Here is a 144,179-nt window from a genome sequence, read left to right on the forward strand (position 1 = left end):
CTAAAAAAAATGCAAGACTAGAGAGATGGCTCAGTGGTTAAAAGCACTTGCTGCTCTTTCAAAGGACCTGAGTTCAGTTCCCAGCACCCTTGTCAGGTAGCTCACAACCGAGTGTGACACAGGTGTTGAGTCTGAAACTCTAGCTCCAGAGTGTCTGACCTCTGGGCTCCTTGGGCACCTGCACTCATGTGCACATACCCACATACACACATAGGTGCACATAATTAAAAGTAATAAAAAAAATTTAAAAAGACTCCATAGGCTAGAAGAAACAGTTGAGATTAAAACTAAAGGCACAGAGAATATATTCAATGAAACCATAGCATAGTTTTTTTAATTTAGAGAAAGAAATGGACATCCAAAATTAAAAGACATTTAGAATCACAAATAGAGATGAGCAGAGCATAGCCTCTCTTTGGTATTATAGTAAAAAAAAAAATCTCAATTTTATAAATTAGAAAAAATACTAAAAGTTGTAAGGAAAAAACACTACCTCACTGCAAAAGGCAAACATATCAAAATAACATAAGATCTTTAATCAGAAGCCTTAAAGCTAGAAAAGCAAGGAATGATATATTTTGGTCCCTGAAATTATTACTACCAGCCAAGATTATTATAGTCATCATAGATATCTCCTAAATTTTATGGAGACATAGGAAGATTTCAAGGCAAGTATAAACTAAGGGTGTTCACAGACACCATTCCTGCATTGTGTCAGACACTTAAAGAACTACTACACAGAGGAGAAAGCACAACAGACTCCATCACAAGAACCGAGGAAAAGTACATTTCATGAGAGATGTGCACAGGGAGAAGAGGGAGGAGTGCATCATGTCCAGGACAGCAAACCAGAAAGCTCCTAATACTAATAGGGAGTGGAAGCCAAGTACCAACAATGCAACCAATAAGAACAACACCCAACGAAACCACAGGAAACAGCAAGCCTTTCTTGATAACAGCTTTAGGTGCAAATAGTCTCAACTCAGCAATCAAAAGGCACAGATTTACTGACTGGATTGAAAAAAAATTCAACTATTGTCTCCAAGAAACATACTTCACAGGTTAAAAAAAAATCATAAAATGAAAGTCAAAGGATGGAAGTCACACAACTAAGTAAATAAATAGATGCCCCAAACAACCTTAGATAGCTCTTTTCATATCTGATGGACTCCGGACGAAACCTTGTCAGAAGAGTTGAAGAAGACCACGACATATTAATAAGGAGGCAAATGAATCAGGAAGCAGTAACAATTGTAAATTCACACATACACATTCTGAATGTTGGGCTCCCAAATTCATAAAATAAACACTAATGAGCATAAAAGATCGCAAAGGTACTAATACAATAATTCAACAGGTGACTTATATCCCATTCTCATGTCTATATAGGTCATCCAAACTATCTTCAATAAAGAAACTTCAGAGTTAAACTATACTATAGAGCCAACATACTCAATAGCTGTCTAAAGAATATTCTACTCAACAAACACAAGATACAAATGCTTCTCAGAAGCTCATGGAACATTCTTTAAAATATATCACATTCAAGTCCATGAAGCAAGTCTTAACAAATACAAAAGAATAGAAATTTCTTAATGCCTTATTAGATCATATTAGAATAAAACTAGAAATCAGAAACAAGAGAAACTATACAAATGACACAAATGCTAAAGATGGAACAATGTATCACATTTTTTTTTCTTTTCTACTTCTTTACTTTTTATTTTTTAGGAAAGAGTTTTAGGTATCCAGGCTGGCCTCACACTTACTATGTAGCCCAAGATGGCCCTAAACTACCCATCCCCTGCTCCTAAGCACTGAGAATACAGATGTATGCTATCACACCCAACTTGAACAATACATTGTTGAATGACTAGTGGATAATTAGGAAATTGTGGGTGAAATTTTAAAATTCCTAGGGCCAAATGAAAATGAAAGTACAATTCACAAAACCCAATGGGGAATAACTATCATGGCTCTAAAGAACAAAGTTTATAGCTAAGTGCTTACACTGAAGACTCAAACTATCTCAAATAAATGACTTAATGATGTACCCAGAGGTCTTCAAAACCAAGAACAGGTATATAATTTTTAAAGAATGATAATGTCTATGAAGGAGGAATTTGTTTGTCTCACCAAAATTACAAAATGCTATATAATCCCGGGCACACTCCAGTCTCATTTTGGAAGCTGTTTATGAAGAAAAAAATGGAAAGCTCAAGACGAAAATGGAGTCTGAAAGAGCAAGAAGCTGGGTCCTGGTGTGCTACAGCACCCTACAGGAGATCAGGAGCAAGGCAGTAACTGAGCCTGCCACGGGGTTGAGAATATACCTCCAGGAACAAAACAGACTCCATTACTCTTCATCAATGCCTGCCTGCAAACCAAAGCAGCTATCCAGAACAGCACTCTTGATACGCTGAAGAAAGCAATAAAATATTAAAGGGCACCGAATGATTTGTAACCCACACTCAACTTTTATTTCTGTAGCCAAGGCTGTGGAAGTGAACCACCAAGTGAAGCGACCATTGAACACAATTACAAATTCTCCAACAGGACTTGCCTTTCTCCATCAAGCACTGTGGTTGCTTCTCACCAACCTTTGTGTAATGTGGATACACGGGTCGCCCGCACCCCCGACTCTTCAACCCTGCCATTAGATGGACGTGTAGCTAGGAAGGTTGTCTTCATCACTGGCATTCGGAAGACAAGTCATAAAGATTTGATTGCTGCTTGATGGGATGTGTGACTTACTCCCTGATGTCAGCATGGAAGCTGTTCATTTGTGGACCCAGACAGTTGTGTTCCTATTGAAGAACACTAATGAGAATATGAGAACCAAGAATGAATGGGAACATTGATGAAATAAAAAGAAAGAAAGAAAGAAAGAAAGAGAGAGAGAGAGAGAGAGAAAGAAAGAAAGAAAGAAAGAAAGAAAGAAAGAAAGAAAGAAAGAAAGAAAGAAAGAAAGAAAGAAAGAAAGAAAGAAAAAGAAAAAGAAGAAAAAAAACTAATTTTCAATGCTATTTAGCAATCTAAGTATATGTTTTCTCTGGGGTGTCTATGACTAACCAAGCCAGTGATGAGCAAGCAAGCATTGAAAAAAGTGTAAACACAAGACAATTTCAAATAAGTTACAATGTCGTGTTTACAATGTCAAATGAGTTACAATGTTTTGTTTCCAAATTCAACTTCCAATTAAACGCGGTAAAAGAAGCAGGGGTTTTGTTTTACTTACATTCCTCTCTCAAGACTCATGGAACAAGTGTCTCTCTTCAGTGAAACAAAGAAATAGCCACACACCCCAAGAAAGCTGAGTTTTTTTTTTTTTCATTTTTTTTATTATTATTATATTTGTGTTTTAATTTTACACATCAGCCATGGGTTCTCCTGTCCTCCCCCATCCTGTCCCACCTCCACTTTCCACCAGCCCCTCCCCTCCATTCCCATCTCCTCCAGGGCCAAGACTCCCCTGGGGATTCATTTAAACCTGGTGGATTCAGTACAGGCAGGTCCCGTCCCCTCCTTCCAGGCTGAGCAAAGTGTCCCTGTGTAAGCCCAAGGTTCCAAACAGCCAGCTCATGCACTAAGGACAGGTCCAGGTCCCACAGCCTGGGTGCCTCCCAAACAGTTCAAGCTATTCAATTGTCTCACTTATCCAGAGGGCCTGATCCAGCTGGGGGCTCCACAGCTTTTGGTTCATAATTCATGTGCTTTAATTCGTTTGGCTATTTGTCCCTGTGCTTTTTGCAATCTTGGTCTCAACAATTCATGCTCTTACAGTCCCTCCTCTTTCTCGACAATTGGATACCTGGAGCTCCATCTGGGGCCTGGCTGAGGATCTCTGCATCCACTTCCATCAGTTATTGGATGAGAGTTCCAGCACGACTGTTAGGGTGTTTGGCCATCTGATCACCAGACTAGGTCAGATCAGGCTTTCTCTCGACCACTGCCAGCAGTCTACAGAGGATGAATCATTGTGGATTTCTGGGGACCTCTCCAGCACTCTGCCTATTCCTGTTCTCATGTGGACTTCATTTATCATGGTCTGTTATTCCTTGTTCTCTCTTTCTGTTCTTGATCTAGCTGGGATCTCCTGCTCCCCTAAGCTTTCTTTCCCTCAAATCTTGCCCTTCATTACTCCCACTGTCATCCAGGTTGTTCATGTAGATCTCATCCATTTCTCTGTCATTGGGTGATCCCTGTGTGTTTCCTAGGGTCCCGTTTTCTAGGTAGTCTCCCTGGAGTTGTGTAGCAGTCTAGTTTTACATCTAGTCATCTTTGTTTTACATCTAGTATCCTCCTATGAGTGAGTACATACCATGTTTGTCTTTCTGAGTCTGGGTTACCTCACTCAGGATGATTTTTTCTAGATCCATCCATTTGCCTGCAAACCTCATGATGTCATTGTTTTTCTCTGCTGAGTAGTACTCCATTGTGTATATGTATCATATTTTCTTTATCCATTCTTCAGTTGAAGGGCATCTAGGTTGTTTCCAGGTTCTGGCTATTACAAACAATGCTGATATGAACATAGCTGAGCAAATGCCCTTGTAGTATGATTGAGCATTCCTTGGGTATATGCCCAAAAGTGCTACAGCTAGGTCTTGGATTCCCAATTTTCTAAGGAAGCACCCTATTGATTTCCAAAGTGGCTGTACAAGCTTGCATTCCCACCAGCAGTGGAGGAGAGTTCCCCTTGCTCCACATCCTCTCCAGCATAAGCTGTCTTCTGTGTTTTTGATCTTAGCCATTCTGACAGGTGTAAGGTGGTATCTCAGAGTCGTTTTGATTTGCATTTCATGGATAATTAGGGATGCTGAGCAATTCCTTAAATGTATTTCAGCCATTTGAACTTCCTCTGTGGAGAATTCTCTGTTTAGTTCTATAGCCCATTTCTTAATTGGACTGTTGGGCATGTTGATGTCTAATTTCTTGAGTTCTTTTTATATTCTGGATATCAGCCCTCTGTCAGATGTGGGGTTGGTGAAGATTTTTTTCCCATTCTCTAGGCTGTCGCTTTGTCTTGTTGACTGTGTCCTTTGCTCTACAAAAGCTTCTCAGTTTCAACAGGTCCCATTGATTGATTGTTTCTCTCAGTGTCTGTGCTACTGGTGTTATATTTAGAAAGTGATCTCCAGTGCCAATGCATTCAAGAATACTTCATTACTTTCTCTTCTATCAGGTTCAGAGTAACTGGATTTATGTTGAAGTCTTTGATCCACTTGGACTTAGGTTTTGTGCAAGGTGACAGATATGGATCTATTTGCAGCCTTCTACCCATTGACATCCAGTTATGCCAGCACCATTTGTTGAAGATACTTTCTTTTTTCCATTGTACATTTTTGGCTTCTTTGTCAAAAATTATATGTTCATAGGTGTGAGGGTTAATGTCAGGGTCTTCAATTTGATTCCATTGGTCCACATGTCAGTTTTTATGCCAGTACCAAGCTGTTTTTATTATGGTAGCTCTATAGTAGAGCTTGAGGTCAGAGATTGTGATGCCTCCAGAGGTTGTTTTATTGTACAGGGTTCTTTTGGCTATCCTGGGTTTTTTGTTTTTCCATATGAAGTTGAGTATTGTTCTTTCCAGATCTGTGAAGAATTGTGTTGGTAATTTGATGGGGATTGCATTGAATCTGTAGTTTGGAAAGCCGAATTTTCTAGAAGTTCTGAGGCCTTGGCAAAGTAAGTTGAGTAAGGAGGCTTGAGACCACATCATAGCTAGGTAAGGTGACATTGCTGGATCTTCAGTTCAAGTGAAGAGGTCCAGGTACCAGAGAGCAGGGGAATGAAGACCTGCCTCTCCAGAGGCCCAGCTCCACAACCCAAGAATGGCAGAGCCAGACTGCTTGAGGCTCTCTCATCAGTGCTGCTAATGCCGTTCCCTTCAAATATGTCTCGCCTTTATTTGGTGGTAAGAATACATGAACTTTCGGGAAGTTCCTTTAAGTTGAAAAGGACAGCTTGTTTATAGGTGCTTTCTGTTGCTGAGAAAGCAAGAACAGAAGAAACAGATGGCAGCGGGTAGAGGGCATTGTATTATCACAAGGCTCACCAAGAGAAGCAGGCTGCTGCTATGAAGACTTCTAAACAGTGACAACCAAGAAATGATAATGCTGAAGATGAAAAGAGGGAGTAGAAAAGAGGAAGAAGAGAAGGAAGGAAAAAGGGAGAAGGGAAGGAAGGGAGGAAGGGAGGAAGGGAGGAAGGAAGGAAGGAAGGAAGGAAGGAAGGAAAAGATTTAAATAGTATGCAAGAGAAAGCAAAGTACCAACTAGTAAATTAAACTAAAAAGTATTTGAAATATTGACAGGCTCTATTAGCTGAACATCTAACAGTGTTTATTATCATTCCAATGAAAGTATGGCTTTTCACACATCTGTGTTAACTTTAGATGACATTAATCTTTTATATGTGAGATATTCTGGCAATGTCTCACCTTAATTTCTATCAGCATGTCTCAATGGTTTTGTAGTATAAGTGTGAGTCACACATATGTGGCTCCATTGAGAAGTCTCCTCTTGAAGTTGGGGAAGGATCCTTAAAGGAAATGTGAGGGACATTTTCAGTTGACATCAGGCTTTGCTGGAATTTTTGATAGAGCATGCTTAGTCTTCAGGGACAGGGCGACTTTTGCAAAGATCTATTAGGACCAACTTATGCTATGAGGATTTCTAAACATGGGGTCAGCCAGAGACACAGACAAGAGAAGAAACACAATCTGAGAAATCACAAAAACACAACTCAGGGTCAGACATGGCATGCATGATGGGAATTGTTTTTTAAAGAAAACATCTTTGTTCTAAGAAACTTAGAAGATAATTATTTAGGGGTCAGACTTTGAGTCTTATATGGTTGAGCATCATATAAGCAAATGATTCTTGGGCATCTACTAGTGATTCACTGTTCAGGTTGCAGAGTAAATAAAACAAAGCACCTGAATTTATCATGAGCTTGGGGACAGACAGAAGTGAGAACCATCCTGAATCACTCATCACTCTGGAACTGTGTGCATGTTCAGTTCCTAAGTGCTAGATTCATTACCTGAAGCAAGGGCTAATCATGCCTGTCAGCTGAGAGCCCTTCCCTTTCGTTCCCCTTCTCTCTACAATGAATTGGCCAGTATCAATCCTTGTTAATCCAACCAAGCACATGACCCAGAATGCATCGCTTTTACAACCTAGCTGCTTTGGGCTCAGAGCATGACAGGATTCTGCCTAGGGTTTAGAAGCAATGGCTTTCCTTCACAGTAGACCTGTTTATGACCACATGCTATGCCGAATTCTGCACTAACTCAGCACATGGCATTCCTATGATTTTGTTATAGTAGGCTGGAGAGGAGCAGCTGAGTCTGCTTTTCTTGTGTGTGGGGAAGAGACGTGGACAAGTGTAATGAGTTTGAGTGAAGGGTGGGAACAATGGAGCCTCACCAGCCAGGAGTTGGGTGGGAGTGAGGCAGAAGCCACAGCTGATGCTAAATTACAAGTCCTCACTTTCCACTCAGGACTAGGATGTTTTCTTATTGTTAAAAAAAAAAGTCAAAGCTGAAACTGTCTCCCCAATTTTTTAAGTCAGGATTGTAATTCCTCCTATATCTTCATTTAACAGCTGAGGAGCTTTAGGGAGATCTCTGGCAGGGACATCATGCTGAAGGGTATTTGAGGAAAGGAACCCTGCATCATCTCCCCAAGGGCTGAAATGACCAGAGAATGTGAGGGTTTGCATCACTCTAGCTGCTATGCAAATCAGAGAGGAGCCTGCTGGGTACCCTTGTTTATTTTGGTAAGTGTGTGGGCAGTGATGGGAAAGGGGCTGTTTAAAATGTATGTGAAACTCTCAGTTTCAAGTTGTTAAACTCTCCAAGAAGGAACTTAGATTCCCCAGGAATAAAATCAAACCTTACTTAAGAAATACGTAAGGCATGAACATATTTAGACTCTTTCTTGAAAGTTTTGTTTTATGGATATAGGGTGTTTTGCCAGCACATGTGTGCCACATATATGCCTGGTGCCCAGAGAAGCGAGGAGAAGAGTGTATCTAATCCCCTGGAACCAGAGTTACAGACAGTTGTGAGCCACCCTTTGTGTGCTGGGAATCGAGCCTAGATTCTCTGGGAAAGCAGTCAGTTCTCTTCACTGCTGAACCATCTCTCTGGCCCCATATTTAAATTCTTTAAGGTCAGGTTGCTGGCAGTTTGAAGGATTGGGAACTTCTTCTCCAAATGGATAACATAATGTATCTCACCAGAAGGGAAAATATGTGTGTTCCTACATAAAGCATGCTTGTGCTCGAGTATCATAAGTCTTGTCCTTCTAGGTCTGGCTCTGGCTTTTGTTAATCTAATCTTGATGCTCCAGCCAAACAGGACTTCAGGATATCGAACTTATCTGGGGTTTGCCTCCTGTCTCTGAGATTGTCCTCATTGTATCTGGGCTACTCATGTTTGGTCCTCAACTTTTCCCTTGAACTCCCATTGGTTGAACTACTCAGGATTAATACAAATGTGCTTTTGAGTCCCAACAGCTGTTTCCCTTAAATTTAGCATTACATAATTGAATTATATGAACCTTTAATATCAAGTTCTTATTAACATTAGTGGGTTACTTTTCTGTGCTGTGATAAAACATTATAACATGCCAGGCAGTGGTAGTGCATGAGCCTTTAATCTCAGCACTTAGGAGGCAGATCTCTGTGAGTTTGAGGCAAGCCTGGTCTACAGAGTGAGTTCCAGGACAGCCAGGGCTACAAAGAGAAACCCAAAATAAAACAAAAAAAGAAAGAAAAATTAAAAAAAACAAAAAACAAAAACCAAAAACAAAAAACTACTGCCGCCATGAGAAGCAAGATGTAAAGATACTGGTAAGCCATGAGCCATGTGGCAAGGTATAGATTTATAGAAATGGGTTTATTTAAGATGTAAGATCGAGCTAGCAAGAAGCCTGAGCCATTAAGACATATAGTTTTAATTAATATAAGCCTATGTGTGTTTATTTGGGTCTGAGCAGTGGGGCCCGGGCGGGACTGGAGAAAACTCCAGCTACAAACTACCATAAACAGAAGGAAATTTATAGAAGGAAGAATCTATTTGGGCTTACAGTTCCAGAGGGTAAGTGCCCACCATGGCTGAGGCATGGTGGCTAGAGCAGAAGGCTTACATCTTCAGGTGAGAGAGAGCAATCAGTAATGATGGGAGTCTTTACACTCTCAAAGCATGCCTCAATTCAGACATCCTCCAACAACAAAGCCACACCTCCTAAATCACCCCAAACAGCGTCACCAGCTGAGGACTAAGTGTTCAAAGACATGAGATGATGGGGCACATGCTCATCCACAGCACCACAGTAGGGGTAAACAAGCAGAACAGAACAGATAATAAGCCTATTTAAAGAAATAAATGGTTTGGGAGAGATGGCTCAGCAGTTGAGAGCACTAGCGTCTCTTCTAGAGAACTCACACTGGATTCCTGACAGCCACATGGTGGCTCAAGCTGTCTGTAACTCCAGTTCTACAGCACTGGATGCAGTCTTTGGTCCTCCACAGATACCAAGCATACATGTGGTGCATAGACATACATAGCTATGAGACTAACCACTCATATACATGAACTGCAATAACATATATTTTAATTAAAAAAACACATATGAAAAGAGATTGATTCAATCAGACCTACAGCTGTTGTCAGGCTTCTGCACTTAAAACATCTGGCATTGACCATATGATGACATGAACAGAGCTATGGGATAAAGTAAAAATTCCCCAAGGAAATCCAAGTGCATGTGGATATTTAGTGTGTGTGCAAAAAAAAAAAAAAAAAAAAAAAAAAGAGTCATATTAAATTGCCAAGACTAAATGAGAGAGACTGTGTAGCCGCTGAGAAAAAGATAAAATATGCATCTCACACCACATACAAGAATCAACTCAGAGCAGATAAAAATCTGTACATAACCATTTAGTGTATATAACAACCAGAAGAAAATAAGGGTGAATCCTTCTTTAACCTTCATATGGAAAGCCAGAAAAAAAAAAAGAAAGAAAAAGAAAATCAAATAAATAAATGTAGGAAAAATTTAAAGACTGAAAACTAGGCTTCCATAAAACCAAAAAGACCATGTACAAAAATGAAAAGATAATTGACACATAAGAAAAAATACTGTGACACATACCACAGGCAAAGGACTATAAGCTTTAATACTCAAAGAATTCATGAACTACTAGGGACCAAAGCAGCAAGCACAGGGCCCACCCAGGCCTGCACCAGGTCCTCTGTGTATATAGTGGAGTCTTTAGCTTGGTATTTTCAATGGACTCCATAGTGTGAGGACAAGTAGATCTCTGCCTCTTGTGCCTGCTCTTGGGACTCTTTTCCTTATGTTGTGTTGCCCTGTCCAACTTCAATGATGATGGTTTTTGCTCTACCTTACTAGATTTTATTGCTTGTTATCTCTTAGAAAGTCAGCTCTTTTCTAATGAGAGATGAAAGGGAGTACATCTGGAGGGGTGGGGTGCGGAGGAACTCGGGGGGAGTAGAGGGAGGGGAAACGATAATCAGGATATATTGTATGAGAAAAGAATCTATTTTCAATAAAAGGAGAAATAAAAAAATATCTAAAAAAGAATTCATAAACTATCAAAGTGGGAAAAATAGGAAAACATTGTGCAAAGACAAATTCAATATATGTTAAAGTTTGCATGACATTTAGTGCAATAAATACAAGCTCAAACTGCAGCTTTTCTCACCTCTTTGAAGTATGAGAACTACTGGCAAGGCTAGAGAGAAGCAGGTGTGCTCACGCATGGCCAGTAGAGAGACATATGCAGGCTGGCATAGCCCTTTCTGAGGGGAATTTGGTAGTGACTAACAAAACGATTCACATACTCATCTTTAAAATGAGCAATCCCACCTCTAGGAATCTCCTTTGAAGACACATTTCCAAAAATATATACTCAATCTATGCTTTGCAGTATTGGTTGGAAACAGCTCAGATATTCTTGAGAGTAGGTGAATAAACTCTACCTCATATAGACATACAGTCAACAAAGCGCTATGCAGCTGTGAAAAAAAAACAGTAAGTATTTGGTGACATATGCTGTGCTTAGTAGGATATAATGCTTGTGGAAAAGGGTAAAAGGCTGAAGAAATTAACAAAATGTACATAATTTCTTTGCAACAGATGGAGACCACTACAGAAAACCACAACCAATCAAAACGCAGAGTTGTGAGGCCTATTCCTAATGGATAGATCTTCAAAACACTCATGCTTCCCAAGGCGCAGGCAACGCTGCAGAAGAGGGAGTAGTGGAAAAATTGTAAGACCCAGAGGATCAAGGAGTTTTTGTTTGTTTGTTTGTTTTGAATTGTATTGTTTTGTTTTTTGAGACAGGGTTTCTCTGTATAGTTTTGGTGCCTGTCCTGGCTCTCGCTCTGTAGACCAGGCTGTCCTGGAACTCACAGAGAACCGCCTGGCTCTGTCTCCTGAGTGCTGGGATTAAAGGCATGTGCCACCACTGCCTGGCCTCAAGGAGTTTTCTGTGAGACTTTGTCTCCTAGTAATGTCAGAAGCTACACACCATTGAAGTATCAAGTGTTTAAATATGAACTGAACAAGGATGACACCAATGAACATACCAAACTGGACAGAGAAAAGCCCACGAAGCTTCAACCCTACATAAATAACTATAGGCAACTGAGGAAAGCAACCCCCTGAAAGAAGTGGTCTTCCCCAGTGGCAAAGAGTCATCCCTGAAAACATACACACAAGTAACATTATGTGGACTCAACAGATTATATTTAGGAATATTTATATATATACATATACATATATTCATGCAATAATAATTAGTGAAAAAAAGAGGCCATAAATTTGAAAGAGAGTAGGGAGGGCGTGTAGGAGGGTTTAGAGGGAAGAAAGGGAAAAATGTTTTAATTAGATTATAATCTCAAAAACTACTTAAGCAATGGAGGAATTATCAAAAATATATAGGAATCACTTGAAGGAGTTATTTTATCCTGAATATAAGGGAGTTTAAATAAAATAATGTCAGAAAGAGGCTGTTACAGAATAAAAATATCCATGATTTTTGCCAGGCATGACAGGTAGTACATGCCTTAAGCCCAGCACTCTAGAGCCAGAGGCAAGCAGATCGCTGTGAGCTGGAGGCCAGTCTGTTTTACATAAAAGTTCCAGGTCAACCAGGAGTACCATAGTGAGACCCTGTCTCAAATATATAAATCTAGATTTTTTTCTGCTATAAATAACTACAAAAGGCAATAAGTAAGAAGAGAAAGCGTTCTGTCACAATAGAGTTCCAATAAGTGATAATGAGGGTGAAAGCCAGTATCTTCAAATACTCTACAGCAATCATGACATCAGGAAAGTATCATTGGTGGGAGATAAAATTAGAAGGGAGGAGAGTCACACGGTCTCAAAAGGTATTCCCAACAAAAACTAGCCAGTTACAGGGGAAATGCTTTACAGTCGAGAAATCCGGCTGACGTCACTTTAACCAAATGATCCAAGTCAATGTCAGTAGAGGCTGGACAAGTTAACACTGGGCACGGGTGTCTTGCTATGAAATGGTAAGAAACTCACAACGTAACTTTGAGGGGAGTTTACAAAGGCATGACACAAATTTATTCACAAAGGAACCTGAGAGAAACCCAGTTTTCTTTCTTTCTTTCTTTCTTTTTTTTTTTTTTTTTTTTTTTTTCAAGACAGGGTTTCTCTGTGTAGCTTTGCGCCTTTCCTGGATCTCGCTCTGTAGCCCAGGCTGGCCTTGAACTCACAGAGATCCACCTGCCTCTGCCTCCCGAGTGCTAGGATTAAAGGTGTGAGCTATCATTGCCTGGCCAGATTTTTTCTTTTTTAAACAGAGTCTTTAAAATTTGGGTTTCTCGCCGGGCTGGTGGTGACACATGCCTTTAATCCCAGCACTTGGGAGGCAGAGGCAAACAGATCTCTGTGAGTTCGAGGCCAGCCTGGTCTACAAAGAGAGTTCCAGGAAAGGCGCAAAGCTACACAGAGAAACCCTGTCTCAAAAACCCAAAACCAACCAACCAAACAAACAAAAACCGGCCAGTATTTTTTTAAAGAGTCATGGATGACAGGAAGCATTCTGGACTTCAACGACAGACACCGAGCAAGCGAAGCAGCCAGGATGAAGACGGAAGGAGGCATTCATGCTCCAGGTCATGCACTACAGGATTGGTCTTGGAAGCGACATGACAAGAGTGTGTCACCCTGATTGAGACCCAGGAATTCAGCAGGGAAAGTGGTAAAATTTGCATCAAGCTTGTTGGCTGTGAATAGAATTGTGCCAATATTAATTTCCTGGTTTTGATCATGGAAGTTATGTAAGATGTTAACGTTTGAGAATCTGTTGCACTGTTTGGATGACTTCTTTATATGGGTAAAACTCATTTAAAAATGAAAGTTTACATTTCTATTTTAAAAGTCTTAAGACAGCAGCAAGGAAAAATGAATTATTGTTGAAAATCTAGCACAATGTATGGGGCTGTTTAGTAAGCAAGAGAGTAATAGTGCATGGATGGGCTTTGAAACCATACAGATGTGGGTTTAACTCTGGCCTTGGGTAGTGCAGACTAGTTAATCTCTATAAACCTCAGTTTCCTTGCCTGTGAAATGGGTGGTCATAATAATACCTAGTTTATATGATTTATTATTACTGCCAATATTTATATCTATATGATGACTACTTCTAATATTCGTAAGGAACTTATAAGCTCCGCCAACAGAATTTTTAGCAGTTGTTATTGTTTTTGTGATGATTGGCCACATCAATGACTAGCTGACTCCTTGTAAACAAACTACCTACTGTGCACTGGCAGGTCTCTTAAAGGCCAGAGAGATACCCCATAAATTATGCTTCTAATATTTTGAGGTACCTCACTGTAACTAAATGCCACACATGGACATTTGAACTTACAAAATTCACAAACATTGATTATATTTTTTAAAACCTGCTTTATCGGTCTCTCTTGAGGTTTGCTTTCAATTTTTGGAGTGCTAGGTCTATGCCACAGGACAACGGTTCATGTATTGACTTACACAGACTTAGAAAGGTCTACCACTGGGCGACTTAAGTCTGTGGAGACGCTGGCTTAATACTAAGTCTTAACAACGTCGACTCTTCCAAAGGGGCAGAGAGAAGCCAAACTCCCTGGCTTGTCTTTTTAAAGCACATTCTGAACTACTCAGATGTGATGACATAGACCAAATATTTGAGGTTAAGGATCGCTTGTAGGTTCATGCCTTCTCCTTTAATCCATTTCTTGAGATAAATCCAGGATAAATAATGAGCAAGCACAGAAGGGTGAGTGTGGCTAAACATGATCCTGTTCCAGTGCTAAGTCAAACACTGAGATGTCTGGTGTTTCTAGCAGTGCATGCCTTTTCAGAGAAGGATGTAAGATCAAGGGTCTTCTATGGCAAATATTACATTTATAAATAAGGAGTACAAACCATTGCAAACAAAACATGCCACTCTGCTGTCTTATATATATTTCCAATAACAATTTAAGGCTAAGAACAAAGACTCAATTCCTGAATAAATCCTCTTATCTTCCAAATCTGGTGTCAGGTTTTAGAAACCCTCACTTCTGGATATTAACCAAAGAGAGTTTCCATCTAGCCACTGAGGAGGGCAGGTCAAATTCATGCTAATTTTAACCTAATCAGAGACATTTTCTAATCCCTCTCCAAGTCCTTGTTGATCCCTGTGCACTCTGAGGGTGGATTCCAAAGCACCTTCATGTTCTTGGAATGGACTTCTAACTGTAGCTAAGATCCAGAGTATCAAGCCAGTGTTATCTAAGCCCTTGTCCCCATCCCCATGGTCATCCAGCCTCCCAATTCTACACTCCAGCCTCCGAAGCAGCAGACTCTAGTCTTTAAGACTCCACCTTGGCTTTTAAATTTCATGACTAGAAGCTTCTTCCAATAGGTCCTTTGTTTTTCTGATTATCCTTTTGCTTCGTTTCATTCCATTTTATTCTACTTATTGCTTTGTTTGCTTGTTTCAGAGAGGGTCTTGTTATGTATTCCAGGTAGGCAAGGAACTCATTTTCCAGCCTCAGTTAGGCTCCCGTTTGTGGCAATCTCCTGCTTCAGACCCCCAATAGGGCTCTCTTAGTGTCTGTTAGTACTCTGTTTGCTCCTTGCTCAGTTTCATTTGAGGGAGAAAAGGTTGATTGTGCCTTGTGAACCACTAAGGTAAGTTTCATAAGTAGAAGAACTCTGCCTCATGTAGATTATATGTGCCATAATTAGGGAATAAATTTTTACTGAATCAGCAAATAGTACTATATTCATGATTACTTCAGTGAAAGTACATCTTGAGCAACTCAACGCTTGATGTAGTTCCTATAAATTGCATAATAAATGTAAAAAATCTTCATTTATAAAACAAGAGGACTAATTACTTCAGATTGTTTTCATAATTGTCTTGCTGTTGAGGATCACTCATTAATTTCATCAAAGTATTAGCCACGCCTTTGGATGGGCTAGAGTTGTTTGTATACATGATGGAAAAATCCACCCTACTTTCTGCAGTTGGTTTCTTACATAATCATAACACATGGACTTAATTTGGAACTTTTATTTCTGAGGCGTTTTCAGATATATCATATCATTTGTTATAATGATTAAACATGCGGAGAAACTACTGGTGAGTCACGTGACCAAGATCAAAACCAGAACTACAATAAGAAAAGTCCTTGGATTGAATAGCCAAGTTCTTTCTTCATTGCCATAATTAGTAAGCTTTCCTTTGGGATGTAATTAACTGTTGGAATTGTATTTCACTTACTTCCCACACTGTTCAACTTGGGGGCACTCCTGTTGCATAAGGTAAAGGGTGTCTCTGAGTTTCCATGAGGGGAAAACAGCAGAAGCTGTAGTTGGTTACTGTATGTTTGGCTAACTGTCATTCAGTGAGTGCCAAGTACAACACACTGAGCCACCTTCAGACAGTCAGGGCAGTCAAGCTTACACAGCTCATGCCCTCATTGTGTAGAGAGTCCTGTGCAAGTGCAGGCCAGTGTTACACAATCTAGGAAGCTCAGATGAGCAGGCGCAGCAACATGCTTGGGTTCCCCTGAATGATTATGTCCATCAGAACACAGGACTGAATTTCTCAGATTGCCTCAATCGTTGTACGCTGGCTGAAATTTATCAGTCTTGTTTTTCCTCCTCATTCCACAGGCAACATCTCTTCATTTTAAGTTATCACTTCCAAATAACTCTGCATTTCAGAGGAGACCCCAACACTGCCTTAGGCACAGACCACTCAAAGATCTGATGGATCCTCATGGGTCCACTAAGCTCGATAAATCTGTCCTATTATATTGTCAATGGTGCAGAACAGGACCAGACAAACAAGTGCCACATGGTGGATTTCTTCTTTAGAAACACATGCCTTTAATCCCAGCACTGGGAGGCAGAGGCAGGCGGATCTCTGTGAGTTTGAGGCCAGCCTGGTCTACAGAGTGAGATCCAGGACAGGCACAAAAACTACACTGAGAAACTCTGTCTCAAAACAAACAAACAAACAAAACAAAAAACAAAACAAAAAAACAAAAAAAAGAGGAAGAAAGAAAGAAAGAAAAAAAAAGAAAGAAAGAAAGAAAGAAAGAAAGAAAGAAAGAAAGAAAGAAAGAAAGAAAGAAAGAAATACACTGTGGGCAAGCGGTATATCTTAATATGCCCAAGCTTACACTATTTTGCATCTAGGGTCAAAAGAAGTATACAAAGATTTCCAACGTTCTTCAGAATATGTACCAGGACACTGGCTTATTAAAAAGAATAACAATGTAGCAAGCAAATCATACAGCAAAACTAGATTAAGACACTCACAGAAAGGGTGTTTGAAAGACAAATATAATAGCATATGCCCACAGTACCAGCTCTTGGCAGGTAGAAGTAAGGTCAAATGTTCAAGGCCAACCTGAAGAAAAGAAAGAGAAGATAAAGAGATTGGACTTCCAATCAGCTCAGAATCCCACCTTTATCAAGTGATAAAATGCATTCTTGTAGACTGGCTTAAGGATGGTGCCATCTATTTTTTTTCCAAGAGCAAATTGTACAGGGTCTCTTTTTCATGGATAGATAGTGCGAATATGGATGAACTGGGGAACTGCAGGGATGACAGGAAAAAGAAGTCTGATTGGTTGGACCGAAAGGCTCGCATTGTATATCGGTTGACAATGATGGAACATTCAAGGAAACCCCTAATCTCTGAATCCTGATTAGTGAAAATTGTAACCGTAACTTGGCACCAAATGTTTGTGAATTTTCTGCTTATAAATCCTGCTTCTGCCCCTGCTTGGGGCCACCAGGAGAAACAAAGCTCCCGAGTCCTTGTCCTACAGCCCTGATCGATCAGTGACCCGCTATGTGGTGAATTCATAAAATCTTTGGAAACCTCCCCCCCCCAAAAAAAGAAAGAAAGAAAAGTCATCAGATTTCATACATACTACATTTCTGAACTACCAAAGGTGAGAGGAGGCTGAAAGAATTCAAAATGGAGAAGGATTCAAAATGGAGAAGAATTCAAAATGGAGAAGAATTCAAAATGGAGAAGAATTCAAAATGGAGAAGAATTCAAAATGGAGAAGAATTCAAAATGGAGAAGGATTCAAAATGGAGAAGAATTCAAAATGGAGAAGGAAGTCTATGCATATCTTTCCTCATCATGTTCTTTCAGAGACGCTGCTAAGAGCTCCTGGTAGCATCCTTATCACGCACTATATCAAGAGGCAGATGTTGTCTCCGTTTGTAAAGGTCCAAAGGGGAGGGAAAGGACTGCTGATATCTGCAAAGGAGTGGGAGGCAAAGTCGGCTTCTAACACCTTCGCTTACCGTGCATAACTAAGAGCATCTGACCTGAGGAAGGCAAACCCATCCTTTCAAATCCAGCCCTGCAACTTAATACCTCTGCACCTTGAGGCCACCTAACTATGGAAGTCTCAGTTTTTCTATCTGCACAGTGAGAATATACTATAGATTGAAAGAAAAAAAATGGCTGAACTGTTCATCATTCTTGGTAGTCATTCTTTTTAATTAATGGTTCATTTGATAAGTTTTGATGATGTATATATGGGCATATGAATGCAGGTACCAGCGGAGTTCAAGAGGATGTCAGATCCCTTGGAACTGGAGTTACAGATCCAATGTGGGCACTGAGACTTGAACTCACATCTTTGCAAGAGCTGTACCTGCTCTTAGCTGCTGATCCATCTCTCCAGCCTTGCTAGTACCCATTCTTTTGCGTGCTATCTTTCAGTTCTTCTCCAAAGAAATTAATGGCAGGGGTGTATTAAGCAACTAAGCTACATACAGGCAAAGCCTTAGCCATGTGGCTTGGTTTAGCTAATGAGATACTAACAGGCCTGTGACAAGCAAAAGGTTGGAAGGGACTTAACTGGATTATTCAGAGCTTGTGGGCAGGGTTTATACCTTTGCAGTAAGTAGCCTACTGAACATAACCAACAAGCCCAGCACATTGGTGGGTAAGGGATGTGAAGGAGCTGACCTGCTCCAGTCACCCCGCCTGAAACCAGGCTAGACCATACTTAAGTGAGCCGAGCTCTACATAGTATAGCCAAGATCAGTAGATCTGTTTAGCCCTATATGCCAATGTGTTATGTGGCCACAAGGTTCTATGAGCTTTTTGTTATGCAGCATTGGTGTTATGGAAAATCACCGACACCTGATACTAGTACCTATTAACTCTGCATCTACCTCATAATAACAGTCATACTGATGTGCTATTCCTTTCAATGAACAATTACAGAATATGCAAATGTATGGGAAAGTCATCTACAAATCTAAAACACTATCTTTCACTGACAAGTATTCCAAAATCATGTCATTTATCAGTTTTCGTGAAGGACTAAAATGATTCATATTTATTTTAAAGCTAATAAATATCTTGAGCTCTGTTCTACAAGGTAAGCAGTTCATTTCTTTCTACAAGACTTATGCTGATCAGTATTTTTAAAATAAACCCAACCAACCCTCCACCCCAACACACACACACACCCCACAAAGACGTTCAAATCCACAATCTACTGAGAGAAGCGGAGCCTGGCTTCATGACTAAGCCTGAGTTATATCGCCACAGGGGAAGGATGGGCAGGAAACAGTGTTTACCACCACCCCCTCTCCTCTTTTCCTATTTGGGCAATCCTCTCAGGTGGTTTAATACGATGGGAAAATGGGAGCTTTGGAACCTAACTTCTGGCCCTGCCCCTCTGTGATCTTGAGCAGATCAAACTTTGGAGACCTGGATTGCCTCACTCCTTGAATGAGAAGAACCGGAACCTCCTCAGGTTGCTGTGAGGGTCGGTCCTATCAAGTTGCAGCTGTAAAAGCCTCCTAGCTGTGGCTGGCACACAGTAAACAGTCAGTAAGTAAATCCTTGCGATCACCAGCTACTCCTCAGCTGAGTCCAAGGGCTTCCAGCCCCATTTCTACCTTTGCTAGATTCTGTGGGCTCCCCGGCTGTCTATGGCAGGTGAGCCAAAAATGACTTGATTCAAAACAGGTACTGACACTGTACCTGTCACAGGGCTCCCTTCAGACTTCAAAGTCCAGTGGAAGAAGAGACACACTAAATGATATAAAAGGAGAAGGGGGGGAGGGCAAGGAGAATGTGGATAAATGCCAAGAATGATGTTTTTCTGTTTCTTGTGAATTCTAAGCCATCTCACCCAGCCTCTTAGAAGAAAGGGGAATTCAAAGAGACTTTCAACTTCAGGCAAGAACTCTGCCCATTACCGCTCAGACAAATCAAATGACCTTCCCCTAGCCAGTCAGGCAAGCAGGTAGACTGTGCTTCCTGTAGACACCAGTGTCCTTGCTGTTTGAACGATTTCTCTCCTTGATTTAGGGAAACTGATAACTGGAACTGCAGTCTACTCTCAGTATCGCCGTAGTAGTATCTCCCCCAAGTAGGGGAGAAGCCACCAAATTATTCTTTCTACTTCCTGGAGCCACATCCTGGTCTTTGCATCTCTTCTCCACTCCCCCTGACATCGAGGAGATGGCTGTTCGACCTCTCGGGGCTTTTGCAAGTTCTCTTGCGGTGGTCCCCAGCTGCTCAAATAAGTCAAGACATCCATGCCAACGCCACAGACATTCCCAATTCTCATCTTGAGTCCCTCTCTGCTAATGCTATACAACCCAGCAGGATGAACAATGAGTACCAGATGAAAGCAAGGCCCACATCACATGCCAACGCTATAAAATTCCTGAAATCACCGCCACCTTATAAAAGTTAACAATACAAACTTTCTCCCATTATCAATTCAGTCCGCTGCTTCCACAGGCAAACCTCAGTCCAGAGTTCGGCTCTACTTCTTCCCTTCCCTGGCTCTGTCACGGGCAAAGGAGACAGCGTTTGGGGATCTGGTGGAATCCAGGGGCCTTTGGCAGCTGTGCCCTGGGCTGCCTGCCAGTATAATTAGAGACTTAACACCACCAGTCACTGATTATTTCATCCTCACATCTTTTCTCTTTTCTCTAAAATACCTAAGGGTCAAAAGTACACACAAGACTATCACAGCATCAGCCTTCACCCCCCAGAATTCAGAGGCACAAACCAATACAACATTGATTTCCATCTGATGACAGTTCCCAAGCAGAACAGGGTCATACACCAGCCCTCTACTTGAGTGCCAGTAGCAGACCATTGTAAAGACTTGGGGCTGTCTAGGTCTTCAGGGAAACAAATGAAGAGGACATCCGTTTCCTTCCACTGAATCCAGCCATGGAGATTGTGCCAACTGTTTGAATTTAAGACTTTGGACGTCAAGTTGGTGAAAGAGAGAGTATCCTCATCAAGACATGAATTGTGCCATGTGTTCCTTGCTGAGATTTGCCCACATAACTGGACTCCGACGCACTATGAAAATGGCAACTTAAAAGCAAAGACTCAAGATGATCCGTCACATCAACTGCCTGCTCTGCTGTTGCCAGAAGTAATCACCACGAAGAGATAACGCCATTGGTATTCGAATTTAAATGTTACAATAATAATAAAGCCTACGGTTGCCTTCAGGTTAGTTTATAATAAAAATAACTTCTCAATCCTGGAAGACTTATCCAGTTTCTTTCTCCTCCTTCTCCACTTAATGACTGAAGTTATTATTTCCATGGTGGTCTCCAAAACCACATTTGGTTTCTATGTAGATTGGCATGTCACCTCCAGCAATTTTCCCGGCTGAATTTCCCTCTCAAGAGACTATGATTAAAGTATCAATCCAGTTTCTGAACTAATTTAGCGAGAGAGTTATATAAATACCTAGCACAGAAATTCTTCACTAGTATCCCCTCTTCTTTTTTAATGTCTCACAGGAAAGTTACCAAAGTGGAAACAACACATCTGTCCCCATCCTGATGGTCCTCCTGGTGTCTCAAATGTGAAAATGAGAGCATGTAAGCCCAAGTCCCACATGTACGCTTCCAGTGAGCAGAAATGAACTGAAGAACATCTGGAATCTAAGCCGTGCTACCTTGGCCGCCCAGCTGTCTGGCAGTGGTGGCCTCTGCAAAGAGGGGGCATTAGACAGCGGGGCTTGCTCAGTAATCCAAAAGGACAGCACCCTCTGGAAGTGTTAATTCACTTGTTTGTCCTGCTGCCTGGAACCCATCCAGAAATGCAAATCCATCACTCAGCAAGCATTTACTGAAGCTGCCTCTGGGCCTAGTATTGGGCTAAATCCTCACTTTTGAGCAGCTTACACTCTAATTACTGTAATTAGAGACCAATTGAGTATTAAACTCTGTGACAGTAAGTAGGAGTTGGAAGCAAGCGATCACTGTGGGCTGGGGTATTTGGGAGAGATCTCATAGAGCTTGCAGGCCTTTGAGAAAAATAACACAATAATGTGGAGGTTTCCACCGCTAGTACAGGAGCTCAGAATAAAAGCTCACCCATGGGGTGTTGGGTAATGTGGAAGGGATACAGTGGGGAAGGTAGGCGATTGGCTCTCCTGGTGTCCTACCAGATTCCCTCATCACAAAGAAAATGGAATTTCACTCAGGTCAAAAGGAAAGTCAGAGAGAGGGGTCAGAGAGATGGCTCAGCAGTTAAGATCATCTACTGCTCTTGCACTGGGTGACTCCCAACTGCCTACAACTCAGTCTCCAAGAGAACCCAACCCCTGAGTACCCGCATGCAGGTGCACGCCTATATACAGATAAACACGGACAGACATGCAACTAAAATTTTTTAAGAAGGAAATAACAATCCCTATTGAAAGCATTTATCATTTGAATCATGATGGTAATATTGCTGATATTAAAAAACAAATCAGAGGGGTTGGGGTTTTAGCTCAGTGGTAGAGTGCTTGCCTAGGTTAAAAAAAAATCAGAAATCCTTAATTTATTTTGGTCTCCAATATATAAGTATCACTGAAGAAAATAATTCCCTACAGATGCCAGTACAGGCTACATGCCAACCCGAAGGCATGATGCAGGCATGAAGTCAGGATGGGTCGTTCCCCAAAGGCCAAAGCAGGAAGAGGGAGGTATTTGGTGAGACCCCTGGATAAGGATCAGCACGACAGAGCAGTAATAGTCCATCTGTTCATCTGCTCCAGGAATGATCCAGAGCGAACTTGTGAGTGTCCATCTAAGTGATTATGGAAACAGCAATGGTTTATTTTCCTTTCATTATTAACTTTGCATTCATCTGAATGTTTCCAATAAACTATGAGCATTATGTGACAGAAATCCCACCTGATGAGTGCTGCATGGAATAGTTTCTCTATGTTTTTAACTTGCCAAAAAAAAAAAAAAAAAAGAAAAGAAAAGAAAGAAAAAAAGAAAAGAGAGAGAGAGAGAGAGAGAGAGAGAGAGAGAGAGAGAGAACAAAAGAAAGCCAAAAAGATCTGACACTATAGTAACTGTTGTTCCAAAGGACAAATGCTTGAAAACCTTTTGACATAATCGTAAGTAAACTGCATCTATTCTAAGCCCAAATAAAATGGTACATTGTCTTTTCTCCTTGCTACTCTTAAAATTAGTATATAAAAAGAAATAACACAGTTGAAGCCAAAATAAATATCTCAGTGTCTCCAATCTCACTTCCATATTTATAAACAAACTTTTAGATAGTCATGGCAACGAGGTAAAGCTGCACTGTGAGCCACATTACCCAGCTGCGAAGTCATGGAAATTGAATGAGCATTGTGGAGATCCAGCCGCGTCACCTCTCCCACCCGCCATCAGGAGACAGGAAATGCTTTCCAAAGGGCCGGACAGTATTGGAGGCCATGTGAGCTAGAGTCGTCCCTACTGCTCATGTGTGTCCTTGCAGCACTGAAGCCGGGGCAGACAGAAACAAATGTGAGTTGCTCAGGAAGATTTAGTGAAATTTTATATTCATCTTACGTACACAAATCCCTAAATATTATTCGATTGTTTTTTTTCCCCCAATCACTTAGAAATGTAAAAATCTGTTCAACCCAAGAGTATAGGAAAACAGGCAGTCAGAATGGGTGGAGGGGAGATTTGGTCCACGGTCCATCTTTGTGGGTGCCTTCTGTAGATTTTAGTTCATGCTCTCAACTTGTTAAAAGAAGAATGTATCCTGACATTTGTGAAAATGGGAGAGACAACCTGATTCAGCATTAGAGCAGTATCAACACTATCGTATTTGTGGTGTGAGAGTACCCTCAAGCCCGGACATAAAAACAATCAGAGCTTTATAACCGGAGAGCAGGATAGAGGGGTGTGAAGGTGGGAAGAGGAACCACTGTTGGCCCATCGAGTCTTACTGGAGGGAAGACAAGGTCATTTACATCAGTCGAGGGTGGGGGGAGGTGGAGAATTTAGCTTCCTATTGACATTTAGCTCTTCCTAAAGAGAGCTAAGGGTACTCTTGTAAAAAGCTGTGCAGACCCGAAGGCAACAGGGCTGATGTTGTGGCCTGGTTAAGAGGCCTTGGAACCAGACCCAAGCTTGGGCAAGGACAGCCTTTGTCAAATTCAAGTTTCCTTACTAGTTGTCATGGATACGCGGGGTCCAGTGTGTAAAAGTCCCCTTGAAAAATCAGGTGAGAAATGACCCCATAAGCCTGTTTTTTATGAGCTCAACGCACAAAAACGTAGGATCCTAAAAATGTCAAACTTTCACAACTCATGCCCGTCTGACCCATAAAAATAACATCACCCCCCAGGGCCGGGCCTTTCCTCACTCCACACAATTAGCGCCCTGTGAAGTAAGGAAATAGCTGACTGGCAGTTGTCTGCACTCATGAGGTCAATGCAGTCTTACTCCTTTGCCAAAAGGCAGGGAAATCAATTGCTCATGTCTCTGCTTGTCAGGCCTACTCAAGGTCAGCTGATGTGGAACAACCAGGCAAGGCAGGCTTTGGCTTCCCTGGGGCTTTAAACAACAAAAACAAAAAAAGAGAATATACACTGCTTTTAAAAGAAATTTAAAAAAATTAGAGTCTTAGCTTTTGTTTTTAACCTACCCTGAAGTGATGGGGCTTAAAATATTTTAAGTCAAGATGTCTCTATGGAAACACAGACACACACACACACACACACACACACACACACACACACACACACACCCCTTACATTTTATGGCCAGGTGATTACCAGCCTAGAATTCAATGTCCTATTGTATTACCACAGGCCATCTGTGATGTCAGGAATACCTTGGACCATTTTCCCACAACCCTATTAGTTATAGCGGAATTTACATAACTCTTTCTTTTCCTGAGGAGCGAGTCTAGAGTGGAAGTACTTAGTCCTGGGGCTTCCTTTTAATTTTTATTGACAATGTGCTGTTTAAAATATTCTCACTAAAAAAAAAATTATGAATTTCGGGACACACACTAAAGAGGAAAAAAATGAAATCAAATAATTCAACATCTGCTTTTGAATTTACGTAATTAATTTTCCTTCCCTCCCTTCCATGCATGTCAAACATACTTTCTTATAAAACACGTTACAATTCCTTTCCCCGCAGACTGCTCATTCACTGCAGCCAAGAGGGAAAAAACTGAGTATATAGTGAAAAAATCAGACATCTTAACCAAGTGACCAAAATGAATGTTGGGGCCAGTCAGTCTCTGCTGGCCTTTGTGTGCCTCCAGATGAGAAAGTGCCCAATAAAAAGAGCAATCTGCTTTCCGGAAGAGGGCAGTAACGACAAAGCAGCAGATTCAGTGACGGGGTAAGATGGACAGGTACGAAAAATGTCAGCGGAAGGAGGTGTGGTTGGGGGGGGAGAGGGGGGGAGCAGCACACCTGCAGCCTGGGCTAGACCTTGGAGGTGTGGTTCATTCAGAGAGCAGCCCATCCACAGCTTGGGTTAGACCCTGGGGGTGTGGTTCAGTGGGAGAGCAGTGCACCCGCAGCCTGGGCCAGATCCTGAAGCCCACGCCGACACTGTGGAAAGAAACAGTCACAATGTGAAAGGCAAAGGAAATGTTCTAGGCTGGAAGGAGATGAAAAATACGAGACAGCTAAGTGTAAGGGAGCCCTAGACTAGACCCGGATTTAGGAGGTTGAAGGAAATTCTCTCCAGGGCTTAGTGGAGCCAAGTGATGGGACCGGAACACCCAAGCTAGAGAGTAAAGCATGTGAGCATTTAACTTGATGGATCATGAATTACAGAGTGATGATTGCACCCGAGAGCACTTGATGCTTAAATACTGAAGTGCTTCAGGGTAAAGGGCCGTGAGGATGTCTGCTGTAAAACTTTAAAACAACAACAACAACAACATGAAGGAAGGACTATGGATGTAGCTCAGTTGCTGGCCTGCTTGTCTAGCATTCATTCATGAAGCCCTGAGATTGATTCCCTGGCACTCATAACCCGGCACGGTAGCAATCACCTGCAATCCCAGCACTCCGATAGAGGCAGCGAGATTCGAAATTCAAGGTCACCCTCAGCTGTACAGTGAGTTTGAGGCCAGCCTGGGCTACATGAGAAACAAAACACAAAGAGGGGTGTGAGTGTGTGTGTGTGTGTGGGGGGGGGGGTCTTAGAAAAACAAACAATCTCGCCTATATTTGGATCACTGGTTCTGTTCTCCGTATTTGAAATGCACAACACAGGAAGAGTGCAGATAGCGTGACATGACCTTTCATCAGTGACGGACGGGCGGAAGCAGCCTGTTAAGGCTTGACATTATTACCCATTCTCAAAATCTGCTACGGAACCCCAGCAAACACTGGGTCCTGGGACCATTCTCCCTAATTCGTCTTAACTGGGTGGTGGCTCTACAGCCTGTCTGTGTCCGGCGCCTTCCCATCTCAGGCGCAAAGAACGACTCCTGGTCTCTTCCGCCGGCACAACCAGTATGGTTCGGTTGGATGTGAGCTTTGGAGCTGGACTCTTTTTTAACATTTTAAGCTATGGAGAGAACAGCACTCAAGACTGTTTCACTGAATGTGTATCTACAGTTCCTCAGCATCACGTGGACAGCCTGTTTGAATTCTGCAGATTTGGTGGCTGTGACATCACATCCATAGTGACCTGCCCCAGCAAGGGCAGTGCTGGTCCCTAATCTACAGCAATCGATCGATCTACAGCGATTTTCCCAAAGGAAACTCTGCCTGTGTCCAAAGGCTCCGTCAGTGACTGGGGAGAGAATGTAAAGGGTGGTTAAGGGAAATTAAACTGTTCAGCCCTGCTTAGGAATCAGTAAATATCACTTAGCCATCTGCTAAAACTGAAAAGGAAAAACACGCTCCCTGCTTTATTTTCTGGTGTGATCTCTTTGCTTCCTAGGCAGTGCTCGTCTCTGGGATAGAATGCCCACTACACTATTTCTGGCTGTATGTTTTTACCTTAGTCTTTTTATTCATTTCTCCCTAATTTCAAGCTAATCGCTTTATCAAAAGTTCACCATGAACCCACAGTCAGAATGACCCGGTGGTACTCTACAGAGGAGAGATCCCGGGTTGCTCTGCTTTACGGATAATACCTAGAAGATGATATGAAGTCAATAAATGTAATGATGTCTGCTTGCAAGAAAGCACAGGAGCCAGAAGTGAATTATGACCAACTGCAAAAAGGAACACACTAGTCAAGGCACTAAAATTTAATGAGAAGACAATTTTTAAAGTAGATAAAACCGAAGAGAAGGTGCACAGACCATTATTGTAAATTTAAAATCGTGCGTATTCTTCGCCCATAAAACTTCTGAAATGCTGTTAAAAACACACACGCACAAAACCACGCAATTATAAATCCTCTGAAGCATGTAACTGTGATTAGCTGCTCCCCCCGGCAATATAAAAATACTACCGCCACAATCACATTCCAGCCTGTAATGTAATTCAAAACAAACAAGTCGGAGACAGCGCTCAAATGGCAGAGTCAACAAACACAGCCGCTTTGCATCAAGGACTTGAATGCGCCTAAGAAACTCCACTGCCGCGGGGCTGGCGCGGGCGCTGGCCCTGCGGTGGAACCGCGAGGCCCCCTGTTGGGCAGAGACGGGCACTGCGCCCAGGGAGGCTCAGAAGAGCCCCATCTCCCATCAGTGACCCTTTGGGGAGATGTTGTGAGGTCAAACTTTGAGCTACTGAATTTAAATTTTATCAGCTGTGTTTGAAAGAGTGATGGCTTTGACATTTCGGATTGAGTGATTTAATCAATCCTGTACCCGCCATTCCTGCATTCTTAGTCCAAGTATCAACTGGCAGTAATTTTGGGGGGTGTTTTCCTACGCGGCTCAGGCTTGCCTTGAATTCATGATCCTCTTGCTTTGACCTCCCCAGAGCTGGGGTTACAGTGTGCACCATTATGCCCAGCAGCACCTATCATTCTCCAGCAAGCCATATAAGTTTTCAATTATCTCTCGTGAGAATACAAGGTCTTTGTTTTGAGAGCATAACGTCTTAATTTTGTTCCAGGGAAGATATGGATGTAAACAGAACAGTTGCTCTATTATAAGGAACTACTTCACTTTCAATTTTATCTTCTAAAAAATGTTTAATTATGTGAGTGAGTGTGTGTGTGTGTGTGTGTGTGTGTGTGTGTGTGTATGTGTGTATGTGTGTGTGTGTGTGTGTGTGTGTGTGTGTGTGTATTGTGGAAATGTGTGCGCATGTAAGTGTAGGTGCACATGGAGTCCAGAAGAGGGGATTGGAACTTCTGGAACTAGAATTACAAGAAGTTGTGAGTTGTCCAATGTAGGTACTGGGAACCGAACGTGTACCCTGTGAATGAGCAGTGTATATTCTTACCCCCTCAGCCACCTCTCTAGCACCCATTATTTAAGACTACTCCTCTTCAAAGAAGACATGAATAAAATTTTATTGTACCAATATGCTATGATTTAAAAATGACCCTTAAGCCCTTACTTTAAAAAGCATCCATTTTCTCTGACAGTATACTGTGGCAAAAGTTCAATCTCCAAAACTCATGTTTAAAAGAAAGAGAGAAGGAAGGAAGGAAGGAAGGGAGGGAGGGAGGGAGGGAGAGCATGGTGCGTGGTGCCTGTCTGTAATTTCTGCACTAATGAACACAGGTGGAACCCTGGGCATTCCTGGCCAGCCTGCCTAGCTGAATGGTAAATTTCAGGCCAATAAGAAACTCAGTCTCAAAAACAAACAAACAAACAAACAAAAACATCAGGAAGAGGAGGGGACTATGTGTAAGGAGAGGGACCTGAGATTGTCCTTTGCCTCCACACCCACACATGAATCCCCAACACGCATGGTCATAGACATAAAATCATATTACAAATTAGCACGAGCCCAGGTGGAGTCCTGTGCAGGACTGGGTCTGAATGCACTCAGTAAAAACCCAAGGCTTTCTTTCCTTCTTCTACTTCCTGCATGTGTATGTGTGGGATGTTAATGTGTGATGTATGTATTTGTATCTTATGTGTGCACTTGTGTTTGGGGGGGGGGGATGCATGTGTGAGGTCTAAGGTTGAACCTTGGGGGGTCCCCCTAGATCACTCTTCACTTTACTCATTGAGGCAGTTGAGCACAGAGCCCACCAATAAGGGCTAACCTAACTAGTTAGCCTGTTTTGGGATCTCGGAAGCCCAACTCTGCCTACTAAGCACTGGAATTACAGGCAGGCCACCTGGCCCACGTGGCATTTATGGGTGCTAGGGATGGAGGCCTCTTGCTTGTGCGGCAAGCACTTTATTCCTCAGCCATCTCCCCAGGCCACCAAGAGCTCCCTGTGGCTGAAGGTCGGGCACTAGCTTGCTGATGTCTGTGACTTCAAACCTTAATTCTTCCCGTTCCAAACACTCTCCTCAGCTTGGGGAGAGCTAATCGCTGTTTACATCTGTCGGGCTTTAAAAAGGGCTCACTGGGTCCCTTAACAGAGCAAAAGACATGACAAGAGACACCATTTTCCTCCCACACGGTAACAACAACATATAAACATGACCAGCAATGCCCATGGCTCTCAGTCGGGAGTTCTATCCAGGTCTCCAAAGGGCACCGGTCTTTCATCCGAACATCAGGATTTTTGACAATCCTTTTTCCGAACTTTTGATTTGGGTGCTGGAAAGAAAAAAAAAAAAAAAAAAAAAAGACAGAGAAGCAGAAAATGAGTAATGCCAAACTTTGCTCACACCGAGTTGTTTTAAGGTGGGCACACTGTGCTCCAGAAGAAAACTGACCATTTGGGTTTTCTTGCTTGTAGAAGGTCTTTAGGAGCTCCACGGCTTCTTCAGCACGATATCCAGGGATGCACTGAGGAAGGGAGAGACATGAGGTGAGCACTGGCAGGGACCGTGTGGGGGTTATACCCCAACAGCAATGTATTATGAACAGGCTGCACACAACGTTCACTGCTCGGGACAAATATTAGCATGGATAACGATGCACCTTTCCAAAAGAAGGGGCTCCCAGCCTTAGCCCAACGTCCCTCAGAATCAGCCACTCTGTTGGTACTTAAACTCTCCATGGTATGTAACGGGACTACAGAGGGACGCTGTACTGATTAAAGATGTTAAGATGCTAAAGATTCATGAGATGCTAAGCAGGTACTCATGAATCGTGAGCTACTTTTACCTGCTATTATTTCCTAGAGTTTCAACAAGCATGGGATTCACCTAAGGCAGGTAAACTAATCCTCGGCAGAACAAATCCAGGCAGCTAAGAATGACAAGCTAACAATCCTTTTTACACTTTTAAGAGTTTTTTTTTTTTTTAATGATTAAACTATGTGCCTATGTTTCTCACAAGAGCTAAAAATATTTACTATCCGATTTTACTTTCCTTTACAGGAAACATTTTCCGAGTTCTTCTACGGAGGATGTAAGAAAACAGTTGAGTTTGTTTTTTACTTTGGGATCTGGGCAGGAGAGATGAAAATATGTGAAAGAACAAGTAAGAATTGAGAACTGTCACGAACAGTGAGTGAAATACGGGATAAGGACGAGACTGAACAGGGACAGAAGCAAGGAAGTGCACTTTTTGGAGACGGGGTGGGGAGTGTGGGTTGTGTGTGTGTGTGGAAGCAGGCTGAAGGGCTGAGCAGGAAAGGGGAAGAAATTAAAAACATACGAGATGGGACCAAACGCTGGGCTGGAGGGCAGCCTCTCTGGGGCTCTGCTGAGAACGAACGACCCTTCCCCGAGTACGCCAGACTTCGCTTTCCGGCTCATTTCCTCCTCTCATCCTCACGGTCTTCGGCTCTCAAGACTCCACCGCAGCTGCCTCTCGGGCATCGCTCGGTACTCAGGGATGGAGACATGGTCTCCTTCCCCCGCACAGCTCTGTGGTCCCGTGACTGGACGGACACACACACACACACACACACACACACACACACACACACGCTTCATTTCGAATCCTCTCCTCCCTTGGTTTCTCAGCACACACACACACACACACACACACACACACACACACACACACACACACACACACACACATGCTTCATTTCGAATCCTCTCCTCCCTTGGTTTCTCAGCCCACCATGCTAACCGGTCGGTCTGGGTGTGCAGGACTGGAGCCCTCCAGCACCTCCACCTGCACTCTGTAAATGTCCATCTGAAGCCACCAGACCCTCTCCTCCAGGGGCTTGGCATCTGACCCAGGGTCTGAGAACAGAGAAACGCAAAAGCCCTACAGGAGATTCTAACACGTGGTCCAAGGAGAGTCACGGAGAAACACGGAGGTGGGGAAAAAAATAAAAATGAAAACTGTATATGGGTCTAGACATCACGATGGCATTCTAAAGTACCAACCAGAGCTACAATATGTATAGCTTTTAACAAAAAATATTCTTGCAGGAATAAATGTTTTAAACAGAAGCGATATTAAAAATGAATAACCATTTTTTAAAAAAACAATAGTTCCACAGGTTTCTCTGAATTTTACGCTGCTCATAAGACATTATTACATATATATATTAAAAAAAAGAACCTATAATTCTGATGTGAGACCCCCACCTCCCTTTGTCCCTTGTCCTATGAGCTCAGCCAAAGAAAAGGAAGAAAACACAGCATCCAGAAGCCTGGGATGCCGAGGCGTTAGCACTTCAAAAGACCTCCTTAGAGCGTCATTTGGCATTAACCCTTGGTCTATGCTTTCAAACCATAGGCACTCATTTTTTCATTGAGCCAACATGGCCGTATAGATGGGCTATAAATTAACCTTTCAGGTTGGGAAAGACTGACCACATTGAGACCTCTGACAGAAAACTGTTCAAGACTTCATGACATCAATATTCTTTTTATTTATTTATTTACTTATTTTTTTTTTTTTTTTGTGTGTGTGTGTGTGTGTGTGTGTGTGTGTGTGTGTGTACAGGCTAGCAGGCAAGTGGGACCCAGAATGGAAGTTCAAGTGTCTGCTCTTGCATTCCACTTTGCTGAGACAGAGTCTCTTATTGTTTGATCCTAAGTGCAGCAGGCTAGCTGGCCAGGACTCTCCTTGTCTCTGTATCCCATCTCACCACAGGACCCCTGGGTTCCATTCCAGATACCTGCTTCTGCATCTGGCCTTCAGTGGGATCTGGGGACCCAAACTCAGGTCCTCATGCTGCATGGCAAACACTTTGTCTCCTCACCTACATCTTAGAGAGTAATGTTCCACCTATGACCGACCCCCAGGGACACATCTTAGTTTTGTCCAGAAACTCTGAGAAATTACTTAGGTTGTTCTCATAAAGGAAGTAGCGTATGTACAGAGCCAGCAATTCGTGTGCAAAGAGTTATATAAGCAATGTTTGGGCAGCTCCTAGAAATGACTGGAAAAATGAAGTCACTTTGCAGAAATCTTTAATAATCAACCTCATTTACTCCCATCGCTCTGTTCCTTTCTTTCTGATGTGATGTTAAAGGCATCTGTTCTTAAATACAACAGTGGCTAGGGGAGTTTACACTCAGCTGGAAAACTCAAGGCAGAATGCTTTCCAAAACTTGCTCTGTGCAGGATCAGGGCTCTGGAAGGCCTCACCACAGCCTACGAACATGTGAGGTTTTCAAGGGAAATTCCAGCATTTACTGATTCTTTTTTCGAGTATAATGCCTTCGGATTAACCCTCCATCGTGGAGAATGAATCAGTATAGAAAAATGGGTATGCATCCCGACATGTAGATTCCTAATGTTTACAATTTCAATAAAACTTCCCAGAGTGTGACAAAAGTTTAGAGAGGCAAGTTGAATCTCTAGCAGCTGAAGGTCATGCAGGCTCTCCGGTCTAGGAGAAGTCTCAACATTAAGAGGCATCCAAAATAATGAAGCTGCAATGGATGTGACAAAAGGATGAAATTCGGGCCTAAATACTGTTGGCTGTGAATAGCATCCCAGTCACCGATGCAGGCCAATACCATCATCACACCACAAAGCTAGCATTTGCTCCAACAGAAAGATAGTCTCTAAGCCCACACAAGGTGCCAGTGAACCCCGTTAGAAGCTAACAGTTCAGGTAAGTTGCCGACTCCCCTGCAGGACAAATTCTGGAAGTGAAGAGAAGGAATATACATTTTTCCTCAGTCAGAGGTAAAGAACTCAACCCAGGGGGCCCGAGGTACTATCGGATTCTGTCATGGGATTTTAGAATACTGACCACGGAAGGGGAGTGGAGATAGGAACAGGGAGAGGGATGGAGGGGGGAAAAGGAGGAGGGGAGGAGGAAGGAAGGAAGGGAGGGAGGGAGGGAATAAGCAGATTATATTACCTGAAACGGTCTCCCGGTATTGGGTAGGTCAGCAGAGGCAATGTTTAGGACGGAACCACAACCACCAAACCGTTCATTCTGGCAGCCATAGACAACCAGCGGGATTTATAGCACAGAATTAAAGTCTGTCACAGGGTGTCCAGAATCATGGCAAGAATAGGCTGATGCCAACTACCTTAGAGAGCTCAGTCTAGACTTTAAAACAATTAAAGCTCACGGCTGAAAATAATACAATTTTGTTACACAAATGAAGAGAAAGAGGTTATAAGTATTTAGAAATCAAAATCTAGCGATCGTGTGGGTCAGTAAGATGGCTCGCTCGGCTGGTAAAAGCCCTCGCCATGCAAGCATGACAAGCTAAGTTTGATCCCTGGAACCCACGTAATGGTGGGAGGAGAGACCCAGCCCCTCAAACTATTCTCTGACCTTCATATGTGCTTGCCCACATAGTAATAACCTATAATTTTTTTTTTAAAGTTGAAAACCTGGCTATTGTAAACAGAAGAGATTTGGGTATTTTTTACTCAATATGCAGTTTAATCACTTTTTCAGAATCACTGCAGAGTTAGAAATTTAGTTCAACAATTTCACCTTTTAAAATACGTAGTTGAATCCCTGGAACCCACTGTAGAAGAAGAGGAGGATGGACTCCCGAAAGCTGTATTCTGATTGCTATACAAATGCCACGGCACGCCCATGCCCCTCACAATAATAAATTTAACTAAAATGTAAAAATGTGGGTGGTGGCCTGGCATGGTGGCATGTGCCTGTAGTCCAAGCCTTTCGAGAGTGGAGAATCAAGATCTTAAGGCCAACCAGCACTGTGAGCGCCATGCCAGCCTGGGCTACGTGAGAGCCAGTCTCAAAAGAAAAAAAAAAAAAAAAAGAAAGTAAGAAACCAAACCAAAATAATCATCCAAACAAAAGCCAAAAACCCAGCCACGTTGTTCCCTGTTCTCTCTGCAATGCAGGGTGAGGTTTAATAACTTAATAACAGTGTCCAGAACTCCGCTTACATGGAGATAGTATGCTTTATTGTACCCAAAAGGCCCTCTCTATTAAGTGCTAAAGCCGCACATAATTTTAAAAGCAAATGAAAATGTAAGAATGAAGAAGTGCTTGCCTAGCATCCACAAGGCTCTCAGTGCTGGAAAATAAACTTCAGAGACTGACTGCACTCAGCATATATGTTGCTCACTTTATGCAAGACACAACCCAACTACAGAACACTAACTTACTAATTCCCATGCACGTACAGTGATAATATCAGGTGACATTTTCACTTCTTCGTTACCTTGAACTTCATCTGTTTTTGTATTTGTGAATACCTATTCACAAATACAAAAACAGATGAACAGAAAATATTTAAATTACCCATAATTTGTCATCCAAGGGCAAAGCATATTCCTCTGAATGTGTCCTATGCTCTAACTTAATTTGGATTCATCCTTACACAAGTGTTTAAGTTAGTTCCAAGCTTTTCCTTCTGTAGCTTATGGATTCAATGGTTTCGTGGCGATTGATACAGAGAAAGAATAGGTAACTTTACTATGTTAAAAAAAAAAAATCATCTTTCCTGCTTCTTTCTAAATTTTACAATGTGTTTCATAACTGTCTCCACACACTGAGAAACTGAAAGCTGGGGAGGGCTATAGTTCCACGACAGAGCATACACTTGAAAAAGCCTGGCTTCAACCCTCAACATCGAAAAGAAAAACAAACGGTAAAAAGAGAAGAAAATGAGTATCTGGCCATTGTCTTGCTCACAGGCAAGGTACAGACAGGAAACACAGAAGCCAAAGGATACTCATGAGGCGGAGAGCAGCTGCACACATGATACACGGCTCCACGGTGACGTACAGCACGGTATGTTCAAACACTTGGGCAGGACTATGGCTGTGTTGATGGCACCAGTCTAGGACCTGATCGATGGCCACCATTTCAGCATGCCGAGTAGCCTTGAAAGAGAGAGATGTGTGTTGATACTGTTCATTTCATACAGCTGACGTCTTTAAAATATGCAAAACATTGAAGGCACCTGCACACATATACATACACTCAGGTGCACTCATGCACACACACACACACACACACACACACAGCTTTGTACCAGTTTCCTCTGAGACAAAGCTTCTCCTTTAGACATAGTTCCTTAAGACACAGGATGTTCTAGGACAGGGTTCTCAACCTTCCCAATGCTGTGACCCTTTAGTGCAGTTTCTCATGTTGTGGTGATCCCCCGCCCATAAAATTATTTTCTTCCTACTTCATAATTGTAATTTTGCTACTGTATCATAGAGCATAATGTAAATACCTGTGTTTTCTGATGGTCTTAGGTAAACCCTGTGAATGGGCCGTTGTGACTCATAACTTCAGAACCACTGTTTTATGGGGACATAAAACATTCCACCCTGCAGGGAATCTCCTTAAGCACATGAAGTAAACAACTCAAAGGCTTCAGGAAGTCACTGAAACTGACTAGATATACTAGATACCCCCTCCCTCCCCAATTACATATAAGCAGTAAGGGCTGATAAGAGACACTCTTAAAGCCCAGTGGTGGTGGCAAATGTCTTCAATCTCAGCACTCAGGAGGCAGAGGCAGGCGGATCTCTGTGAGTTTAAGGCCAGCTTGGTTTACAGAGCAAGTTCCAGGGCAGCCAGAGCTACACAGGGAAACCCTGTCTCAAAGAGAGAGACAGACAGAGACAGAGACAAAGATTCGAGAGAACACTGTGCTTGAAAGAAATGCTCTCCAACCTGACAAGCTGCCTGCAACTTTTGCAGTGAGCTTCAGATTTCCAGCTTTCATGAGCCACCACACAGGCTGGGGCGAGCTTTTGTGGTATAGCTGTCATGAAGTCATTTTGGCTCTTGGAAGTAACCCAAGTAAAATGAATTGGTTCACCAGGCTTTGGTGATACCCTTACTTTTGGTCTATGGTTGGTTCCTGATCTGAGGTGAGTCGACATTTGTTTACATCTCTGCAGAGTGGTGTCACACAACACACATGCACAAAAGAAAATAAGCCTTCAAAATAACTTCATGCAAATTCCTAAACACATGGAATATATCAATAATTAAGTCAAGGAGATGTAGACAAATTAAACAGATAATAAGTAATGGCAATGAAACAGTAATCAAAAGTCTCCCACAAAGAAAAGCCAGGACTGTATGGATTCATGGCCAAATTCTACCAAATTTTTAAGGAAGACCTAACACCAATATTCCTCAGACTGTTCCACAAAATAAAAAGGGAAAGAACATTACTGAAGTCCTACAATGCATGTCTTACCCTGATAACAAAATCAGATGAGGGTACAACAAAGAAAGAAAACTGTAGATTATCTTTCTTGATGAATATAGATGCAAAATTTCTCAATATTCTGGCAAACCTAATGCAAGAATGTAGTAGTAGTTCACACATAACAATTAAGCTGGCTTCATTCCAGAGATACAAGGTTGGTTCAACATATACAAATCAGTAAGTGCAATATACTATACAAATAGTCTTAAAGATATAAATAGCATGATCATCTCAATAGATGCAGAAAAGGAATCAGACAGAGTTCATATACATTCATGATAAAAAGTCCAGAACCAACTAAGAATCGAGGTAATAAATCTCAATACAATAACTGTCATTTATGACAAGCCTATAGCCAACAAACTGAATGAGGAAAAAACTTAAAACATTTCCTCAAAATCACACCATGAGACAAGAGTGATCATTTTCTCTCCTCTTATTCAAAAGAGTGTTCAAAGTCCTAACTAAAGCAGTAGGACCAGAAAAGGAAATAAAAGGCATGTACATCAGAAGGGAAGAAGTGAAACTCTCTCATTTTTGGATGACATGATCCTGTACTTATGGAGCCTTGTGGATTCCACCAGGAAACCTTGACATCTGACACTTTCAGCAAAGTGGCAGGACAGAAAATCAGCATAGATGAAAACAGTAGATTGTTTATATATCAATAACAAACTATCCAAGAAAGAAATTAGGGGAACAAATCTCATCTTCATAAATAGTTTTTTAAAATATCTAGAAGTAAATTGTATTGATGAGGTCAAAGACCTTTATTCTACAATGAAAACTTTAAAACATTCAAGAAAGAAATTGAAGAAAATAGAAAACAGAAAGCCTGCCCATGAGCATGGATTATCAGAATTAATATTGTGAAAATGGCTGTATTACCAAAAACAACTGACAAAGTCAATGCAATCCCCATCAAAATTCTAATGGCATTCTTTGCAAAACTATAAGAAAACAATGCTAACCTTAATATGAAATCACAAAGAATCTGAATAGCTAAAGCAATCCTAAGCAAAAAGAACAATTCTGGAGGAATATATTACAACACCTGACCTTAAATTACTCTACAGAGCCATAGTGACAAAACGGTAGGTATTAGGTAAGTGAAATAGAAGACCCAAAATTAATCCACATAGCTATAACTACCTGATCTTCGACAAATATAAAAACATACATTGCAAAAAAGATAGCCTCTTCAACAAATGGTGCTGAGAAAAAACGGATTTCCACATCTATGAATAAAGTTAAACCCCTTTCTTTCACCCCCCACAAAAATCAATGTCAACTGGATCAAAGACATTAATATGAAACCCGAAATGTCTTTGCCTCTAGAAGAAAACTGGGAACCACTTCAAGAGATAGGTAGAAGCAAAAGTTTGCTGAAAAAAATTTCAACAGCACAGGTAATTGACAGATTTAGGAGCTGCCACACAGTGGGGAAAACTAAACGCAGAATGAAGAAAGGGGCTACAGAATGGGAGAGGATCTTTGCCAACTACACCTTGCTGTGAAGAGACACCACGACCACGGCAACTTACAGAAGAGAGCATTTAACTGGGGGCTCGCTCATAGTTTCAGAGGGTTAGTTCACGATCATCAGGGCAGGCAGCAGACAGGCAGACATGGTGATGGAACAGCAGCTGAAGGCTACATCCTGATCCACAAGCACAAGGCAGAGAGAGAGAGACAGAGACAGAGACAGACAGACAGATAGAAAGACTAGATCTAGCCTGGGCTTTTGAAACCTCAAAGACCACCCCCACTGACACACTTCCTCCAACTGGGCAACACCTCCTAATCCTTCCTAAACAGTCCCCAACTGGGAACCAAGCCTTCAAACGTTTGACCCTACTGGGGCCGTTCTTATTCAAAGAACCACAAAGTGCATGCGTACACGTGTGTGCTGGTATGTGCACCCGTTTGTATGCATATAGAAGTTAGAGGAGGATGTCAGCTACCCCATCCCATGACTCTCTGTCTTGATCCTTTAAGATAAGAGTCTCATCGGGGGGTGGTGGTGGTGGTGGTGGTGGTGGCGCACGCCTTTAATCCCAGCACTTGGGAGGCAGAGGCAGGTGGATCTCTGTGAGTTCAAGGCCAGCCTGGGCTACCAAGTGAGTTCCAGGGAAGGCGCAAAGCTACACAGAGAAACCCTGTCTTGGAAAAACAACAACAATAACAACAACAACAACAACAACAAAACAAACAAACAAAAAAAGAAAGAAAGAAAAGAAAAAAGATAGAGTCTCTCACTGAACCTGGGGCATAGCTGCAGCAATCCTAGATCCCTTCCCATCTAGCCCTCCCACAGCTCCGGGGCTGCAGGTACCGGCATGGCTACACCTAGCTTTGTATGTGGGGGCTGGGGATTGAAATTCAGAGACGTTGTGCTTGCAGAGCAAGCAATCTGACCACATTTTCCCAACTCCCAAAGTATTATCTTACACAAAGTATCTCAGACTCAGAAGAAATATTGCATATTTCCTCTCAAAGATGGAACAAAGATTTAAAATTTCATATAGGTATAGATATAAGGGTACAGATCATAAAACCATGAAAGGGAAGTAAGAGTTGTTAAGGGAGAGTGAATTGAGGAAGAGGAAAAAGAATGAAAAAAAAAAAAAGAGGGCTGCCAGGCAGTGGTGGCACACCTTTAATCTCAGCATTTGGGAGGTAGAGCCAGGCGGATCTCTGTGAGTTCGAGGCCATCCTGGTCTGCACAGCAAGATCGAGGACAGTCACCAAAACAACACAGAGAAACCCCGTCTCAAAAACAAACAAAACAAAATAAACAAACAAACCCGGAGAGCAACAGACTAGACTCCACGTGACAAGAAAACAGAAGAGGCTAGCTAGCTGTGGCAGAGAGGGACCGGGAGAAGGCCACTGAAGAGCATGGGTAAAAATCTCACAGAGAAACATATTACTTTGCATGCTAATTTTAAAAGAAAACTAAAAAAAAAACAGTCCAAAATAAAAATAGTTTATTGTAAAGCACAGATTTTCTAAGCAACAATTTATAATATCTGTGACAATAACATTTATTGACAATTGATACTGAGTGCTAACTCTATACAAGCTCACTAAATTCTATAAATAATAATAATAATAATAATAATAACAACAACAACAACAACAGGCTATTGTTCCATAGCCCAGTCTGGCCTCAAACTGGTAACAATTCTCCTGCCTCAACCTCCCAAGGCTTAGGATTTTAGGCAAGAGCTACCATGCTTGATTTCCTGTTCACTGTGGAGAATACACTTTTGGTGGAAGGGAGACACTATGGGTGATCAAACACGTCCACTGGTTACCTAGAGGAGAGCAGCCATGTGACATGATATGCATGTGATTATGTAACTGCAGGTTCAACAAGCACACCACTGGGCGAGGCTGACAGAAAGGTGTTCATTTTCCCACGCCCTGGAGCATAGTGAGAAAAGAGCTGGCATTGGCCCACAATGCTGTGATAGCCAATGGCAGAGAGGAGCAAGTCAGGGTGATCACACAATCAGAAACCGGGGACAGAAGGCCGGTATGGTTCTGGCTGTATACCAAGACAACAAGATAACTTAACACCAAGGACTCCTCCAACTGGAGTCTTTAAAGCTCAGCTCGGGATTCCTGAGAGATGGCGTCCTCACAACTCTTTTTTTTTTTTTTTTTTTTTTGAGCTGAGGATCGAACCCAGGGCCTTGCACTTGCAAGGCAAGCGCTCTACCACTGAGCTAAATCCCCAACCATCTCACAACTCTTATAAATACCAGTTGAACTGAACCACCTTGGCCAAATCGCTCTTTCACTGCTAACGAAACACAAGCTAAGCTGTCTTATCATGCATTGGAAACACACAGGGAAAGGGGGTGGCAAATGACATAGCAATGTTGATCTCACAGCCCAAAGTAGAACTCTGGGCTCCTCACATTGCAGCCTTTCTAGGTTGGATTCAAAGGGTGAGTCTATGTGAGACATGATAGTGGAATAACCCTGGTTAACTCCAAAATGTCTAAGAAATCAAAGTGAGTGGGGATTCGGTCATGGTTCTCCTGTAAAACACATTATAAAACACCATGCAATACAAATTGGGCCCCGTGGCAATTATGTGAAACAGAACTTCAGTAAGCATCAACATAGCCTCTAACTGTGGGGTGTGTACTGTCTGCCTTGAATGTTTTCATGCTGTCATAACTGCTTGTGGATCTGGGTTCCTACTTGACACGAGCTTTGCTACACACCTTGGGGGTGTGATGGATGAACTTTCAAGGCCTCAGAGCCCCAGTGCTGACAGTAGACCGTTCTATGCTCTCAAAACATGTAAGACCAAAGTCCACGTCAATGGTACTATAGTTACGTTATCCTTCGGTCCATCTGGTGGTACTTTATAATCATGAAATGTAACATGGCACTTTCACCGATTTCTACTTCGCAAACATGTCTACAGTGACACACTGTTGTGCCACCATGTTTAAGAAGCACTGCTCTAAACCATGAACTTTCCAACCTGGCCACTATACATCAAGTTATTAAAGCTGAAACACGTGTAATTGAAGACAGCTTGAAGACCTTACTCCATTGACTATCCAAAAATGTTTTCTCCAATATAATCCTTTTATGTCTCCCTCCAGTTTGTACATTGAAAGCCTTTCCTCCCTGCCCCACCCCCAGGAGAAAAAAAAATTAAAGAAGCTAAAGGAATGCATTACAAGTTAAATGGATCTTCTTTGCAAAGGTCAATTTTCAGGTTGAATATGTTACAAGCAGACATGGGCTCTGTTCTTCTTCTTCTGCACTGACATTCTGATGTAACAAAATTCCTTCTTGGGTTTCACTCCAGTGTTAAAAGGGAAACATAATGAAATATAAAACATGGGAGGAAGAGGCAGGTGGATCTTTGTGAGTTCGAGGCCAGCCTGGTCTACAGAGCTAGTCCAGGACTGGCTCCAAAGCTACAGAGAAACCCTGTCTCGAAAAATCAAAAAAAAAAAAAAAAAAAAAAAAAAAGAAAGAAAAAGAAAGAAAAAACAAACAAACAAGCCGGAGGTGGTGGCCCATGCCTTTAACCTGGATCTCTGTGAGTTCAAGGCCAGCCTGGTCTACAGTGAGATCCAGGACAGGCTCCAAAACAACAAAGAGAAACCCTGTCTCGAAAAACAAAACAAAACAAAACAAAAAAAATTTCTTACTTTTTGGCTAAGATCACAAACGTAGAAACAGAAAATCATCTACTAGAATTGTATAGCTTCATTGAACTTTTCTGAATTTTTGACATCTAAAAATAAGCACTGTATGTATCACTGTTACAATCAGGTAAAAAAAAGAAATGAACATTTACAAAGGAAGAAAAAAGAAGGTCTCGGGCTGAGGAGATGGGTCCATAGACAAAGTGCTTTCTGGGAAATAAGAAGGACTTGAATTCAACCCTCAGAATCCATGCACACACCCAGACATACATTCATAGACAACCCCAGTGTAGAAGAAAGGAAACATGGGTGAAGGAAGTCCTAGGGTTCTCTGGCCAGCCACCCTAGCTGTACAGATGAGCTCCCGGTGCAGGGAGAGATCGTCTCAAAAAGTAAGGTGGAGAGTAGTAGAGGAAGGCATCTTGACCTCCACCTGCAGCCTGAGGCGCGTGTACACACACACACACACACACACTGACCCACAGGACACACTCGGTCTTGTTTTACCCATTGGCCCCATCACGGCTATAGTTCGTTACCGCATTTATACCGCTCGACTTACGTTTTTGGTTTGATTCACCTCATTTCTTCCCTTCCCCACAACTTCATTGTTGTAGACCATGAGGCAGCCAACAGGAACTTCAGTGTTTTCAAGGGCTTCTTTGGCCTGCAACACACAGTGGAAAGTCTCAGAGGTTCAGTGCTTAGAAGGCTCTGCAAAAGATCAGGTGAGAGCCGGGCGGCGGTGGCACAGACCCTTAATCCCAGCACTTGGGAGGCAGAGCCAGGCGGATCTCTGTGAGTTCAAGGCCAGCCTGGGCTACAGAGTGAGATTCAGGACAGGCACCAAAACTACACAGAGAAACCCTGTCTCAAATTAGAAAAAAGAAAGAAAGAAAGAAAGAAAGAAAGAAAGAAAGAAAGAATCCCATGGAGTACCAATACCATAAAAATGATCAGACTGGATGTCATTACGTCACACAACTTCTAAGAGACACATGTAAGTTTAGGGATATTTTATGTAATAATGGCACAAACTTGGAAAATATTTTGTAAATTTCTTTTAAAAACAAATATGCATAAAATCTATGATCCACATTGCACAGAAACATACATAAAAAGACATACACTGTGAGCTGATGAAACTTTAAGAAGCTCTTCATGAGGCTGGAGAGATGGTTCAGTGGATAAGTGAACTGGTTGCTCTTCCAGAGGACCTGGGTTCAATTCCCAGCTCGCACATGGCAGCTCACACCAGTCTACAACTTCAGTTCCAGAGCTTGCCACCCTCACACAGACACACATGCAGGCAAAACACCAGTGAATATGAAATAAAATAAAAAAGAAGCTCTTCGGAGTATAGCAGTGAGATGTCCCTGGCTCTGATAGTGTACTAGAGTTGGGTAGCTGAAGAAAACTGCATGAATGGATCCTCTCTACATACACTTTTACTGTGTGCAGTTTCCTGTGGTTGACAATTCCTTCAAAAGGAAAAGTTGGTAACTATTAAGTAAATAAGGATCTAGCAAGCCTACTGAGGGAGGATGTAAGGCAGATTATTGACTGGTAGAGAAGACCATAGAAAAATACAGGCCAAGAAGGAAGGATAGCCACTAGGCCAGATCAGTGACAGAGGCCATTTAGGTGGAATGGTGTAAAAGAAAAGTATGGTCTCGAAAAATGACTTCCTGTGGGTCAGATTTTCAGCTCTCAACTGAATTCTCCCAGTAGACCTCGGAAGAGGTGACACTATGTCTGCATCTCAAGTATTCTTATCCTGAGAGGTTGAAGATATATGTAGGTAAGATATTCTTTTGGTTTTTTAAGTGTGGTTTGGTCTGGGACTATTTAAGCACTTTGTAACTACAAATTCATTTTGTGTATAATCCTAAAGTGATAGGGACACTTTCACTATCTCCATTGTACAGATGCGGAGACTGAGGCACGGGGAAGCCATCTTGACCATGTGAGACATTTGTAGTGCAAGTCTAGGAAGTTTGGCTTTCCTTATTACTCACTTCACCAATTATTGGAGCAACTATTAGTGCCGGGCGCTGGGTCCTCTGCACCGTTCTCCCTCTGGCCTCTCTTCTGTCACCGGTGCCTTCGCTCATCAGACACTTCATCGGGTGTTGGGTTTAGAGAGGGTCAAGGGACAAGGGGAGAGGGAGGAGTTAGAGGGAGAGACATGGGGAGTTTGAGACTGAAAACGGAAGGCATGTGACAAGACTTTCTGTAAGCCTATTTCCGTGACAGGAGCAGCTTCAAACACACAGAGCAGAATCAAAGACTGGACCAGTAATATGGTTCATTAGGGGAAAGTCTTGCTATGAAAGCCTGATGACCTGAGTTCAATCCCCGGATCCCACAATGGAAGGAGAAAAATCCCTGTCCTCTCAAAAGCTGTCCTCTAATCTTTATACATGTGTGTACCCTGCGTGCATGTGCAAACACACACACACACACACACACACACACACACACACACATTATTTTTTACACTCCCCAACCAAGTAGGAAGTACCTACGTAGAAGGAAAGAGATAGGGAGTACCAAGAGCCCAGTCCACTGTGAGCCTGACATGGTACACAGCACCGCTGTCCTGCCAGCCTTTCTCTGCTCCCAGGTCAACAGAGGACTGTGTGTCTTGGTACCTGGTTCCTTTGGGTCCTCTCTTTTCCTTCAAGTAAATTTATCTCACTAGAAATGATAGGACTACCTTAAAGAAACCAACAACATTACTGATGAGGAATGGCCTTGTAGGCCATGCCGAGAGTGAGTGTAGTATCAGTCCAGAGAAAGGGAGGTGAGAAGAATACAAAGTCTCTGGGAGTCGATTTAGAGGCACCATTTTCCAATACATATACATCAAAATGTGCAGACATTTCCTCTACTGAGAAGTTCAAAATGTGTGTGAAAGTGGGAAATCCCTGTCGCCCCATCCTGTCTCAGACTTTCCGACGCCCCTCCCACCTCTGCTAGCCAGTCCCTTCCTCTTTTCACCAGAGCAAAAGAGGTCAAGCGAAACAGGCCTAATGGTGGGGATGGCTTTGAACTTAAGAAGCGGGCCTTCTCTGGAAGGGGCCAAAGCGCTGCCACCAAAATGGCGACTTGGTCTTCCACAAACTAGCAAATTCTCAACTTCAAAACTGAAGAACAAAGGCTCTTTTCTTCCCACCCCAGGCTCTGAGAAAGACAACAAGCCAAAATAAAAAAGTGTTCATAACAATAAAAAGGAGAATACCTTATTCCATTTATGACAAAATGTGTTTCTGTTTTCACAAGGACAGAAATATATGAAAGATGCTCACAAAATGTCAGCAATGCTATCTCTGAGGTCAGGACTTTGGGTCATTTTTACATAATTTGTTAAATGTTCTAGACTTTAGTTTCTTATGAATGTGAACTTTTGTAAGCATTAGAATAAAAAGTTTAAATATTTTAATTTTGTAAAAGAATAAGCAAAAAGAATATTCCTACATCAATGGCTGAACTCAGTGTGAAGGCCCTTATAAAAATGTAAATAAATTGTTGTGTAGGTGGTTATACCACCTAGATCCCTGTTAAGTACATTCCATAATGTTCACAGGATGAAAACCTAGCATCAGAAAGAGTGGAGATGTGTGTGTGTGTGTGTGTGTATATATATATACAAACTTCTATCCCTGGTATACATCAATATGGATAAAGCACAGATCAGTATGGATAAAGCTTGGAACAACATGTAAATATGACCAGAGCCCTCCATAATCAGCAATCCCTAGAAAGAGTAAGCAAATGACAGGTGAGGATTGTACTGGTACATAGTTTCATGACTCTCTACCAGAAACATCTTCAGCCCACAAGGACACGTGGTCATCTATGTTCATAGCAGCATTATTTGTAATAGCCACAACCTGGCAGCAACCTAGATGCCCGTCAACTGAAGAATGGATTAAGAAAATGTGGTACATATACACAATGGAGTACTACTCAGCAGAGAAAAACAATGACATCATGAAATTTGCAGGCAAATGGATGGAACTAGAAAATATCATTCTGAGCCAGGCGGTGGTGGCACATGCCTGTAATCCCAGCACTCAGGAAGCAGAGGCAGGTGGATCTCTGTGAGGCCAGCCTGGTCTAGAGAGCTAGTCCAGAACAAGCTCCAAAGCTACAGAGAAACCTGTCTCGAAAAACAAAACAAAACAAAACAAAAGAAAGAAAGAAAAAAGAAAAAAAAAAGAAAATATCATCCTGAGTGAGGTAACCCAGACTCAGAAGGACAAACATAGTATGTACTCACTCATAAGTGGATACTAGTTATAAAGCAAAGGACAATCAGACTGCAACCCACAGATCCAGGGAGGCTACCTAGCAGAGGGGACCCTAGGATGACTGAGGCTTATAAATAAGTTTTGGTTTTACCCAATCACTGGGCAAGCTTTAATGAAACATTCCACTATTAGGATAAGAATTTGTACCATATCAAGCTGATGAAAGAAAATGCTGGCTAAAATCTTGTTATGGATTAGCCTATAGAAAAATGTCTGCCATAAATCAAACAGTGAAGGGGAAGATGATTAGGAATCTCACTTACACAACTTAAGTAAAACAGCTCTCTGAACAGATGAAGATAGGTCTCTTCTGTATCCCAGAACCTAATCAGTATTTATATGTATAATTCAGCTATCATTTGGCTTAAAAAAGCTTATTGGGAAATGTTATCATTTATACTATTTTCTACAGAGAAAATATTTTACTGTTTAAAATAACCCTGGACTTTTACATTGTAACCTGTTTTATGTTCAAGCTATCTGTGTATTATTTCTCCTGCAGTTGTACATAAAATGTTTTTACATTCAAAAAAGGGACAAATACTATAGAATTGTATTACATGAAATCTATAGAATAAACAAATTTATACAGACAGAAAGATTAGATGTTATGTCAAGATGGAGAAGAAGGGAATATAGAGCAATGATTTCCCAAGTACAGAATCTCTGCTTTGTGTGATGGAAAAACCCCACAAATGAACAGTAGTATCATGACATAATATCATGAATGTAATAAATCAATACAATTAATGTAATTAATGAATATTATAAATACAATTATTGAATGAATACTGTGAATGTAATCAATGAATACCACAAATGTAATTAATATCATTGAGTGTAATTAATGAATTTTATGAGTGTACTTTAAAAATAAAAATATATCTAAAGAAAAAAAAAGAAACATCTTCAGCTTCTTTCCATTATATTTGTTCAAGGGTGTAGGAGCAAACCACAAAATCATGTGGCTGTGTGGATTTAAAAGCATGTGTCCATCCATGGAAAGGAAGGTAGTAGGCAGGTGGGTAGCATAGCAGCTAGGGCCACATGTGGTAACACCAATCAGTTTCTGTGTTTTCCCTCAACTCAAATTACTGTGGACAAAGTTCAAGAAAAACGTCCCGAGAATGAAGCAAGCTACTGATTTAGATATTTTGAGAGCTGATAAATAATGGTGATGAGAAAGCGCGCCAGACACATGGGCTCAACTACGAGGCGGGGGGTGGGTGGTTGGGGTGTGTGTGTGTGTCAGGATGTGGCCGAAAGTTTGCACTTTCACCATCCACCTGCCGGGTTCCTCACCATTCGCATCGCCTCCTCCATCCACTTTTCGGTCTCCTGTGCCGACACCACGCACGAGCCGTCTGTAGCGGCGGCGGAGTCCACCCTCTCCTCCATACCGCCGTCACTCAGAGACCCAGGCCAGGGCGCGGGAGGAGAGTGGGCAGCGGAACGCGGCGGGCGCGGGCCCTTGCTTCCGGGAAGACAGAAAAAGGCGAGGCACCCGGGAGCTATTTGCGGACGTACCCAGGCGTCCCGGACCAGTAAGCGGCGACCGGAGGATCAAAAGCACTGCTGCTCCGTGGAGTCCACGCCCCCTTCCTCCGCTCCGCCGACAGCCTCTGCGCAGAGAAGCGTCTGTGGTTTCTGGAGAGCAGCACCTAGCACCACTACTGGGCTTCTGCTTCTGCCGGAGGTCCGGCCCAGGTTGGCGAAGACACGGTTTCCTGGTGAGTCAGCCTCCTCTCCCCTAGGCAACCCACACCCGGAGGGTCCGAAGATGCTGAGATCAATGTGGAATTTTCTGAAACGTCACAAAAAGAAATGCATCTTCCTGGGCACAGTTCTTGGAGGTGAGTGACAACGTGCTTTGGAAAGGGACGTTGGCAGAAAGGAGTGACGGGGGTGACTTCTAAAGCAGGCAGGGCCCACTGATCCTAGTTCGGGATATGTAGAGGGGATTGGCTCAACCGTCAAAGGAGAACCTCTGAGGTTCTTTTATCTCCCCCCCCTCTGTGCCCTTTGCCCCTCGTTCTACACCCCCTCCTTTCCCCCCACGGCTTTCGGGAATCTAATGAAGTTTCTTTTCAAAGCACTATTGTTTTTTTGGTTTTCCGAGACAGGGTTTCTCCGTAGTTTTGGTGCCTGTCCTGGATCTCCCTCTGTAGCCCAGGCTGGCCTTGAACTCACGGATATCCCCCTACCTCTGCCTCCCGAGGGCTGGGATTAAAGGCATGGGCCACCAACGCCCGGCTCAAAGCACTGTTCTTGTATCTATCGATACATTTGCCTTCCAATTCTCTTCTGTTGCTTCCCTGTTAAATTTCTTCGTTCTTTTTGGCAACTCCAGTACTCTGGCTTTCAACCTTTCACAGGAGTTTCGAAATATTCTAGGGCAGCTAGCTTAAGTCTGCACTTTGGGGTGGTGTTTAAAGTTAACTCGAAAACAGCTCTAACATGTTGATGTTGCTGTAAGATACACTAGATAAATGAGGGCGGGGGAGATACGTGTTTTCATCTCTCCAATTTTGAAATGCAAATTATGCGTCAACAAAATGCTCAGGATTGGATATTCTTTGGCCTTGTTAAGGCTGTCAAGAGTTTTAAAAACTTAAATCTTAAGAAATACCATCACTATCCTCTTATCCTAAAATAGTAGGTCACCAATGAGTCAATACCCATGTTCTGTGTATCTCTGAGGTGTAGCACAATTGGATACTGACTGATAATCACCTTTGAGAAATACTTTATAGATATAATGTGTTTTCTGTTACCTTCAGCCTCTAATATCTAAGGTGTATTTAAATTTTTTATTTTATTGTGCCAATACTCCAGAATACTTGTGTGAAAGATAAAGATGTATATGTCATGGAAGACATATAAAAATTTTTTGCTCTGCCAAAAGAAAGAAAATTGTCTCTCACAATTTCAGAGGGGAGCGCCTACCCCCTTAAGGTTTATGGAACACCTAATGGCAGATCAGAAATAATCATAGGACAAATTAAAGAGTATGTGAATATAGTAATAGATTTTCTTTTGGAACTCTATTGAGAGCTTTAGAATTGCAGATTAAGAGGAAGGAAAAAGCTGGGTATGGTGGCGCATGCTTTTAATCCCAGCACTTGGAGGCAGAGACAGGCGGATCTCCTGAGTTGGAGGCCTGGTATACACAGTGAGTTCTAGAACAGCCAGAGCTTCATAGTGAAACCCTGTCTCAAAAAATAAAATAAAATAAAAAGAGGAAGGAAAAAAGATTCAGAGACATAAGAGAAACACTGCAGTTTCTAGCAAAATAGAAAGTCTTAAAATAGTTCATCTAGTTTTGATGTATAAAGAGTTCATATTTTTTCTGTATCACGAGGAAATTCCTATCTTACATTTCAGTTTAAGAAATATTTAAGCCGGGCGGTGATGGCGCAGGCCTTTAATTCCAGCACTCAGGAGGCAGAGCCAGGCAGATCTCTGTGAGTTCAAGGCCAGCCTGGTCTACAGAGTGAGTTCCAGGATAGGCTCCAAAACTACACAGAGAAACCCTGTCTAAAAAAAAAAAAAAAAAAAAAAGAAAGAAAGAAATAAAGAATGAGAGAATATTTGCTAATGGATTGTACTGCTGGAGGCAGTATAGTTGAATAGGTACAATTTACAAATTTTTAATCATAAATATTATTACAAACCCAGTGTGTGTTGAACACTCTGCTAAGCTCTTCCCAGCCAATGGAAAGAACAGCAGGAGAGTTACGTTTTTGCCATTTTTAAAAAATAACGTAGAAACTAGAGCCTGTAGAGTTAAGAAGCTTGCCGTGAGTTTGGGTTACCAACAAGGAAATAAGAATTCAACCCCCAGTGCGTTAGATCCCAATGCATATTATCATTCCATACTCTACCACTCTGCCTTTGTGGATTCTTTGATCTTTTAAGAAACAAGTGAAAATACTATTGAAAGACCATGATAGAGATGAATACAGAACATGTTAATGAGCCTGTTGATACATAGCAATATGGAGTTGTATACAATGAGGAAGGACAGACTTGAAAGCTGGATAAGGTGTTATTATGCATGATCAAAGGTGTTCACATATTGAGTGCTGGAAAAACACAGGCAAGCAGAACTTGGAGCAGTGTGGCTTCAAAAGTCAAAATTTCGCTGGGCGGTGGTGGCGTACACCTTTAATCCCAGTAATTCTAGAGGCAGAGGCAGGTGGATCTCTGTGAGTTTGAAGCCAGCCAGGTCTACAGAGCAAGATCCAGGACAGACATCAAAACTACACAGAGAAACCCTGTCTAAAAAAAAAAAAACAAAAACAAAACAGAAGTCGGAATTTCTATTTTACTGCATTTTGGATAGTAATTGCTTCATGCCCATGTATGCAGTTTGACCATTTGAGGCAGGACAAGAGCAGTGGCCCTCAAACTGATGGGAAATCTCCTTGATATTCTTAGAAATTCAGCCCCTCCAAGGCACCTAAGTTCTTTGTCTATTAGCAGTTATCATATTTGAAGTTAAAACCCAGAGGTTTTTTAAAGTATCTAGTAGTCATTTGTGATAACAATAATAAACCTATTAAATATTAGCATAAAACATTTTCAGGGATTAGTGAGAAGAATGGCATTATTCTACAATTGCAAAGCTCTTTAGTTTGGCTTAACTGAAGACAGCTAAATTCTCATCCTTTCTGTGGTCAGTCATGTGTGAAAACACCCATTAACTAGCCTCTAAACTTCTCCCCTGACACTCAGGAAAGAGTGTACAATGCCAGTGACAACATTTGAGTATGACAGAAATATTGTGGCCCTCACAGGTCCTCAAACAGACTTCAGGGATGCCCAGACCACACTTTGGAAACCATTGCACACAAGAGAAAGTGTTACAGCGCAAAGGAGCCAGATACATGCTGATTGTCTTGCTGATTTTTTTTTTTTTTTTCTTTTAAAGCACAGAACACTGAGTTGTATCTTAAGCCTCGTGATTTTTAACCTCTTTGGGTTTTTATTTCTCTTTTTTTTTTGGTCATTTATTTACTCAATATTTGAATATGAAAAAGGCCTACTCTAACTATACTAGGCTCTGAATATATAAGGAATAAGACACCTTTTCTGACTTCAGGCAGCTAATGCTATAGTCTGGAAGGTAGAGATAGAAATAAACAAAAGTGTGAAAAGCCTTCCTAACTGTGCCACTGCGTGTAATGTGGGCAGGATTGTGTGTGTGTGTACACGTGCATGCTTCTCAGACTTCACTGTGAATGAAAACCATCTAAAGTGCTTCAGAAAAACACAGACTCCTGCCCTCCACACTCTAGTTCTTCAGATGGAATACAGCTCAAGGATGCTTCATATTGGTTGGAGACATCCCCAAGTGGAACAGCACTGGCCTACCATGAACCAGGTCATTACTCAGCACGGGGGGAAAAATCTGAAACTGAATCAAAGCGTCAGAACTCGGGGAAATGCTGGATTGAAGTCATGGTGATTGATTATTGTCACATTGTTATAGAAAATAATTGTACCATAGGAATTTTTTTTTATCCTGGAAGACAAGACTAAGAAGTAGTTTTAAAATGAGTGGTGTATACAAAGACTAGAATATATCCTGCTTTACTAGCTGTGAAAGGAAATGTCAAAACATTTGCACTTCTTTTTTGGTATTTAGTGGATATTTTCATTGCTAATAAAGAAGGATATAGTTACAAAGGGGATTTGAAACTCTTTGATTTTACACGTGATTAATATTTCCTAGAGAAACAAATCTGAAAAAGTCAATTTATGAGTTTGTGTATGGGGTCATAATGAGCTAGACCTTGTATAGGAATGTCAGTGCTGGGTAAAGAAAAACGGCAGGTCTAGAGCTTAGGCCTAGTTTCCTGTGTGACTTTTCTAGGGCTTGCGTAATGAAGACCTACAAAGGGAGTACTTTGAGAAACTGAAAATCATCTTCAGTTTTGAAAGTGAATAGTCCAGAATCAAGATGTTGGCTGAGTGTGTTCCTTTTGTCACGTGACGGGATCTGTACTAGGCTCTGCCCCAGGATGGCCATCTTGTTTCCACTGTCTTTTACAGTAGAAATGTGACTGCCGTAAAGCCACAGAGCGTCTCTGGGAACCTTCCAGTTGTCTTCTCTCTGCACGTATCTATATCTCAAATTCCCTTCCTTACCAGGACACTGGTCATGTTGGTTTGACATCCATTGATCTCACTCTGTATTGAGCTCACATTCTAAGGTGCTCGGCCTTTGATATATTAATCTGTGGTGTAAAGGGGGAGTGGACACAATTCAACTTGTAACAAGTCATTTCCCTTTTTAGCTTTCGCTAGAATATACTGCACTTCCCAAGTAAATACAGAAGTCTTAAAGTTTTATTTTTGAATCAGATTTATTAAGAACATGATGAGACAGGCCATCACCCCAAGAAAATACATATAACAATTGAATTTACCACTTTTCTAAAAAAAAAAAAAAAAAAAAAAAAATTATGATCTATGCAAAGAGTGTCACATCAGTGATTCATTTTACAATATAACTTGAGAGATAATAATCATTGTGTATGTAGCTTTCAGTCATATGTTATGGAGATAAGCTATAAGCAATGCATTCAGAACTAGTTGTACTAGAATTGCTCAATGTAAGTCAGTTTCTTCATTCTCTTGGGATTTTAATGGGGAGGGAGGGGACTAGGTTCTCACAGTATATTCCAGACTACCCTCAAAATTGGTGCTAATAATGGGCATGGCCGCCACCATGTCTCTCTTATTCTAATGGTATTGTGACCGTACTACTGTGATGTTACAGAAAAGGCCGCCATTGAGCACATTTTATGAATTGCTGTTTGCTCTTCAAGCTTAATTATAATTCATGTATTTATATACATAGTAGCAACAATCATGTACTATTCCTATTTAGTATTTAGATTTATGGAACTATCTAAGGATATGGAACATCTTAAATCATCTACAACATCTGTCTTAGTGAAAATAATTCAGGATGTGTTTGTTTTGCAGTTCCTGGTTGTGAGAAACACACCAAATCCAGCTACTTAGGTCATATATAATTGTCCAGGCCCTTTTGGTGAATACTGTGAGCTCCATACAGTGGAGATCAAAGAGAAATGGATGGTTCCCTTTCCCCTTGCTGCCAGGTTATAATGAAATCAAGTTCGGGCACACAGAGGCACCTATTAGCAAGCAAAGATGAAACAGTGACACAGCCTGCTCTATGAGCTTGTTGAATTGTTCTTCTTTGGCACTGTGACACAATCACGTACCTGAAACAAAGGTAACGCTGTTGTTGCTGCAACCCATTTAACTCAGAAGACCTTGCTGGGCTCCAGGTTAAGCCATCCCTGAGGAGAAAGGCCTTGCTAAAGCTACAGACTCATGGCCATAGACATGGTTCTAAAATGTTTCAGCTAATCCAGTGTCTTGAAAATTTACTGATTTCTTCTGTAAAAATCCAGTTCTGCTATTCATGGTACTACTTAGCCAAACACTTGATGCTCATCAGAGATGGTTGGTTAAAACAAGCCATCTGGTATGGGGGCTGCTTAGGGAAAATACATGGATCAGCAGGAGTGGAAGGGAAATTACAGTGGGTAATAGGGTAGTAGTGACTGTGATCTCAGTGTATTTATACATATGTGGAATTGCCAGTATAACTTGATCAAACATTGTCACTGGGTGTTCATGATATTCTTAACGAAAACTGATAGCCGCTCTTCCTGAATATAGACAGAATGTACCCATTTACATTGTATTGTCTATGCTTAAGTGTGCTGAAAACTGCAGGGCACTGCCATGTGTCTGTACTGTTGGGTTCTGATGCTGTCCTCCTCCTGCCCTTTCTCAGTTAGTAAGTTTTCAGATGATGTCAGTTATATCCACTTTTTTTTCTCAGATTTGTTCTAATACATGGGTGGATAAATACATGTCTTCTGACTGTATACCTTTCTTTCATTCCTTTAAATCATTTATTATAGAGATTTATTATAAAGTTATGTGTTCATTGAAGAAAATGTGGAAAATTATAGAAAAGCAAAGCAAAGTGGGAAATCATAATTATCACAGCTTATTTTACTTTAGAAGTTAAATCCACATACTTTTTTGTTTCTTTTCCATCATAATACAAACTTCCTGGATGTATAAGGTAGATATTTCCTTGAGTCATTAACTATTTAGAAATGTGGTTTTTAATAGCTACCTAAGATACCATTATGTGGACAGATCATAATTTATTTAAATAATACTCTGTTGCTGGACATTTAGAATATCTCCAGTTAACTATTAAAGATGCTGCCAGACTTTATAAATTCAATGCCTTTCTGCTTCTTGTCTGCCTATCACTTCTCTTGTTGCTGGCCATATTAAAATACATTGTATACATGTAAAATAGTAAGAAAGTAAAATATGCTCTCCTTTCCTTTTTCAGTTCTTTAATAAAGATTTTTTAGAAGCTGTAATGCTCAGCTTATCTCTAATATAAACCTCATAATTTAATCAAAAATGCTTTAAATATATATTGGTTGGGATTTTTAGTACTCTAATTAATATGCTAGTGTATTTTTTAAATAATTTTAGGAGTATATATCCTTGGAAAATATGGGCAGAAAAAAATTAGAGAAATACAAGAAAGAGAAGCTGCAGAATACATTGCCCAAGCTCGGCGACAGTACCATTTTGAAAGTAACCAGAGGACTTGCAACATGACAGGTAAGCAGAGAGACGTATGTATTTGTGTGTGAAAGTGCTTGTTGGTTTGTATTAATTCACACATTTTCAGGCCTCAAGTTATGGAAAAGACAAAGAAAGGATGCTGAATCTACCCAATATACCTATTAACAAAAACATATAATTTCAATGTGATTTTTAAAAACAATATAAATCCTCATTTTATTTATTCATTCTGCAGATATTTGCAGTGCCTACCACTGAGGAAGTAGGCAATAAACAAAGTAAGTTCCCTGACCTCTAAGGTGTGTGTTCTGGTGAAAAGATGCTAAGTGGCACATAAATAACCTTAGGTAGCGGTGGGTCCTGTAAGGGAAGGAAATGTGAGGAGTGGACACCCTCTGCAGAGTGTGGTCAGATGGCATGTGCAGAGACGCCTTGCGGTACAGTAGAGAGCAGATGCCCGAGATGAGAACATGCGTGTGGCATTGTGACAGCACGCAAGCACTGGAGCTGGGGAGATGTGGATGAGCACTAGGAAACAAAGCTGCAGAGGTTGGCCCATATGGTCTTGTAGACTCCAGCCAAGAGTCAGAAGTCTGTTACATTTGCAGCGGGACACTGCAGGATGTAAGTATTACACAATAGTGTCTGTTCAGTCACTTCATTAATGATCATAATGTAACTACCAGAGCCAGAAACCTACTGGGGGAAATGCTTCAATAAAACCAGCCTGCTCATATTTGGAGAGAGTAAGAACTTAGGTTCTAACTGGTGTAATGCCTTGAAATAGTAGTTTCTCAGTTATATGTCAAGCCTATTCTTTTCACTGTTTAAAGCTCATTTTTTTCTCTAACATTTCCTTCAAGGATAATTAATTTAGAAAGAATTTACAGAGCTAAATGCTTCTTGTTCAGCTTACATGTAGAATTTTTCTGTAGATTTGAACAGACTTTATTGCTAGCTACTTGCCTCATTTCACAGATAGAGAAACTAAGATCAAAAAGAAGAGAGAGGTTCACAGCCAAGTGTGAGTTTATAGCTGAAGTAATCACATCTAGCTATATGCTTCCATTCTGTAAAACCCTAGTCAGAAATACTGTCTGTAACGACAGCTCTCACGTGCATGGTGAAGATGATAGAGGCAGTAGGGAGAGATTGAGCTGGCCTAGTGTCCAGTTTGGTTTGCGTTATCTGTGTTCCTTGAGCTAAACATCAGCGCTTTCCTATAAAATAGTAGTGATTGTGTGGTTTGGATAAAGGATCACAGAAAACTATGTGGTAGCCAAAATACTGGTCCATTTCTACCCTATCCCTTACATGTTAAGAAAATGGCTAGATGCTGTCATTAGGGCCACAGAAAGAATGGTACCAGTAGCTAAGGCCATTTCCATAACCTGATGAGTACTTTTCTAACTGTTTTGAATGTGTTAATCCCCACAGCAGTTCTATAGGTGGGTCCTGTGTTACCATCTGTAGTTAGAGTTTTCCTGCCTGGCCCAGTCAGGACAAATCTCTCTTACCCGCCAGGCCCATAGACGCTCAGAACCAACCAAGTAAACATATAGAAACTTATATTGCTTATAAACTGTATGGCCGTGGCAGGCTGCTTGTTATCTACCTTTTCTATCTTAAATTAACCCATTTCTGTTAGTCTATACTTTGCCACATGGCTTGTGGCTTACCAGTGTCTTTACATGTTGCTTCTCATGGCGGCGGCTGGCGGTGTCTCTTCCCAGCCTTCTACTTCCCAGAATTCTCTTCTCTCTTGTCCCGCCTACATTATCCTTCTTGCCTGGCCATTGGCCAATCAGATTTTTATTTACATAGAGCGATATCCATAGCATTTCCCCTTTTCTTTTTTTTTTTTTTAAAGGAAGGTTTTAACTTTTACATAGTACAATTACATATAATAAAACAATTATCTAGCAAGAATTACAGTTTTAATGTTAAAGATATCCTATCTATCTTATATTTGTGAGTCTAAGGTTTTATATCTAACTTATCTTTTATCATAACTGAGGAAATTATAACTATCTAGCCTTTAACCACATCAAAGACCTCAGAAGGATATAATATTACCTGAGAACCGGGAGAAGGATGTAAGCATTTTTTAGGAGTCTTGCAAGAGTAGACAGAGACAGCTGGCAGCCTGGACAGTCACCTAATGTTCCTTTGTAAAGTTGGGGCATTTGTCTTTAGCCCATAGGGATAGAGTCTCTCGGTCACTTCTCTCAGTGTCCTGTAGAATGTCTGGCAGTTTTCTTTGTGAAGCAGGAACCTGAAGGACCATTTTGAAAGCAAAGTTCAGTGGTCACCTTTCAATGGGTCCTGCATGTCCAGGTGATCGAGCAGTCCAGGCAAGAACAGTTTCTTGCCCAAATGGCTATTTTTGCCAAGGTGAAGATAAACTCCATATGAAGTGTCTTCAATGCCCATCCTCCTCTCTGAAGTAAATCGGTGCTGCCAGGAGCAGACATGTCTCACTGTCCAGAAAGTCTAAATTTTAAATGCCATATTCTGTAGGTCTTTGAAGTATTTGAAAATTACCTATCTATGAAATATGTCTATGTATGTTTAGAAGACATAACTAACATGGCTACGAGTATGATTATCATAGATGACTAATTATTAATCTATTTTTAATTATCCATTTTAATTTAAAATGAGCTATACAAACCTTAAACACGAGTAGAAATATATACATAGTATAACAAAATTAACTAAGTTTGTATCAATAGACTAAAATCTAAACCAATGTAAAACATTTTAAACAAGTTGTTGCTCTTTAGAAGTAAGTTCCTTAATCTACCCTTTCATCCTATTATATCTGTATCATATCCCCTTTTCTTCTTTAGAAAGAGATCTCATTTATAATCAAACTGCTTTAAAGAAAAATATTGGTTTTTCTCTGTCCCACACCAGAGGGCTCTTTTGATTTGGGACACAAGAATCTCTTAACCTTTTCTTTTAGCAATATGTCTGGGTTTAGAGAAGGAGTGAGCCAATTCCATCTCCAAAGCCAGCTTGATAATTTTGGGAATGTGGGTGTAGTTTCTCTTACTACTTCCTGCTGGAGGGGGGCGCTGTATCTTATGGGGACATAAAGAAAATTTTACTACTTCCTGCTGGAGGGGGGCGCTGTATCTTATGGGGACATAAAGAAAATTTTAGGATTATGGAGTAGTCCATTAGGGTGAACCTCTGAGCCAGTTGCCTTGAAACCATTCTGGATGTCAGATCATCTGGGCCATGGTGTCATCGGAGACCTTTCAGGTGGTCTTGGCTGATCAAACCTGATGTATCTTAATCTGGAACAAATCCATAGCCTCTGGCTTTCTGTGGAAACAAAAGCAGAGACTCTTTTCCAAAGCAACATATCCTTATATCCAAATTTTGAAGTCAAGGTACCTTTAAAATTTACATATTTGTTTAACTCAACAGCTTTTATGATCAAATCTTTTTCTGTGGTTAAAAATCCCAAAGACAACATAAACCAGATTCTCGGTGTAATATCCATCTTTGTAAGCCTGAAATGCCGCTGTGGCTGCTGGCTCCACCCACCTCAGCTTCCCAACATGGTGGTGGTACAGTTTACTGCCAGCTCTGGGTCTGGAGCCATGTGTACCATCAACTATCAGAAGCAGTTCTATCAAAGCAGCTCATAGCCCAGAAACTTTTTTTTTTTTTTTTTTTTTTAACTAGCAAAGGCTAAATCTACCACGCAGCAGAGTAAAGTGCCGCTTGTAGACTCCTCATTCCCGCCACATTGCAGGTCAGATGCACATGCCAGGAACCCGCCATAGTAGCTGAACCCGGCAGGCTGCCGCTAACTTGAGAGAAACAATTAGGAATCTGTTTTTAGCTCTGTTTTAGAATCTTTTTTTTTAGGTTTTAGGTGGAAATTCTTGCCCCACGTTGGGCGCCATTTGTAGTTAGAGTTTTCCTGCCTGGCCCAGTCAGGACAAATCTCTCTTACCCGCCAGGCCCATAGATGCTCAAAACCAACCAAATAAACATATAGAAACTTATATTGCTTATAAACTGTATGGCCGTGGCAGGCTGCTTGTTATCTACCTTTTCTATCTTAAATTAACCCATTTCTGTTAGTCTATACTTTGCCACATGGCTTGTGGCTTACCAGTGTCTTTACATATTGCTTCTCATGGCGGCGGCTGGCGGTGTCTCTTCCCAGCCTTCTACTTCCCAGAATTCTCTTCTCTCTTGTCCCGCCTACATTATCCTTCTTGCCTGGCCATTGGCCAATCAGATTTTTATTTACATAGAGCGATATCCATAGCAACCATCAATTTACAGATGAGGAAATTGAGATATAGAAAGGCTAAATGATTTGCTCGGATCCACACAGGTTCAAGCCTACAGATCTTTCTGTGATTTGTGTGTGGATTAGAAATGTTTAGCATGGTGGAAAGATGGCTCAGTAGTTCAGAGTCATTACTACTCTTACAGAGGATCTGGGTTTAGTTCGCAGCATTCACATGGTGGTTCACAATTGCTGGTAACTCAAGTTCTAACACCCTCTTCTTATCTCCACTGGCTCCTGCATACACATGATGCACAGATATACAATCAGGCACGTGCATATACATATGAGATTTTTTTTTTAAATTTTGTGGAGAGCAGATGACTGAAGATACAGAAATATATTTCTCCAATGTTCATGCTGGTGGCTAGAGGAGAATAGAATTATCAAAGAGGTTCTTCAAACTAGACTCTTGTATCACATAATCTTTAAAACTAGTTCCCATGAGCTCCATTTTCTGAATGTGGGATTAGGGCCTTGTTTTTTTTTTTTTTTTTTTTTTTTTTTTTTAAGATTTATTTATTATGCATACAGAAGAGGGTGCAAGATCTCATTACAGATGGTTGTGAGCCACCATGTGGTTGCTGGGAATTGAACTCAGAACCTCTGGAAGAGCAGTCAGTGCTCTTAACCTCTGAGCCCGGGCCTTGTATTTTCTTTGTAAGGTAACTTATATTTCCCTTAGTAGTCAGTAAGAATTGATTCCAAAATCTGAGGATGTTCAACTGTTACATTAAGTAACATAGTGTTTCCAGTAACCTGGAGTCACCCTTTTATATACTTGGAATCATTTTTAGAGTATTTATGTTATAAATATTATGTTATAAAGTATAAGTGGTTGTTATCATTTATGGAATAATAACAAGAAAAAAAATAGGTACACGTTCAGTATAGATACAATTTTTGAATATTTTGACCTGCAGTTGTTTAAATCTATAGATGCAAAGTCTACAGATACGGGGGCTAACTCTTTAGAGTAGACATATATGCCACATACACAGAACCAAGATACTCAGATTCTGAGCCACTTTAGCTAATAATCTCAACAATTGAAGAAGATACAAACATGGAAGTTGAGGACATTTACTGAAACTATAGAGTGTGTAAGTTTAAAGTACAATGTTGAGCAGTATAGAGCCTAAAATTCCTTATATAAGTATGGATTTTCTTCTCTCATCAAAAAAGAAAAATTGTATACTCAAATTTTACCTTCTAAAAGGTGGCATTTGGGGCTTGGGGATTTAGCTCAGTGGTAGAGCGCTTGCCTAGGAAGCGCAAGGCCCTGGGTTCGATCCTCAGCTCCACATTAAAATATATATGTATGGTGGTATTTTTCATCTCTTGATTGTTTGATCATTGCTTCTCTTGTGCTAAAAACTCCTAATAATTTCTATATGTACATTTCTTACATCACATAGAGGCACAGAGTAGCTCCTGTGACTTTTGTGCATACTTTCCCCCATAGAATTCTGCATCTCCTTTTGTCTTCATATTATTCCTGGGAATGATAGATAATGCCACAGCCATTAGCAAAACCCAAATTGAAACAGGAGTGCTCGATGCTTAGATGAGTACACCTTTGTGTATATTGTAATTAATATAGTCTTGCTGTATTTAATAAGTAATATTTTTCTAGAATTAGAATTCTGAAACAAAAGGTAGGACTATAAAAATATTGCTTATGGCATTTTCATTAAAACAGAAATAAATTTACATTGAAAAATTAGGAGTGTATAGAAAAGCCATCTATAGACCATCATCCAGACATCTGCACTGTTGACAGTTGGGAAAGTTCTTTCCTTCCTGTCTTCTGCGTGTTCTTGTTTACATTGCTCTGATTATGGTAAAATGTTGTTGTGGTAACTTAAGTAAATGCTTGGTTTATCAGCATGTAATAGTTTTATATAATTAGTTGGAATTCTCTAGCCTGGACAGTTTCTCCCAACTCTTCTAGTTGCTGCTATTATCATAAAGCCTAAATAAAGCATATGACTATCTCAGTGAGTGCTCATGTGACTCGTGTCTTTGTTGTCTGTGTGTGTTACAGTACTGTCCATGCTGCCAACGCTAAGAGAGGCCTTAATGCAGCAACTCAATTCCGAGAGTCTGACAGCTTTGTTGAAAAACAGGTAAAAGCAAGTTATGTTCTTTGGCTTACTGGAGTGCAGCCAAAGTCTATAGAATGAACCAAACACCTTTAATAAGTCCTTGTTCCCTTATTTTTTTAATTAAAACTTATACAGGCTCAGTTTAAAAAAAATGCATAGGTCACTTAATCAATATTTAACTTTATTTAAACTCTGCCTCATTATACAAATCATATGGACACTAACATGCGTTGTCTTTATATAAATGTTTTTATCATTTTTACATGATTCAGCAGCTTACTTATTGAGTGTTTATAGAATATATTCCTGCATGAGAAATGTAAAGCTAATAAAATTATGCTTAATATTGTGCTTCTAATAGTGTTAGCAATGTACTAGACTGTTGTGGATAAGGCACATAAATTTATAAGTAACTGACAAAATGTTATACAAATATAACGTGAATGTGTAATGCTGACAAATTATTATGGCAGTTCAGAAAGCACTACCCACATAGATGACCTAATGTGTGGCATATGGTATGCACACAGGCGTTAGAAGTTAGTGTGATTCTGTATTAGTTTGAGGAGACTTCTGGTAAACAAATGGCTACTTCTTTGATGAGCAAAATATGGGCAGTGGTGGTTTCACTATGTAAAGTTGATGGCTGGAAGGAGGGGGAGGGCAAGAGAGACAGAGGAGGGAGACAGGAGAGAAGAGGAGGGGGTACAGGTGCATGTTAAGTACATGCTCACCAAGGAGTTATACCCCCAAACCAGGGAAATCTTAGTAAAGTGGTTATACTGAAATACCTGCCTGGCAATAGTGAGCTTCTGAAGAGCCAGGGTTGAGGGGCTGGGGAGGGGGAGTGGGAATAGGGTACTGTTTCCTGATTCTGTGGCAACCCTGGTGCTAGGTGCCTCCCACACATACATGCTCTTGTACAATTTTCACAATATGTGAGTCAGATGTTATCATCTGCACTTTGCAAACAGAAACTTAATACTCAGGTTGAGCAACAAACTTGACAATTTTGCTTTGTTGTTTCTTTTATAATACTGGGGATTGGACCCACAACCTCACTCATATGAGGCAAATACTGAGCTACATTCCCAGCTCTATTTGAAACATTTTCTATGATTCAGAGAACACTTCCCAAAATAACAATGAACTTGTGCTGAAATTTAATAGCTGATTAAAATATAATACCAGTGGCAGGTGACTGTCATTCTCAGAAGTAGACTGAATTTAATCTGTTTTACAGATGTAAAATGTGGTTTATAAATTACTTTGCGTAATTATATAAGAAGGTATATATGAGCAAATTAATCTCAGTCAAATAAATACCTAATAACTACTTGCATGCACATAAGTAAAGGGCAAAAACTAAATAGATTTTAATTGCCATAAGCTTTAGTCTTATTTAGGAAGCAAAGCCAAGTTAAGTGAATAGGAGTTTTATTTTAAAAAAGGGATAATGGCTATAATAATCCTGGTGGTGGCATTACTCCTTCTTGGCAAACTTGTTTCCTATGAAGCCCTCCATTCTAAATGCTTAGAAGGATTCTCACTAAGATATGGCCTGGGTGTGAGGCTCAGTGGGAGAGCGTACACTTAGCATTCTCAAGGCCCTCAGCTCAATCTCCAGCACCAAGAAACAGACAATAAAAACCTAGTAAAGTACCTTTAAGTTTAAGGCATTGAATTGACAGCCAAAGGGGGAAATGGGTTAAATATAGTACAATTCAAAATGTTAATTCCATGGTAAAACAAACACTAAAGGAGAATGCCGGGGTTTAGAAAAAGATTGACTTTGCAAGATAATGTAAAAAACTTGACTCCATACACAAGAAAAAGAATTTCTTAAATTCCTGAGTTTAAGGTTCTTCCTATTCACTCTTACACATATGCACCTAAATGTTAGAACTTTCTTCCTTGCTGTTTGCATTGTAATTACTGGTTTGCAATTGGTAGATGTGCACTTTGAAAAGCATTCGTCTAAAAAGGACTAACAAGACCTATGACTTGATGATTGTTTTTATGTTAGAATCCAGTCAACTCTGGTCTCATATTAACCTGCCAAGCAAGTTGGTTTTCTTTTGAAATAAATTAGTTTGTTCATGACTGATAAAGGATGAACAAATGATCTGATAGCCTGCTTTCCGCAGGTGTGTGATAGCAATAAAGAACCACCACTGGCAGAGACTCCTAAACGCCCTCTTCACAAGCAACAGCTACTTTAGCTAAAAGGCGAGTTGTTTTTAACTTGGACTAGATGTCTGCTTGAAGAGTCCTTTGAGCAGAATCTACATAGAAAGTACTTTCTCTGTCCTATATGATGTGAAATCAGAATTTCTTACAAAGATAATTACATGTATGTGCATTTTTGTTTCATCTGTTTTATGATCCTAGTATCTCAACCAGGACCGCATACATGATAGGTAAGAGTTCTACCACTGAGCTACAGTTCAGAGTGACAGGTGCAGTCTTCTGATGAAGATGGCCAGTAGAGAGGTGCTTCCTGGTTGCTCTCTCTGTTCTCACCCACCAAATGAAATATGCCTTAGCAAGTGTGGTTTCGGTTCCCGTGCTCTAATTTGTCCTTTTACACATTGCTACTGCTAAGTATGTCCTGTCTTGTAATACTGGCTCAGCTTCATTATAATAATAACTCTAATTTTGTTTTGTTTTGTTTTTGTGAGACAGGGTTTCTCTGTGTAGCTTTGCTCCTTTCCTGGATCTCACTCTGTAGACCTGGCTGGCCTCGAACTCACAGAGATCCACCTGCCTCTGCCTCCTGAGTGCTGGGATTAAAGGTGTGTGCCACCACTGTGCTGCATTAAGGTCTCTCTTAGCATGGACAGCACTGTAACACACACAGAAAAATAGGTACTATATTTAACCCATTTCCCCCTTTGGCTGTCAATTCAGTGCCTTAAACTTAAAAATAACTCTAAATTTTTGAGGGTTATTATTATTTGTGTGTATGTGCATGCATGCACACACACATACCCATGAATACTGGTTCCTACAGAGCCTGAAGACATCAGATGTCACTGGAGTTACAGGCAATTGTAAGCCACCCAGTGAGGGTGCCAAGAATCAAACTCAGGTCCTCTAGAACAGGAGTATTTTCTCTGAACCTCTGAGCCATCTCTCTAGCCCCATAACTCAGTTTCTTATTGAAACACAAATTTATGTCTAGTTATAAAAAGGATTATTGGCCTGTGTTTTGTATCTTTGTGTTCTAGTAAATAATATTCATTATATTTTATAAAAATATTTAGGCAAATTGAAAATAGTAAAAATCCTTGTCCTCTGACCCAGGTGCTCTGGAAAGCACTGCATTATATCTCCATGGTACATTCACACACTCTAGTACTGCACCACACTTAAAATACTTTTTATGATTTTTATTACATTGTATTTATTTATTTTGTATGTGGAAGTAACAGGATAATTTGCAGGAGTTGGCTCTCTCCTTTTACTGTGTTGGTTGGTCCTGGGAACTAATTCAAGATCATCAAACTTGGCAGCAGGCACCTAAAACCCACTGAACCATTTTTCTGACCCATAAATACATTTTTAAATAAATATGCCTTTGTGCTATTGTGGACTAAACTCCTGGATGCATGGCTATCTTATTTTTAAGAAGATAAAAGTTATGTAGTATGTCTCCATTTAAGGAGCAGTTTTAAATATATTGCATAATATACATATTTATATAGTACAAGAGGGAGGCATATTAAATCACCTGTGAATAGGGAGAGAAACATGATATTCAACATACAAGGTATATAAATTTGACTTTATAACCCTGCATTTTATGTGATTATAAAACTATATTTAATTTTTAAGTAATACCAGATATTTATAATAAAGTAAACTAATCTGAATGTTTCCTGTTAGATGGTATCACCACAAAGACAGAAACTATGCCATGTGTCTTTAAATCTGAAATGTAATTAAATATCCTGAGTGGAATAAATACTCTTGTTACCCAGAACTTAATAACTCAAAGAAAATAACCTTTTGAATATTGCAGCACTATTTTAAGACTACTATTCTTGAACTGAGGGGAAAGCAGACTAATTATGTTGTTTTCACTGATTTCTAGTGGGGGCCAAATAAAATGTGTGTGTAAGATCAACAAAATTAAAATCCTATAAAGTCAGCTTTGAATTAAACTATCACTATAAGCTTATGGTATAATTTATCTTTAAATGTGTACATATAAATAATATATACATTTCTAACAGCTTATTCATCAGTTTTCTCTTAATAAAATCCTTGCAAAAGGGTTGTTTAGGCTTGTGATTTTGAAAGTTCCAGGCAATGTGGGATGGCAATTGTGGGCCTGGCATAATGGAGCAAGCTGCCACCTAATGGACAAGAAGCAAGAAGAATAATACTAGATGGGCCAGGGTCTCCAAATCCCCTGGTGGGCATATCTTTAATGACCTAGAACCTCCCAGTAGCCTCCAATTCTTACAGGTTCCCCCTACCTCCCAGTTAAGTCAGCCTGATTACCAAGCCTTTAACATACAGTAATAGACAGCTAATATAGAGTAGGCCAAACCATAGCACTGGATTAACACACTGAAAATGATGAGAAATAATCCCTGACCCAGAAGCAGTGGCCAGCCTAATTGTCAGAAGCAGCTGTAGTCTCTAACATTTCCCACCGCCAGCAACCAGGACTCTTAAAGAAATGGATAGTTTCCGGTCTGCAGCAAGCATAGACCAGGATCAACTCAGAACAGCTTTCCTTTTCAAAAAGTAAAGAGTAGTGGGCTCATGCAAAAAGATTTAAAAGGCAACCTAGGGGCTGGGGATTTAGCTCAGTGGTAGAGCGCTTGCCTAGCAAGCGCAAGGCCCTGGGTTCTATCCTCAGCTGGGGGGGGGGGGGGGGGGGAGCCAACCTCAGTAGCCTGTGGTGATTTGAACAGCGAGAGGAAGAATGACTTCGGTTTTCTGTGCATCAGATACGTGTGTCTTCGTGTGTTTATAGTGACTCTGCAACGCAACAAAACCGTCTTACTTACCTTTGCATGATCACAGGATCTACTCGATTATGTGTAAGCTAGTAAGCAGAGGGAAGAAAGTTTTCCTGGTTTTGTTTACTGTTGTAGTATGTCCATGCAGATGCTCAGGAAGAGGGGGAAAAAAGATTGGAAGAATGTACAATGGTAAAAGTGATTGTTAGCACTGCTTAAAAAGAAATACACTTTTTTGCTATCTTGTGGGCTTTGTTTCTTCAGTATTTGTGTGTTTTAATTTTTAAAAGAATACATCTCTGTGTAGTTCAAAGTTATATTTACTTATGTAGATTATTATTTTCGTGTTTTCTGATTTTTTTTCTTTAGACCTTCAAACAAGCTGGAAATATGGGAGGACCTAAAGATAATAAGTAAGCCTGCATGTTCTGTGTAATAGCACATCCTTAAGATATTTATAACAGGAACTTCTTATACCATAGTATGTACATGACTCTTCTTGTCCTGCTTCATTGAACAGTCAGGTTTAATAGAAATATCCATAAAGCAAGGAGATTGGTGTCTGTTTTTTTAGACAATACTTATTGGGTGATGGTGATGATGGTGATATTATTGTGCTTATGTTAGCTATTGTATTTTTAACATTGTATTTTAAAAGAATATTTTTACCCAACCCAAGTAGCAACTTTACTTTGCTGTTATTTGCAAAATTTCATTAGTGATAAAAATTTGAATCAAAGAACATTCCTAGGACTTGTATCAAAACTTCATGCCAGCAAGCTTTCCTGTCTACCATATCTGCTGGATGATGCCTAAGTCTTCACCTGTTGGAAGACAATTAACTTCTTGAGTGTCCTGCATTTCCTTTCAGCTGTCATCCTTTCTCACACGCCCTGTGAGCAGCTATTTCTACATTCTCTTTCTTCATTCTTCACTCCTACTCACCTTTTGTTACTGCATCCTAATTTCTGCTCTTATCTCTACCAAAGCAGTCCTCATAGGCATCAGAAGTCACCTCTGTGGGTCTGAATCCACTGGGGCTTTTCCAGCCTGCCACACTTCTTGGCACAGTGGACACCTGTGCCCTTCTCTGTCCTGAGCACTGTGAACAATGTGTTGTGCTTCTGGGAGGCAAGGTCTTCCTGTTTCCCTGTCCTCTCAACCTCCTCCAGTTCTCACTGGGCTTCTTTCCTTTACCTAACCCTGAAAGCAGTTCTTCCGTGCTCAGCCCTCCTCTAACTCTAAGCTAGCTCTGTGGACATCCAAGTTCTGAAGACACAGCTTAGTTGGGTCTGACTTTGCCTTGCCCCATCCCCACACCCATGCCCGATGGGTCCAGGGCCTCGTGAACACTAGGAAGCAGGCACCGCCAGAGTCACATGCCCAGATGCCTTTGCTTTCCTTTCCCAGCTTCTAATGTACGATTCTTTTGCCTGTTATGCATTTGTTGAGTAGTACTTCAGCTGAGAAGTCATACCTAGCCAACCTTAATGACACCAGCCTGAAATCCCAGCAATTAGGAGGCTGAGACAAGAGGATCCTGAGTTTGAGGTTAACCTGGGTCACATAGTAAGACCCTGCTTAAAAACAAAAAGCTGGGGAGAAGGGGAGAGGAAATGAGACATAAATTACTCTAAACAGGTTATAAAGGGAAAATATTTTAAATTGATATGTTTTTGTGCTTGATCCATTTACAAATTATTTGCTAAAGTCACCTTATTAAAAGTAGTCACAGGGATAGGTCATGATTTTATGATGGTTGGTGTTTTAGTAACAATATCAAAGGGTTTATTTTCTCTCTGAAGGTTTCACAAGAAGCATTGTAGCTGTGTATAGCACGTGTATGCTGGTGGTTCTTTTGCGAGTCCAGCTAAACATAATTGGTGGATATATTTACCTGGATAATGCAACCGTTGGCAAAAATGGCACTGTAAGTTTAACAGACTTCATGGTACACTGCTTTTTGTTTTAAGAGGTTCAGAGTTTAACTAATTTTAGTATTCTGAGTACAGTTTCAACCGTTAATCAGCTCTGAGAAGCGGACTTTTCTTTCATGACCAAATTTGTAGCATTAGGATTGTTGTCTTGGGAGAGTAGACTGGTACATTGAAGACGCTTTTCCTCTGAACACTTAACTTGTTTGACTATTTCTGTTCCATGCAGACAGTCCTTGCTCCCCCAGATGTACAGCAACAGTATTTGTCAAGTATTCAGCACCTCCTTGGAGATGGTAAGATTCCAGTCAGCAGCATGTATGTTTATGCTATTGAGGGAGGTGTTAAGTGAACAAAGCTCTGTGTTTCTTTCAATAGGCCTAACAGAGTTGGTCACTGTCATTAAACAAGCTGTACAGAAGATTTTAGGAAGGTAAGTCATTTTCCCTCTGGCTTCTCTGACTTCCTGATTTAGTGACTAAAAGAGCTGGTTGTGGTGGCACAATTCTGTCATCCATTTTACTCAGGAGGCTGAAGCAGAGGATCCCAGGTTCAAGGCTTAGCTGGCAGATAGAGCTAAAGGCCCGCCTAGATGATTTAATGGCTTCTGTCTCCAAATTTAAAAATAGGAAAAAAAGGGCCGGGTGGGCATATTTAGAGCATTTGCTTTGCATGCATGCTGGAGGGCCTACATTTACTCAGTACTGCAGAGTAAAGGGGGACAGACCATAGAACTGTCTTAGGGAACTGGGTGACCTGGCCAGTTTGTGAAATTTTTTGTAATCTAATAACCCTATGTATTTGTTACAGATCTGCTTTATCAGTTTCAGCCTTTTCATACTGGGGGATATTGTTGAGATTTTATTGTTTATTGATGGATTTCCAAATGAATTAGAAATATATGAGTCATGAGATTAAGGAAAAATACTTTAAAATCGACCTACCTCCCCCTTACACTGAGAAGATCTGTAATTATGGCAGGACTTTGCTTGTGAAATCTGTGCAAAGGTTTGCTGGGGCTCTGTACTAATGGCCCTTATCTGGTGGCTGGCGTCCCAGCCCATTCCAGTCCAGCAGCTTCAGGTCTGACCAAATGGAACAGGGTTTCAGATACCAGCCTATTAAGGAAGGGGTTCTGGGAAGGGCGCTGTGTCATTTCAATTTATCTGACTGTTTCTCTGCTCTAGTGTTTCTCTTAAGCAGTCATTGTCCCTTTTGGATTTGGAGGAAAAACTGAAAGAAATCAGAATTCTTGTGGAGCAGCCTAGGTCTCCTTCTTGGATTGATAAAGATGGATCCAAGTCTTCCCTGTGCCAATACATGATGCCAGATGAAGAAACACCGTTAGCAGCTCAGGTACTCAACCCATAACCACTTCTGTATTTTCTAACCCATACTCCATATTTCATAAATCTGGTACTTTCTCTTGAAATATAGATTTCTAAGTCTTGTGTTTCAGCAATTAAAATAAAGCCTTATTCATTAGAAAAACTGTAAATATGATTTATCATCACACTTATGATATTGAATATTTAGCAGATTTTTATTGAGTCATAGTTAGGGTTCAAGCACTGTGATATGTGCTGTGAATAAAAAGGAGAATACAAGTTTACTACACTTTGGGAACTTAAGAGACAAATTCAGTTTGTATGACTAGCAATGTGTATATGAGATCAAACAGAAACTGGAGCATACCAGAAACAAGATCATGAAGAGCTCTGTCTATCTAGATAAAAAGACTGCACTCCAGTTTACAGAGTTACATTTCAATGAAACTAGGACTACATTCAGATTTGCTTAAATTCATGGTTTCTTTTTGTTACATATTATAGACACACACACACACACACACACACACACACACACACACACGAGTTATACAACGACAGAGTTATACAACGACAAAGGAAAAAAGAGACCCTGAATTTCAATGAGAACGAGGCAGGAGGGATACATGGGAGGAGTTAGAAGGAAAGGGAAAGTGATGTAATTATAATCTAAAATAAATAAGCAAACAAAGATCTGAATTCAGTGTGGATGGTTCACAGCCATTTGGAACTCCAGCTCCATCTTTGTCTCCCTCTTCTGGCCTCAGACACTTGTACTTACATGCACAAGAGCATGAACACACACGCACGCGTGCGGTTAAAAATAAAATATTTTTATGAATAATGGCTCTGAACAACAGCCTGAAGGATGCTCTAACCACTCAACTGAGAAGCAAACAAGCCTGGTACAACACCAGCTCTGGTGTTGTTACACCCCAGTGTGTCCCATGCAGATATTATAGAAACTCGTTAAGGAAATACAAATGCCAAAAGTTTTTGGTTATATATTTAGATTTCATAACTCATTTTTAAATTAGTGGATTTTTTACATTATTTATAGGCTCAATTGAATCCCTTCTTTGCCATTGAAAAATAATAGCTCTCATATACAGCTGAAGAAACCTGGAACAGATGGTTCTGTAGCAGGCAGGCCCTGTAGACTATAAACTGTTCATTTTCATTGCCCGGGAGTTTTTTCTTCCCCTGGGGACTCAAATGATGATCTATTTGGGTGCTGAGAGACACTAGATTCAAGATTAGGCAAGAAAGAAAAAGAAATGAACTGGAGGAAGGGAGGGAGGGAGGGAGGAAAGGAAGGAAGGAAGGAAAGAAGGAAAGAGAGAAAAGTTGTAATCTATAAAGGGAGTCTTAGGAATTGAAAGATTAAAACTAAATTGAACAAGGAGACAGAATTAATGAAAGTGCCAGGCATGGTGGTACACTCAGGAGGCTGAGGCAGGAGGATCACTTGTTTCAGGGTATCCTAAGTTCCAGGCGAGATTGGGCAACATAGGGAGACCTCATCTCAAACTGAAGAGAGAGATTAATGAAAAAAACAAAACAAAACTGCAAATTGTTATAAAAACAGGATCTCATGGAAATGCACAAGAGAATTTTAACAGTTTAAACCCATCAAACAGTTTCCAAATTTGACAGTTCAACAGTGGGACAAAGTAAAAATGATGCGAAGGACTGAATGGAATGAATGAAGAGAGGAAAGATGACCCAAGGCAGGCTGAGTTGGATCAAAGCTTGAAACTTTAGACGAAAGGGACACACAGAGCCTCACAACTGTTGGAATAGAAAGAAGTGGGGAGGGGGACCTCACACATCCCAATAACATTTCTCAGCAGTGCGAGAAAAGAAAGACTTTTGTTTGGTGTGTGTTGGTCTGTGCTCTGTCTGTGTAGTGTAGGTGTGCGATGCATCCGTGTAAGTGTGTAGATGAATGTACCACTGCATAAGCGTGTGTAGACTAGTGCAGGTGTGTCTTCCTCTGTGGCTCTGCACCTTATTGCCCTGAGACAGACTCACTGAACATGGAGTTCGGCATTTTGACTAGGCTAGCTGGCCAGTAGGTTCTGAAATCCACTTGTGTCTGCTCGTTCATTAATCCTGGGTTATAGGCATGTGTGTCTGTACCTGAATTTCTACATGAGCACCCAGGGGATTTACACCTGGGTCTTCAGTTTGCAAAGCAAGGACTCTTACCCACTAAGCCAGCACCCCAGCCCTATTAATCTTAATATCTGTTATTTTTCTTTGTCTAGATGCTAGAAACATCTAAAACAAACCAAATAAATAAGTAAACAAAACCTTACAAAGTATACTTCAATCCATGTTTTAAATACTACTTACAAGTTTACATAAACCTTTATAATTTTTGTTTTTCGAGACAGGGTTTCCCTGAGTAGCTTTGCACCTTTCCTGGATCTCACTCTGTAAGATCTCACAGAAATCTGCCTCCCTTGCCTCCCAAGTGCTGGGATTAAAGGTGTGCGCCACCACTACCCGGTATTACCTTTTTTAATTTGAAAGTTTTGGTTGTTAACAAAACAGATTTCCCAAACCCTTGAGTTTTTACTGTGTTTACCTTTCATGACTTTGTAGTATTTGAAACCCTGAAGTTAGAATTCTAATTTTACAGGCCTGTGGGCTTTCTCCAAGAGATATTACCACTATTAAACTTCTCAATGAGACAAGAGACATGTTGGAAAGGTATGTAGAATGGATATAAATGTATTTGTATTTTCAGTGTAAGTAAGGCCATTTTCTAATGTTTCCTTATCAAATATTCAATATAATATTATGTGAAAATTAAAAATTTAATCTATTCCCCTCCTTTAGGTAGGATCTCCTATATAAAGTAGAAAGAAGCAGAGTTGTTGTTTTTTTTTAAGTAGGTTACATGTAGACATTTCCATGCAAGCTTATCGTGTACTTCGATTATATCCCCCATGTTTCCTCTGCCTTCTCTTTTTTCACCCCTTTCTTAGTTCCTTGATACCCTCTCTATCACCTGTCTCCCCAACCAGTAATTTCATCTGTTCCCCTAAACAGCTTTACTATCTATTATATAAATACATGATTTTTGTGTCTACATAAAATGTAAAACCCACAAATGAGAGAAAATGATGTTCATGTCTTTCTAAAACTGACTTAATTTATTTAACATGATACATTTTCATCCAAATATTACAACTTCTTTCTATGACTGAAATGTATTCCAGTGTGTATATATGCTACATTTTTTGTGTTCATTCTTCTGTTGATGAACACCTAGGTTTGATTGCATAACTGAGCCATTTTAAATCATGCTGCAGCAAACACCAGTGTGCAAGTACCTCTGGTATGTTTACTTGGACCCTGTCGGATAAAAACTCAGGAGTGGCATAGTGGGATCACATGATATGTCTACTTTAGTAGTTTGAGAAACCTTAATACTGATGTCTATAGTGACTGATTTGCTTGTATTCTTGCCAGCTGATACTTTTTAAGATACAAATTGTATCTTAAATTGTAAAAATAGACAGTTTTCATGCGATGAATATGAAAACTAGATTGTAACTAGAAATGTTAATGATTCTGAAAGGTAACCACATAGTTATTGAATTTGTTTTCCTTGTCCACCAAGAATCTAAAAAGTAATATACTTCTTATTTTATCTAGTCCAGATTTTAGTACAGTTTTGAATACCTGTTTAAACAGAGGCTTCAGTCGGCTTCTAGACAACATGGCAGAATTCTTTCGGCCCACTGAACAGGACCTGCAATATGGTAACTCCATAAATAGGTAAGATAGTGTATAAAACAGTATAATATGAACAAATGCTCTTAAAATGTGATGATTTAGATATAGTTAAATTTTTGTACCAGATAAAAAGGAATCTTAAATGATAAATTGTACCGAGTTTTCAGCAAATTAAACTGTTCTAAACCAATGACTTCTGAATTTAATAATAAAACTTGTTTCTCCCCATGCCATTGCCACTACAATGAAGTATTTACATTGTGAAACTACCTCTTTATTAAGTCATAATCCATTTTTGAAAATTCTTTCAAATAAAAAGCTGATAATGTAGCCACTATTGGCCTGTATTAATTAAATGGTCTGATGATGGTGATAACCAGGCATTCTTGTAGATTGTTTGGTGAATTATTTCCATATGGCCATATTTAATTTATATTCTGATAATTATTTCCAAAAATGCTTAAATATTTTCATTTTACATCATTATGGAATTTGAAATACCTAGTTGATTCAATTATTAGTTGTGTTTATCTATTCTGATTATTGCTACATAATGGATTCATATTGTTGGAAGTTATCTTGTAGTTTCATTGTATCTATCACTTTGATACAAGGATCCTTGGTTTCATGTCAGGCTCCTCACTCTTTAAGAACCTCTGGTTTTATATCACACTTGAAAAATAGTGGATTCCTAAACCAGTGCTGATTGATTATAAATGTGCCTGCTAAAATTTAAGGAAACAGTAATTGACATGTAATGTAGATGTGGGGTTTCTAATGGAATTCTTAGCCTAGGCCTAACAAGGCATTTTTGCCTGGTTCTCAAGGACCCTTCTTTATTGTGCAGAAAAGGATAATTTGTTATTAATGGTGAGCATTTGGAGTGCTCATAGTAGTAAGGTTTACTCTTAAAACAATTTAAATGTTACCTTAAAAATAAATTGCAGTTGACAACTAATCGTCTATCATATCTATAGCCAAGGTAATTCAAACTAATGAATTTCCAATGTCACCTGTCCTTAGCAAAGAACTAGTTATTTCCCAAGTGATGATAAATAATTAGTTGGGTCTAGTATTGGTTCTAGTCCAGCCAGTACTACGCAGTAAGACCCTGTCTGGAAAAAAAAGAATTTTCATAATTGTATTCATTTGTTTGTGTGTCTGTGTGATGGGAGCAGTTTTCAGGAGCTGATTGTTTCCTATAATGTGGGTCCTGGGAATCAGACATGGCTGTGAGGGCTGGCAGCAGGCACCTCTTCTCACTGAGCCCTCTCCCTGGCCTTTAGCTCTTTCTTCTTGAGTGGCTGTGATGGCTTTAACTTCCACACCCTGTTGTATAACAGCAATGACACGCAACATGATGGAGACGTTTCTAATCTGTTGAAGCATACACAAAGTTGGTTATTGATATGAAGTAGAAAGGCGTAGGTGGGAAACATGAAGTATGTGCTGAGAGAAGAGAGAGGACACAAGGCCACAAGGGGAGCCTCAAACTGTAAGGAGAGGGGAGGCTCCAGGTCAGTGCAGCCAAGGCTGGTTGTACAGGAAAGGGCGGATGGTCCCGCAGGGTTCAGAAGTTGGTGAGGTTGGAGTAGTGTTACAACTGTTCATGTATGAGATCAAGTGTTTGTCCATGTTACAAGTCCTGTCGTTCTTTTTTCTTAAATGATGAGAGTAAGAAAAAAAATTATTTCAGATCTAAAAGATAGGAAAGCTGAATGCTTAATAACCTCTGACTGATAGCAGAATATAGAATTTTATAATTCAACATCATAGCTAATTAGGGATAATATCAAGAATGAAAGAAGAGTTGAAGTGTAGGAAAACTATTACGGTAAACTATAACAATAATAAGATAATAAAGCAAGGCCTGCAGGGTGGCTCTGTGCATAGGGCCCTGCTGCCAAGTCTGCTGACCCTCCGTCCATCCCTGTAGCCTACGTGGTGTGAGGAAAGAATTGACCCTCTAGTTGTACCCTGACCTTCCCGTATGTGCTCACACGAACACACACACAGACACATATACACTAATAGATAAAATATTAATAAAAATATGTTAGCAGGACACAAATCATCTTTACTGCTGTTGAAAAGGCACAGAATAAGAACCTTATTGCCTCTTATTATAATTAAAATTTGATACAATAAAAAATTGAAATCAAAAGCAAATATACTTATTGACTAAACAGGTTGACTTTTATTAAATTCAGAAACAGCATGAAGATCGTCTGTATTGGGATGCTCAGCATTGCACTTTTGCTTTTTTCGATGACTGTGACAAGGCTAAAGAAAGACCAGTTCTGGAGACAAAAATTTAGGAGCACCATTGAATTTTCCTATATTTATCTTTAAGCCAGACAACTATTAAATTGTTAATTGACTCTTAATTTCCTAAGTTACATATATACTTTCATAAGTATATACATACATTATATACTTACATAAAGATGTAAGATTGTAATAATGTGTGACAGTAACAAACCCAGGAAAATTAACTAAAGGGGTTAAATTCTTCTCCTAAAATTAATCTATAAATATAGTCAAAATACTGGAGAAACCCCACTGGAGGCTGGAGACAGCTGTTTCGTTGGCGTTCAGCCTGTCAAGTGATAGTAAAGGGAACGTGGCTAGCTAATGGACTGAGAAGTCCCGGAAATACAGGCAGACAGAGATGCACAGTGTGATGTGGAAGAGGGGCTAATGGTGTACTGGTGCAGGAATTCCACATCAGTAAAGGGCCCGGAGGTATCCGGCAGTGGATATTGCAGGCCTCACATTTCATGTTTAGACAGACACTTAAGTATTAAGAAAGTGTGGGCAAGAATTTTAGTGCCAGCTCTAAGAAGCTGGGGATACTCGTGGCTCAATGGTAGTAACTGCCATCTAATCATTAAAAATAACAGACAGAGATGAAGAAGTTACGAAAGGCACTTTTAACAAAAATATGCTTGATAGAGTTTTAAGCTGTAAAAGAATAAAAACTGCTTAGAAGGAAATATCCATGAAGTCAGCAATAGTTGTTATTTTTAGATGGGGAAGTTATGTTTTGTTTTTCTATTAACACTTATGTAAGTATTCTTCAATGATGTGTGTATACTTTTATAATTGAATTGTTAATGCCTATGATATAATTTCAGAACGTAACTGTGGTAATATGGTTTGGTTTCTTTGTTTGTTTGTCTTTTTCAGTCTGTCCAGTGTCAGCCTGCCTTTAGCTAAGATAATTCCCATAGTAAACGGACAGATCCACTCAGTTTGCAGTGAAACGCCTAGTCATTTCGTGCAGGTACGCAGGAAGCTGGGAATATTGAAAACAAGCTCTGTTCATGCTGTGCTGTTTCCAACACAAAAGTACATTCCTGCTGGGATAATTTGCTGAAAACAGAAGCTTGCAACCATATTCAGAGAGGTAGCGTGCTGCAAAGAGGAGCAGAGCTTGACGACAGCAAATCCACAGCAATACCTTCCCCACACCTCTGACCCGTTAGACTGCGCTGTGGTGCAAATGGCCTGATCTATGTAACATTATGCTCTGCATTAACAATGCAGTTCTTCAGTTGGAAAGAAACTGAAAAAATGTGGCAGAATAAGATGTTCTCATCTAACAAAACAGCTGTTAATTATTGAATAATAGTCTGTTCACTAAAACATAATCGCAAGGTATATGAAGTTTCTGCCAGACTACTTACAGCTCCATTCCTCTCTTCAGAATTTATTTGGGAAAGCATTTTATTGAAAGGATGGCTTTGAACCCATGTACTGTTTTCAGTCATTGACAACCTTGGGGACTGTGCTGTAAGTTTCGAGTGTTTTACAAAGTGCTGCAGTAAAGCTCCATGCAGAGTCTGAGGCCTGCATGCACATGTGATGTCTGTTAGTGTCATGGTCGGAAACAGTTTCTATGTAGACTTTGCCCTCTTGGCACAGTGCAGAGTGCCCCTGCTTAAGGACTGAGCTTCTTCCTGGCCTGTCCAGTCATTAGCCCATTCTTTACATCCAGGTGGCCCTGCCCTGTTCTCTCTAGTCATGCCTCCCACCCCTAAGAGCTGGCCATTCACACTGCAGAAGAAACAGTAAAGGAGGCTGATGGCATGTCCCTGAACCATAAGGCTCACAGTTTTTCTGCTTCTGCCAACATCTCTAGAATGACCTATAGACATCCATTCTGACAAATTCTTGAGAAATAAAACAGAGTATAATATATAATACAGCAACCACATACTTTACATTTTAATCAGTTATACATTTAAGCCTGATAATCAAAATAAAAAAGTAAGTTTTGTTGTTTGCATTTGTAGTCATGATTCTGAATAAGGGTCCACAAGTGCCACCAAACTGCATATGGATCCATGATAGTGAAGGTTGTAGCCCCTTTGAGCCTGAGGGATGCAGGCTATGAGCCTGACCCATGTTCTCTCATGACATGCTCAGCCTCAGCTCTTCAGTCCAGCTGCTCAAAGGGAGGCGCTTTCAATCAGTGCTGCTTCAGGATTTAGAGACGAGACGTCAGGAGGCCAAGAAGTTGAGGGGGAAGTTTATTTGATTCCTAGGGAACTGGAAAACTCAACCCACATAGCATCAATTGCAAGATAAAAAGTCCCTGAGTTTAGGGCACATAGTCTTTGTGTGCATGTTCTTGTTGACCCCAGGTAGAGTAAATCTGTGCTTTTGAATTAAGGAGTACACTGCAGGAAAAGGAAAGAAAACAGGACCATCATTCATATGAAGGCCAAGTCAGGTAATCACTCCCGCATGCAAATGGTTCCAGAGCAGTTAGAACAGATGTTTTGTTTTTTTGTTTTTGCATAGAATACCAAGCCAATCGGGTATAGAAGCAGATTGAATGCATAAAATCATGAATGGTAGCAGGCAGTTCCATGTTGACACTAAAAGCATGAATTAGTAACCATCGGCTTTGTTTAGTGAAGGTGTGTTGGGTTTTGCAGGGTAGATTCCATTTAATGGTAGATGTAGTTTTTTGTTTATTTTTGTGAGTAGTTTAGGATGCATTCAAATGTGTAAGTCTCCTCTGTTAGTCTCCAGAGTCCCTGGAATTTCAGGATGTGTCACTGTGCCCTGCTTATGTGTTGGTTTTTAGTTATGGAAAAGCTCAAAGCTTGAGACATATGTACTTTTCATTTACACATTAAAATAATATAAGCATCAGCAAGGTGTAGTGATGCACATCTATAATCTTAGAACTCAGGCTGAGGCGGGAGTGCCAATTCAAGGCCAGTCTGGACTGTGCAGCAAGACTCTGTTTCAAAAGCCAAGCAAGAATATCCTAGTACTTGAGTACTGAGTATTTTACACCTGTAAGAGGTCCATAGATGTTCCAAACAAGCACAGACAGGAAAAGATGCTACCATTTTACTTCCTATCATTTTAAAGGAAAACACTTACCTAGTTTTCAAAATACACTTAAAATTAAGTTTAGGAGAGAGCAGTGTTTCCTCTTTCTAAATTAAATGGCAAGATGTAATGGAAATTCTAATAACATTCACAAGTGCAATAGGAAATTTTAAAAGAGTCTGGTTTATATTGAATACAAATTCCCTTTTTTCATTTAATACTGATGTAGTTTGAGGCCTGTGGTCCTCTTTAAAAGAAACACGACATTTCAGTTGATTAAAATAAAAGGTAACTTCCTCCCACAGCTTTACAGTCACCATCAGGAAGGTGAGGACCTTTGCTATAAAGTGGATGTGCATGGTTCCTGTATATGTTTATATAAAATCTACATATACTACATATTTAACAATCAGTTGCTATATTTCTAGAAATAAGAAGCTAAACAGTATTTCCTGTGGGTTAGTTAAGAAAAGCATCCCTTTCCTTAGTTTCTTCTCATTCTTAAGTACACAAAGCTTCAAGATAGATGCATTGCTTGTCGAAATGTTCATGTCTTACTAACTGTACTGTTACCATTTTTGCTAGGATCTTTTGATGATGGAGCAAGTAAAAGACTTTGCTGCTAACGTGTACGAAGCTTTTAGTACCCCCCAACAACTGGAGAAATGATTTTCCTTTCAAGAAAAGCTAAAGCGGGATTCATCTACATTGAAAAGTACTCTGAATAATCGCCTACACCAAGAGTGACAATTTGCAACCAAAAATGCCTAATAAAATATACTCTTAAGCAAAGTCTTCATTTCATAATGAAGTCGATTCATTTGGAACCTTATTGTATTTTTAATTCATCAGTAGTGTACTTCATCAGGTGTATCTAATGGGTGCACAAATTACAACCTCCGGGATCATTCATGATCTGTTACAGTCTGGATAGCTGATCCAAACCAAATAGATAGTTTTATTTGTACATGTAATGGAAGGACACATGTGGTGTCCTTTCACACATATAATGAGGGAAAATTTGTTTGAAAAGTAGATCTAGGATGTATGGACTCTGAAAATATAATGTTTAATTAATCATGAAGTTTCCTGGACTTTGAAGTAAGTGAAAGCCAGATTCTCTCCAGTCACATGATTTGTCCCACACACCTTGACAGAGGGCTTATCTTCTAGAAATCAGTGGATTTTAAAACCTCTGGTCAGCTATTTTTTTTCTTTGCTATTTTTTCTTCAATATTTATTTGCAGCATTTTCTAAAGCTTTCTTAGCAACCCTCAGAAAGTTGCATATAGATTTACAGGCTAATGTTATGTTCATGTTTACTCACAATTATTAATTACAGAGTTTTATCATTTGTGTATAAATAATTTCAATAACTTTGTATTGATTTTGAGTACAATAACTTGTTGCAATAAACTATTTTAATAAAATGTAGTTTTGTTCAGTTAATACTTTTCAGCCATTAATTTGTTATTTAGTAATATTTTTGCTGTTTTTTTTCTTTTAAGAGAGCATGCTAGTTTTAAGTCTCAGCTAGTATATAGTTGGTGCTTTCTTCTAACTTGTTTTTTTTTTTCTTTCAGAAAAAAATGTAAATAAAAGTAAATTATTCCTTGTCACTAGTATGTGTGGCTCTTCATTTAGAGGGGCATTAAGGTGTCATCAATGGATTATCTATTTTCAGGAATAGATGATTTTCAGAGCATAGTTTTATATCACTCCCACATAATATATCTTAGCTAAATAGGAGATGGTAGAAAATGAATTGTGCAGAACATCCTAAAGCTTAGCTGAGCTCTATAACCAAACAACCATGTATAAAGATGACAAAGGGGACACATTTTTGAAACTTGATGACATATACTGATATTGTCATTTCTAATGGAGAAAGAAATTGCACTTTGGAACAGCAGGAAATGTTTATGTGGAATAAGACATACATCACTTCCAAAAATACCCCAGATTTACATCAGGGAAACTTTGAGATTGTATAGATACAACTTTGTCAGAAGAAAATTACTCAGCAGAAAATTATCACCTGTAATCATCAGCATCTGTAGAGTCAAGACCATTGAAGAGGTGGCAAGGTTTAAAAGAAACGAAATAAATAACATAATGTATTTAAAGTTAACTGACATTACATATTACTAATTTGCTTCTAATAGTGTTAGAACCTCTTCTCTGAAACAGTTTGGTTAACCTAGAAAGTTGTCAGGGACCAAGATGTCAGGAACCAAACATGAACCATGGAAAAGTACTAGCTAGGCCGGAGAACAAGTTATAAGACCACTGTCCTTCCCCAGAGTAGTAACACCTGTTTACCAAGTGGAGGCTCCCAAAGATAAGACATTCCACAGTCAGGTGCCATGACAACCAAACATAAAGAGCATTCCATGGTCAGGTAGCCTAGCAACAGAATAAATGGCCCCTGACCAATGACCTTAGCCGACATCTTGCAGTTGCACAATCTCCCATGTTCTGCACCCCTTCCATGTCCCTTCCCCTTCCCTCCTTCCTGCCCCCTCCCCTCCTATGCTATATAAGCCTTGTGGAGGAGAATAAAATTTGCAGCTTGATCAGGATCCTGTCTTCTTGTTGTCTCTCATGCCCCCTGTCCCTTTCATTCACTCCCACAGGTTGAAACCCCACTGGCCGGGCAGAATGATTTAAAACGGGCTATCATAAATCTTTAGACATTTAAACTTAAAATCCAAACACTCTTAATTAGCAAATATTTCTCCCGGTATCTCATTTTTCAGGGTGTGCCCACTGTATCCCCAGTAGTAATGACACATTCTTCTCTGTAAGTCTACTGATAGGTATTCTCTATTGTCTTTCTGGTACAAATCACATGAAGTATTCATGTAGCTTTTATTATACTTCTCCATCTTTTGGTACTATTTCACATTGAACCAATAGGTTGTTTTTTATTATTTTTATCTTTGTTTAAAGGCAACACCCTTTCATCTAGTCATTCCACAGTATTCAACTTAGCTGGGAAGAAAACTGCAGCTTTCTAATCATTAGCTTACACAATCGAGATAATCAAATAGACCACTGGCATAATTAATTTGTATTAGTCTCCAAGGGCTGCTGTAACAAATTACTGTTAATTAGATTACTTGAAACATCAAAACTCTTTTCTCTCACGTCTGGTGTGAAATCTAAGACCAGGTATTAACAGGACTGCCTCTCTGAAGGCTCTCAGAAAATCCTGTTTGCTTGTCCCCTTCAGAGTCTGGTGGTACCATTCCTTCTTTTGTAGAAATATGACCTAATTATGTGTCTATGTCTTTTTCTAAGGTCTAAGATAGTCCATGCCCCATCCAATATGAGCTGCTTTCAAAATTACATTAATAAAGACTTCATTTCCAAGATCACCTTTTGGAGGTTCGACATGGACATATTCAGCCCATTGCAGCCACGTAACTAAGCTTTTACACACATGCCACCCATGGGAATGGAAGTGGAAGGTGTGTCACTCACTGAAAACCTCTACATATCCTAAACATCAGTCAGCAGGAAATGAGCATCAGCTAATTAGTGCATTGGCTAAATGGACATTAAGTGGCTTCTACTTCTTTCTCCTTCAAAACATAATAAATGTACTTTTAATTACACATGTATAAAATTTTGAAGGAAAGAAGGCTGGCAAATGTTTATCTAGTAGTGTTTTGAACTTAACAAAAGTAAAACAAAGTTTTTCCTGGTGTAGAGCCTCACCCTAGCCAGTTCACTCTGCCTCACGCTTGTAGTTGAGGTCGTGATCTCCAGTCACCATGCCTGCCTGCTGCTATAACTCCATACCATTATGGACTCTTCCCTCGGGCACTGTAAGCCAAAATAAACTTCCTTCTATAAACTGCTTTGGTCACGGTGTTTCATCACAGCAAAAGAAGGTAGTAACACCTTCCCAATTTTCAACTAGGTTTGCACCTTAAGTTTTAGCCTTTATTAAAACATAACTCCAGTCCTCCAATCTCGTTCTGTCTCCAAATTGGAAGAATATACATTAAGATCTTAATGTATATTTAATATTAATGATAAATGTCTACAGCTATTAGTTTTATAAATAAGAGGGAAGTCTTTACAATGAAAAGATAACTACTGAATTCATTGGAAAAACACATCCAACCAAATTTATTACATACTGTCCGCATTATATATGAGGATTCATAAGTGAGTGGGTGCGGAGAGATCAAACACGTCCTGCATGGCTTCAACAACAGGGAGTTACTCTTCTCACAGACCTGGAGGCCCGGGGTCCAAGATGAGGGTGTTGGGAAATGTGTTTTTTTCTGCGTTCTTCTTGGCCTGCACATGGTTGCCTTCTTGCTATCACTTTATATGGCTTTCCCCTGGACTCCTCCATCTTTGTTGTCTCTTTCCCGTATAGGAGACCACATTCTATTGCACTAGGGCTAGCCTTATGATTCGGTTTAATCTTAATCATCTCATTAAGTGTTCTTTCCAAATGCAGCCACAGTGGGGTGTTAGGGCTTCCATCTAAGAATAGGACTTAGGAGAGAATTCAGTCCATAGCATCATCAGTTTCTACATTCTCTAGAACAGACTGCCACCTGTGATTAACAGGTGAAATGAATTCAGGGAGAAAAGACTTAGTAGGAAAGAATTGAAATTGTTCTACAACAACATAAGCAATTTAGGGAAGAAGAAAGGAGGCCGCATTGCCTAATCAGTAGCTTTTTCTTACCATTTTTATCATGATTTCTTCAGTGCTCTTATTAAAAAACCTGTTATTCCCTGGGGTTAGAGATACCTGTAGTATACATCTCAGCTTCAGTTAAGTCACATTAGTTAGTGCGAGAGTCCATCCCCATTGACAGGGCATCTGATGAAAGCTTAGGTGTGGCAACTCCACCGTGATGCCATTTGGCTTTGAAGAAGTCCAAGTCAGTGGCTGCCCATGGCCCAGTAGTTTTACCTGTAATTAGAAACACAGACAATGTACAAATGTTCCCAAGTCATCACTGCAACATCAGCTTTCTAAGGAGTGACCAAGTTTCTAAAAAACGTACAGGGAGAGGTCCGTTTTTACCTTTGGCACTCACATGCCAGTTTACATCTTCCTCCTGTTGTTCCCACATTACCCTCAGGAGGTAAACAAACATGGAAGAGATTGGGAAAGAAGAATGGAGTACCAGAAATGGAAAAATGCTAGAAGAGGGAATGAGAGATAGGAAATAATTGGGAGCAATTTGACCAATTCATGCCAGCTCAGTTCTTACACACCATTTTGAATAAATAATTCTTTCTCCTGGTCAGCCCCGACTGTCAGGTTTTCCAGTCACCTCCACTGGTCAGTAGCATATGAATTCAACCAATGATCCCTAGGATTGTTTTTCAGTCTTGGTCTTGTTCAGACAAAGTGAATTCACATAAGTAGTTCTGTACATACTCAAGGGTTATTTGAACCGTAACACTTCCTCACATGATCAATACAAAATAAAACCCCTAAGTTTTAATTGTACTAATTAATGCCATGCAAGATGAAGACAAAAAAAGATAGCTGCTGCCATACCCAGGTGTGGAGGTCGTGCTTTAATATTGGATTTGAAATCTCTCTTTCAGCCTGGTCAACCTCCAATGTTGGAAATAAAATGTGGAAAGGTAACACAAGGAAATTCACATGTCACTTCATTACCAAAAGATTATCAGCATCTTAAGGACCCCAAGATATATCACAGTGCACTCCACTGGGTCTGCTGACAGCCTTAAATTATGATAGACAAATCATAACATCTTACTTTGATTCTTGGTGTGGTGTTTGGGAAAAGCAATTCAAGTTCTATGAAAAACTCATTTTCAATGCATGGAGTGAACTTGAACACCACAGAGAAACTATGAAGAATAATGCCTATTTTACCGTCATTATGCATGGAGGTATTGTAGTTCACAAATTCAGTTTTCTTAGAATTCACAAAAAAAAAATGGTGGCTAAACATTAGTTGCCATTATTGCAACTGTCTGAGCTCATTTTAAAGTAACTTTGTCTTAGGTACAAGAGGATCACAGGAAAGTTTCCCCTTGAAGTTGAAACAAGTTATGTTCTTCTCCTCAGCATGTTTTTGTCAGCAACTTAAAGGAATAGTCAAGATAAAATTCTTCCTTACCTCTGTCTCCCCCAGACTACCCACAGGTTCTCCAAGAAACAGCTTTCCTGAGATGGACCACTTAAGAAAAATAGCATAGACTATTCGTTTCTCAGGTTTAGAAGTGTACCTGGTTAGGAAAAACAAACAGCTTGGTAACAAGTGATACCCCATGGTTCTCCTTATTTATCAGTCATGTCTGGAATTGTTTTACAGATTTGTGACCATGTCGCCACCAGTAATATAAAAAGACCTACTCCCACCCACCACCCACCACCCACCACCCTGTGGTATAAAAACTGCCTTACTTTCCAGCCTGCCAATATTAAAAAGAAGTTATTTTTGCTGTTTTGTGATAAGGTCTTTTATTTATTTTTGGCTTTTCAAGACAGGGTTATTCTGTATAGTCCTGACTGTCTTGGAACTCACTCTGTAGATCAGGCTGGCCCTGAACTCACAGAGATCCACCTGCCTCTACCTCCCAAGAGCTGAGATTAAAGGCGTGTGCCACCATGGTCCATAATGACATGTCTCAATCTGTAGCTAAGACTAGCTTTGAACTCACAATAGTCCTCTTGCCTTAGCCTCTTCAGTGTTGGCATTACAGGCATGCTGCCACATCCAGCTAAAAGGAAGTTCTGGGAAGGGGGCTTCATGTGCTAATATCCCACTCCAAACTGCTCCCATGGAGGTGAAAACAGACTATAGAAAGAAACTAAGTAGAGCTGCATGACTTTCCACCCGCTCACTCAAAGTCATAGGGATATGTAGTGTGCTCACTACTAGGGATGCAACAGAAAGCCAACCACAATTCTTGTTTTTATGTGACTTAAGCTTGAATGGAAAATGCAGACAATCACATAAATAACAAAGTGTAAATTTTGGATCACAATATAAAAGAAAATAAAGCATAAAAATTGTAATAAAAGGTGTCTTAGGGTTTCTATTGCTGTGAAGAGACACCATGACCATGGCAGTTCTTATAAAGGAAAACATTTAATTGGGGCTGCTGGCTTACAGGTTCAGAGCTTTAGTCCATTATTGTCATGGCTGCACATGGTGGAGTCATGCAGGCAGACATGGTGCTGGAGAAGGAGCTGAGAGTTCTACATCTTGAGCTGCAGATAGCGGAATCAATTGTGATACTGGGCTTAGCTTGAGCATAGGAGACCTCAAAGCCCACCCACACACTTCCTCCAACAAGGCCACACCTACTCTAACAAGACCACACCTCCTAATGGTACCAGGGAGCCATTTTCTTTCAAACCACCACAAAGGCTTTTTTTTTTTTTTTTAAAGACTGGGACATCAGACATCTTCATTGCTAAGAAAACCACATTCAACCCAAGAGTCACAGCGTAAATGAGAACAGTAGGAACAATAAGAGGAATTCACGCTGGACAAAGATACATTCATATGCTCACCCAATTTCTCAACAAAATATTTAAAGCAATCTGTAAATAGTCCTCAGTGTTGTATGGCTAGAGATACAGCATTGAACACAATCCCTGACTTCACGGGCCCACATTCCAGTGGAATAAGCAAGAATGGCCACATCAATGAATGAATGAAGTACTGAGTAAACATGAGGACATAGAAGTACAAGGCTTCACTCCCTGTCTTAGTTAGGGTTTCTATTTCTGTGTCAAAACACTATGACAAGAAGCAAGTAGGGTTTATTTGGCTTACACTTCTACATTGCTCTTCATCACCAAAGGAAGTAAGGACAGGAACTCAAACAGGGCAGGATCCTGGAGACAGGAGCTGATGCAGAGGCCATGTAGGGGAGCTGCTTATTGAATTGCTTCCCTTGGCTTGCTCAGCCTGCTTTCTTATAGAATGCAGGACCACTAACCCAGTGATAGCACCTTCCACCATGGGCGGCTGGGCTCTCCCCCATTGATCACTAAATGAGAAAATGACTTACAGCTGGATCTCAAGGAGGCATTTCCTCAACTGAAGCTCCTTCCTCTCTGATGATGCTAGCTTGTGTCAAGTTGACACACAAAACTGGTCAGTACAATCCCAGCACTCAGGCAGGTCTCTGAGAGTTCCCAGCTAGCCAGGACTACACAGAGAAACAAAAACATACAGAAAGACAAGGCCTACTAATGTTAGAAAAGTAGGCCTTGGGTGCAACATTGAGCAGAATAGGCAGGACAATCTCTCTGAGAAGGCAGCCGTGAAACCCAAAGAATAGGAAGCTCCATGCAAGCATGTGGGAAAGTCTTCCAGGCTGAGAAACAAGCACAAAAGCCACAGAGCACGAGGGTGCTTGGCTTGCAGATACAGCAGAAGGAGCAGGGAGAGAGAGAGAGCCAGGGAAAGCAGACAGAACAAGGACCAGATTTCATAAGGCCAAGGAGACCTCTGTAAGCCCTTACTTCTCCCTTGAGACTAGAAGCCTTGGAAGAATTTGTGTATGGAAATATTCTAAGCCAGGCATGACATCAGCCTGGGTTACATCATGAAATGCTGACTAAATAAATAAATCATAAATCAATAGTTTTCTCTGATTGCTCTCTAGAGACTATATTAAAAGGAGCAGGGTCAAGGGCTGGGAGACGGTTCAGTTGGGAAAGCGCTTGCCTCACAAGTATGAGGACTTGAGTTTTAATCCCCAGAACCCACATGAAAATCTGAACACAGTGGTACACTTCTAATCTCAACAATGGCAAGATGAATACCTGGAATCTCATGGGTCAGCTACCCAGGTCTATGTGGTGAAGTTCCATTCCAGTAAGGGAAGCTGTCTCAAGCGGAAGGTGGAAGGTGTCTGAGGACTGATACCCAAGTCCTCTGATGGAATCATGCATGCTGTGCATATGTGTGCATTGTACCCACAAGTACATGCACATGTCCCCACCCCCCCCCCCATCAATGGAGTAATAATAGAAAACAAAGGGTAGGGCAGAAAGAAGATCAATCAAGAAGGCACTAAAATAATTCTTGAGTGAGAAAATGGAGAGCCACACGATAAGAATTTCCAGAGAGAATGAGAGGTGGCCTGAGTCTACATTTCAGAAATAAAAACAATGGATCCCATAATGAATTGGCTGTTGTGGTGGTTCAAATGAAAATGGCCCCCATAGCCTCATAGAGCACTGTTAGGAGGTGTGGCCTCATTGCAGTAGGTGTGGCCTTGTTGGAAGAACTAAGAGAGACGTTGGTACCAGAGACTGGGCTATTGCTGTGATAGACTGAACCATGTTTTTGTTTGGAGGAATGTGGACTTGGGGATTTTAGATTAGAAAAGCAGCCAAACACTTGAAGTGAGGCTTAATTGGGTCATACTAGTAGAAGCATGAAAGACAGTGGTGATTTGAACTGTAGGGGCCAAGTTCAAGAGGAGAAGAATTTTAGTATGTGGCCTAGAGACTGTTCCTGTGATATTTTGTGAAGAATGTGGCTGCTTTCCGCCCTTGTCAAAAAAAAAAAAAAAAAAAATCTGCTTGAGGATGAACTCAAGAGTTATGGATTCACAGTTTTGGCAGAAGAGATTTCAAAATAGCCTAGCATTGACTGTGTCATGGAGTTATCAGTGGCCATGCTTATGCAGATCTATAATGAAAAGGAACAAGCTGAGCAAGGAAAAATACAAAATGTACTGAGGAGAAAAGGGGCCCCAGTAAGTTTAATGGAGCTAACTCCTATGTTCAAGGAGATAAAAAGATTCAAGAAAAGCCTGATGCTAGATGGAATAAAGGGAGTGGTGACTTCAGGGCAAGACCCTACCCAGCTAAGCCTCCAACTTGTAAAAAAAAAAAATAATAATAATAACTGAAAAAAATTAGAGCCCTGTACAGTGGTAAAAGCATTTAATCCCAGCTCTAGGGAGGTGGATGCAGGCAGATTTCAGAGTTCAAGACCAGCATGGTCTACAGAGCAAGTTCTAGTGCAGCAAAGCTCAGGCAGTGAAGGAAACCTCTCCAACACCTTGGGGTCTCCAAGGCAAACAGGCTTTACCTTCACAGCTCCACACAATGGCCTCTTTCTAGGCCTGCATACAGGGACACCCCTGACACATGCCTGGCCTCAGCAGCTTTCAAAAGTCCCAAAGAGAGATCCCATAATCCCATTCTTCTATCCTTAACTCTAAAGCCAGGACCGTATGCCAAAGCTGTCCAGTCCTACAGCTTGCTGGGGCTGGAGTATGGTCTCCTTGTTCAAATACATTTCCACCAGCTTTCTGTCTCCATGACTAAGGAAAGCTGCTGAGGACAAGCACGTGGCAGGGTGTGTGAAGTTGTGAAGGTGAAGCCTGGATTGCCTTGAAGAGCACTTTTGACATCAGACACAGAGACGCATTGTTTGGAGTTTTCCCTGGTGTTTTTCAGTCTTGTTTCAGTCCAGTAATTCCCTAATATGCTCCCTTTTCTCCTTTCCCCCCCCCTTTCCTCCCTTTTAGAACGTTAGTGTATATGCTCTGCCATTATTTGTTGGAAGTATGTGATCTGCTTTTTGGACTTTGGTTTTACAGGGGATTACGGTTATAAGATTGCCATGAGTCTTAGAAGAGACTTTGGACTTTTACACAGGGTTGCGCCGTGATATACTATAGGCGGGGACTTTTGAAGTTGGACTGAATGCAGTTTTGCATTTTGATATGGCCTCAAGCCAATAGGGGCTGAAAGTCGAATGTAGCGGTTTAAATGAAAATGGCCCCCAATAGGATCATAGGGAGTGTCACTATTAGGAAGTGTGGCCTTTTTGGAGAAGGTGTGGCCTGCTTGGAGGAAGTCTATCACTGGTGGTGGGCTTTGAGGTTTTAAACGCTCAAGCCCACGCCCAGTGTCTCTCTCTTCCTGCTGCCTGCCAGCCTGGATGCAGAACTCTCAGCTACCTCTCCAGCATCATGTCTGCCTACATGCTGCCATACTTCCCACCATGATGCTAGTGGACTAAACCTCTGAACCTGTGAGCCAGCCCCAATTAGATGTTTTCCTTTGTAAGAGTTGCCGTGGTCATGGTGTCTCTTCACAGCAATAGGAACCCTAACTAAGACAGCTGTGGCTATAGAAGAAAAGTAGGTTAATAGCAACAAATGTCAGTCGGGGAATTAAGATAGATGAACTTGGAATTCCAAGTTCAGTTGTAGTGATTGGGAAGATCAAGCATAGGAGTCTAACAAGGAACAGCCAATGAGTCTGATCCTCTGAGGCCAACAGTGCCCATGGTTTCAGAAACCGGGCACCAGCTACTGGGCTTGTAAGGGAGAGACCACGGTGAGTCTTGATAAAAGTGATTTGGGGAGGCGCGGGATGGACACCTAAACCAAGTGAATTCAACAGAAAAAGAATGGAGCTCCAGCTAGAAACAAAACTGAAAACTTGTTCTGCAAGATATCTTTTGCTTTGTTTTGGTTTTGGTTTTGTCTTTTTGAGGCAAGACATTTTATTATGCATGAAAGGAGAGAATGGGAAGGCAGCCGGAGACGAGGTCAGACTTTTAATGATAAAATAAATCACGTGTCTGTATGTGGGTGAGAAAGGAACTAAGAAAGAGCAGGACCGGCAATGAGGCATGGACACAGAAGACTGCTACATCCTTGCCTGGAGGATTTGGGCTGTGAGGGAGAAAACAAGGGCTGGGCTTAAAGTGTGAGCTAATTTGACATTGAACACATGTGACAGCAGGTCTAGTCACATGTAGCAGTCGAGGGGCGGCCTTGGAAGGTATAGCTGGATTGAACCAAAGGCAATCATCTGTCAGGTGAGTATAGGTGAGTATAAGAGAGGGGAGGAGAGCTCAGGAGTTAGGGTACATATGATGAATGAATTGTAGTGGCAGGCCCCTCTATACCCTGTAAACAATTCCCCATTCTCCCCTCCCGTTAGCTCTTGTCTCTATGATTCTGAGTACTCTAGGTATCTCATAAATAACATTTGTCTCTTGGAGACTGGGTCCTTGTACTTCACACAAATTCCTGAAAACCCATCTGCACTGTGGCATGTCGTTCCTTTCCAAAGCTGAATAATATACCTGTACCATAGTGTGTATGCACACACCTCTAGCGTCATCATCCACAAGTGGACTCCAGTGCTCTCACATGTGAGTTTCTGGGAATATAGTTCTTCTGGTATCATGCTTTTGCATATATACTCAGAGGTGAGACTGCGGGGTAGGGGGGTAATTCTATTTTGAATGTTTTGAGGGCTGATATATAGCCCATTACTGCCACCGTGGCTTTTGCATCCTCACAACACTGTAGTGTACAGGAGTTCCAATCTCTCCAAGATCATCAGCCACACTTTCAAAAACAGGAGCTATTCTAAGCTGGTGGTAATGGTACATGCCTTTAATCCCAGGACTTGAGAGGCAGAGGCAGACAGAGCTTTGAGTTTGAGGCCAGTCTGGTCTACAGAACAAGTTCCAGGATAGCCAGGGCTACACAGAGAAACCTTGTCTCAAAAAAAAAAAAAAACAAAATAACAAAATAGCTATTCTAAAGGATATGAGATGATTTCTGGTTGTAGTTTCATTATTTTACCTGAAGTTCCTTAATGTGACATTTAGTATCATTTCTGATGCTCATCCACCATCATACAAATCTTAAACCATCACAACTGGTATCTTTAAAGGGGCAGTTGGTCCTTCTTTTTTTTTTTTTTTTTTAGCTGAGGATCGAACCCAGGGCCTTGAGCTTGCTAGGCAAGCACTCTACCACTGGGCTAAATCCCCAACCTGGTCCTTCTTATTCTACCATTTTCTCAGACTCCTGCTTTGGCTAGCTTTAATTTTTTTTTTTTTTTGCTTTGCCCTTGGGTGCTGTGGGATGTCTTTCTGTATGCTGTAAACATGTGTTGCTCTGATTGATTGATACATAAAGCCGTTTGGCCAATGGTGAGGCAGAATAAGGTTAGGTAGGACATTCCAACTGGAGCAAAAGAAGAGAGTGGAGAGACACTGTGAGCTGCTGCCAAGAGAAGCAAGATGTGAAAGTACTGGTAAGCCATGAAGGCATGTGGCAATGCGTAGATTAATAGAAATCACTGAGTTAAATTGTAAGAGCTAGCTAGTGAGAAGCCTGAGCCATTAGGCCATACATTTTGTAAATAATGTAAGCCTCTGTGTGTTTACTTGGGACCAAGCAACTGTGGAACATGGGTAGGAGAGATTCGTCCCGACTGCAGGCTGGGCAGAACTGGAGAAACTTCCAGCTACACTTGGGTATCTCTTGTTTGCTACTTTGATGGGATTTAATATCTGAAAAACTAGGGATTTACTAGTGACTAAACACTGGTCTGTTTTACATTAACCACTCAGCATTCTTTACTTATCTACATGTCTTCCAATATTGTAAGAGTCAATTTAGCTAAACATTGCCCACCACTGGGGGATAACTAGGTATTATTTAAGCAGAATTTGATAAACATTATGTTCAATGACACTCTAATTCTTATTCTGTCTCTTTACATTTGAGTTACATTGAAACATGTGTGGTACAGGTAGCAGCCAATCAGTCTCTCTCCTTTTATCCTGCTATCTCTCTGTATATAGCTCAGATACTAAGTGCTTTCCTCTATCAAAACAATACTTGTTAATCAGGAAAACTTACCACACATCTGGAGTGCAAGTGTCATTCTGAGATCTCCAAGGGTGTGTTTCAAAAATAGCTTCCCCATTGACTTTGAGCCACGTTCCCATCTGCCTTAATCGCTCTTCAAAAATTACAGGAATGATGCCATCTAGTGTGGGACCAATATTCATCAAAAGATTTCCTCCACATGCGACGGTTTCCACAAGTTGCTAAAAGAAAAAAAAAAAAAAAAGAACAAATACAGTTTGAAGTAGAAAAAAATAATTCATCTCCCATGCGTCAATCCACATGTGTGTGTGTGTGTGTGTGTGTGTGTGTGTGTGTGTGTGTGTGTGTGTATGAAACACATAATCACTTCATAGAAAAAAAAAAACCACAGAGGATAATGAACTGTTTGTGGCACTACACTATCCCAATGATAAGAAACCAAATCTTTGTAACCACCTCATCATTAAGAACATTCCAGAGTAATAGCCCCCACAACATACTTTACTATACCTCCACCAATTCTTCAATTGTAAGATAATCATTGATTCCAGCTTCCCGCCGATAGCCCCAGGAGAACCTATCTATTGTCATGCAGTTTTCCCATTTATGTGGCAAAAGATGTCCAGGATTATAACGGTCGCTGCAGGTATAGAAGCCACCATGATGGCAGATGGAACCAGCTCCCCAACGATCATTGGTGACCACTGTCTTCCGAACTGGGCTGAAATGAAAGGTGGAGTTTGTCTTCAAGCAAAAGCATTCTTGAAACAAAAGGAAACGTCATGAACAGATCCTCTCCAAATCCACCCCCCCCCCAAACAAATGACCATAAGAAGTTAGAAAGCCTCTGTTTCTGAGGCCAAATAGATGTGTGGTGACTGGAGCCTAGACTCTCACATTGCTGTTTCCAGGATTGGAGTGAACTCCTCAACTTCTCTGAAGAATGAATTCCTTCACCGTTGTTATAGTGCAGATAACTGGCATATAACCCAGAGTCCAGCTATGAGAACAGGCGTGAGAGTACTGTATACTACCTGAAGTCTCATTCTCATGCTATGAATAGTAGACTAAGTTGAATTTATATTCAAGTTCCCCCTGAGACTAAATAGCCTCATACATCCTAGTCTTTCTCTTGTAATTTGTGCCTACTACTGGAAAAATCTTTGAAAATTTGAGCATTGACATCATGTGAAATATACTCCCCAAGGTTCTTATGTCTGGTGGATCAAGAAGAGAGAACAAACAGAATGTCACTTATAGGGGCAGTTTTGACCCACAAATTGAAGCAGATGATCCCAATCATTCCTGGATCATGATTTTTTTTTAATTGATTACAAAACCAGTTTGATTGTATTTGACTCCTGACTTGTTTATTCCTGATTCTTTTTACTAAATACCGACTGAGCTAACAACCATTGTTTATAACAATTTCTTCGTCCCACACCACAAATGAGCACAAAACCACAGAAATGTAAATGCTTAGACATACGTTAGGAGTGTTTCAGGCAAGTACAGGTGCATAAAAGTGTACAGACCTTTCATTATACAGCCAGGCTAAGAAACCAGTACTGTTCCAGTAGTGATCTGGTGCACCCCCATCTCCATCTGACCACAGGACGTCGGGCTGGTACTTGTTCACTAACTCATAGAGCTCAGGCAACGTCTTAGAAATGGGAAATTGCTGCTTTTGGAATGAACTGGATTCGTCCTCCAGGAAGAGTGGGTGGAACCATTCAAAAAGAGAATAGTACAGTCCAAAGCGCAGGTCGGTGTTGTTCTTGATGGCCACCTCAAGCTCCTTGACAATGTCCCTCTTTGGCCCCTCATCAACTGCATTCCAATTCCAGGAATAGGGTGAACCCCACAAGGTAAAGCCTGGAAAATGACAGTAGGAAAACCCTGGAAGCATTATCACCTTGACTTCATTAAGTTTCAACCCATGAAACAATTCAAACAGGACACATAGTTCACTGCTTCTCTGAATAATCGTTTCTAGGCCAACTTTTCAGTCTGTCTTGTACTCATCTAAACAAACAGATGAGAATGTAAACAATGTGGGCTTGGTGTCTTCCACATCAATTTTCAGGGTCCATGGTAAGAGCTGTACACGCCATCTCCGGTTACAGAATCTGAGGTTCTTGGGGTAAAGCATTGTGTCATGGCGTCTACAGTGGTTTTGGCTACACCCTTTAGCCAATTGTTAGCAGAGCATTTAATGCAAAAATATATAATCAATAATAGTGGATGGTCTCTAAAAGGGGATACCTTCCACACCATCACACTGAGCAATTCTGTCCACTATTTGGAATAAAGACCCAAGATGTCTGCAGGGTTTGTGTGTGTCCTCTGAACAATGGGTAAGCTCTATTGCTTGGATGGGTTTTGTTACAGTGTGATTCTCAGAATGCTAGTGAGGACAGGAAGCAAACCTCTGGTGCTTGACAATGAATTTCAATGGAGAGGGAGAAGATATGCCATTTCTAGTAGTTCTGTAATTTTATTTATCTTACTCTAAAGCCATAAACTTGGTTATAGTTTTTCAAAATACCCCAAAATGAAAAATAACACACGGTGTTACACTCTGAAACAATTCACATTTCGACAGGAATTGGCATATAGATTGGTCATCATTCTCTATAAAATGTTAGAAGAGATATATAAAGTGAGAGGCTGAAGAAATAGTATAAAATCCTCAGAAATGTCAGCCCATGCCTTAGGCCCTTGAGAACTTCATCACTGTCTCACTGAAGTCTTAGAGCATCGTGAAGTATAGAACATCCGCAAGATGCCTTTGCCGTTCACTTCACTGTTCTGTCTGGACAAGCCTGAGAAAGGACTCACTCTTTAGGTTCATTGTAAGAAGTTCCTCAGACAGTTTGCACTCTCCCTTAGGATGTCTGTGGGAAGCTTGAAGGCAGTGTCAATATTTAAGGTCTGCCTCAAAACTTCCAGTCCAATAGGCAGTACAACAGCCACGTGGGTCTTCATCTCGGTACATCACTCCAAGTGCACAATGACCCTCCTCCCAGCTGAAGTCAGCAGTACATTTTCTGTAAGCAGTGTAAACAATTGGCACATGGATCCTTGAACCCGAACACATACTGTCTGCATCCTGGCCTCAGTCTAAAACTGCCTCTTAACCTGTGGGCTGTGACCCCTTTGGGGAGTAGAACAACCCTTCCATGGGGTCACCTAAGGCCATCAGAAAACACAGATACTTATATTATGATTCATAACAGTAGCAAAAGTACAGTTCTGAAGTAGCGGTGAAAATAGTTTTATGCCTGGGAGTCACCACAACATGAGAAAGTATATTAAAGGGTCCCAGGATTGGGAAGGTGGAAAACCACTGGTCTAAAGGTATTTGGGCTTTTTTTTTTTTTTTTCAATGAACTCACTTTGTGGGAGATAGTTTGAGAAAGTTCCTAGACAGCAGGAAACTGACACATTCCCACCAGGAGAAACATCTAGAGGAGGAAATTGTGCAGCTACCAGACTGTAGCCAAAGAGGAAACATTTAAGATAACTGCAGACTTTTGGTTTGGGTTCATCTCACTTGCCTACTTGCCACCTCTGCAGAACATAATAAGGTGACTTTTCAAGATAAAGATCACACAAAATAAACAACATTGTGCATTAAAGTGAGTGTGGGACAGCATTAGCCAATGTTCTCTGGTCTTAAGGACACTGAGTGGTTATACCAGATTGATTCACAAGTCCTATGTTACCTTATATTCTTGTGACATTTCTGGGCACTATTATAAATCTCTAACCCTTTTCCATTGAAGTCTCTGTCTTTCTTTCACTTATCAACATTTGCTTATCTAAATGTTGGCCCAAAGTATGGCCAACTCTGTCTAGACTCAAGACTAAGGCAGTCTAAGCCCCATGATGCTTTTGCAGAATGCATTAAAGAGGAAAAAGGGAACCCAGCTGTGGTGGCACACACCTTTAATCCCAGCACTCTGGAGGCAGAGGGAGGTGAATCTCTGAGTTGGAGGTCAGCCTGGTCTACAGAGTGAGTTCCAAGACAGCCAGGGCTACACAGAGAAACCCTGTCTCAAAACAAAACAAAACAAAACAAAAAAACCAAAAAGCAAAGCAAAACAAATGAACAGAAAGGGAAGTGTGACTCTAGCTATAAACTTTGACTGGCTTTACTCATCCTCTTTAAATAAATCTGGTTACGTATTTCAATGGTTAAATGTGCACATAAAAATTGTGCTCATCTTCCCTCTCATTCTGTAGGTACGAGGTGCCGGGATCCATAATGCTTTCCCACTGAAGTGGACTATGTGACCCTTAAACTGTAAGTAATTGTGAATATCCACCTGTGGTTGTTCTGAGAGAAGCCTGGTTTCCTGGGATTACTTTGCTTCAATGTCCACACCCAAAAGAATGACCTTACATTCCCAAACCATCACTAGCATGTGTTGTGTGTGCTCTGCTTACCTTCATGATGTTTGGAGGTTAATACAACATATCTGGCACCAGAGGCCTGGAGAATATCTGCCCACTGGTTGGCATTAAAATAGTTGGCTGTAAATAGCACTCCAAAATCTTCATATTTAAAACCAGGGGGGTAATTATCGTTCATAAAATCCACAAACTTGGGTCTCTTTTCCTTCTGCCAATACCACCTGTGGGGGGAAAAGAATGAGCACATGGGCGACACAGACATCAATGTAATTCCCGGGGCTCACCCCGTGTGCACCCCTTCCTTACGAAGATTACTGCCTGATTCTCTGTCATCTCTCCATCCACGTGACTTTGCATTAAGGGTAGCTTATGCAAACCAATACTCTCGGCAAGTTCGCCTTCTTGTCCCTTGTGAAGTCCTCCGGTAATCCAGCCACTGATTCTCCCAGTTCTTCTCTCTAAGTCATGGTACAGTCTTCGCCTTCACACATGAGCTCACTATGGAACTTAAAGTAGCTAAGATTTCAAGACCACAGGCCTAAACCATAGCACGCACCTGTCCTACTCATTAACAGAAAACATTTTGAGTAGATAGGTGTAAATAGTTCCATAGGTTGAGCAAATGCACAGTCAGCATAGCCTCCCCAAAGTGGGATGACAGCTTTGTGTGGCTGAGACTACACTGGAAGACCACACAGACAGCAAGCAGCATTTCCTGTGCCTGACCCAAAGTCACACCTGTACTTCATGAGTAACCATCATAACGACCCGTGCTGGCTAGTGGATCAGATTCTGGGATTTCCTCTTTTGTAGTTGTTTTGTTTTCTTGAGACAGGGTTTCTCTGTGTAACCAGGCTGGCCTCAAACTCAGATATCTGCCTGCCTCTGCCTCCCAAGTGCTGGGACGAGAGTCAAGCGCCACCTGGTGGTTCTGGGAATTTCTAATGAAGAGAGAAACTGGCTTTCTGGTTAGGAGGAAGTAAAGAGTCGAAGAGTTGATGATGCATGTGACGTTGAAGGTAAGGTGAGGCAATGCACCTTTATTATTCACCCTTATTTCCTTTAGGGTTTTTGTTGCTTTAGCATGCAAGGATCTTAATTTCATACCCGATCCATGAAGCACTTATTTCAAAAGACTTTATCTTACTTGTAATTACGTGTGTGCTGGTGCGGAGGTGTGTGCCTGTGCCGGCGGAGTCCAGAAGCATGGAATTCCCCTGGGACCAGAGTTACGGATGGCTGGGAGCCTCCAGCCCCTTTGAAGCATTTTTTTTTTTTTTTTTTTAAATTCTGGGACTCCCACTCCTTTATTTACACAGGCATTACCATCGAGCTACACCCTATAGCCATGTCCACCTACAGTCTTCCCAGGGACTCGGGGAAGCATATATATTCAATGTTGATGCAGACGAGACACTATGTAACCAACATCTGGAAGTACAAACCGATCCATGGCCAAAACAGTGACAAGCAAACAGCTCTCACGCCAGGTGGGCTGGCTCTTGATTGTCATTGCGGGGGTGGGGGGTGGACCCAAAGCCCGGTGTGTGTGTGTGTGTGTGTGTGTGTGTGTGTGTGTGTGTGTGTGTGTGTGTTGGGCAGGGGTGTGCACTTACCAGAACCATTCACTCCCGAAGCTGGGCACGGAGAACACTCCCCAGTGGATGAAGATGCCGAACTTGGCCTGGTCGAACCAGGAGGGCAGTGGCCTGCTATCCAGAGACTCCCACGTAGGGTCGTAGAGCCCCCCGGGGTTCGTGGCCCCGCATCGGGGCAGGAGCGACAGCAGGTGCCATAGCAGCGGGAGCGCCAAGCGCATGCGCACCAGCCAGGGGACCTCTGGGAACAGCATGTCACCAGGGCAGCCCCAAACCTTTTTTGCCAGCTCCAGAGACTGGCCTACCGCCGGCCTTCCGCCTTCGGCTAAGTGCGCTCCGCCGCTGTCACCTGACCAACAACAGATTGGTCAGATGACTGGCGGCTGAGGGAGTTGGGGCGTGGCTGGACTTGGTGAGTTCAGGTCGCCTAAGGACCCCAAGAAGGTCACTCAGGTGCACGAACAAGGAAGTCGGTTACTCCCCAGTCACGGCATTTTACCAACCCTGTTTCTGTTTCCCAGCCGGACCTGATCGGCTTAGCCCAAGGGTGATCTTGGACCACCGTCTCTGACCTCCCTCCCGAGGGACTCTTACAGAAACCTCTCAAGCCGGCAGCGCGACCGCCCGGTCCTGGTGGCTGCATGTGTCAGAGCTGTGTGCCCCACAGTGCAAAGAGAGCCTGAGACAGCAACCCCCTGGGCTGCCCCTCCCTGCCCAGAACTTTGGCAGCAACCCCCACGGCTCTCAGCCTCTGAATCTGCCTCTGCCAATCTCGAATTTGCAGATGAAATCCCGAGTTTCGGGTTCAGCCCGTCTGGATTGGGGTCCAAGATCGGGCATTTCTACTCAGGCTCTTGGTATTTCTGACGTTGTTGGTTGGAGGAACAAACTTCTGAGAAACTGCATTAGGAACCAAAGGCCGTCTGAGCAGAATGAATGTTTAAGGAATTTGCATAGAAGGAGGGGCTGGGGACTTGCTTGGTTGGCTGAGTGCTTGCCTAGCACTCAGGAAGCCCTGGGTTCTGCCCAAGCACCTCATGAAACTGGAGTGGTAGTAACCATGGCAGAATGGAAGGGGAGACAGGAGGATCAGGGTTCGAGGTCGTCTTTGACTACAGAGAGAGCTACCTGAGACCCTGTCTCAAAGATGAGGAAGGAAGGAAAAGAAGAGAGGGAGGAAGGAAGGAAGGACGCATAAATGTCTTAGGTGGTGGTAGTGTGTGTGTGTTGGGGGCGGGAGAACCTACATGTGGAGAGAGAGAGAGAGAGAGAGAGAGAGAGAGAGAGAGAGAGAGAGAGAGAGAGAGAGAGAGAGAGAGAGAAGAAGAAGGAGGAGGAGGAGGAGGAGGAGGAGGAGGAGGAGGAGGAGGAGGAGGAGGAGAGAAGAGAGAAGAGAAGAGAAAAGAGAAGAGAGAGCCAGCATGCAGACTGAAAGAAAGGAGCCAGACACTTAGAATAATCATCAAAGCACATCTTTGGGAACTCACATCCTCAAGCTTTTTAATTGCTTCTAACCTAAAGCCAGACTCTCCACTGCTTCTACTTTGGCAAAACCCATATCCTTCCTTTTGTGACCTTTTTTTTTTTTTTTTTTTTTTTCTGAGACAAGATTTCTCTGTGTCGCTTTTGGAGCCTATCCTTGAACTCACTCTGTAGACCAGGCTGGCCTCCAACTCACAGAGATCCACCTGCCTCTGCCTCCCGAGTGCTGGGATTAAAGGTGTGCGCCACCACTGCCCGGCTTGTGGTCCATTTCTAATGTGCCCTCTTCCAGGATGCTATTTGCCATCCCTAGTATAACATTCTACTTCCTCCTGTGTGCCCCCGTGACACCTTATCCTAACCACTAACACAGGAATCCACGGGTGATTCTGGAGCTGGGTGGCTAGAGATGGCATTCCTCTTGGGCAGTGAACTTAAGGACAGCTGTAGTGACTTCTTTGGTGCCGTGCTTTTATGAGCCACTGAGTCTGGCATTGAGCAACACTTCAAATGTGTTTCCTGGAGTTTCTCCTTACTGAATGAACCAAGAAGGAAGTGGCACTAAGTAGCTGTTGCTTGTGGTTCCCTCTTCTGCCCAGCTGGGAGCCACAGATGCCCGTGTCTCCACAAGCGTGAGGACGCGGCTTCTCTCCATGCAGCGCAGACCGTTCACCAGGACCCCAGCTCCACCACAGGCTACCTGACAAAGACAACTTGCAGAAAGAAAGCTTCACTTTGACTTTACGTGAAGCATCTGTTATGGCAGTTGAAGGCGGGGTGGCGAGGAGGGGCTGGGGTGGGAAAGGGGTGGTGAGGCAGCTGGTGGCATTGCATACACAGTCAGCAAAAGGGACAGTAATGTATGTTGACGCTCAGCTCGCTTTCCTCCTTTTTATTTTTCTCCCAGACCTCAACCTATGGTATGGTCCCACTTACAATTACCATAGGTCCCCACTGTGGTGTTTTGAGTGAGCATAGCCTCCATAGGCTCATGCATTTGAATACTTGGTCCACAGTTGGTGGAACTGTTTGGGAAGGATGAGGAGGTAGAGCCTTGTTGGAGGAGGTATGTCTCGGGAGTGGTTGGGGGGTGGGAGGGCTTTGGCCATGCCATTCCTACTTAGCCTTCTCTTTCTCTGCTTCATGCTTGTGAGTCAGATGTAAGCACTCAGCTACTCCTCCAGTGCTGTGCCTGCCGCCTGCTGCCATGCTTCCTACCATGGTGGTCATTGTCTTATTAGGATAATTATTAATGTGGTGAAACACCATGACCAAAAAGCAAGTTGAAGGGGCAGTGTTTATTTGGCTTACACTTCAAAATCACTGTTCATCATCAAAGGAAGTCAGGACAGGAACTCAAACAGGGTGGAATCTGGAAGCAGGAGCTGATGCAGAGGCCATGGAGGGGTGCTGCTTACTGGTTTGCTGAGCCTGCTTTCTTTTAAAACTCAGAACCACCAGCCCAGGGATGGCACCACACAAAATGGGCTGGGCCCTCCCCATCAATCACTAATTAAGAAAATGCCTTACAGGCTTGCCTACAACCCAAAACTTAAGGAGGCATTTTCTTAATTGAGGTTTTCTCTTCTCAGATGACTTTAGCTTGTATCAAGTCAACATAAAATTATCCAGCACAGGGTTGGGGATTTAGCTCAGTGGCAGAGTGCTTGCCTAGCAAGCACAAGGCTCTGGGTTTGATCCTCAGCTCCAAAAAGAAAAAAAAAATTATCCAGCACAGTTATGGACTCTAATCCTCTGGAATTGTGAACCCCAAGTTAAATGCTATCTTTTCTAAGCTGCCTTAGTCATCGTGTATCATCATGGCGACTGAAAAGTAACTAAGTCATCTACCTCTACAAAAGCAGACTGACAGTCTGCTGTGAGGTTCATCTCCTAGGTGAGTCTAGACTCTATCAAGCTGAAAATCAATATTAACCATCACAGCTCGGCTCAAGGAATCTGTTGTGCTATTAGCTATCATTAGTCCCAGTTTCACTCAACAATGACAACTGTTAGAACCTGGTCTTGAAACCTGTCTTTGGGTTGGGGATTTAGCTCAGTGGTAGAGTGCTTGCCTAGCAAGCGCAAGGCCCTGGGTTCGATCCTCAGCTCAAAAAAAAAAAAAAAAAAAGAAAAGAAACCTGTCTTTGTGTTCTATTGCTGTGAAGAGACATCATGACCTCATGCAACTCTTCTAAAGGAAAGCATGTAATTGGGACTGGCTTACCATCCAGAGTTCAGTCCATTATCATCACAGCAAGAAGCACAGTGACAAGAAGGCAGACATGGTGCTGGAAGGGTAGTAGCTGAGAGTTCTCTCCAATGGGCAGACAACAGAAAGAGAGAGACATTGAGACTGACTTCAGTTTCTGAAACCTCAAAGCCCACCTCTAGTGACACACTTCCTCCAACAAGGCCACACCTCCAATAATGCCACTCCCTATGTGTCTGTTGGGGGCCATTTTCACTCAAACTACAACAAACCCCCAAAAACGATCTAATCCCTTAGTGGATGCTGATCCCCAAGGCTCACTTGAACAAAGCAACAGACTTCCTAACCACTGCCTGCATCTTATTGTTTCCTAAGCAAAGGTCTGTTCAGTGAGTACAAAATATCCTTCAATTTTGTGTCATTTGCTGAGGGAAGTCCCATAGATGTTCTTGTGGTGATAATGCAGTACTGGGGCACTAGGTGGACCCCATGGAGCAAAATACTTCATCTTCTAATAATTATTTTAGCAGGTATAAATTGCTTACATTTCCAGGTAATACTTCAGTTGAAGACTGACCATTGGCTCTGAGTTCCTGAAATGCCATTTAGATCATTTATATAATTTCACAGGAATGCAAAGAAATATTGAACCAGCACACACCATCTTATCCTAAAATTATAGTGTATAGGAGATACTAACATCATCACAGCCCTTACTTTGTGCCTTTGATGCAGGGAAGCCAACCAGGTTGGGATTACAGCCTAAGATCATAAAAAACACCAATTAGTACTGGAAATGAAAACAGAAGACAAAAGTGTTCTGGGGTGGGAGGAAGTGCTAAATGACAGAAAACATGAAATCTGTGAAATGTTTGGAACATGGTCCCTGATGGAGAGGCCCACCTGATGTAGACTCCATGCCATTTTTGGGGGGGCTAATGCTTTGCCAAGCTAGTCTTTGTACTCAGAACCTCTGCTCACTCAACAGTAGAGCCACAGTGCACAAGGGTTTCCCTTCTGCACCTGCAGATGCCAAAGAGGGCCAAGAAATCTGAAAACACCAGATTCTCCAGGTATGCGATATGGATTACTCAGGGTCTGGGGAATATGCTACATCCAGTGTGGGATATCTGAGGGGAAAAAAAAAATCTATGTACACTATGTGCTCTTGTGTCTGTTGACTTTATTCTTCTAAGACAAAATTCTATCAATACAGCTACAGCTCCATCAGGCATTCAGGACAGGAGTACATTTAGATACACCAAGCTCTTTGTCCATCTACTTTATTTCTCTGGGATTGAATCCTGTCTACCTAGCTTCAGTTCCGTCCTGACACTCAGTTCCTCTTTGTCCTCTTATCTACTGCCTCTCAACATCCTGCTAACAACTAAGCTCTTATTCTTCCAGCCTCATCTTTGTCCTCTGTTTCTCTACTTGCTCTCTACTCCTGGCTCTGATGAACTCTACAAGAATTCTGCCTTGCAATCTATAAAATCTCTGTGTTCTTCTCTTCTCCCTGGTCATTCCATTCTGTCTCTCTACATAAAAAGCCCATTCCTTCTTCCCCTGGCACCCAGTTCTCTGTCTCCTCAAGAATGTTGCTCTCCCTTCCACCATGATATGTAAAAACCTCTTTTGTTCTCAGTCAGTTGCTCTGGAGAGCCACTAGGCCTCCAGGCAAGAGGATGATCTGTGTTTTATTTCCACAAGAAGCAAAGCTATGTGTCTCCAGCCAGCTTGTCTTTGCCTATGTTACCTTATCCAAGTACTGGCTGGGAAGTTCACACACACATTCTATGGGAATTGTAAGCACAAGAAATTCATAACAAGGCACAGTTGAATATTAAGCTGTGTAACACCAAATAGTCCATGCTAGATGGTTTCCCACTTGACTGACCCTTGGCCTGGTCAAGGTATAGTGTTAATATACAGCTGGATCTCTATAATATATTCTTGTGGCTCCCAACAATGCATGGCTCATTTAAAAAGTCTTTGGGGAGCCTTGGACCTTTAGTGGGGCACACAGCTAAGGAGTCCTGATACAGCCTTGTTTGACCGATGTCACCTTGAGGTGCTGGATGAATTAAGAATGAGGTCTTTGTCCCTGTATCAACAGATAGGTCACTCCAGGCAGTAGTTGAGTGTTGACAAGTATGGGTGAGTAGGAGAGGTTGGAGGTGGGTGAGGGAGGGTAGCTCTTGATAAATCTTGGTTGCTGCCAAGAGGAAGCAGTCCTGACATTGCCATCCTTGGGGATGTCACCAGCTGTGGAGGGCAAAGCTCTGGAGGACCCACTCTGGATTTGCGTGTGCGAGCTGGATGGCAGCCACCAACCGGTATCAGCACTTCCCAGAACCGCTCTGAAGTAGACAGTGGAAGACGTGAGCTGATTGCCTCACAGCTGACATCAGCACACAGCCTCTGTCTCTCTCTCAAAGTGTGAGAGAAAAGCTCCACAAACCAGCCGAGTCCTGTCCAGTCTGTATTTGGTCAATAACCCAGGTTCGTGATAGGAAGAGCAAACGACGCAACAGAAAGAGGAGAAAAGGCTTCCTTCCTTTCCCTGGTCCGTGAGAAGGGAAACAAAACACAGGGGGGCGGGGTGGGGGGGGTGGATACAGGGAATAAACAGAAGGGACACAAAGAAGAAGAAGAAGCACCCAGAACACAGATTGTGAGTGGCCAAACCACTGGGCTGGCAGACCCTCTGATGGTGAGGCCCACCTGATGTAGACTCCACACCATCTTTTGAGGGCCCAAGCTTTGCCAAGCTCGTCTTTGCATTTAGAGGCTCTGCTCACTCAACAGTAGAACCACGGTGCACTAGAACTTCCACTCTGCAGATGCCAAAGACTAATTTATTTTCAGTCCCATGTCAGTCCCACAGGACAGCTCTATAGGCCTCAGTCTTACAAGGCCTTTGGTCATAAGAGGAGAATGTCATAACAATTTCTTCCTTCCCAGAATGTCCACAAGACAGGACTGTCTTACTCTTAGAGCCCCTCGGGGCTCTAAATGATTAAGCTCCTCTGTCTGCCTCTCCAGGAAGCTATTAAAGACTTATTTAGTCTTTCATGTCCTCTTGTTTACAGAAATGCCATTGATTTAAATCTATTCCTCCTCCTCCTCCTAGTCCCTTCCCCAGTTCAAACCTCCACCAGCTCTTTTACACACCAGCACCTCCTCAGGAGTTTCTTCTGTCTTGATTCTGGAAGGTTGGTGAGGAGTAGTTTTACATTCTGGGCACCTAATCCAAACTACCTGGGACACTCTCACTGCCACTCATTGCTTAGTTACCCATCCTTAAGGCCTCACTCAAGACTTTAATTCTTCAGGAAGTTCTTTCTGATGCCCAGATTCACTTAGGATCCCATGACATAAGGTTCGAGAACATTCTACCTTTCACCATGGGAACTCCAGCTTGCAACATAATATCTAGAAGGTTATTTATTTCAAGTCCACTAGAGAGTTGGCTTATGAAAAATAGAGCTATAAACGCTTTCTTCCCTTTTTCTGGATCAGTGTCTTGTACAGAGTAAAGGCTATCTTGACCTATCAAAATAAAACATATATCTTGACCTATCAAAATAAAAAAGTTGGAGTCCCATGAGACAGTGTGGTTGTTTTTGTTTGTTTGTTTTGTTTTTAGTTTTCCTGGAATGGCTTTGATATTTGAGTGACATATACAGGACCTAGAAGTGTCTGGAAACATGGCAAGAAATCTGGCCTGAGTGGCTAACCATGCCAGGCTCTCTTTGCCAATGACTGGAGTTCACAGCCACAAGTCAGAGGATCTTGTTACACTCCAGGCCCTACTCAGGCAAGATTGCACATCCCAGCAACTTCAGGCTTCATCTGGGAATAACTAAAGGGCAGGTGTGAGCACCCTGCAACCAGAGGAGGCAAAAGCATTGTGCTTCTTCCTAACACCTGAGGAATGTGGAGGATCCCTGTGTCAAACATGCCTGACCTAAGTGCAGGGCCTGGCAAGGCATCTTCAGTACTGAGCAGTTTTGCCCAGAGAAAGGACCAAGTATTTCCTAATGGGACTGCTTGCCTATCAGTATCTGTCTGAGTTTAGTACAGCTGGGACAATGAAATATGCCACCAACCGAGTGATAAGTAGAGGATGGCAGAACAGAAAGTGTACTGGTTTGGCAAGCAAGCCGCTCAACTATAAATACAAGAAGATCCATATTTTCTATCACACAACAGGCAGCCACAGGTAGAGGGAAAGGATGTCTCCATCACATGTCATGTGCCTCTAATGGGCCTATGACTTAAAAGGACAACAGCTCCAGGGCTATGGAAACTCGATTGTCTGCTTGGACTGATACAGACAGAGGAAGCAAGGGAGTTTCCATAGCCCTGGTTAGGAGTGAGAAGGTTGAGGTTCCTTGGTTGAGGGGTTGAGGGTAGAGGAAAACTATGGGAGAAATGAGACAAGAGGAACAGAGGGAATATATTAATTTCAAAGGGGAAAAAACTGAACATAGGAGACTAGGGCCATAAAACCATGAAAAGGTAGCAGGAGAAACGTGTACCAGAACCATGTAACCATGTAACATGAACTGCTAAATGTTCTTATTAATAAAAAACCCGGAGAAACAGAACAAGCCACAGCCAACCTCACCTTACCAACTCCTCAGCCTTCAGAGGCAGACTTCCTGTTTACTCACACCTTATACACCTTCCTGTGCCCTGCCATCTTCCTTCCTAGTGCTGGGATTAATGGCCTGTGTTCTTCCCAAATACTTGGTAGCAAAGGCATGAGATCTCAAGTGCTGGGATTAAAGGTGTGTGTCACCACACCTGGCTCTGTTCCCAGTGTGGCCTTGAACTCACAGAGATCCAGGTAAACCTCAGCCTCCCAGAGTGATAGGATTAAAGGTGTGTGCCACCACACCTGACCTCTATGTTTAATTTGGTGCCTGGCTCTGTTCTCTGATCCCCAGATAAGTTTTATTAGGGCACACAAATAAAATATCACCACACAACCGGAAATTAAAGAGGAGCAGATCATATGCAAGAGCGCTACAATTCATGAATGAAGACAAAAACAGCAGAAAGAGTAGAAGAAAGGCAGTGTCAGAAACTCAAGGTACAGCCTTATCAACTCAGACAAGGCTGAACCCTGAGGCTAGACTATGTGTTCATCATGGCGTGAGAGCCTTGCGTGGGTGGCACGGGAGCACTCTGAGGTTGGATGTGGTAGATGTAGGGACCAGTCTTGCTTGGGGGAGCCAGCTGCAAAGAAGAGGTGGATGAGAATGAGACTGAGTAAGTAGGGATCCCTGAAGGCCCCAGTGACCGCTGAGTGCTTGGGAGGGTGGACTGGACATAGATTCTCTAGTGTTAGGACCAGTGATCAGTTCACCCCAAGCATAAAGCATTGCCAAGGTGACAGTCTATGGAGAAGTTCTCTCCTCCTCTAGGGAAAAACAAAAACAAACAAACAAACAAGCAAGCAAACAAACAAACAAAAAAAACCAGAGAGAGATGACTGAAGCAGAGGGCAGGTTAAGAATCAATCGCTGGGCCAGGCGGTGGTGGTGCATACCTGTAATCCTAGCACTCAGGAAGCAGAAGCAGGAGGATCTCTGTAAGTTCGAGGCCAGCCTGGGCTACAAAGGTGCAAAGCTCTGTAGAGAAACCCAGTCTCGAAAAAACAAACGAACAGAAAAACAAAATAAAAACAAAGAATCAATCGCTGGGCACTGTTGTCCTCAACAGGCTACCTCTTTCATCACAACAAAAGAATAAAAAATATTGGGAGGGGGGTATTATAGCTCAATTGGTCAAGTCTTGACTAGTGTACACAAAGTCCTGGGATCGATATTCGGCACCATCTTAACTGAATGTGGTGGCTCTACTCATAACCCATCACTCAGAAGGTGAAGACAGAAGGAGCTGAGGTTCAAGGTCATTTTCAGCTAACTAGTGAGATTGAGGCTAGCCTGGGCTGTATAGGAACCTGTCTCCAAAAATGTAAACACACACACACACACACACACACACACACACACACACGCATACAACTCCATCGCCAGGTTAAATATATTAATGTTATATGTTAAAACATTCTGTTTGGTATAAAGGTTCTTTTTTTTTAATTCTAATTTTAGAATGAATTAAACCATTTCTATGGGTCTCTACAAGTCGTACAGGCACAGAGCCTTTTGTACCTAATCGATAAGACAGTCCCGAACAACTAAGAGTCACAAAATAACAAGTTCTAAAAATATGCTGATATTAAATTAAATATTTATATTGATGTGAGTCAGGTTAAGTGCGTTCAGATGGCAGCAATGGATGCAATGGTCATAGGAAGTACATAATCCAGAGAGAGAGAGGTGGTTCTTAAGGGGCAGGCTGTCATATGCTATTTTTTCTTGCAATGTGGTAGACATTATTCCATGTGGGTTTTTTTTTTAAATTTTTTTCATTAAATCTCCATAGGATACCTTCAAGGTTTATAAAGTATCCCAAAAGGTACTTTAACAAAAACATTTACTGGGCCATAGAGATACCTCAGTGGCCAAGAACACTTATTGCTCTCCTGGGAGACTCAGGCTTGGTTCTAAGTCTTCATGGCAGCTCAGAACCATCTGTAACTCCAGTTCCAGGGTGACCCAAGGTTCCCTTCTTATCTTCAAAGGCACAGGATCTTGCACATACAAACATTCGTACACACAAAACTAAATCTCTTTTCAAATCATTTATTGTGTGTGTGGGGAGTGGGTGTTGCACGCATCATGGCACACATGTAGAGGTCAGAGGACAGCTTTGAGAAGTCAGTCTTCTCTTCCTGCCATGTGAGTTCCAGGGATCCAAAAAGGTTGTCAGCCTCAGTGGAAAGCACATTTACTAGCTAAGCCTTACTGCCCTCAAAGGATAGTTTTATTATCCTTGCTCTACATATGCAGATAGAAGCACATAGACTTAAGTCCTACCCAAATAGCCCAGAGCCTGTGTTGCAATCATCCTGTTATACCGGGGAAAAGCTATATAAACTCTTGTGTTGTATGAATGAAACCTTGCGGCCATCCACTCATTCATTTGGCCATTACTTTTTTATTTTCATAGGGCAAGATATGTGTTTTATTTTGATAGGTCAAGATAGCCTTTACTCTGTACAAGACACTGATCCAGAAAAAGGGAAGAAAGCATTTATAGCTCTATTTTTCATAAGCCAACTCTCTAGTGGACTTGAAATAAATAACCTTCTAGATATTATGTTGCAAGCTGGAGTTCCCATGGTGAAAGGTAGAATGTTCTTGAACCTTATGTCATGGGACCCTAAGTGAATCTGGGCATCAGAAAGAACTTCCTGAAGAATTAAAATCTTGAGTGAGGCCTTAAGGATGGGTAACTAAGCAATGAGTGGCAGTGAGAGTGTTCCAGGTAGGGTCAACAGTCTGGATTAGGTGCCCAGAATGTAAAACCACTCTCACCAACCTTCCAGAATCAAGACAGAAGAAACTCCTGAGGAGGTGCTGGTGTGTAAAAGAGCTGGTGGAGGTTTGAACTGGGGAAGGGACTAGGAGGAGGAGGAGGAGGAATAGATTTAAATCAATGGCATTTCTGTAAACAAGAGGACATGGAAGACTAAATAAGTCTTTAATAGCTTCCTGGAGAGGCAGACAGAGGAGCTTAATCATTTAGAGCCCTGAGGGGCTCTAAGAAAGTCCTGTCTTGTGGATATCCTGGGAAGGAAAAAATTGTTATGACATTCTCCTCTTATTTTTTTAGCTGAAGATTGAACCCAGGGCCTTGCACTTGCTAGGCAAGCGCTCTACCACTGAGCTAAATCCCCAATGCCAACATTCTCCTCTTATGACCAAAGGCCTTGTAAGACTGAGGCCTATAGAGCTGTCCTGTGGGACTGACATGGGACTGAAAATAAATTAGTAAGCCAGTTGGATCCTACGTAAGAGATGTCTTGCTCTCCAGATTGACACCAGCCTGGAGACCCCACCCCATAATTTTATGAAGAATCTCTCGTGGCAGGAGGACTGTGGCTGCATGTGTGACACATAGGTCTGTAGTCACTCAAGGTCTGCACCTAGAGACCACCATTCTTTGTCTTTATCACACATCCCTTTCACCCATGGACACAGACACATTCAGAGCTTATCAGAAAGAACTCCACACCAGCTCTCTTGGTGGTGCATGTATGTAATCCCAGCACTCGATCTGGGATCCTGGGGCAGAATGATTGCATGCCAGCCTGGACAACACAGAAAAAAAAAAAAACCAAAAAACCCACTTCATCCATTCCAGATTGGTAAAGCCCATATTATCCAGAACTGCTCACAGGTTCACATACTAGAAAGTCAGGCTCCCGTGAACATCAGTGGGAAATTTATCCTTGTATGTTTTGCTTTCCCAATTTCCTCAAGTAAATATTACTTTCATTCATGAAAAGTAAAAAACTAATAACAAAACACCATGTGAGTAGACATCAACATACAAAGCAAAATGGGATTATTGAAATGTAGTATTCATTACAACTTTTGGTACCTAACATGAAATCATCTTGCTTATTTCAAAAGGCAAGATCCATGCCTTTTTGGTGATAACCACCAATATAAAGTGGCAGCAGGGGATGATTGCTAGATTTTTGTTACTTTTGTTGAAAATATATATAAAAAAAAAATTGGACTTATGGTTACCACAAAAGAACACTTAAGATTCCTACAGCTGGTTTATTGATTTCCTGATTGCTTTAGACATGTAGAAAGCAGGAGCCTAGAAAGAGGCTTAGTAAGAAATGCTTGCCATGCAAGCCTGCTGACCTGAGTTTGGATCCCTGGAATCTTTTTAAAAATCTGGGTGTGGCGGCACAGGTCTGTGACGTCAACATCCCTATGTGAAATGGGAAACAGAGACAGGAATCTCCTAGAAACTCTCTGGCTGGCTAGCTCGTGGTATGCAGTGTAACAGTGTAAACAAGGACACTGCCTCAACCTAGTGGAAGGTAAGGACTGACATCTAAGGTTATGCTTGAATCTCCATACAGGTGATGTGCTATCTGTTACACACGTCCACCCACAGCCACCCTCCCACACTCATACACTCAGACACAAAAATAGTTTGTAAAAATATGCAAAAATTTAAGAGGATTTTCCCAACATTTTTGTTTTATTTACTTAAAAATCAAAGCTTGTTAAATGTACTCATTCAACAAATACATTTTGAGCATAGGAAAAATAAACAAGTCCAGAAGATTTAAGACCGAACTCCAGGATGTTCTTGGCTTTAAAGAGCTGTCTGTCAGCCTACTAGAGATGAGCTAGTATGGAAAGAAATCAATGAAATATGGAGCAAAGTCACAATTACACAATTACAAACAACGTGCAGGGCAGTGAGACACCAAGCCCCCAGCAGTGCAGAGAAAATTAACACCCATTTACTACGTCTATGGGATAGGCATTGGCTTTTGCTTATTTTATTTACATATATTTCATACCAAGTACCCTGTGCAGTTTCCTTATGATACAGTCACAGGCACTAAACAAGTGACAGGCTGAGACATAGAGGTCAAGTAGCTCCCTAAAGGGGGTCCAAGCTATTTTCTAGGTGATGGATCTCCATAGTCATCAGTGTTGGTCAGACGTGAGGCAGTGTTCCTGGATGCCAACTTGCTCCTGACCCCGAGGCCAGGTCTTTTACTTCACACACATGGCCATCTTCCAGAATTCCAGGGCACTGAATCATTGCTAGGTCTGGAAGTGGATTCATTACTGACTTGGGCATCTGTTTTTCCTTCCCAGGAAGTTAAGGACTCAATTCCCAAAGAAGAATGGTCAGCTTTTTTTTTTTTTAAAAAAAAACTCACAAACGCAGATGGTCTTACCAAATCCCCTTTAAACACAGCACTGCAGCTCCTTATTAATTCCCTAAAGGAGGTGATTATCCCTGGAGTATCCATGGGGCCCCATGGCCCCACCAGAGGGACACACACCTGCAGCATCTCAGACTCTCATGAATCTCTCAAGGTGCCATACCTACAATTCCAGAAGTGGGTAGAACTCAGGGAAAGAAGCCAGACACCCAAGAGGCCACACAGTGTGGGTCCATGTATGCGCCATTTTAGAAGATGCAAGACAGAATGACGAAGAGCAGACCCGTGGTTGCCTGGGGCTGAGGGTCATGGGGGAAGGGAGGGGAGGACTGCAAGACACAGGAAGAATCTTTTTTTTGGGGGGGGGATGGGTATTTTCACTGCAGTCACCATGGTAATTTCAAAGCTGTGTCCATCCACGAAAATTCACCAAATGTATGAGTTAGATAGACACTACTGAATGGAAATTAGGTGAATTTGAATTTTAAAATGAGAAAAAGAGCTATTATCCAAATGAAAAACAAAGGACTGTTATATATATGTGTGTGTGTGTGTGTGTGTGTGTGTGTGTGTGTGTGTGTGTACAAAGGTAGGTGCTGAAGAGGGTTTTCTGCTGACAAGTTGAGTATATGGGAATGCTAATGTGCTTTCTACATGAGATTGGACATTTTGCCATCCTTTTTATTACCATTGTTGATAGTTAAGAGAATCCAGACATAATGCCTTCTTTAAAAGAAAACACCTTAGAACCGGCTATTCCCAAGGTAGTCAGCAATATTTATATCAAACCAAGATCCAGCTGCATACTTAAGAGTGAAATTCTAGAGGCATTCTTACTAGAACAAGGAAAAGTTGTACTGTTTTATTATCAGCATTTTTTTTATTTCTGGAAATGCTGTCTCAAAAATAATAAGAGTTTCATTATTGGGAGGGAGAGGAAAAAAAAAAAAAAAAAAGAGGCATGATGATCCATGTCTGTAATCCCAGCACTAGGGAGTAGAAGCAAGAGAATCAAGAGTTCAAGGCCAGCCTTGGTTGCATAGTGAGTTCAAGCCGGGGCTATTTTTAATTCGATCTCAAGAAGAAATGGAAGAAGAGGAGGAGGGAGGAGATGTTGGCATTGAGGCCCGCCCCTTGGGGACCCGCCCAGCGTCCTGACATCATCTTATGAAAAGCCCCCTGAAAGAGGAAAACAACCCTCCCCCTCCTTCCTTTCCTTGCTCCCTCTTTCCCTCTCTTTCCCTCTCTTCCTCCCTCTTTCTCTCTATTCCCTCTCCCCTCCCCTTCAATAAAACTTTCCACGTGGATGCACCAAGCCGTGCCCCATCAACCACTGCCCTAATGGCGTGTCTCCTTGGCTCAAACCCGCCGAGGCCTCTCAAGCGCCCTTCTTCCACAACATTGGTGCTGCATGACTTGGTGGGTCCCCCCAGTGTTTTCTCCTACCCTCCGGCAGTCTGAGAAACGCTTGGACCCTGTACCTTCCAATTCCACCTGGAGGATGGCTGGGATCCTTCCTTCTACCCCTAAGCCCCTCCCTTCTGGCCATTTTCTGAGTGAGGGTTCGTCCATCCCCACTGTGGTTTCTCGCCTTTTGGCCTAGCTCAAAAGCTCCGGTACAGGGCGACCACATGTCTCGGGCTCAGCCCTCAGGCATCTGTTCCCATGTGATGACATACAGAGGCGCTTGCCCCCAACTCACCCCACGGCCCCTAGATCTTTGGATGACGATCCACCGTCTACCCTGCGCCACCTCGGTGTTCGCTGACCCTCTGGGACGCTGGAGTTCAGTCTGTTGGACCTTTTACCTCCCTCATGGAAAATTAGCCTACCACCGAACCTCTAATACCCCTTATCTTCGCAACTTCTGCCGGAGATCCATGTCCGGTTCACTCTCCTATCCCAGCTCTAGCCTGCTGGATTTCTTCCTCCTCACCCAGTCCCTCACGCTCCTCCAGCCTCTGCCAAAACAGTTACGTCATCACCCGTCACCAGGTCCCTTTCTGCGGCATGTGCACCCTTTCAAATGGCCTGCCAGGCAGAGCACGTTCTCTGTGCCTGTCCCTTGCCTCTAATTCCTCTCCTTGTCTGTAATTTCATCCCTTGCCTCTTCTCTCTCTGGCTTCACTCTGTTGCCAGGACCTCATTCACTTGCCCCACCTGTGGCAGATCTGCTCTGTGAAGGAGCCTGGTGCTGCCGTTTTCCTGCAGCTGCCTGTCCCTCTTGCCCAATCGGGCTCCAGCTGACCAGGGGGAAGGGGTGCGCTGAGGCTGGGAGCCCCGGGGAGCCGGGGGCGAGGGGTGGGGTGGGGTGCGGGGTGGGGAGCATGCGAGCCAAAATTCTCTGGGCAGGTGGTGGTGCACAGGAGCAGGCAGAAGGTGGCATGCAGGCCTGAGCGCCCCCCCCCCAGGTTGACAGGCAGGCTGCCGTGAGGGATGGGGACCCTCGGGTGCTTGGGGGGGTTCCAGGCCCCACCGGCTGCCAAGCAGATGAAGTGGCAGATGAGCCGCAGAAATGTCTAGCCAGAGCCTTACTTACTCATCGCCTGTTTACTATGTCTCTATATGTATGCATATGACTTGTTTTTAACCCTATATGTCTGACAACCATCTTTACTAGGAAAAAAACAAAACAAAAAAACCCAAAAAACACAAGACCACGTGGTCAGGCGCCAGAGGGCGATCATGTGGCCGGCCGCCATCTTGACTAAGGTCAAAGACAAGCAGGTCATATGGCCTCATCGCCATTGGCCAACTTTGCTAAGGACAGCAAAAAAGTCACTTCCTGCCCACTTAAGCACAGGCAGGGTGCCCGATGCTCAGGCTCTGCAGAGACTCGGAGGGAGGGTGCAGGGGGTCAGTGGCGCTCTGCATGTCCATGCTGCCCTGGGCCAGGAAAGCACCATGTGCCTGGAATTGTTTTACAGCCTGAGGACTCAAGCTTTGAAGGCCCCTGACGGCTCCCGGTTGCAGCCTGGGCCTGGTGCTCCTCTGCAGCCCTGCACACACTTACAAGGGTCGGGGGCCCAGAGATCCTGGCAGGCCTTGAGAGCTTGCTTCCCAGACACGGCTGTGGGGAGGGTTGTGTGGCCTTGTCAATACCATCCTCTCCTTGCCTCTCAGGCGTCACCAGCTTGCATTTCCCTGTGGGTGAGACAGCACGCTGCTGCTGGGACTCCCACCGGCCCTAGAGGATCTGCTTTCCTGACTCCAACACTTGAGCCACCCCCTCCCGGGGCTTCTTTTTAAGACCAGTTTTTAAAATATTTAAATTTGTAAGGCTATGGTCAACTTGCCAGCTCATTTTCTAGATTAAAAAAAAAAAAATCAAGCCTTACTTTTCTAAATCTACTAGGCCTCTTAATAAAAAAAAAAAATCTTCTAAGATATAAAAGTCCATGCACTCTTTGGGGGGTCTCAAAAAGTGATTTAAGGTATAAATACCAGTTACAAAGATATACATACATGACTTAAGTCCTTCAGATTACTTTCCCCTTCTATGATATTGTTCTATTTGTTGGAATTCCTAGCCACTCTCCCTGTAACATGACTGCCCATGCACTGTCCAGTAGCCAGGAGAGATGCTTAGTCATCCTAGGGCCTTATGTCCTACATAATCCTGTATGTTCAAGAAGATGGATAGTCACAGAAAAACTTACACCTGGGGGATTGCTTCAGGTGGGACAGGGCCAGCCCTGCAGCGAAAAGCTGCCTTACACTGCTGCTGAGATCCTGTCCAGATTGTGACTATATGGAGCAACGGGAATCGATTGTCCTCTCTGCCAAGACAGATAGGATGACCTCCCCAATGTCTACTCCCCCCCCAAAAAAAAATCTGTCAGATCTTCTGGCCTTGGGCAGCTAGCTAAAGGCAAATACTGCTTTAGGGGCTTTTGTCCCCTGACAACCACAGAGAGACTTGGGATTGCTGCCTAGGTAGCTGGAAATCTGTCTCACTTCTGTTTATTTACTTACCCTTCTCAGATCAGATGGTGTTTGATTACCAGATATTAGTCCACTTGCCAATTTTACATCTCTCCCCACCCCAAAGGCTACAAGTACCTTGATAGCTCATTAATAAGTTTCCTGTTAAAAGTACAGACGGATATGTCTTGTACACAGGCTTCATAGTCCAGGATTAACAGGTTTCAGATGTAATTTCAGAAGTTGTAGCATCGATAAATGCAGTTTTGATAAGCTGATAGAGTACAGACTACAGCCAGTCTTTCAATTTCTGTGGACTGTACTGGTCCCAGCTTTTAAAGACAGGCTAGCATTGGAGAGGGTAGGGAAGCTTTCCTCCTCCTTCTTCACTAACCCAACCACTTCCATTCACTAAATTTCCTCTGGTTATAGATTGAAAGATATGGTTCATTGGGCTGAAACCAGGCCCTAAAAATGTTCATGCCATTTAACCGAAATCCATAGCTTTTGCTATGATACCAAGATGTAAATTTACTCCAGTTGCTTCACAGACACTTCCAGTTCCCTGTACAGAACCACCCCTCCTGCCAGACTCCTGCCAAGGCTAGACCCTCACAGACCTTCCAGATACACACCCCAGCTACTGCACCAGCCAAGGACACCAACTGAGCGAATACTGTCAGGTTAAATTCACTTGTGTGCTCACTCATCAAAACTGTTATCTCCTAACTTGTTGACACTTTTCAGAATGGATAAAGGCATTTCCCACCTCCAGAGTAACAGCAGATGTGATGACTGACCCCTGAACTCCTGATTTAGCATGCCACTTTCTTAAGGTACCATGACTCCTGGTACCAACATCACTGCTACTCCAGACTCAAGGGCATATCTGTTTCTTTTTTCCTCTGGCTCATCCACCCTTGCCTCTTCTGTATAGCCAGGGCACTTCTCAGTCCCATTCTTTCTGGCAGTTATCACTCTTCCCATGTCTAACCCTGCTCATGAGGCCAATGATAACAATCTGTTTTTTTTTTTTTCCCTAGAAACCTGCCTTCTCAGCTCCCTCAAGAGGTCTCCAGGATGACAACTAATTAAATGCTTCTTCACTTATACCTCCCACTGTGCGTGACTCCCAAATTCCCCCTTCCCACTTTGTCCTCAAATTACCAGGAAGCAGTCTTGAGAATTCAGTGCCCTGACCCCCTGCCCCACTTGCTATCCATAACTCACCTTTTTATAATAATCAGAAATGGAGGAATGTTGGCATTCAAGCCCGCCCCTTGGGGACCCACCCAGCATCCTGACATCATCTCATGAAAAGCTCCCTCCTTCTTCCCTCCCCCCCCTCTCTTCATGAGGCTGCATGCACACTTCCACTTTCCTTTCTCTCCTTTTCTTTCTCTTTCCCTCTCTTTCTCTCTCTCCCTCCCTCTTTCTCTTTATTCCCTCTTCCTCCACCTTTAATAAAACTTTCCCCATGGATGCTGTGCCTGTATGGTGTGAGTAACTTTTCCCTGTGCTGTGCCCCCTTGGCTGCTGCCTGAATGGCATGTCTCCTCACCCCAACCCCCTCAAGGTCTCTTGAGCACTGTTCCACAACAGGGGAAGACAAAGGGGAAGAAAAAAAAATATTTCTTTTATGTTACCACTCTCTTTGGTGGCGTGAACCTGGGAGAGCAGAGCCTAAAATGAGGCAGACTAAAGTCTCATGCAACAGTCAACTTTATTCAGGGCATCAGAGAATTTATATTCTAAGGATATTTTGAGGGTTAAGCAGGGCCATGTGAGCACAGTTCACTTGAGTTCAAGTCGCAAGGAAAGGGCACATGAGTTTAGGTTTATACAGTCAAGAGGAGAACTCATGCTTGGAGACATCATTCTGAATAATAACAGGTGGATGATGGGTCATCTGAAAGTAAAGCCCACTCCTATTTATTACACCTGGGGAGGGGGGGCAACCCATGTTATAGAGGAACAGAGGTCACCAGAGTCTTTTCTTGTTTAATTGGATTTTTCTTACAAGCGCTCAGAAATCTCATTCATGGACTGTGTCTTGACACCCCTACCTTTGTGTACTTGTGAGGGCTAAAGTATATGTTAATTACTGTGCTTAAGAGATCTATAAAACAAAACTTGCTCTAGCCCATCAGCCCCACTTGCCCTGGGATAGATAACTTCCTGGAATGCTGGGGGCTGTTGTTCCTGTAAGAGTAGAAGCCATGTATTTTCATTTTCTAAACAAGGTTGGTTGCTCCAACTGCACAGGATGTACTTGATTATGCACAGGCAGGAGGTACATAAGCAGGAAGTACGTCAGGGTGTGTGCTTGCCCCCTGTTGGACGAAGGCAGGAAATACATAGCCTTGTGGGTTTTACCTTCATAAGCAGTGGATTAATGTAGTTCACAACCATTCTCTGGGAGTGGACCTGGCCAGTCCATTGCCCTGGCCAGCATTTAACAAAGCTTGCTTCAAAAAATTTGTCTCACAAGTTGTGGTAGTGCTCTTGTTCTCAGCTGGTGGAATTAACACACTGTGACTCCAAGAGGAACCCTTAGAGCTACAGAGTTCAGCATAAGTTGAGTGACAGTGACCGGGAAAGAGTAGTTCTCTTTTCTACATCACTGTCTTGAAAATGGAAACTATTCCATGAGCAACAGCAGCAAAAATGTAAAATAGAAACTGAGAGGCAGACAACGGAGAAGCAAAATGCATTTTCCACAAATATGAAACAATTATGGCCTTCTTGATCTCTGCAGTGCTCATACAATCAATAAGGCTAAAATCCCTGAGGACTAACAGGGACAGATTGTGGCTATGCAGGTCACCAACAAGGGAGACAATCCGCTGCTAAGCACAGAAGGAATATTCAGTTGTCAGATCTTCTCTTAAACGCTAATCTAACAATAAAAATTACCATTTTCTTCTCAGCTTAATTTTAAAAAAATATGGCAAGCCAGCAAAGCATGGGATGTATAGCCAATACTGAGCAGGGTGGAAACTGGTAGCCTTGTAAGCTACAGTGCGTACTGCATACAGTCCGGGGGAATGCAATTTACTTTTCCTGCTGTTCTGAATAAATTTCATAAAAATGAAAGATTATAGAGGGAAGCAATACAAAGACTTCTTTCTTCTTTGTGTGCTTTCTCATTTCCCAGAAAGTGTTTTCCTACCTATATTTGATTGCTTTATGATTTATGGTTTCTTTGCACTGAACTCTTTAATCCATCTTTTTATCAGGGTGTCTTGGTGAATGTGCCAAAGGAATGTTTAAAAAAAACATTTTCTGAGTACTTTGGAAATAAGACACATTACGGACTAATTCACATGGAGTTTTGTGGGTGCTGTTATGATGGACTGAGATTTAGACATATCTGGGACCTCTGATCCATATGCTATTCTGTGGGCCTGGCCTCCTGACCTGCAGCCTCTCAATGAGAAAAGATGAGATAGAGCATGTCTTGCACAGCTCTGGGACCTGGATCTCTGAGACAGCTGCTTGTAAACTGTGTGTCTTGGGACAGCTTCCCCTCCCTGTCCCTTAATTCCTAAACAGTAAACAAGTGCTTTGAGATGTCTGTCTTGTTCAGTCTTACAGCTGCCCGTGTAAATGACCAGAGTGGGCACTGGCCACATCACATAACTGTTGGCCATTATTCATCTGCCCATGCCACATGACTTTAATAATTAGAGCTGTGTCTTGTTTTAAATGGTATTGAATAAAACAAGTTGCTATCATTTCTATTTCCTTAAAAAAATCAACTAGGCTACCAAGTGAGTTCCAGGAAAGGCACAAAGCTACACAGGGAAACCCTGTCTCAGAAAAAACAACAACAACAAAAAAAACAAACTAAATGTCAAGTCAAAAAAGTCTTCACATAACACTTGCTTCTTTCACAGTCTACCTGCAAGCCGTCAGTGTTTGTTTTGTTGTTGTTGTTTTTTACATTTATTTTCTTGTGTGGGGGTCGGGGAGGAGAACACACATGTATAGAGGCCAGAAGGCGACTTGTGGGAATCAGATTCTCTCCTTCTACTGTGTGGCGCCTGGAGATTGAACTCAGGATACCAGGCTCAGTGGCAAGTGCCTTTACCTGCTGAGCCGTCTCACTGAATTGGTATTTGTATTTTTAAAAATCTAGAGCAATAATATTAATTTTTAATTTTTTTAAAAAAATTATATGTATGTATGGCTGTTTAGTTTGCATGGATGTCTGTGTACTATTTGTACGCCTGGTGCCATGGGAAACCAGAAGAGGATGTCAGATCCGCTGGAACTGGAGTTATACACAGTTGTGGGCCACCATGCGGGTACTAGGAATCGAACCTAGGTCCTCTGGAGGAGCAGCGAGTGCTCTTAACCACTGAGCCATCTCTCCAGCCCTAGAGTGATTATTTAAAATGTGGTCTGGCTCATGCCACTCTCCCATTTCAAATACCCTGATCCACTTCTTTTTTTTTTTCAGCTTGGACTATTAAATACACTGATGTCTCTGTGTCACCTGTACCCCAATACTCTCTCATGATACCCCAGCCCTACTGGGCTCCCCTCCTTGGCTCCTTACAGCAAGCTTTTGCTCCTTCATCCTGTCATGGACTCCTTCCTCTATTGTCCTGGTGAGTATGAGGCTTTGTGGTTCCAGTCTTTTCAAAGCTTCCGCCTTTAGACAGGACTTCCCTTGCTAGTCTGGCTAAGTCCTCCCTTTCTATATGTTTCCTAGCAGATCATCCTTCTTATTTCCATCTAAACAGTAACACATGAGAAGCTGCCTTGCTTGTCTGTTGCTATGGTTTGTATATGATTTGTGTGCTTCTCCCTGGGGCTTCAAGTTTTGAATCTAATCCCTATTGTCAGGAACTGAGGAGGTGGAAATTCCATCTGACTGTAGTGTTTGCTGATGGAGCCACTGGGAGAGGATTAGGGTTGGGTAAAATTACTAGGGTGGAGCGCCTATGATTGGATTTTGATGGCTTTATATGAAGAGGGAGAGAGACTAGAAGAGGCCCACATACACAGGCCGGCTCCCGTGTCTCTCACCATCTTATACCTGCATCATTTCAGGATTCTGATAGCAAGAAGGCCATCTCAGACCCTTTGACCTTGCGCTTCTGAACCATGAGCCAAGAAAGCGTCTCTTCATTACAACTCACTCAGTCCACAAATTAATTCCTCAGCTGCCTTTCTTCAGCGCCCTTCTCTGCCACCCCAGACAATCTACTTCCTGCGCCCTCAGTTCCCAAAACAGACCTCAACCTGGTGATCAAATCCTGGGGTGGGATGCGGCTCAGAGAGACCTTAGGATAGGAAGTTTATCAAGAAGTCACTTTGGCTTGTTTTCCTGGAGGCCCAAACTCACGGGGGGCTTAAAGGTCATTTCAGTTACTCTTCCTTCTTTCGGGAAGTTTGAGCTTAAAAGCAAACGGATCAGATATTGTCAATACTTAGTGATAAACCCTAACCTAACCTGCTTTGTCATCTTCTGTCTGTTCTCCCTCCAATTCTCAGGCATCTAGAGATGAAGCGAGAATGACCAAGGGAAGGTCTGCCTCCATCCTAGACAGAGAGCCAGCAGCCCTTTGCTTCCCGAAAGCCATCCAAGAACACTTTCCCATGCTTAAAGCTTTCTCCTGGGAGTTCAGATTCTCAAAAGAGAGATGTTTGCAACGAAAACCACACACACACACACACACACACACACACACACTAGCTGCTTGTCACAAAGAAATGGGGCTGAATTATCCCCAGAGGAAAAAAAAGCAACCTGAGGGGACCCCCCCCCCTCTTCCTTTATTTTCTCTCCAGGTGCAGCTTACATGCAGCAAGTTTCTCTTTTCAGCACACAGTTCCGTGGCTTTTGGCAAACACGTGTGAATAGTCCCCATGACAATCATATTTTAGAATCCGTTATCCTAAAAGGTCATCCCATTCCCTACTCCCAAGCAATTGGCAACTACTGATCTATTTTTTAATCTTTTCATTTTCTACATTGTTAATAAAACTGCATAGGTAATATGCAGCCTTTACATCCTTAGAGGCTGGCCTCTTTTACCAAGTGGAACGCAAGACTCTCTCCATTACGCAACAAGAGTTCTTCTCTTCCTGCTGGTGAGTGGCATTCCCCTGTATGGTTGTACCTACTGAGGTGACTTCTGCTTTGGCGAGCATTAATAATAGTTCCATAAACACTTAACTTTCACACCTTTGCATGGATGCAAGTATTTGTTTCATTTGGATCCATCACTCAAAGTAGTATAGTTGGGTCATAGGGTGTGTGCTGGTTAGGTTTCCTTCCTTCCTTCCTTCCTTCCTTCCTTCCTTCCTTCCTTCCTTCCTTCCTTCCTTCCTCCCTTTTTTACTTTACTTTTATTTTATTTTTTAATTTTTGTCAATTTGACACAAGCCAGGATAATCTGGTAACTTCACTTAGGAAAATGCTCCCATTAGACTTGCACACAGGCAAGTGTTAGGGGGCATTTTCTTCATTAATGTCCTTTATGTGCAAGGACCCAGCCTACTGTGTGTACATGGTGCCACCCGTGGGCAGATGGTTCTGCGTTGTGAGCATGGCAGGCCATGAGGAACAAGCCAGTATGCAGTACTTCTTCATGGTCTTCCAGCCTCCAGGCTCCTACATTACATTCCTACCCTGACCTCCCTTCAGGATGGGCTGTAAGCAGTAAGGTGGGATAAACCCTTTCCTCCCTAAGAGCATTAATGACATGCCAGTCTTTAGACTTGGCACCTAATACACATTTTCTTCAATCTTTTTTTTTTTTTGGTTTTTCTGAAGCTTTAGAGCCTGTCCTGCCCTTGCTCTGTAGACCAGGCTGGTCTCGAACTCATAGAGATCCACCTGCCTCTGCCTCCCGAGTGCTGGGATTACAGGAGTGTGCCACCACCGCCCGGCTATTTTCTTCCATCTTTAAAGCAATGACACCAACCAAATATACATACCTCATGTCAAAACTGAAAAAAAAAATATTGATGGATCAGGGTGTCATTGTGCCTAAATCCTTCACAGACATGGTTCTCAGCCTTCCTCATGCTTCGACCCTTTAACACAGTTCCTCACGTTGTGGTGACTTCCAACCATAAAATTACTTTCGCTGCTGCTTCATAACTGTAATTTTGTTGCTGTTATGGATTGTAATGTAAATATCTGATATTTCAGATGGTCTTAGGTGACCCCTGTGAAGGGTCGCTTGACCCCACAAAGGGGGTTCCGACCCAGGTTGGTAATCGATGCTTTACAGTCTCTTTTTTTTTTGCAGCTCAGCACTTCCTCTGCTGTAAGGTTCTGGGCACGTCGACCCTCTGCTCCTTCCTACTGTTTCTTGCCTTTCTCTGAGCATACCTCACACCCCAAACTTTGATAACTGTCATCCTACTCTACTTCTGTGGATATTTTTAAATTTAGCTTGCTTGGTTTTTTTCTTGTTGTTTTTGTTTTTGTTTTTGTTTTTTTTGTTTTTTTGTTTTTTTTTTTGAGGCAGAGTGTATCCATCCACTCAGGCTAAACTGGAGCTTTCAAAGCCCTCCCATCTCAGCCTCCGGAGTGCTATGATTAAGGTGTGTGCCACCAGTGCGGGCTTTTATAGTGAGAAGAAGGGAAGGGAGGAAGGGAAAGATCATGCTTTTTAGGTTTTCAGGCAAGGACCATATGAGGGAATGCCACAAAACCCAGATCATCTTTAACCTTAAAATGAACATAAATGATTTTTATAGAGCTATGATGTCTCAGACCAGAAGAGCCGTAGAGGCTGATTTCACCATGTGATGGTGCCTTTTCTTCACTTCCTTTGTGGTATTATGGAACACTAATCTTAAAACGTCTTATTAAGGGCCAGGTGGCGGTGGTGCACGCCTTTAATCCTAGCACTCAGGAGGCAGAGCCAGGTGGATCTCTGTGAGTTCAAGGCCAGCCTGGTCTATAGAGCAAGATCCAGGACAAGCACCAAAACTACACAGATAAACCCTGTCTCAAAAAATCAAGCAAACAAACAAAAAGTCTTATTAATAAAAACAAAACAAAACAAAACAAAACAAAACAAAACAAACCAAAAAAACACCCAGGAGCCAGGTATTGGGGTGAATTCTGAAAGAGCAGAGAATCAGAACAAGCCACAGCCACCTCACCTTGACAAACTCCTCATCCGATTCTGTTTCCTCAGACTGGAAGCCTCTGAGTCCTCATCTGAGTGGATCTCAGCTGAACATCTGCTAAAAGCCTAAAAGCTTAAAAGCCTCTAGTTCCTGGTCCTCATGCCTTATATACCTTTCTGCTTCCTGCCATCACTTCCTGAGATTAAAGGTGTGTGTCTCCCAAGCAAGACATGAGATCTCAAGTGCTGGGATTAAAGGTGTGTGTCACCATGCCTGGCTATTTCCAGTGTGGCCTTGAACTCACAGAGATCCGGATGGGTCTCCGCCTCCTGAATGCTAGGATTAAAGGCATATGCTACCACTGCCTAACCTCTATGTTTAATATAGTGGCTGTTCTGTTCTCTGACCCCCAGATAAGTTTATTGGGGTGTACAACATATCAACCACAGCATTATACCATCCCAAGGAGCTCAATTTCTCAATCATCTGTGTCACTACAGCCTAGTCCTAGAGTGCCTTGGCATCTTAGACATCATTCCTCTAAGAAGCCTCCTCCGACAGTCTAGGCACCTGCTCCTCCTGGGCTTAATGTCATGACCTGTTATCTACATGTAGGTCAGTGTTGACAGCTACCATGGATTTACCTGTCATTACTTGTTAATGTCTATACCCCCAAAGATCTCACTGCTAGATTCACTGGGGAAACCAAGGCAAGAATCATCCTTTCTGGAGCGGAAGGCTCAGAGGCAGTAGGGGAGACAGATTTGTGGCCCTGCTAAAGTGCACACGCATGAGAAAGTGGCATTCGGAGAACACAGGGGTTTGTGGTACTGTTCAGGAGGGGCATTGCTGATGACCGGAAGGCTGGGGACAGCAAAGCTGCTCATATGGGGACACATGTCCTGAGGGTTCAAGGATAGTGGTGACTGGTTAGTCAAAATTAGGAAGATGGGGAAATGGAGCCTGGAGGCCAAGAAAACGGGAATACAAAGGTATTCCAACAACAAAACAAAACAAAATGAAATACCAAGTGACACTCAGGAACTGTAGCGGAGTCTGCATGGCTAGAGAGCAGAGTAAGCAGAATAGCTTGGAGGAAAGAGTTTAGGGCAGGGTTCCTGAACACTTGTTAGCATGGCTAAAAAGAGAAAGAAAAAAAAAGTCGCCTGTGTGTCGTGGATACTTGTTTTCGAAGAATTTATTTATTTTGCTTCATACTGGGTCTTAACGCCAAGACCTTACACATGCTAAACACATGCTGCACCCCTCAGCTCTGCTCAAAGCCTTCTTGAAAGAATTTACACGGAGAAGACCATTCTACGGCTAGGATAAAGGCAGAGGAGAAGTGACTGCAGAGGCTGAGAGTTTCCATGAGAGAAAATGGAAGATGCAGAGTCCAGCTAAAGACGGGGCAGGAGAAGAGATAACGGGAGGGAAGTGAGTCTGAAGATTCCTCATGCCAAGAATGGACTGAGCAGTTAACAGCCTGGGAGAGAGAGTTCAGCTTTTGGTGTTTTGATCTCGAAGGAGGAGACATCAAGAACAAAGGCTTGAGGCTGAGAATGTAGCTCAGTTGGTAGAGTGCTTGCCAAGCATACAGAAAGTCATGGGTTTGATTCCCAGCACCACATAGAGCAGGTATGGTGGCATATAACTACGCCCAGCTCCCAGGTTGTGGAGGTCATCGTATCATCCTTGGCTATGTGGTAAGTTAGAGGTCAACTTGGCTATGTGAGATTCTGTCTCAAAAGGAGAAGGGGTTGGGAGATGGTTAAGAGGTTAAAACTCTTGCTACACAAGTTTAGATTGCTGGAACCCATGTGAATGCTGGTTGAGCATAGCAGCCCATCCTAGTAGTTTCAGCCTTTGAAGGTGGAGACAGAGATCCCCAGAGCAGGCTGGCTAGAGACCAGCCATATCAGAGTATTCTGGGTAAGTGAGAGATACTGCTTCATTAAATGAGGTAGAAGAGTGATCTAGCATGATGCTCTCAGCACTAATCTCTGGCCTGTACAGGCACTTACACCCATGTACAGGTGCATTCATACATGTGTGCCCCAACTTGTAAATATGCATGCGCGCGCACACACACACACACACACACACACACACACACACACACACACACTACCTATGGCCCCCAATCCATGAAAAAGAAAAACAAGGAAGAAGAAGAAGAAAGGGAAGAGCAGGAAGGGAAGGAAGGGGAAAGGAGACATAAGAAGGAAGAGAGAGAGAGAGAGAGAGAGAGAGAGAGAGAGAGAGAGAGAGAGAAGAAGAAGAAGAAGAAGAAGAGGAGGAGGAGGAGGAGGAGGAGGAGGAGGAGGAGGAGGAGGAGGAGGAGGAGGAGAACAGAACAAAGAGAGAAGGCCAACAGATCACCAAATGTTGAGATCCTGAGGCAAGAAAGGAAGCCTGGGATGGAGGCAGCCACTTGGGACACATCTCTGCATAGTTCAAAGCCATGGGTGAGATTTCCTAGCAAAGCCTGTCAAAGGCGAGGAAAGGAGGACTGAGAGCTGCTGGAACTCTGGGCAACTCACCCCCTGTGCAGGCGGAACAAAGGGATGCAGGCAAGAGGATGAGCAGGAAGCCTGACTGGAAGGAACTACACCAGGAGAGACGCCTGGTGCTCTAGAAACCAGGGAAGCGGATTCCAGAAAGAAGCCAGTGTTCAAATGTGTTTAAGCCAGATCAAGTAACAGCAGGAAGTGTCGTAACCCCCTCCTACCCTCCCCACCCCCGCATGGGCATCGAGGTGCTCTGCATTGATGGCTGCCAATGCCGCTCTGTGCAGCAGTGGAGTCAAAAGTCACCATGCAGCTAGCAGAGAATGCACAGAAGCAGAGAGCGTGAAGACACAGGAACAGGGGTGTGGAAACGGTATGGGAGTGAAGGGGGAATTAAGGGAGGAATACAGGGCGAGCGGCCTCAGCACAGTGCTCGGCCCATAAAGGGCACTCAATGAGATTTGTCAAATAAAGGTTGGATGGATTGCCAAACAGATGAATAATGAGTCAGGGAAGACTTCTTGGGTTCTAAAGCATTTAATTTGCTATTTATCTTCATAAGAGATGAGGAAGAGGATTAACCAAAAGACTGAGAGGCAGAGCCTGAAAGACATATGCACACTCATGGAGCAGGCTATGCGAGAGAGATGTGGTGAGTCCCTGCCATGGGCAACTGGGATGCATGTTTCAGAATGAAGATTGCCTTGCAAGTTGGGGACAGAACATCAGAGGAAGACCCCAACAAATAATGGACAATCAGAGCAGCAGGAGCAACAGGTGTAGGATACAATGGGTGGCGAACTAGCAAACTTGGTGACATGTTCTATTGTAACCTAAGTTTTCAGGGTTAAACTCTCATGGGCTAATCTAATTAAACTCTCATGGACTAATCTCAGCACCCCAATGGTGATTATTTGGGCTAAGTACAAAATCTAAATGCCCCTGCAACCTTATCATTGCCTTCTATGAAACCACACACCTTTCCTCTCCTAAACCACACAAGACACCAAGAAAGTGGAGTAAGTTTAGAGTACTATAGGTTTAATGTTGTGCATCATTGTGTGGGGTGTTGTGTGTGTGTGTGTGTGTGTGTGTGTGTGTGTGTGAGAGAGAGAGAGAGAGAGAGAGAGAGAGAGAGAGAGAGAGAGAGAGAGAGAATGCATGTGGAGGACACCATGGGGGAGTCAGTTCTTTTTTTCCAGTATGTAGGTCATGGGAACCCATCTCAGGTCCTCAAGCTTGCCATCTTCATCTGCCTAGCCATCTCACTAGTTCTGGAGTAGCATAGACTCACAGACTTTGTTAGCAGGAAATACAGATGACGTTGGCTGACTGTGAAAATGGATTTGAATCTGGACAGTCTTCACAGAGAAGCTGGAATAATCAGATTCCACCCACCCCCCCCCCCACCACACACACACCCAGGAACACACAGAGTTACGGTGAGAAGAAGCCTTTTTCTATTGTTGAGGACGCACCGTGAACACCATGACCTAGTTGCTGGGCCTTTCCGATGTCTGTATTTGTTTAGCTTTGTTCTCTCCGTTTTTATTTCTCGTTTTACCTTATGTCTGGGTTTCTTTTCTTGTTGAATAAAATATTCCATAGAGGCACCCGCTGTGTGTGTGTGTGTGTGTGTGTGTGTGTGTGTGTGTGTGTGTGTGTGTGTGTGTGTGGTTGTAGTGGCTGACTCTGATCTCCCTTCACCTCTCAGTCTCCTACCCTTCCTGCCACTGCCTATGGTCCCTGTGTGAAGCCCAGAAACACTCCTCTACCCCCAGACACTTGCAGAAATGGTCAGCTACCTAGCTCTGGTTTACAGCTTTTCAATTTGGGGCCAGCCACTACTTGGGGACCTAACCGTGAAACTGATAAAGCTGGCTTTCTAATGAGCAAAATCACTGCTCCTTTTGCTGTCTACTGAGACACCCATTGCCAGTCATCTGCTCTTCCGTTGGAAAGCCTCGCTTCAAACATCTCATCTGTGACATTAATTCAGTCCTTAGAAGACCGATCTTTTAAAAACCACGACCTTTGAGTCTGACCCAGCACAGACGGAAGCCCAGGAATGTGGGGCGCTGAGAGACAGAGATGAGCTTTGACAAGGGCAAGAAGTGCTAAAGGGAGGAAGGATCAAAGGACCAGACTTCACAAGCGACTCCAGATCTGCCAGGAATCCTCGGGCAAACCCAGTGCCCTTTGGCGCCAGTATCTCGCACCTGTAAACTACACATGACAGTCTTTGGGTCCTTGTCCTATCACAAGCCCTCAGGTGTGTGCACGCGTATCCGCGTATCCCCACCCCGCCCCGACTGAGTGCAAATGGTACTGCTAACCCCGAGGACCTTGCATCTCAGCTCTGCAGCTTAAACTCCACTTCTCTGAGACCGGCTGGGCGAGCCTTGCTGGGCCAACAGCTACAGACCCCTGCCTTCCGGTGGAGGGGCCGCGTCTGGGGGTGGAGCAGCCGGGCAGGTTCCCGGGCACTGAGGGCAGCAGGCTCGGGGCCCGTGGCTGTCACCGGCGGGAGCGAGAGCCGGCTGTAGGCGGCTCCTTCCTGTGCAAACTTTTCTGTGCTCTTCCTCCTCCCGCGCTGCGCACCGCTGCTTGCGGCCGCCTCCCCGCCCTGCCAGCCGGCCGGGGGCTCCACGCGGGGCTGCAGAGGACAGCGCAGCCCTCTGCGCCGGCCCCACCCTGCCTGTGCTCGCTCCCTCCCGGAGCCTAGGGCCGATGGCGGAAGCCGGCAGGAGCCCTGCGATGTCCCCGGACCAGCCAGCCAGCCAGGAGGCGGTGGCAGCGGCAGCGGCAGCGGCAGCCGCAGCGGCAGCGGCGGATCTGGACCCCGAGCCCGAGGCTCCCAGCCCGCCAGCGCCTGCCCTGCGCTGGCTGCCCGGGGACCCAAGTCCCCGCGGCCGCTCCCAGAGCGACCTGTCGTCCGCCTCGAGCAGGGGCCGCCCGCTCCGGGTCCACATCTCCGGCTCAGGTAAGGGTGGCGCGGGATGGCCTGGGGGTGGCCCAGGGAGGGCTAGCCACGGGCAGGTGGCAGTCGCCGTGTGGCTATCATCCCTGGGCGCCCGCGGGCAGCCGTGGGGGGGGGGGGGGGGGGGCGCTGAGAGCAAGGGCGAAAGCTGCTGTCCCCATATCGCCGCCTCCAGCTGGGCTGCAGAAGCTTGGTGTCCCTCGGCTGAGGGGCAGGCGACCGGCGGGTGCGCCCAAGTGGGTGCGCCTCTCTGCTGCGCGGGTGCAGCGCGGCTGGGTTTCCGCGGGTTCCCCTGGACTCCCTCTCCGCTGTGCGGCGCCAGGCGGCACCCGTGTTGGCTTTGGTTCTTGGGCTAATTTGGTTCTTGGGCTAACCGGTCTACGGCGTGACTGGTCCCTCCGAAGGGTGTGGTCCCCTCACTTCAGGGGCTACGGTCAGTACAGGGCTTGGAAGCTCTGGCAACTACTCACTCCTGCTTCTGAAACAGAGATTTCTTAGCGGGGTTGCTAGTAAGAGGACCTGGGATTCGAGTTTCCCTGACTGTGAAAACCCATAGAGGTGTTAATGAGACCTTGGCCTGGCTGTGTGTGTAGTGCTTCACTGTTCTCTGGAAAGCCTGGAGCCTGTAGAGCAAACCTCTACCTTGTGTCCTTCGAGGCCAGAACAAAAAACCCAGGAACTTCACCGAGGCCTGATGCTGCCCAGGCTGTGCTGTGTGATGGAGGACTAATGGCTTAACTTTGTCTCTCGCATCTCAGTGGCTAATATGGAACGATAGTGTGGTAAATCATGTGGAGACATTAGGTGGATTAAGTCATTATTTACATAGCCTAAGAACTGGAGAACTTTTGTCTTTTAATCCAGCCGATGTGTCCAGTTTACAAGGGCTGTTTTATAATTTTCAACCTGTGAAGGCTGCACGGGAGCTGGGAGACTAGACATGGAGGACATGAGCCTGACCAGCTTCAAGAAAGCGCTTGCTGAAGCAAACTGCACCCCTTACCCACCCCCATCCCCCACCCCCCACCGCAGTTCCCTGTGCCTTCCCTGCGCTCTGGGGCCATGCCTTTCGTGACCTCCTACCCGGCGTTTATTTATGTGTGTCTGTGCACATGCAAGCACACCTCGGAGTGCATGTATAGGTTAGAGGACAATCTGCAGAGCCTTGGCGATCCAAACCAAATCCTCAGGCTTGATGTCAAGTACCCTTACCCACTGAGCCTTTTTTCCGTGATCTTGAACTCAACGTCACTTCTAGCTAGAAAAAGAGGACATTTCTGTGCAGTTTGTCTATCTCCACTTTAGCTACCTAACTCTGTTCGCCACCCAAACTGTTTTCTGATACCATCTTAACTACCTGGTGTGTTCAGGAAGCATCAGTGGTGTTTCTGATCTGATTTGGAAGCTCACCTTGGATAAAGGCCGTCAGAATCATTGAGCTCAGGTGGTGAAGGCCACCAGGAAGAATCCATCGACAAATTCTTCCTGTGATTGTATTTTGTGAAGAGTGTTGAGTGGAAAAGCATCTTGATGTCTGCTTTGGGGCCAACCAGAATTGGAGCTGTAGATATTCTTGATTGACTTGTAAAAAGATTAAAGGGTTAACCATTCCAGGGACCCAAAGAGACAAGTGAATATTAGTTTAGTTGGTGACTGTAGATAAACAAACATAACTGTGTCTCAAGTTTTTCTTTTTAAAGAGAGGAATTAAAGCTGCGTGCAGGAGAACAGTAAGAACTTTAAATGTGCATGTATGTATGTACATACACCATGTGACAGTTTCGGGGACATCTGTTTATCTGCAAGGAATCTGGTGTTTCTGTGTCCATATAATTGGATATTAGGAAGTGGCAGCTTTCAACTTACTTGTTCCCTGCATCACAGCTGTATTCCTCTTTCAGAACTAAGCTTTGGGTCTTGTGGTGGTTTGAATAGGTATGGACTGTTGGCTCATGTGTTTGAATGCTTGGCCAGTAGGAAGTGGCACTATTAGGAGATATGGCTTTGTTGGAGTAGGTGGGGCCTTGCTGGAGGAAGTGTGTGACTGTGAGGGCAGGCTTTGAGGTCTTATATGCTCAAGTTAGGCCTGGTGTGACAGTCTCCTGCAGCCTGCAGATCAAGATGTAGAACTCTCAGCTCCTTCTCCAGCACCATGCTTGACCGCATGCCACCTTATTCTCCACCATGACAGTACTGGACTAAACCTCTGAAACTGTAGGCCAGCCTCCATTAAATGTTTTCCTCTGTAAGAGTTGCTGTGGTCATGGTGTCTCTCTTCACAGCAATGGAAATCCAAACTAAGACAGGTCTCTAAGAGCAGGCTAGATGTAATTATGACCTCACCTTTCTTTGAATCAGAAGGACAAAGAATGAACCAGTCCCTCATGGATATGCAGAGCATTTCCCATGACAGCCACAGCCTCTGAGCAGGCTGGGATGCCCAAGTTATCTTGGGAGCACAATGAGAAGATGCATCTCTTTATGACAATGGTCCTTGGCCTGGTGTTGAAGTAGCCCAACTTTAAGGCCCTTGCCAGAAATTCTGTGCATGCTCAGAGGCAATATCTAGAGATAGGTCCTATGTAGCTTTCCCAGACCCAACCTCTGCTCCTGATTTCAGTCCTTCCCAGGCAGACCTATTTAATCTGAGTCTACATGCTGAAAGATGCCCAGACTCTTTTTTTTTTTTAATTTTAAATCCTAAGAAGTCTTTCTTTCAGACACCAAGTTTCAATCTTAGCTATACATAGGATCATTTGGGGATATGAAAAACAACAATAAAACAGTTTCTGGATGGGTTCATCTCAGGGATTCTGCTATGATTGGCATCGGGTGCAGCCTGGGCATCAGGTGACTCTAAGGTGTAGCCAAACATGAGACGTGACTTCTTTTGGCTATGCAGAATTGGAATACTGTGACCAGAGTTGGCCTGAGCAAGCGGAAGCTTGAAGCACCTATGCCTGCTCCCTTCTCTCTTATTCACCCCTCTACTACACCCTCTCAAAGCATTTTTCCTGGCACCCAGTCCTGATTCAGCTAGTTGTCAAAGAGTTCTTCCTATAGGACCACTTTTTTTTTTTTTTTTTTTTTTTTTTTTGAGACAGGGTCTCTCTGTGTAGTTTTGGTACCTGTCCCAGATCTCACTCTGTACACTAGCCTGGCCTTGAACCTGCAGAGATCCGCCTGGCTCTGCCTCCCAAGTGCTAGGATTAAAGGCGTGCGCCACCACTGCCTGGCTACAGACCATTTCTAATTGCTGTGGAATAATCAATCCTTTTGTACACTGTAAAGAGTTAATTCCCTGGTGTTAGTCCTTGACTTTGGATGAACATCAAGCAAGGAGAGAAATCATCTTTGGCCATGCCATAGAGAGGAGAAGAAAAGGGAAAGAGGGACTTTCTTCTTGGGTTACCAGACAATGCCTACTCCAAGACAAACGGCCACCCTCTCCGGCTTTCACCCATCTCCCGCCCTAGCTTCCTGTTCATCCTTGAGACTCAGCCCCTAAAATTGCCAACTGCTGCAATCAGAGTCATTCAAGGCCAATCATTTTTAAAGGCCTGCTTGGTATCAGCAGTATATGGAGACATCCAAAGAGCCCCTGCTCCTCTCTCATTGCCCTGGTTATTACCAGCTTTTCTAAAGAAAAATACCTCATAGTTTAGGGGCTTTTATTTGACTTTTGGATTCAGGAGCTAATTTTTCCATATAAAACACATGCATTTTTGTCAGCAAAGTCTATAGTTTCAAAATTGAGAATCCATACAAAATTGGTAAAAACCCCAATATTTTCAAATAAGTAGTCTTTAAAAGTCAAACTGGGGTTGCTTTCACATCCTGAGAGCTCAGACTGATTTTTTTTTCCTTTTTGTTTGTTTTTAAACTCACAGGCCTCTGGGGGTTGATCAAAGCTCTGGACTTCTAAAATCTAATGTTTTGGTAACTAAAACACTCTTCAGAAGCGGGATCTTGAAATGAAGTTCTCATAGTAGGCACTCAGGGTTTCTATTAATTTTTACACCAGTCTTGCCAGCCTTGTTCCTCACTCAGAGTTTTACTGAAGTGGCCTGTTTCTGATATGCTTTTCTTACAGGACTGTTCACTAAGCAGAGGCTGACAGGATGCTGTCCAGGTTATATTCCTGTCCTTAGCATCCAGCAAGTCTTGGCTAAGCTTTGTGAGGGACAGATACTGTTTTGGACCCAAGACTCAGTGTTTTCCAAAGTGTGGTGATGGTCTCTGGGCTAGGTGGAGGTGCTCTAGGCCAGCAACCAAGGACACCTGCTAACTTGACATTTGTATAATTCAGAGTGCAGAGGGTTTTGTGTTTGTTAGTCTTTGCCAAGCAGTGCGCATCAAGCCTTACATTCACTTTCTGTTTTTGCCTAGTCATAGAACAGCAAGGCTAGCTGGCTGGCAAAGCTAGGCCAGTTTGGACAATGTAAAAACAGGCTGGGTGCAACAGGTTCTAGAAGACTCAAATCCAGCCCACCCTCTGCCCTTGTCAGTCTAGGTATCTGGTGTAGACATATGTGCCCATCCTATCCTCACAGTAGGAAAGGAAAATCCTCTTATCTTTACGGCTAGGACAGAAAATGATTGCCCAGCCAGAAAGCGTGCCTTCCATCTTCTCACACAAGTACTGGATGAGCTCAGGGAGTCCCAGAAGTGGCATGTTTTAAAAAAAACCTGCTTCATCTGTGAGTAAGGTGGTCCTTCCTCAGTCAAGATGCACTTGACCTGGGTCCCAAACAAGAAAGTTGTCAAGAATTTAAGCAACTGGTTCCTCTTTCTCTGCCACTTTCTTAAGGCTGGCATGACCTCAGCAGGCCCACAGCTTCTGCTTGCCTCTCTGCTGGCAGACTTTCTTCCTCTCTAGTTTGAGCCCTTTCCCGCCCTCACGTGGGGCTTTCTCACTCCGCCACTGTAACACACAGTAACACAGCACCGGGTCACTCTTCCTGCGACTCCCAGACTCTTCCTTCTGTGAGCTCTTGAGTCTGTGCTTGCCTGCAGAAGAATTCTTTGTTCAAATTCTTAAGAAAGGTCCTACTTTGAAAGCGGGCTGTAGATCACGGGGCACTGTGAAGCCTGCGGATTATCTCCCCTTGTGAGACGCCCATCCAATCCCAAGCTGGTTTCAGAGGGACCAGGACTCACACTGGCAATGTGTCCACTTAACCGGAACCAAACATGTGTGTTGCCCACCCATCCATTCATTCAGCCTTTCATTCAGCCAGTTTTTCCTGGTGTCACTGGGTGCCAGGTACTATTCTAGGCACAGGGCACATGGCAGCAAGCAGATATGATTCTGCAATCTTGGATGCAGGACTCTTAAACACAAAGGCTCTTCTGAAAGGGTATGGCCTCCAGAGACAGTGTTTCTCTAGGGATCAAATCCATGTGTTGTGCATTATGGGCAATAGATATGTTACCTGGTAGTGATAGTCATTTATATGCTGGATGCCTTCACCAGGTAGTCCAGCTGCACCAGTTCTCTTCTGGTAGCTCAGAGACTGGTGTGGAGCTGGACATTCGTTCTGGGCCCTACCTGCTTCAAGAGGTGCTTTAGGCATGGGAGCATACCTTGGTGTCTCATTTATTTATCTAATCACGTAAAAACTAATGTGCCTAACACAGAGGCAGCAGAGACACCCTTCTAAGGGACCCGTGGTCTAGTGGGGGAAAGAGGACAAGCTAAACATTGCCATGTTTGAGATAGGGGTTGGGGATTTAGCTCAGCGGTAGAGTGCTTGCCTAGCAAGCGCAAGGCCCTGGGTTCGATCCTCAGCTCCACATTAAAAAAAAAAAAAAAAAAAGAAAAGAAAAGAAAAGAAAGAAAGTTTGAGCTATGATCAGGGCCCTGTGGCCAGCTGTGAAAATAGCTATGGGAAGGGCCTCAAGAAGGGCCTCCCAGAGTCTGCCATACCTGCGCTCGCACGCACACATGCATGCACACAAGCACACACACACACACACACACACACACACACACACATTCAGATCTCTCTCTCTCTCTCTCTCTCTCTCTCTCTCTCTCTCTCTCTCTCTCCCTCCCATTCTACAGAAAGCAGAACCTGAAGATAGAGTCGGACACAGACAGGAAGGGAGTGTTTAGGAAAAGGAACAGTGCGTTAAGGCCTGAAGCCACTGGCATGCTGAGAGTCTGCTTGGCGTTGCTCGATGCAAACAAAACAATCAAACAAAAACAAAAACAAAACAAAAAAAATGAAAAAGAAGGATGTGGCAGGGAGGCCAGTGCCAGAATCTGAGGGGGCTGTGTCTGACTGCTCATGGGCGCACATTGCAAGTGGCATGAGCATGGCATGTGTGTGTCGGATGGAAACACATTCTGAACGTGTTTCTTCATGTCCCAGGAGGGGCCCTGACAGCCGTGGAAGAGCACAGGTAAAAGAGACATGGGATCGTGGTTATCTTCTCTGTGATCTTGGTAATGTTACTTCCCCTCCCTGTACTTGACTTCCTCATAGCTGACCTGGAAATGATTAGTAAGAGCAACACCTTGCTGACTGGATGATTGTGGGGGTGAAAGGTGAGAACAGAGACCTTGAACTTTAAGGTTCTGGGTAAAGCGTGTCATTTGGCATACTTTTTTTTTAAATTGAAAGGTTGCTTAGTGTGCATGAACAGAATACACTGTGAGGCCATGACAAACAGAAGTCAGGCTTTTCTTATTTTTGTGTTCTTGGTACCTAGGATAGGACCTGGTGCATACAATACATACAAGTGCCTGCTAGATATCGAAGGCATTGATGAATGTATTAACTAGGTCAGTTCTTTTAACATCAAATGTTTGTCAAAAAGCAGCTTAAAGTGCACACACACATGTACACACACACACACACACACACACACACACACACACACGAGGAAGTTGAAGTTTTAAATTCCCAAATGTTTTAAAATAAAAAGACTCAAGCAGAGGATTTCATTTGCTCTTTCAAGAGCTGCTCATGAACTCATTAGAACTTCCAGGGGAGGGGCCCATTGCACAAAACTCACTGGGCCACAGTCCCAGGAGAAAGTTTGTGAAGAGGAAGTAATGACTCTCTTCCCCACCTGAAGACAGTGGAGATGGAATCCCAGACACAAAAGACAGACTCTGCAGGCTTCTGGGAATGCTGAGCTAGTACCAGATCCAAGGGTGTGGGCCAGGAGGGTCAGAAGGCAGCACACTGTGGCTACTGCAGTCCTGATCTGTGTGCACACACCGAGGGCTTCATCATCGCAGCAACCGCTTTAGATAAGGAACCTTGGTTTTAAAAGGTGGAGGAGGACACTCATGCCCCCTGGGTGGCAGGGGAGTATGGGAGGGACACAGAGCCACATCTTCCTGACTTCAAAGTGCATCCCCTTTGGCTCATGTTTGCCTGAGTATCTGCTATTACCTCATAGAAACAGCTCACAGACACCCCATGAGAAAGGAGAAAACTACATGGTACTTTAAAACTCAAAAATACCACTCAAGCGAGGAGCGTCGGGATGAGCAGCTCTTTTGGACTGAGGCAGTGGTTCAGTGAGTAAAAGTGTTTGCTCTGCAAGGGTGAAGACCCAAGGGAAATTCTAGAATCTGTGCAAGAGCTGGACACATGACAACTGCTGGAATGTCATCTCCTACTTTGAGATGGGAGACAGAAACAGGAGATGACCGGAAGTGTGCAGGGCATAGCCTGGCATATGCAGTGCACTACAACAAAACTCTGTCACAAACTCACAAGGGCAGCACTGACACCCTAGCTTGTTCTCTGATCTCCACGTGTCCTTAGCATATGTGCACTCACATTCACACACATGAACACACACACACACTCATAAATACACACAAACACACACTTTATACACACACACATGAATACACATAAATACATACTTTACACACACACACACACCCACATTCAAATCAGAAGCTCTTCTGCCAAAAACATGTTTTAAGTCCTTAGTCAACTGGCTGTCCATTTTAAGGTACAGCCAACATGTCAAATTCTAGCAATATTTTCAGGCCAGTACTCTTCGGGGATCACTAATTAGATCTATTCTTTTAACTGAAGACTGCTCAGGCTTGGAGTTATGAGCACAATTCCTGTGTAAGAACCATAGCGCATCTCAAAGTTCAAGTGTACTTTCAGTTACAGCGAGGCTCAGGGGAAAAAAAAAACAACAAAAACCAGAAAACACTGAGGCAGCTTCAGGGGATGAGTCATAATCTTTGATCACACTCACTGAGATCTGCACGAAAAGCAGGCAGGCTGCATTGACTTGCCTTAGAACAGTTGTGAGCCTAACTCACTTTGTGACCAACTAGCTAAATCTTGACATTTATACACCTTACTTTGCAAGTTTCTCAGTGCCTCTGTAAAGCCTTGAAAAAGAAGAAAAGAAAATGAACCATTGCCTATCTGCCTTAGCAGGAAGAATCTTAAGACTTCTGAAAATGGCAATGTGCCCTTTAGACCTTTCAACTGTGGGTCAAGAATGTCGAAGGCACTGGTAGGGTTTTGCTTTGGATCAGCGGCCGGCTCATATACCTGAAGAGCATGTGTGAGGCATCATGTATGGTTGTGAACCAACTGAATGTTGTCCCGATCTTCTTCAGTGTTTGTGTGTATTTTCTCTACCTGAATGTTATGTTTGTCTTCTTCAAGGGTGTAATGTCTCTTGAATAATCATCTAAGTGGCCTAGACATCAATAATCAAGGTGTTTTACTCTCTTCTTCCTCAACCTACCATGGATTCTGGATTTCTACTCCAGAAGACTGTGCTGGCAGAAAGGCATGGCGGTGAGGATAAAGAATTCAGCTTGACTTAATATGTAGTATGTGAATACTGTCTTTCATAGTTGGTATATCAGAGGGCTGCATGCTTATTGCAATTATAATATTACTGGTCACAACAGTATTTGACATCCAATATTGTCCAGCATACTGCTTTGCCTAAGAAAATTTATGACTGATTGTGATCTCTTACTTTCTATATATGTGTGTGTGCGTGTGCGTGCGTGCGTGTGTGTGTGTGTGTGTGTGTGTGTGTGTGTGTGTGTGTCTGTCTGTATTTTTTGGAGCATGTGTGTGTGTGTGTGTGTGTGTGTGTCTGTCTGTCTGTCTGTATTTTTTGGAGCATGTGTGTGTGTGTGTGTGTGTGTGTGTGTGTGTGTGTGTGTGAAGGTCAGAGGTCTTGAGCACTGTTCCTCTGGTGTCATCCACTTTATTTTTAAATATTGCTTTGAGTTTCTTTAAATATAAATTTTGTGTGTGTTTGTGTGTGTGCATGTGTGTGCATATCATGGCACATGTATAGAGGCCATAGGACAACTTACAGGAATTGGCTCTCTCCTTCAACCATGTGGGTCTTGGGGACTGAACTCAGGTCATCAGGTTTGGCAGCAAGTGTCTTTACCTTCTGAGTTACTTCAGTGGCCCTGTCCATCTTATTTTTGAGACAGTCTCTCCTTGGCCTGGATCTCTTCAATTAGGTTAGACTGGCTGGCCAATGAGCCCAGACATCCACCCATCTTTGCCTACCTCAGTAAATTCCAAGTATACCACCATGCCCAGATGATTTTTTTTTAAAATATGAGTTCTGACTATAGACCTCAGGTCCCTGTGTCTGACACTTTACCCACTGAACTATCAGTCCAGCTGGACAACTGTTGCCATCCCCTTAGGTAGGCTATATTTCATTGAGAGACATCCATTATTGCTCCCAAGGAAGAGTTAAGGAGGCATTGCAGAAAGGGCAGGGGTCATGGCCATGTGGTGGGAATATCTTCCTGTGTCTTGGCAAGACTGTTTCATAGTAACAACAGTTATTTGGATAGCTAGGTCTGTCACATCATTCAGTCTCCTCCCCCTCCTCAGCCACATATGTAAGGATTCAAGAGCAGTTCCTGTGTTGAAGGCCTGGAGACAGGAATGGCTAAGGAGGACACCTCTCCCCATCATCTTGTATTTCTGGATCTCTCTCTCTCTCTCTCTCCATCCATCTATCCACTCACCAAGTTATTTCAGTGCATATGAATTGCTGTAATAAAAATGCCATAGACTATTAAAACAACACAGATTTACTTCTCATAGTTTTGGAGGCTATGAAGTCCAATATCATTGTCTCAGCAGATTGGGTGTGGCTTGGAAGTCAGTTTGTTTGATATCAAACTATCAGCCAATAACATCTGAAGTGCTTAGTGTATGTATATAGGAACAGGTAAAAACTTGATTCCCAAATTTTCTTAAATGAAAATATAACCAAGCAGAGGTCTGTATTTGCTTTTTCTGAGCTGCTCATGAACTCACTAGAACTTCCAGGGAAGGGGCCCATTACACAATGCTCACTGGGCCACAGTCACAGGAGAAAGTTTGTGGAGGGGAAGTAATGACTCTCTTCCCCACTTGAGGACAGTGGAGATGGAATCCCAGACATAGGGACTCTATAGGTTCCTGGGAATGCTAAGCTGGTACCAGATCCAAGAGTGTATGTAGTTGGAGTTTTCCTGGTCCTACCCGGCTCACAGCCGCTCAGACCCAAATAAACACACAGATGCTTATATTAATTAAAACTGTTTGGCCTAATGGCTCAGGCTTCTTGCTAGCTAGATCTTACACTTAAATTAAATCATAATTTTTATTTATGTTTAGCCATGTGGCTTGGTACCTTTTCCCAGTTCTGCCTTCACATCTTGCTTCTCATGGCGGCGGTTTCTCCTGACTCAGCCTTCCACTTCCCAGAATTGTCCTCTCTGCTTATCCCACCTACACTATACTTCCTGCCTGGCTAATGGCCAACCAGCATTTTATTTATCAATCAATCAAAGCAACATATTTCACAGCATACAGAAAGACATCCCCAGCAAGTGTGGGCAAGGCAGGTCAGAAGGCAGCACACTGTGGCTACCGCAGTCCTGATCTGTCTGCACACACCAAGGGCTTCATCATCACAGCAACTGCTTTAGATAAGGAACCTTGGTTTTAAAAGGTGGATCAGGACACCCATATCCCTTGGGTAGCAGGGAAGTAGTGGACCCAGACTCACCTCCCCCTGACCTCAAACTGCACACCTTTGGCTCGTGTGTACCTGAGTACATATCTGCCACCCCTCACAGAAACAGCTCATGGACACCACATCAAAATGACACTGATGCCATAATCGTAAGGCTGTACAGATACCATTGTGTAAGGGCCTGATTCCTGATTTGTGGATGGTTGCCTTCTTAATATATCTTTACGTGGCTGAGAGATTAAATAAGACTTTCTTTATGGTTGCTAATGCCATTCATTGGTGCGACACACTCCTGAGTTCCTCTAATCCCAGTTACCTCTCGAATACCTCACTTCCTGATACCATTGCATGAGAGAGCAGAGTTTTAACATTTGGATTGTAAAGGATATAGACATTTATCCCATAATACTATCTGTATCATCCATCCATCCACCCCAGAGTTTTCTTCCTCTATATATACGAGCTACTGTCAAAGCTAAATTTACCTGTTTCCAATTCAAACTAGCAGTGAGACTCACTGGGGATCTTGGATTCTGGTTCTAAAAGCAGCCAGAGCCAAACAGCCCAGCTCTCTTGCTACACCTGTGTTTCGATGTGGGACATGTGTTGGTGACATATCCAAGTGGTTACAGAGAGGTCAGCTCTGTAATGGATGGCAGGTGGAAGAACCAAAAGCACATGAGCAACCTTCATTGTCTCATGTCCAGGAGGCTGGGGAAGTGAGGAATTCCTGGCTTCCTGGAGGCACAGATGTCACTGAGAAAAGCCAGACATCTGTCAAAAAAAGAAAAAGAGTAGACTAAGAAAACAGTTAGGATACAAACACGTCTTTATGGCACAGTGGGTATTCCTTCACACAGTGGGGCCAATTGGAGGTTTGAGGATGCAAACAAGAATGGAAGTGTCCAATGGGGCGACAAGGTAAGAATAGGAAGGGTGATAGATGTCATTGGCTGAGGTGCAGACCAGAGCCACCCTTTGGATCGTGGGTCATAGGAGTCAAATTTTATGGTTTGAGGATCAGCAATAACCCAGAAGATCTGTCATGAAGCCCAATATTTTCCCTCCCTGAAGGATATAATTTTCTTCCCAGTATCCCCATCCTAGCCTGTTTGGTACCTGTTGCCATGGCACCATTTACATCCTATTTGCATTTAGAGTAGCTCTCAAAGGCATTTTACAAGGACTCTGTATTACTTTAGGAGTATCAGACAGGGGTTCAAGCCTGTGCTTTTCTCCAGATGGAGCCACATGTAAGTAAGGCTGATTAAGACTTTCACCCTCTGGGGACCACATCCTCCTGATGGTGACACGACTTCAAGGACCTGCCCAGGCAGTGAAATGACATTCCTCTGGCTCCATTTGATCAGATACATCTCAACAAGGACTGGAGTTGGCATGAGGTCACACATGGTGACCCAGATCAAGATTTGAGGGCATTCACTGGAAGGGCTGTTCCTTGGGCAGCTGAGGAACCCCCGGAGGGCTGGCAGCTCAGAACACTCTGGGGCCTTGGTCAATGAGAAACTAGGAAGGTTAGTCCAAGAATGGCAACATTCCAGAAGGAGCCTGCAACTGCCAAGCAATTTCAAGAGAAAGAAGTGTTCTGAACCCTCTGGTGCTGGAAAAATCTGCCTTGTCTATCAGGCTGTGCCTGGGAGTGTCCCCACCCCACCACTCCCTCTCAGGCTACCTGACTCCTTGTCTTGCTTCTCCTTCTGCAGGAGCCTTCTGGATCAGTTGCTCCTCAAGTCTTCTTCCTCTCAAATGTCTCTTGATGTTCATGTTTTGGGGCCTGGCTTATGTTCGAGTATTGATGGGGGGGGAGGGGGCTTTCTCAGTATGATTCAGCTGCCTCTTGTTCCTCACCAAGAGAGCACTTGATACTAAATGAAGGCTTTAACCATTGGCGCCTGGCAGCTCTGGGTTTTCGTTGCTTACCTCGATTTGCTGGGTTTGGATTTGGGGTTTACAAAAAGTCTCGTGTAGTCCCAGTTGGCCTCAGACTCACTAGGTAGTCCTGGGAGAACCTGATTTCCTGTTCCTCGTGCCTCTACCTCTGAAATAAGTGGGGTTATAGATACAAGTCACCATACCTGGGCTTCAGTTTTGTTTTTTGTAGGATCTTCTTTTGTATCCCTGGACTTCAACTGGTGATCCTTGTGAGTTGGCTTTCCAAGTTCTGGGATGATAGCTAGGCATCATGATGCCTAGTCAGCTGCTCCGTAAATAGGCAATTGGCTTTAGGCTCACCACAAAGGATGAGAAACGAGGGTCCTAATTAGCCATGTCAGAAAAAATGCCACCACTACCGTATCGTCTTCTGCTAGATGAGCACCTGAATGATGCTTCATTGTGTCAGTGGACTACTCCAGTCAACTAAGTTTGTCTACCAGAGGTAACACCTCAAGTTCATCTCAGTGACAGTTTTATAAAACAGCCTTTCTCACATATGACTGTGCTTATGAGGCACTTGGAATCTTTTTTGAAACGTAGCAGGTTTAGTGTGGGAATTGAACTTGGGAAGTTTCTAATGGGCTTTCAAGCTGTCTCCTGCTGTTGGCCCATGAGTTATACTTTGAGGGAAGCAATACTCTTCAGGTGGATTTTCATGAACATGTAAGCCTGTCTGCTATTTTAAAGGAGTCTTAAAACAAATTAATTCTACCAGGAAAAAAAAAATTCATATTCTTGTGTTGTCATACCACAGCCAACACAGTAGATTTTTATGACTCTAAAAGATGAGGGATCTGTCAACCTCTAAGAAGCAATCCACCAATTACGTATCTTCTAATTCAACTCACTTCTAACACTGCTCACCTGGAGATAACCCATGAATTGAGGGCTTAGTCCCCAAGGCTAAATCTTCTCAGACCCAGTCATGAAACTGAGTACTTAGAACTTATGGCTGGCCAGATAAGAGTGTGTGTGGGGGGGTCCATGTCATCCTTTTTGGATTCAATTAATTTGAGACCATGACTTGCTGGATTTGGGGAAACACTATAAATTTCCTCCAGAGTTCTTTACAAAGGGTATTTTGAGGGCCACAATGGATAGTGACATGAAAGATATGTAGGACAAGGTCTGGAAGAGCCTAGGGCACAGGTCCTTCTGTCTCTGTGGAGTTGGAGTGTACCCCCCTCCTCTGTGAGGATGAGTGTTCCTGCAAGCTGCCACGAGTTACTCCATCAGAAGCCTCTGCACCATGTGCTGCCGGGGTCTATGGAGATTGCATTGTGTGTCCAAGGCTGATAGTAGGGAAATCCAAAGATGCTGCTCCAGCATCCTGGCTGTATTCCTCCCTCAAGATATGGAGTAGTGCTCCTTTGCAAAGATGAGTTTTGCAAAGATGAGTGTTTTGTGACCTATTATCAGACAATGGCAGGTTGGAATATTTCATTTTGGTTAGTTAGTTCACATGCTCCCTGAACTCCAAGGCCTTTCTTCAGAGTGAACTTTCTAGTACCAGGCTCCCCAGTCCCGAACAGCAGTGTCTGCCTAGAAGGACCTACCTGGTCAGGGGCTGACTCTGACTCCAGATGTTTATGACCTGCCTTAGAGAGGGAGGCATAAGCCAGGAACCATGAACAAAAACCCTAATACTAAAATTAGGCAATCCAGAAGGAGGTTGAGGTTAAGGTTATTGATGTTTACAGCTGGGGCTGAGATAATAGAAATGGAGCAGGGGATGGGGGGGGGAGGGCTTGGGAACCCCTGCCTTGGTGAGTTGGACATGGGAACTGCTTCTAAGGAAGGCAAAGTGGAACACACCTTAGTTAGCATCAGAATGTTGGTGGCAAGGAGAATAATGAGGATTTTGACAGATGTGCTTTGGGGCTAAAATAAGAAGATAGATTCCTTTTGTTGACTGTGGTTGTGATGGTTTGAAAGAAAATGCCCCCCCACCACCAGCGACACTATTAGGAGGTGTGGCTTGTTGGAGTAGGTGTGGCCTTGTTGGAGGAAGTGTGTCCCTGTGGGGGTGGTGTTTGAGGTCTCAGTTGCTCAAGCTTCGCCCAGTGTGGACAGACTCCTTCTGCTGCTGGCAGATCAAGATGTAGA

General features: G+C 42.6%; 4 protein-coding genes across 10 annotated transcripts in view; 2 read left to right on the top strand and 2 right to left on the bottom strand.

Moving 5' to 3' along the window:
- Nucleotides 1–28,862: 28,862 nt before the first annotated feature.
- Adat2 (adenosine deaminase tRNA specific 2) lies at nucleotides 28,863–47,410 on the bottom strand. 2 transcript variants are annotated; one of them, XM_036168820.1, is made up of 6 exons: nucleotides 47,264–47,410; nucleotides 42,208–42,312; nucleotides 34,960–35,110; nucleotides 33,153–33,184; nucleotides 29,641–29,713; nucleotides 28,863–29,521 (listed from the first exon to the last, which is right to left on the bottom strand). In XM_036168820.1, the coding sequence occupies exons 1-6, from the start codon at nucleotides 47,357–47,359 to the stop codon at nucleotides 29,478–29,480; spliced, it is 501 nt and encodes a 166-aa protein (XP_036024713.1). In that variant the 5' UTR covers nucleotides 47,360–47,410; the 3' UTR covers nucleotides 28,863–29,477. The 2 variants fall into 2 exon arrangements, with proteins under 2 accessions (XP_036024713.1, XP_036024712.1); XM_036168819.1 differs by having other exon boundaries at nucleotides 33,153–33,259.
- A 69-nt stretch (nucleotides 47,411–47,479) lies between these two features.
- On the top strand, nucleotides 47,480–80,013 carry Pex3 (peroxisomal biogenesis factor 3). 4 transcript variants are annotated; one of them, XM_036168815.1, is made up of 12 exons: nucleotides 47,480–47,814; nucleotides 54,530–54,661; nucleotides 60,991–61,072; nucleotides 66,397–66,440; nucleotides 67,833–67,957; nucleotides 68,191–68,257; nucleotides 68,340–68,394; nucleotides 69,149–69,317; nucleotides 71,937–72,007; nucleotides 72,959–73,081; nucleotides 76,229–76,325; nucleotides 78,977–80,013. In XM_036168815.1, the coding sequence occupies exons 1-12, from the start codon at nucleotides 47,742–47,744 to the stop codon at nucleotides 79,058–79,060; spliced, it is 1,122 nt and encodes a 373-aa protein (XP_036024708.1). In that variant the 5' UTR covers nucleotides 47,480–47,741; the 3' UTR covers nucleotides 79,061–80,013. The 4 variants fall into 4 exon arrangements, with proteins under 4 accessions (XP_036024708.1, XP_036024709.1, XP_036024707.1 ...); XM_036168816.1 differs by having other exon boundaries at nucleotides 47,480–47,691; XM_036168814.1 differs by having other exon boundaries at nucleotides 76,229–79,044.
- On the bottom strand, nucleotides 75,214–98,653 carry Fuca2 (alpha-L-fucosidase 2). Of its 3 annotated transcripts, none has more exons than XR_004943188.1 (8): nucleotides 98,068–98,651; nucleotides 96,485–96,672; nucleotides 93,568–93,907; nucleotides 92,543–92,753; nucleotides 92,063–92,253; nucleotides 84,526–84,634; nucleotides 83,106–83,336; nucleotides 75,214–77,724 (listed from the first exon to the last, which is right to left on the bottom strand). XR_004943188.1 is itself a non-coding variant. In XM_036168813.1 (8 exons), the coding sequence occupies exons 1-7, from the start codon at nucleotides 98,301–98,303 to the stop codon at nucleotides 83,196–83,198; spliced, it is 1,416 nt and encodes a 471-aa protein (XP_036024706.1). In that variant the 5' UTR covers nucleotides 98,304–98,653; the 3' UTR covers nucleotides 75,214–77,724; nucleotides 83,172–83,195. The 3 variants fall into 3 exon arrangements, 2 of the variants coding, with proteins under 2 accessions (XP_036024706.1, XP_036024705.1); XM_036168813.1 differs by having other exon boundaries at nucleotides 83,172–83,336; nucleotides 98,068–98,653; XM_036168812.1 differs by lacking the exon at nucleotides 75,214–77,724 and having other exon boundaries at nucleotides 82,504–83,336.
- Nucleotides 98,654–128,731: 30,078 nt separating this feature from the next.
- Nucleotides 128,732–144,179, top strand: part of Phactr2 (phosphatase and actin regulator 2) — a 238,157-nt gene continuing 222,709 nt past the window's right edge. The window contains exon 1 of the mRNA XM_036168691.1: nucleotides 128,732–129,110. Within this exon, the coding sequence (XP_036024584.1) occupies nucleotides 128,858–129,110 (253 nt within the window). The 5' untranslated portion in view covers nucleotides 128,732–128,857. The remainder of the gene's footprint in view (nucleotides 129,111–144,179) is intronic.

Source organism: Onychomys torridus, chromosome 19, assembly GCF_903995425.1.
Source record: "Onychomys torridus chromosome 19, mOncTor1.1, whole genome shotgun sequence".
Lineage (NCBI taxonomy): Eukaryota > Metazoa > Chordata > Mammalia > Rodentia > Cricetidae > Onychomys > Onychomys torridus.

Excerpts from the sequence above, each read along its gene's own strand:
- Adat2 (XM_036168819.1), bottom strand. The coding sequence starts at position 47,359 with ATGGAGGAGAGGGTGGACTCCGCCGCCGCTACAGACGGCTCGTGCGTG. Across the intron at positions 35,111-42,207 it reads AGGTGAATCAAACCAAAAAC|GCTACTCGGCATGCTGAAAT; the intron begins GTAAGTCGAGCG and ends CTCTCTTTCAAG. Across the intron at positions 29,714-33,152 it reads ATACCGGGAGACCGTTTCAG|TGCATCCCTGGATATCGTGC; the intron begins GTAATATAATCT and ends TCCCTTCCTCAG.
- Pex3 (XM_036168814.1), top strand. The coding sequence starts at position 47,742 with ATGCTGAGATCAATGTGGAATTTTCTGAAACGTCACAAAAAGAAATGC. Across the intron at positions 54,662-60,990 it reads GAGGACTTGCAACATGACAG|TACTGTCCATGCTGCCAACG; the intron begins GTAAGCAGAGAG and ends TGTGTGTTACAG. Across the intron at positions 68,395-69,148 it reads GTACAGAAGATTTTAGGAAG|TGTTTCTCTTAAGCAGTCAT; the intron begins GTAAGTCATTTT and ends TCTCTGCTCTAG.
- Fuca2 (XM_036168813.1), bottom strand. The coding sequence starts at position 98,303 with ATGCTGTTCCCAGAGGTCCCCTGGCTGGTGCGCATGCGCTTGGCGCTC. Across the intron at positions 93,908-96,484 it reads AACCTCCAAACATCATGAAG|GCTTTACCTTGTGGGGTTCA; the intron begins GTAAGCAGAGCA and ends GTCATTTTCCAG. Across the intron at positions 92,254-92,542 it reads CAATTGAAGAATTGGTGGAG|CAACTTGTGGAAACCGTCGC; the intron begins GTATAGTAAAGT and ends TTTTTCTTTTAG.